The 144,179-nt window shown below is 36.7% G+C and overlaps 2 protein-coding genes and 1 long non-coding RNA gene across 3 annotated transcripts in view; 1 reads left to right on the forward strand and 2 right to left on the reverse strand.

The window, feature by feature from the left end:
• The window catches only part of ADAMTS1 (ADAM metallopeptidase with thrombospondin type 1 motif 1), a 14,733-nt gene extending 9,958 nt beyond the window's left edge, over window positions 1-4,775 (reverse strand). The window contains exons 1-3 of the mRNA XM_014052338.2: window positions 3,918-4,775; window positions 919-1,265; window positions 176-308 (exon numbers count right to left, since the gene is read on the reverse strand). Of these exons, the coding sequence (XP_013907813.2) occupies window positions 176-308; window positions 919-1,265; window positions 3,918-4,521 (1,084 nt within the window). The 5' untranslated portion in view covers window positions 4,522-4,775. The remainder of the gene's footprint in view (window positions 1-175; window positions 309-918; window positions 1,266-3,917) is intronic.
• A 568-nt stretch (window positions 4,776-5,343) lies between these two features.
• LOC148044391 (uncharacterized) lies at window positions 5,344-14,502 on the forward strand. Its single transcript, XR_015697499.1, has 2 exons — window positions 5,344-7,634; window positions 13,704-14,502. It is a non-coding gene; the product is annotated as an uncharacterized LOC148044391 (long non-coding RNA).
• Window positions 14,503-23,917: 9,415 nt separating this feature from the next.
• Window positions 23,918-76,278, reverse strand: ADAMTS5 (ADAM metallopeptidase with thrombospondin type 1 motif 5). Its single transcript, XM_014066754.2, has 8 exons — window positions 74,173-76,278; window positions 61,314-61,446; window positions 40,843-41,010; window positions 33,365-33,648; window positions 31,730-31,913; window positions 30,585-30,760; window positions 30,093-30,268; window positions 23,918-28,883 (listed from the first exon to the last, which is right to left on the reverse strand). Exons 1-8 carry the CDS (start codon window positions 75,238-75,240, stop codon window positions 28,316-28,318), a joined length of 2,757 nt encoding a protein of 918 aa, XP_013922229.2. The 5' UTR covers window positions 75,241-76,278; the 3' UTR covers window positions 23,918-28,315.
• Window positions 76,279-144,179: the final 67,901 nt, after the last annotated feature.

Consider the following 144,179-nt stretch of genomic DNA (forward strand, 5'->3'; position numbering starts at 1 on the left):
ATGACTGAAGCCAATACTTTTGTCTGACATGGCAGAGTCTAGGCACCATGGTGAGAACTAGACCACAGTAACTGCAAGAAACAACTGATTTAAAGCCTTAACTGCAGACCAATATGATAAGGCATGTTTTTAAAACAAATAAGCTTGCCACAAATTTCCCCTGAATTTCAATTACCTAATTCATGAGTGGTTGTAAAAGCAGCTTGCAAGCCATCATCTTCTATGACAGAGCAACTGCGGTTTGGATCACAAGCAGTTCCCACATCAGCCATCCCAAGAGTGTCACATGTTTTGGCACCACAGAGATCCTATAAAAAGAAAATATGTACTTTCATTATTAATTGGGTCAGGAGCTTGTCTGACAGAATGAAATTATTTTGGCAATATTCCTTTCATAATGGAAAGAACAGTCTTCAAAAATAAAAAATGTCATTCAATATGGAAGGAGTATTAGGAACAGATGATAATGACTGCAGTATCATTACAACCTTGCTGCAACAGATGTTTAGTGTACTATTTCGATGAATTAGTTAAGTGAACTATTTCATTATCTCACATTTTACATGATAATAGTCTCTCCTCAATTTTTACAGCTATTTGTCAAGGGAGAGACTTGAAACGTCTTCTTAATGCTTGAAAGAAACTGGATGTTCATGGTCATGTAACAATAAAGTTTCCTAATCAAACACTCAACAAATATTTTGTTCACTATTTAATAACACTATTAAAGGTGTAACAAATTAAATTTATGGTACCAGCTCATTCCAAGAAACCACACTTTTGACATACTCTTTGAAATATTTCAAATTAAAACATGTAAAAGTAAAAGAAGTATTTTTGAATCTACTGATTGAAGAAAGTTCAAATTACATTAACTGGATCCTATAAATATCCAATCTTTCCCATATTTCACCTTACCTGTCTGGTAAAAAGAATTGCAGTATCATAGTGTTCTGCGTGCCGGTCACTGGGAGGATTATGTTGCTTCTGCCAGTTACAAAAATTCCTTAAAGTGAGAGCAGCATTTGAAGATACATCAGGCCCCTTCTGCTCATCATAGATGACTATTATTTTCACTACTACCAAATTAATAGGGTTTCGGATACTGGGATGCTTGTACATTCTACTAGCCACAGACAGGAGTGTGAGAAGGTAGTGCTTCAGTCCACTGCCATGGAACTCTGCCATCGATTGGTCTGCTACAAGCAAAGTTTCCACATAACGGGGGCTTGACACAAATCTTTTCTTCCTTATACGTCTATTTTCTATATTAAAAAAAGCAAAATGTAAGAAATATATATTACCAATATTTCCCAACAGTATTTATGCAACTGGCAAATTATAATCATCAACCACTGCCAAGCCAGAATGGGAATCACAAAGATTATCTAAACAGCCCATTTTTTTAATTCATTTTAAATAAAACTTTTTAAAAAGTTTTTAAAGAATATTAATGAATGTTAATCCTACTAGAAAGGGTTAAATCCTCAGACTGCGTATTAAGAAATATTTCCATTAAGGATTTTCAACATGAATCATTGCTGCTGTCAATACATTTTAATAGTGATCCTCCTTAAATATTAACATTACTGAAATGAAAGACTTTGCCTGGATCTGATCCAAAATTTCCCAAGGGCATGGAAAGGGAAATACTCCCACTTTGTTTCTCCAGTTTCCAGTTCCTGTTTAGTAATCAAATAGAAAGGAGTTTCAACTTGCTACAACTAAATGTACTTCAGTTATGAGGGCCTGGCAAGGTTTATGCCCAGCCTGAAGTTGGATGGGAGTTACTCCGGGACATCAATTGATTGGGAACTAAAAAAATAACCATGCTGGAAGAATGGGAGTAGTAAACCACTTCTATTTGGCTGTTGAGGTAACTACACAAATGTGTTGATGAATTAATCAAGAATTCAGTTCAACTTGAAAGAGACTTCTCTGTTAAAAAGCAATTACAGTACTTGAAAGATATGCCTTCCCATAAAAAACATGTTTGTTGTCACATAAAAATCCTACGTATTAATATCTTATGTTTGTGGCTTTCTGCATGGGAAGCCAGTACAATAATAAACAGTTGAGTTCAAGAGGATCTGAGAGTGGACTGTCCTTGAATCAGCACCAAACAGCATCCCAAAACAGCGTAATGTAGATGGGGTTTAGCATAAAGCTCTTCAGAATCGTCTGTTCCAAAATTGGTAAATATTGCACATTTTTAATTCCAAGTATTCTGCAAGCTAGTATCCTACAAATATTTATTGCAATTCCAACAAGGCGGAAGGGCCAATGGCTATCAATTCTGGAAATTGGAATCCAATATGTATAGAAGGAATCAGATTAAAGAAACTTTATGATACCTTTATATGAATAGAACTGAAAGCTTTAAAGTCCTCTTTGAACTGAACTTGTCTTCAAATGACTAAATGAACACATTTGTCTAGTTTTCTTGCCAAAAATATGGGAGTACTTTGTCATTGCCTTCTAGGATTTTTTATGGCAAAGTACTCCCATATTACTACCTCTAGTGATTATTATGCTAGGTAGGTCTAAAACAGAACATTGTAGAAATTACAATGTAAAATAATAGAGAAATAATCCCCTTAGGATATTCAACTAGGGCCTAGATTCTAGGTATTGATACTTACCAATGGACCTGAAAGTAATTAGAGCAGAAAAACTCCAAATTTCCCAATTAAGAGTGAGTAGAGCATTGTAAACCGAGACATGCAAACCAGTTTTAACTGAATTGCGCTTTGACTGACAATGTTATAACAGTAGAATCTTATGTATTCTTTCTTTTGCTGCATTTAACTCAGTGGAATTCTAAGTAAGGCATTACATTATGTTCAGCAAGAAAATATATCCCTTTGATTGCAAGGGTATTTCATATTATCTTTAAACAGCTATACACTACAGTATTCACACTATCAAAGTATGATTTGCAAACTAAACCATAAACCAGCTAATATTTCAGTTTACCATGAATGTACAGACCATATATATGAAACATATATGCACTGCACCAGATAACTAGCTGAATTCAGTAAGCCATATGATGGAAATTCAGGCACACATTTTCCATGTAGGGCATTCTTGTTTTGTGACTGCATTTTCCTTATTGCATTGTATTATAATCTCATTTATTAGGTGCATCTCACAAAATACAGGTTCAGAAGGACCACTTTGGAGTAGATATGCGCAAGCTGTCATCAATCAGTAACGTCTGAAATGTTTGTTACAAAATGTCTTTCACTAATCGTTATGTCAAACATTATTTAGCCTAAGGCACACGAGACTTCTCCATTTTTAAGTATCTTCCCCTGTGTTTATAGAGAAACGTTAATCCCACGTGTCTCAAATGTGCTTTTTCTTCAGCTCTGAAGCTTCTTGGATGAGAAGCGAAACGTCTTCAAAGGAAAACAAGAAAGTCCAGCTGCCTCTTGAAAAAGCACCTTTTGGGACAACTATGACCTGGATGGCTGAGAAGCTCGTTAATCCCACGTATTTAACCAGATTTGCTCCCATTCGTAAATCTTTACCCTGAGACTATTGGGAAATTCTGTCTATTGCAATCAAAATATTCGACTTCCCTCCAAATATCTGGATTCAAGAAGTCGCTAATTTAACGTCGATACCCCGAATCAACAACAACTTCCCTAATCCCACCACTTTCCAACATGAAAAGCCATGAAATTCAGATCAATATAGTACTTTTTAACGCCTCCATTTATGACCTCATCTTTTAGAGTGACCAATAGCAGCACGTCGAAACGTGATTTTTGGACCATTCCGATCACATCGAAAACTCTGCGTCTGGGGCGCATGCGTGCCCCGCAGCATCGTCACTGCTTCTCCCAAGAGCTACGCTCCTTGCTCGGACAAGGGCGACGAAGAGAGGAGCGGTGCAGGGAGAGTAATACCTGCGCGGGTCGCGTAGTCCGCCTGCTGCTTTTCCCCTCGGTGCCGCCGCCCTTTGGAGGCCGAAGTTTCGTCGGAGTCGGGCACCTCGCACTTAGCACCACTGCCACGGGGGACGGGGCTCTGCCGAGAACGGCTCAGGAGGTGGAGCTGAGACTGCTCCCCTCCTGCAGCCTGGGAGACGTTGGCCGGCTGAATGAGATATTCTGAGCCGCGCAGGTAGAAGGCGCCGCGGATCCCGCCGCAGAGGCTGAGCGCTGCGGCCGAGGCCGGATCCCCATTGACCGTGCCGGAATAGAAGCAGCTGGCTAAGTTCGCGCCGAGCGTTTGGTGGGCTTCCTCCTCTTCTTCCCTCCGGCCTCGGGGGCGGCTGCCAACATACTGGAACGTCAGAGCCGGAGCTAAGAAGCTGTCGTCGGGCTTCAGCTCCAAACTGAAGCGTTCGCCAAAGGCGTCCAAGCGGTAGAGCTGCTCGCCAGCCGCTCGCTGGGAATCCACTTTTACGGGCACCACCAGCTCCTCCTCCCGGGGCGAAGAAGGGCCGCCTCGAGCACCCAGCGAGAGCAACAGCGTGCTCAGCGCCAGGCATGCCTTAGCTCCCTTCATGCTGCACCACAGCGCGCGAGGCGACAGGAGGGGAAAATAAAGAACGAATTAACGACGAGGAGTTTTGAAAACGTTGAAAATGGCAAGCAAATGGCGCCTTAGCAGCACCGGGCAGAACGTCTGTCGAACCCTTTAGAGCCCGAACTAAATGCGCTGCTTGTAACGGCCTAGGCGGAGAAGAGCGCTGTAGGGGCTCCTTCCGCGCCCTGAGTTCACTGGCAAAGTCCTAAAGGAGAAATAGAGATAAGCGAGCCTCGGCTCTTCGCCTCGAGTATGGGAGCGAAGGCAACGCGCGCTTGCACTTATAAGGAAAAGGTCCGCCCCCCGCTTACCCCCCTCTGTCGTGGAGGCGGGAATCGGCTTGAGCTCATTTGTGCGTAAAGTCAGCGCGGCAACGGTACCCCTGGCTATCAGCCGTAGATTTCCCGAAGAGAGAGAACACATAAGCTGAGGAGGGGGGAAAATAGCTGCTTCTCTTTACCCGCTCACGCTACTATTCTCCCAAAGCTACCCTGCCTGGCAATCCTTTTACTCTTCCCCCAGCACAGCTTACGCTCCTCTGCAACTCAAGTTTTCCGCGTAGGAGCTGCTGCGGTTTCTTTTTCCAGGAGGGGGAGATTTGCTTGAATCCCTTCCATTCTAGTTCTGTGCCAGATCCTTTTTCCTTCCACCGCCCTGGCTATTCCAAGCCCTTTTGAGAGCCAAGGTTTTTAGGACAGCAGAGCACGAATGAAAGGGTACGAGATATTTTACACGTTTAGATGGATGTACGTTTCGGAAAAGTTTTCTAAAACTTTTCTAAAAGTTTTACTAAAACATAGTAGCACAATTGCTCAATATACATCAATGATAGAACAGGTGAATATGAGGGCACTGCCTGTCCTGCATTCATAGGTATCCACCACATGAAGTGACTTTCTATTGTGTTCATCTCACCTAGTGAAACATGGGGTAATATTTCAAAGAAGAAAGCACGGGGAACCAAGGCACAATATTTACACCTTTATGTTTTGGACCTAAAACAAAGCTCTTATTATTTGGTTCCAAGAAACTTACTTAAACAAATAGCATGTATTCAAGGGACCTTGATTAGTTGTAAGCAGAATGTTACTTCTAGGTTTTCCCCCCCTTTATAATTCTAATTGTACCTACTGTACTATTATAGCCTGCATGTATAGACTGTAACATACCCATAGATTGGAAGCACATATTCTTTTTAGGTAACAAGCAGAAACACTTATGCAGGTACAGTTTTCCAAACTCTAGCAGTACAGCTAATCCACTTAATTCTTTGTATGCATCAGGCTTGGGATTTCTGTTTTGATTGCATGGTTTCTGCATTCCCCCATCCCAGTTAAGATAGGCTTCTAGAGACTTAGGATAAAGACTCTTCCCCGAGACACGTCTGGAATAAGTAATGCTTTGGTTCCAAAGTTTTCTATTGCATCATCTGTACGTGAGAGTAATATTCATAGTGGTTTGTTTTTTTTCATTTGGCCTTTGTACAAAGACCACGTTTCACTGTTGCCATCTGCCTGTAGGGATTTGCTCCCTAGATCCAAAGGCCATGGCTATTCTTGCATCACAGTTGAATACATACATACATACATACATACATACATACATACATACATACATACATACATACATGGGTTATTGTTGTATAATTAGTATTTCCTGTATGGGTATTTTTGTTGTAAACCATGCAATAATTTATTTTCCTTTTTCATGCAATAATTTATCTTCCATTCTTTCATTATAATTCTTTTTCCATCACTTTAACAGTGTTTTCCTTCCTCCCAAAAGTCTGCACTATATTAAAAACCCTTTGAACATCTCAATTGTCAAGTTTTTCTTTCAGCGTTTTATTTCATTAGATACGTTTTGTTCATCTGTTATTTTTGCTTTTTGTTGGACAAGGATAATATATTTAAACAAGATCTAGAGGATTATTAGCTTTTTTGTCCACTGAGCCACACAGCATTAGTGAGATAAACTATAATTATTTCATAAGATATATTTGTAACAGCACAAACATTTAGAATACGCTGGATTTATCCCTTCTAAAAATGTTACTATAGAGTGTTAAAAAACAGACTAAAAATTCTGTGTAATATCTAAGAAAAGAGAAATAGTATTTAATTTCAAATTTGATTGTCTCATTTTGATTTTCCTGGAGCCACCTATAAAATTGTGAGTTTTGATTAGAACAATTTTTTGTGTTAATTTATTAATTTGGAAAAATGATGAAATCCACTCCTGTTATTTTTGCTTCAAGGCAAGTACCTTGAATTCTGTAGGATATAATCCAAAATGAATAAAGATTGTTTTCACTGTTTTCATAAGCATACTTAATATGAAGCAAATCTTTTCAAGCTTAGTGCCCAGTTCCTAGCAAATATCTTACAAATTGAACCAATGTGTATAGATTTCCTTAAAAAGGTATTTTACAACTTAAAATTACTAGCATTAGTATATCTTTGGTTTCAATCTAATTATCTCCCTATTGAAAATTCAGCAAACTAGCTACTTATCAAATACTTTATGATCACATGTACTCAGTACTATATTGATAAGTTTAAAAACTGCAGACCACCTTAAAACTATTTTGAAATTAAAATATTTTTTTCCACCAGATGGCACTCTAAGCATTAAAAATCAGTTTCGTAATGTTTTACAACTTTATGAATTTAGTTTCTTTGGGAAGCATTAATATTTTTCTTATCTGTAAACTGCTTAGAGAGGGCTGTAAAGCACTGAAGTGGTATGTAAGTCTAAGTGCTATTGCTATCAGTATTTTGCAAAACAAACCTGTAAATATATGTATGTTATATAAGAAACTATCAAATGAATGAAAATACTGATACATTTTTGTATTAAAATACTAAATGTTATGTAAACATGAATTTAAGATTAAATCAGAATGTATTTATAATACATATATAGGTAACGTAACAGCATTCAGTGCGCCTTTGGCATTTAGTCATGCTGGCCACATGACCATGGAGACGTCTTTGGACAGCACTGGCTTTTGGCTTTGAAACAGAGATGAGCACCGCCCCCTAAAGTCGGGAATGATTAGTCCACATGTGCAAGGCGAATCTTTACCTTAGGTAAGAATTACACTATAAATTACCTTGTACATGAGGCATATTTTACATGTGGTATAGATTTGATAATCAGCCTATGGTTGAAGTGCCTAATAAACTGAGATTGTGCTGTTAAAGGAACTTCTTTTATAATTAAACTAATTACAAATGAAGACATGCTTAAGCTTCATTGAAAGCTATGGAATTTAATTTAAGATTTAAAAACATTTGGTTATGGTAGGAATAATAGACAACTAACAGAGTACATAATATTGTTATGTCACTGCCCCAAAGCAAGTCCTGTTGAATTCCAGTACATTTACTTCCAGGAGGTAATTCAGCGTATCTTACTTTTTTAAATAGAAAATAGTGACAAATCTTATACCATAACTTATGTTTAACATATTGCATTCAAACATTATGCTAAGTGAGAGTTAAGGAGTCATATTAATTAGTACAATCTGTGAACCCACTATTGTTTGGACTGAGAATGTTGCTGATTGAGTCAGTCACATCCAAGATGAAAGAATTTGTACACATTTCTTGTAGTTGTTCATTTAGTTGTAATGTAATGGTGTAAATAAACTTTTGAAACTATTGTTCAGTCAAACCATCTCATGGAGAGTTTTGAAGGAAATAAGAATATTTTCCCCACATTAAGTGGCTTTATAAATTAACCCCATAACTCTGAGTTCCTGAGGGATGTCTAACACATTGGAAAGTTTATGAAATAATTTGCATGCAGCTGGACTGCCCTATGTTCTTCCTATGCTATTAATTAGTGCTTGCTAGTTCTAGAATTGTATACACAATTCTAATTCTGTTGATAAAATTCAGACTATCATGAAGAAATGTGTAGACAATGAAAAAAATTATTGTAGCACTCTCACTTTTTAAGTTGTTACCTATTTCAAAACGTGCTGAACATGCCAGTAATTGGGAAAAAACCTTAAAAATAGAAAAGTAAGAAGTGAAGTTTATGATCTAAACCACCAGATGGCTCACTAACTTCAGGAAAATAATCACTAATGAATTAATGTTTTTAAATATTCATACGAATTGTACTACCACAGTAATGTGGAATTTTGCCAAATTCATATTGATATGTTGCGTGGGTTTACAAATCTGGATTGTCGTGAGAAGATGCTGTTTATTGAATGGTAATAGTTGTTTATTGCTGCATAAATGAAGTATTAATATGTTCCATGAAATCAGAAAGTAAAAGTAAATTATCAATATCTGTAAATAATGCTTGAAATTGATAGATAATATTATAGTCCAGTTCAAAGATTCATACAATACAGAATAATGTTATGATTTTTACATTTTGTCTAGGTTACATTAGATCAGTGTTTTTCAACCTTTTTTGTGCAAAGGCACACTTTTTTTCATGAAAAAAATCACGAGGCACACCACCATTAGAAAATGTTAAAAAAATTTAACTCTGTGCCTATATTGACTATATATAAAGTAATTTTCCCACGGCACACCTTACACTATGTCACGGCACACTAGTGTGCCGTGGCACAGTGGTTGAAAAACACTGCATTAGATAATGAAACATTTATAGACCACTAAGGCTCTGAGTGTCATCTGGAGTTGCACTGCTGCTTTATCAGATTCATGATCCTCAAGTGCCTTTTCTGGTCAAATGCATGGGCTACAGCTCATACATGATTGCAATCCCCTAAAGATTCAGCTTCACCTCAAGCATTTTGTTTCTTGTGATAAATAAGTGGAACATCTCTCCATTTCATATAAAAAATTCATATACAATCCTATCAGTGATAATATCCTACTTTGGCATTCATGACTGCACATTGATGATGCGAAATGCCTTGTAGCTTACCTTATCTTTATTTATTGATTAAAGTTACAGGCTACCCACAGTTGCCATTGAACTGCAAGATGGATGGCATATAAATTTAATAAATAAATAAATAAATGTAAGCTACAAGCACTTCACAGCTCAACCTTCCAAACTTTAGGACAGCTTGGCAGTCCTACAACGTACTGGCCAAATGTCCACCTAGCTCTACCTAATGATAAGGCAGACTAATAATTAGCCCAGTCACATGAAAAGCATGTTGTCATACAGGACTGTAAATTGTTTTCCTGACTCAAGTTTGCCAACATAATTTCAACATGAATAAGATAAAGAGTATGGTAATACTAGATAATGATCAAATTTGGAGTCTGTTTGTTACACATGTACAATAAGAACACACGTATTTGTAATTTACAATTACTTAACTGCATAGATTTAGGTTGTTTAATTTATTACACTGTTTCTTATTAAAGTAGCGGGCTGTTGGTCAGCTATCTGTTTCAGGGAAGTCATTAGTAGGCGACTTGTCTGAAAGCTATGACAATTATGTACAGCTCAGGGTTGTGTTTAACCTAAACTAAAAACTTCTGGAAGTCAGTTGGAAAAAGAAATGTTCAATTCTTTTGGATTTTTCATGGCATTTTCTCTACTAGAAAGAAATAAGTTGTCATCTTTGGAATGCAGTCTAACTGGTTTCTCTTGTCTTCCTTTCCTAGTACAATCTAATTGCAAATAATCTGACCATTGCAAATGAAACATTCCCTTTCTTTTTTCCTGGTCATACAAGCTGATTCTTGACTGAGAACTTCATCTTCAGAGTTTTCAGATTTATTTATTTGCTTGTGTAATTTCTATGGCTTCCCATTTCATTTCTATGATTCCAGGCAGCTTAGAAACAAAAGCAATACAAAAAAAAAAAAAAAAACAAGATAAATCGTTAAAACATTAAAAGCAATACAAACTATTAAAATATAATAAGCACCATAAATTCCCCTAGCAATACAAGCACTTTTTAAAAATCTTGCAAGCAATGTATCACAAAATATCTTCTTTTACTTTAATTTTTTGAGCATGCCACATAGATAACAAATTTAAAAAATGCTACTATGTCTTGTTCACTTATGTCATGATCACTTACAACATTTGATTCGATTTCTATGTAGATTTAGATTATCTCTTTCCTTCTAACACTTGTCACATAGTTTTTTGAAACATGCGCTTTGGAAACTAGATCTTTGATACATCTGAAAGGGTTTTTGGCTTAGACAAAATTTTTGAATTTACAATGGCGTTATCCACTACCAGAAAGATCCCAATTGGTCTATCATTTGCTGTATTCTGGGCTCTTTGCTCTTAGCCGTTGAGTCTCTCCTTGTCTAGTATAAAGAGAATTCCTTGAGACTTCAGGAGCATTTTCATTTTGAATTATGAGTGGGAGAATTCCCATCCTTCCAGCTTCTCCACAGTCGGAAACTTTCCTTGAGCTATATCTGAAAATCTTTTGCCCCCCCCCCCCTTAATCCAATGGTGCTCAACCTTTTCTTCACCATGGACCCCCTTTAAATAGATTTGGTGGCCACAGACCATGGCCATGGACCCCCAAGATTTAAGTCATAACCTTTCTTCGAGCCTTTGCAGACACCCTATGATGACATCGTGGCCCTCCAGGGTCCGCAGACTGCAGGTTGAAAACCACTGCTCTAATCTTTATTTAGCTGATCAGTTTGCCTCAGCCTTTGCATTATGGAACTTCTTCATATCATACTTAATTCTGTTGGAATGTTTGAAGCAGTATCCCTCTGTAAGAACATTTATAAGAATGGCAATCTAACCTGACCAAGGATTAGTCAGGCACATTTTATAATGGAAACAGGAAGATGTTTATTTACAGGACATTTTAGGGATTAGGTCAACCTAGCACCTAGTTAATTACATCCTAGCAAAACGGGCAAAAAAGGAAGTGTTCTTGGAATAAAGGCAGAAGGAACAATCCTTCCTAAATGAATATAGGAACAATAATAGACAGATATATATTATTAATATCTTCACCATAGTGTCCTTAGAGCAATAGGTCATGAAGAACTGAAGAGTGAATGCAATTGAATTTAGACTGCCAAAATTTCAAAGGTCACCTATCCTTTTGAAATTGCATTCTGATTACTTGACGATTCTGCTTCTGCCATTGTGGGCCATTTATTAACAGTAATAACGCCATTAACTGCCTATTTTCTAAGATTACTTGCCACCGTTCCTAAAATCTAATGATTCTCTAATGTAGAATATTACCTAGATTTGTAATGGCAAAATGAGAAATTGCAATTCATGTTTCAAGCCAGTAGGAAAATTTAGGAAAACAAGTACTGAAAGCAAGTACTTCCTTCACAACTTGCTTTAAAAGAGAATAACAGTAGTCCTTGGTTAGGGATTGCCTCATTTAGTGACCATTCTAAATTATGATGGTGATGAAAAGATAATTTTGTGACTAATCCCTGCATTTATGACTTTCCATGTCTGAAAAGCAAGATTGTAAGCACCGTGAAAGCTTCACTTAGCGACTGCTTCTCTAAAAAACCAAGTTGCTGGTCCAAATTATAGTAAGGTAAATGAGGAATACTAGTACCAGATCTTGATGATGCTTCCGAAGTGTCTTTCTTAGTATACGTTTCTAATTAATTATTCAAGTTGTTTTTTATTTAGTAGCATAATTGTTATAGCATTGTGAAAGCATAGCAAGTTTGGAAAATCATTCAAGAAATCATTCTCTATGGCCATTTCAGCAGTTCCTTTTGCTGAATAGTATATTGAACACTGAATATTATATTGAATAAATAGCAAATTAAAATACCAAAATAAGTTTTAGAATTTTTTTTTATTCTTTCAGGCTTTTATTCTATGTAGTAAATTATGGAATCAGTATCCCACTTGAAGTATTAAGTCTAAATAAAATTTCAACTGAAAAAGAGGACTTTAGTATTACTTAAATGTTAATCCTCAAACAAATGGTATAGCTAAGAATATGATACAAAGCAGTGGGTGGGGGAACACCAAGTTGGAATTATTTTTGTTTTACAGAATCTGAATCCCTGTTGATGAGTTTGAGTCAATATAAAATAGAAGAACAGCTGCATTGGACCACCAAAATTGTTCAAAGCAGTTGTTGAAAGTGTACATTGACACTCTTAAAATAATGTTGCATGGTTCTGTCTTTAAGTTATAGTATTTTATTTCTATGATTTTTTTAAATATCTGGGCGACTATTTAGTCTAAGGTGTAACTGATTTAAAGGAATAAATTTGAGTGTATTGGACTTCAAAAAGCTGACTTTAGTAAGTTCAGTGGGATGAGTTTTTTTAAAGGAGATACTAAATGTATATTTGCGTATAATTCCAATAAAGAAAAAATCTGGGAAAATATGGCTAATTTGATATTCTACAAGCAAAGAAGATATAGAAAGAAGTCCAGAACACTAAGAAAGCAATATGCATATAGGATAGGACTAAGAGCATCAATGTTCAAAATGAGCTGAAGTTAATAAGTATAATTATAATCTTTATTGTCATTGTACTTAAATACAATGAAATTGGTTGTTAATGAAGGATACTAAAAATAAACTTTTTCAAAATTAAAGAAAAGATATGTAATATGGCTAGCAACTGCAGGTAATAAAGATTTGAATTTGTCAAGAAAAAGTCTTGCCAAAGTAAACCTATTTTTTTTTAATTTAGTCAAATATTTGATAAAACACCCAATGATATTCCAATTAAATTTTGTGTGTTGAATTCATGGAAATTGAATGGATAGACATCTAGCTTGAAAATAATACTTAAAGAGTGCTTATCAATATTTTCACATTACACTGCTGTGAAATAGTGAGAGCCACAAGTTCCTGCCTGGGTCCTGTACTTGTTAGAATTTTTATTAATAACTTGAATGGAGAGGTGGAGAATATGAAATTTGCAGCTGGCACGCAATTAGGACTCCTAGCAGAATCTAAATGAATTTCAAAGCAATTTTATAAGGTAAATACACTTGAAAAAATATGAAATTTAAAAGTACAAACTTCTGTTAAAAAATGACACAAAAAAACAATTCTGTTGAGGGATACTTATCAATATATGTGAAAAAAAACTTGGTTGATTGCAACTGAATATGTCAATAACATCACAGGGGCTGTAAAAGAAGCAAAAGTAATTTTAGACTGTATCAACAGTAATAGTTTCCAAACCATAAGAAGTAAATATTTCCCTTTATTTTGTTTTGGTCAGACTCAAACCCAGTTTGAATACTGTGTCTAATTCTCACCACCACATTTGAAGAAGAATTCAGAGAAACTGGAATTGGTTCATGCAAAAGGTGATCAGGGGACTATAATGTGAATCTCTTGAAGAGAAATTGAAGGATATGGACATATTTATTTTGAGAAGTGAAGATGTGGAATATCATAGCTGAAACAATTCACACAGGAAAAAAATATGTTCTTTTTGTTACAGAGCCCAGAACACAAAATAATGGATGTCATTTAAAAGAAACAGATACCAGCTCAATGTTAGAAAACAAAAAATATCCTAACAATAAGAACATTTTGATAATAGAATCAGATACCAGAAATTGTGAGCTCCCCTTCATTTGGTGTGTTCAGGTGGAAACAGAATACTTATTGTTAGAGATGCTTTGATTCAAATAAAGAACATAGTGTTTTCTGTGTGTTACGTGAAACTGAGCTAAGAAGAATGTGACATTGGCTGACAAAATAGCAATGGCCTAAATTAGAAGTGAAGTCCATAATGATCGATAATGTTTGTGATAAAATATTTTTCAAGAATTAAGTTCAGTTTGTTGTCCTTTGTTTAGAAAGAATTTTAGAATGCAAACTTGTAACACATTCTTCCTAATGCTCACAGTAAAAAAAACAATTTAAGGTGAATTTTATATTTGAAGATAGATGTCCAGAAACAAAATATATTTGAATTGTTAAAAAGGTTGGGTGTGGGGTATTGATATTTTTCTGTATTAAGAATATGTACCAATAATAAAATACTAGAGACTTCTGGAACACATCAATATTACTATACTACATTTTTTCTCCTGCTTCCTTTCCTTTTCTCCATTTCTACCATATTTACCCAGAAAGAATATGACTATGAATTTAAGATTATCTGTATCTAACACCTCCCCCCCCCAAAAAAAACCAACAATAGACAGAACAAAGAATGTGTCTTCCTCTTTTATCTTATTCATGATGACTGAAGGTCAGCTGAGGTGGGCTTGGCTGGGAAAAATAGCCCCAAAACAGCCCCAGAGATCTGGCACATGACAAAACACCCCTTTGCCAAAAGTTCCTGGGCAAATAAACAATAAAAGCTGAAAGCAGACCCAGAAACATAGTGTGTCAGAAACACTTTCTCTTTGTTGCTCTTGGCTTTTTATTTTTATTTTTTTGAATATGAAGTCTCATCCTACCTAGGAACTCTTTGCAAAAGGGCTGCTTTTGGCTGCTGTTTCTCCTCCTTGTGGAACACAAAGCCCTGCCCAGGGGTGGATTTCAATTTTTTTTACCACCTTTTCTTTCTTTCTTTCTTTCTTTCTTTCTTTCTTTCTTTCTTTCTTTCTTTCTTTCTTTCTTTCTCTTTTTTCTCCCTTCCTTCCTTTCTATTTCTTTTTCTCTTACTCTTTCTTCCCCCCTCACTCTCTCACACACATCCCTTCCAGTTATATTTGTAGATATATTCTATGAACTAAAACCAATGCCCAACAAATCCTATGATCACAGCCATCTGTGTCCTACAAACCAACTCATAGAGCCCCCAGTTCAGCCTCTTCCCACTCTGTGGGTTAACTGAATATGGCTAGTTGTCCTGTTATCTCCTGACCATTCCCGCCTTTTTATTAGAGTGACAGAGAGGGATAATTTCAAAAAGCTACTTTTTTCCTTTTGCCAAAGCGCGATTTTTCTGCCGCTCAGCGGGTGACCTGGTTGGTGTGTTGGGCACACCACAGAAGGCACGCGTGATGTTGCAGCCAGTGAGTGAAGTTCTTCAGTCCGATTTCACCAGACTTGCCCCTGACAGTGTGCGCAATTTGTCACGTCTCTTTCCAGGCTCACAGACTTTGCCAGCTTGCAAGAGGCACGCACAAGCAGGCGTGGGCATTTAATTGATTGTGACAGCTTGGCTTCATGGAGAGGCTCTAGCAACTGGCGGGCAGTGCACACGAGTTGCCTGCTTCCAGGCTCACAAACTTTGCCAGCTTGTGGGAGACACGCGTGAGCAAGTGTGGCCATTCCTGGCCTCAGTGGCAACAGTGGTGGCCGGTGGTTGAGAGCTTGCCTTGGTTCTCTGCCATCCTGGAACTGTGCTGCATTGGGGAGTTATCCTAACAGCAGCAGCGACAGCAGAGCACACCCTGCCTTCGAGGGCTGTTCCCCCAGTCAAATCAACCATGGTGGCACCAATGGACAGTGGGAGTTTCTTTTGCTGGCAGGAGAAGGAAGAAAGTGTCCCAGGAGGGCAGGCACCAGGTGGATGTCCTGGGCTTCTGCACATGTGCACCATCTGCCTTCTGGAGCACTTTCTTCCTTCTCCTGTTGCCTGTTGGTGCTGCAGCGGTTGATTCGGCTGAGGGAACTGGGCCCCAAAGGCAGGGTGTGCTCTGCCACTGCTGTTGCCGCTGCTTCTGTCAGGCACGTCCATGCAGGAGAACTCCCCAGTGCAGTGCAGTTCTGGGACAGTGGGATATTCTTTCTTTTGCCGGTACGGGGACATGGCCAGGCCACCATTGCATCCGGGGCGGTCCAGTATGCCAGATTTTCACTAACTCTTCTGGCGAACCTTACCATACCAGGAGGAACCCATCTCTGGCCCTGACCCACTCTACTCAGGAGCTTTTGATAAAGGAGCTTTTTGGTACTGGGGCTACTTTTTTCAAAATAGTTGCTAATTATGCAAGATGTCTACTGGAGTGAAATGTATCTAAATATTCATTATTATATTTGGTGTAGCAAGAAGGAGAAATAGGATTTATCTATCATGATGAACCACACCTGCTGGCAAAGCCTTTCCCTAAAAACTGTACTTTTCACTTCCTCTACTTGAAATCAGGTATATCAGGTTATACTGTAGCTATGCCCCAAAGTGAAAGAGTTTTATTCAGGCATATTACAGCTTGTTATTGAATACAAAAATTCCTCCCTTATTTGATGGAGCTTAATCCCCGCCTCTTTATTTCTTACACTAGGATATATTAGTCAAATGGTTTTGAAACATGATCCTATACTGTAACCTACCAGAGTAATCCAGTAAATATTTTTTTTCTTTTATAAGCAACAAAGAAAATACCTTAACTGCAACAAGCTACATGATGTCAATGTCTGCATTCTAAAGATTTCCCTCAGTAATCTGACCATCTGGGCATATAAAAAATGGAGAATTGGACCAGATTAAAATTTTGCATCACTAAGCATCACTTAAATATATGGCCATCATGCAAAAGAATAACATTCCCAGCCAAATTTACCTTATTTGTTCCAGTTCTTCCTGGACTTTTCATGGACTTGGACTTGAATTTTGTCCAAGATCTTGCTTCCTGAACTTGTTTAAGTCAAGAATGCTTAAGTCAAGAATGACCCAAACAAAACACCCTCCCAACTTTTTTTTCATAACACTCTGCTTGCTGCTCATTGCTCATTTAATATACCTCTCATTGCTCATTTAATATACCTGCTATTACACATTATGCACTGACATACTGGTATCTATATTATGCTACAAAAAATGAAAAATTGGAATAAATCTTTATTGTATAATCTTAAAATGCATTAGTTAGCTAGCATGTTTGAATTCTCTTAATCTATTACATACATATCCTTGCTGCTTTGTTATTAATGGAAGGAGAGCATAAAACAGCATGTAAGTATAATGATTTTCTGTTTTTATTCCAATCTTTCATTTTTTGTAGTATAATATAGATGTTAGTGCATAATGACAGGTATATTAAAATCCTATATTTTGAAGTTATTTTCTGTAAAGCACTTTCATATTTCCAACAAAGAGGGCTTCAGCCTTGCTTTGCTTATGGTTTCTTCTTGACTGAAAGTAAAACTTTGCAGAAGAGGCCTCCATATGTGGACGCCTCTTTTATACTTAGTGATCATTCCTATTTAACTGAACAGGAAAAGCACACCTAGCATATTTTGTACAATTATTTCAAAACCCTTTACAAGAAGTGATTATAACAAGTATCTATATTGTTGTGAGAATAAGAAAGATGACCTTGATGGAAATATGCAAGAACTGTAATCTAGGACAGGGTCCTCAATTCCTGGTCCATGAACCACTACTGGTTCGCTACCTGTTGATATCTGGTCCATGCAAGTGGCAGGAGAATGTGCAAAGCTCCATTTTTCACATGTGCAGGATCAAGTTGCATGCATATCCCCTTGCCACCCGTTGCTTCTGCCATTGCTGGTGTACAGGGCTGGAAAGGTTGGGGATCACTTATCTAGGTGGAAACATTTTTTTGAAAAAATTCAGAGCAATGAAATAACATTTGGAAGTAGATCAGGCAGATGCCTCCCTAATTCACTGGAGTATAAGAAGCGGAAGGAGTATAGCACAATCAGATTTGTAAGATTTTATTATTATAGCCAATCTCAATAAAAGGAGTTTTAGCCTTCCTAAGGAATTGATTTCTGGTTTGATTTAAATAATGCTGCTGACAATTGTCTTCTTGGCAATAAACAAACTTCTTTCTATGCATATACAGTATGAGATGAAGCGCCAAAAGAGACACCTAGAGCGCCGCTGGAGGACCAGTAAATCCGAGTCAGACCGAGCACTTTTGAAAACCTGCATCGGAGCATATCTATCGGCAATACGGACAGCTAAGAACAATCACATTGCCGCTCTGATAGCGTCCGCTGAGTCACGCCCTGCCGCCTTGTTTAGGGTGACCCGCTCCCTCCTAAATACGAGGGTTGCGGATAACCCCTTACAAGGTAGAGCAGAGGAATATGTCCAGTTCCTTGCGGACAAAGTTGCTCGGCTTCGGATGGACCTGGACTCCAATTGTGCAGAGCCAGCTGGGGTACCGGGGGAAGGTCTTGAACAACATCTCTGGACTGACTTTCAACCTGTTGCTCCTGATGAAGTGGACAAGGCCATCGGAGCGGTGAATACTGCCACTTGTGTACTGGACCCGTGTCCCTCCTGGCTGGTCGCGAACAGCAAGGAGGTGACGCGGAGCTGGATCCAGGCGATGGTGAATGCTTCTCTTCGGGAGGGCTTCTTCCCACCGGCACTGAAGATAGCGGTGGTGAGACCCCTCCTGAAGAAGCCATCGTTGGACCCAGCCAGTTTGAACAACTACTGGCCAGTCTCCAACCTCCCTTTCACTGGGAAGGTTGTTGAGAAAGTGGTAGCCTCTCAACTCCGACGGTCCTTGGAGGAAACCGATTATCTGGACGCCTTTCAGTCGGGATTCAGGCCTGGCTACAGCACGGAAACCGCTTTGGTCACACTGACCGAGATCTCTGGAGAGCCAGAGATGGAGGTTATTCCTCCATCCTAGTGCTCCTTGACCTCTCAGCGGCCTTCGATACCATCGACCATGGTATCCTTCTGTGACGGTTACGAGAGGTGGGAGTGGGCGGCACCGTTTTTCGGTGGTTCTCCTCCTACCTCTCGGACAGGTCGCAGTCGGTGTTAGTTGGGGGAGAGAGGTCGACCCCTAGGCCCCTGATATATGGGGTCCCTCAGGGTTCGGTCCTATCCCCCCTTCTGTTCAATATCTACATGAAGCCACTGGGTGAGATCATTCGACGGCACGGGATAAAATACCATCAATATGCGGACGATACTCAGTTGTATCTGTCCGCCCCGTGCCAACTCAGTGAAGCGGTTGACATGATGTGCCAGTGCCTGGAGGCTGTCAGGGTCTGGATGGGAGTTAACAAGCTTGTACTCAATCCAGACAAGACCGAGTGGCTGTTGTGTTTCCCTCCCAAGAATTTGGCCAGTATTCCATCACTCAGGCTGGGGGGTGAAAATTTACGCCCCTCAGACAGGGCGCGCAACTTGGGAGTCCTCCTGGACCCACAGCTGACCTTAGAACATCACCTGTCAGCTGTGACCAGGGGGGCATTTGCCCAGGTTCGCCTGGTGCACCAGTTGCGCCCCTACCTGAACCGGGAGGCACTCGCGACAGTCACTCATGCCCTCGTGACCTCAAGACTGGACTACTGCAATGCGCTCTACATGGGGCAGCCTTTGAAGAGTATTCTGAGACTACAACTCATCCAGAATGCAGCCGCGCGAGCGATTGTGGGCGCACCTCGGTACACCCACGTTACACCTATCCTCCATGAGCTGCACTGGTTACCGATCGGTCTCCGGATACGCTTCAAAGTGCTAGTCGTAACTTATAAAGCCCTTCATGGTATTGGACCTGGGTACTTGAGAGACCGCCTTCTGCCAATTACCTCCCACAGACCCGTTAGATCGCACAGGGTCGGCCTCCTCCGGGTTCCGTCTATCAGCCAATGCCATCTGGCTACTACCCGGGGGAGGGCCTTCTCTGTTGCAGCTCCAGCCCTTTGGAATGAACTCCCCGCAGAGATTCGGACCCTCACCCCTCTCCAGGCCTTCCGGAAAGCCGTCAAAACCTGGCTGTGCCGGCAGGCCTGGGGTTGATGAGTTCCCCTCCCCTCTCGACTTGTATGGCCGTATGACTCTTGTGTATTTTAATTATATGTATTGTGTTTGTATCCCCTTTCCCCTTTTGAGTTGTTCACCGCCCTGAGTCCCTCCCGGAGAAGGGCGGCATACAAATAAATTTTAAAAAAAATTTCTGTTCTTCTTATATGCTGTAACTGTGAATATAAGTAGTACTCAATTTACAACCACAACTGAGCCAAAAATTAATATTGCTAAGTTTGTTAAGTGAGTTTTGCCCCATTTTATGACTTTTCTTGTCATCTTTGTTAAGTGAATCATTGCAGTCGTTAACTCAGTAACACGATTAAATGAATCTGGCTTCCCCATTGACTTTGTTTGTCAGAAAGTCACAGAAGATAAGCACATGACCCAGGATACTGCAACTATCATAAATATGAACCAACTGTCAAGCATCCAAATGTAAATCACGTGATCATGAGGATGCTGCAACGATCATGTCACTTTTTCCAGTGCCATTGTAATTTCAAATAGTTACTAAACAAATTGTTGTAAGTCAAGAACTAGTTTGCAAGTTTAATAACATTTATATGCCACCCAATCCCGTAGGACTCTGGGCAGCTTACAGTACAGAAATAAATAAAAAAAATACAGAGGAAAAAAAAAGATAGATTTTAAAACAGCACACCATGCACTCCGTTCTAAATGGGGCTGGACCGTATTTTGGGATCAACAGCCCCAGGCCTGCCGGAACAACCAGGTTTTAATGGCTTTCCGGAAGACCGAGAGAGTGGGAAGGGTCCGGATCTCTGCGGGTAGATCATTCCACAGGGCTGGGGCAGCTACAGAGAAAGACTTCCCCCGAGTAGTCACCAACCCTCCTGGCCCGCACCCCGATCATCGACCTTGGAGGAGGTGGAGGACCCTGGACAGGGTGTTAAGGCTCGTACGAAGCTGGTAGAGCGGCCGTCAACCTCCGACAGTATGGGGGCTGGTGGGTCAGCCTTGCAGAGGGTGAAGGACCCTGGACAGGGTGTTAAGGCTCGGCCGAAGCTGGTAGAGCGGCCGTCAACCTCCAACGGTAGGGGGGCTGGTGGGTCGGCATTGCAGAGGGTGAAGGACCCTGGACAGGGTGTTCAGGCTCAGGTTACATAAGGTTTGCTTTGATCTAATATCTAAAGTGGTAGTTTAGAATGAAACAGTCATCAACATTCTGAGCACCCTGCCCAATTGCAGAAATAGAAATCCAATGGGAGGATTCTTTTTAGAGATTCTTCCTTCCCCCTCCAGCTCCCATTGAACTTTGATATAATGTGGTCCATCTTGGAATTCTTTCTTGAGCAGTTTATCCCTCCATATTTGATCCCAATGTTTTTATGATCTGTGACTTTCATCAAATATTGGGATCTGAAAGTGACAGAAAATAGATAACCTATGGGAATTACATAAATGTATGATCCAGATTATGATTGGAATTGCCAGGACAAAGTTAATACTGAAATAGGCCTTGTACAGTGATACCTGGGTAATCATTGTTAATTAGTTACGGGAGTGCGATGAGTATCAAAAATGATGAGTACCAAAGAAATTTGTCACATAAGGCATAGTGTAGTGAGTCACAAGGCAGCCAACACTGAGTAATTTTAGTGTGTGCATTAAGTATCACACAAACAATGAGAACCGGGACAAAATTTTCACATCAAAATGTGTTGAGTACCAAATTTGAATTTCAAAATAGTACCACTGTATATATTAGACATCATTATTTTATAGAACTATTAGCCATTAGTGTTTAATATTGCAAAACAAATACTATTTAATAGACACCGCACAATTTTCTATTAATATTAATAAAAGTTGGTATGCGCTGCTCAAGAAAAAAAAACACAACCCTAATTTCTGGCTTCTTAGTCAATACAGTTCATATTAAAATGAAATTTGCTTCAATTTCCATATTACATTAATTTGGGGATATTCTGCTAATCAAATTAGCTATTTAATTTGTAATTACCACAGGTTATTCTGCTGTTAACATCTTTAGCTTTTTTCTATTTGTCACTTAAACTAGTCACTCTGACTGCTGGAATGTAAATTTAGGTAAAGGGTCAGAGCTTCACTTTGATATACCCTTCTCCCCAAAAATATGATTTACAACTGGTGGCCATTAGTACCTCTGAAGTTTCTGTATATAGAAAAAAGTTGGCATTGCTTGTATGACATGAATTGAAAATTTTGTTTTGAAATATAGTTTGCTTCTACTGATTCAGTTGTTTTGGTTGTTTCACAGAATATACATCATTACAGCAACAATGATATTTCTATGTTTAATGGAGATATCATATCCATATCCATCACTAGTATATGGTACTAGCAATGTATATAGGACCATGATCTCTTCATAGATTAACAAAGATGGATGGGGAAAGAATGGCGGTATCAAGTCTGAGATAAAATGTTTCAAATCACAAATTCAAGTTACTTGTCACTCTTTTAAAATTTTTGGATTTATATTAGTCATGTCTTACTGACTTCAGTCAACATCTTATAAGGTATGTGATATTGTAATGCAGTTGGCATATGGACTAGTGTTTACACATTTTCTTTGACATCTATATTAGTGATGCCAAACAAGCAAGGTTTCATGATATTTTGGCAATTTATTACTTTTTAAATATTTTTTAAGAGTGACATTTACTAGGAAGCAACTATTGTGCCCTTATAAATCAGTCCAGATCATAAAGAGTTTATTTGTTGGTGGCATATCTGTTGATTTTAAAATTAACTGTAGAGCACTTTTTCTATGGAGAACTGTGACCTGAGATTATAGTCACACTTAAACTCTACTGAATTCACTGAATAATAAACCATTTTATTTGGTCCTACTGACTATTGTATTATCTTGGAACTAAAATAAAGAGATTAATTTTACAAATATAAAAATGAACAGGGAATAGCACACTGGTATAACACTTGTATTCATGTACCTTTTGGATTACCTTTTTGATCTTGAATTTAAAGAGTGACACTGTTCTAATGATATACACATATATCTAGTGCAGATATTTTTTTAGAAACCTTTTTTTTTTTTTTTAGCAAACTACTTTGCCTTCTTGGTCTTGAAACTTCCTGCTGTGTCCAACTGTGACTCAGCTCTCATAATACCTAACCAAACTTTTTGATATGCAGGAAATCAATTCTACGCAGTTATATACAGTATTGTATCCCAGACATTTATCTGGAAAATCATTTGTATAAAGAATTCTCTGATTACAAAACAATTTTGAGTAAAGCTAAAACCTTTCATTTTTAACATTCCTTGCAAGAAAAGAGAAGTTTAGGCCCTTTATCTAAATCCGGGCTGGCCACACCCAGTTTAGCAAAGGGGAAAAAAGTCCCCATACATCATGTGATGCCGACATGACAATGTGTTTGACACCCCGATCTAAACGAAGCTCTTCACCTATACAATTGTTTAGAATGCATAGGTGACATAAGTAGGCTTTTTCAAGATTTTTTTCCCTATTAATACCTAACTTGTGTTGAAAACTGTATTTCCACACTGAAGCTTAAGGAAGTAACAACCACTGAAAAATGTGATAATTTGGTACCTATGTGTATGCATTTAGTAAGTTTATATATGTGATACAGCCACACTTCCATGCACCCAAATATATTTATTCATATTGCTTAACATACACACACTTTCATGCACCACATTCACTTACACATGTTCTGTTTAAAATAAATATTTTAAAAAAAACAATATAAAAGCAACTAGTGCCGTGTGGGATAAATTCATATAGCACTTTTGATTCAAATATAAGACATAAATATAAAAGAGAAGAGGAAAAATAGACAAAATAATGATTGAAAAACAATATAAATATAGAATAATTTTTACAATTGGCATTTCATGTTAAATAATATAAATAAATTTATTACATCCATTCACATACCAATTTGTAAAAAAGCACAATAAATTATTATTTTTTCAGTGCTGTGTTGCTTTTTTTCTTTTTGTATGTTTTCATTTGTACGTCTGTTTCATCAGTTGCCAGCGTACTTTCATTGCATACTTTCATTGATTTCCTTTCTATCACAACTACTACTTAAAGGGAAAATTGCTACATATTCAATTAATTTGAGTAGGTTTTTTTGACAGTCTACATGCCACTATTTCCCATGTGTTCCAAAGAAACCATGATTTGGGTTTTAGCACTTACATTTAGGTACTGTAAATACATACTTTATGGCTTAGGTGACTGTTCAGGAACACAGAGAAGGGTCTTACCAATGATCAAAATCTGGTAATAAATTGAGACTTTAGTATTCAATTTAATCTAATTTAGCTGATAAGATTTTCAGAAAAACAGAATAATTGAGTAGTAACTAGATCGGAGTCCTTGAAAATAGCCTAATTCCAAATTAGTCTCTAGACTATAAGATAATACAATTTGCACCAGCGTCACATTTACAAACAGACAAAGTAGTGTAGAGGATGTGAAGATGAAACACAAACAGAAGTAGAGGAAAGTGCAGGCCCATGGGAAAAAGCTGAAATATACACATCAGTTTAATTTTTCAACTTACTGCTTGCCAAAATTTACAACCACTCTCACATGTTAATACAATTCTAGTCATGATATAGTAAAGAACTGAAACCCAATTTTTCTCATGCTTTTATTTAAAACTATCTATCTTACTTACACATGCTATGTAACGTAGACTGCTATCTGAGTGCATCCTATCAACTTCAAAGATTCTTCCATTGATTACTCTTTCCTGGCTGACAATGTGATGATTGTTGTTAGGTGAAAACCTCAAGCACAGGAGAAAATCACTTTACTGTTACAACTCCATGTAGGTATTTATCTATGTATACATGTATGTATATACAGTGTATTTGTTTGTGTGCATGTGTGTATATAATGACAAAATCTAGTGACAAGGAATTTCAGGAAATGTTGAAATAAGAATAGAATATGAACATAGTATGAAATGAAATTTATTCTTAATTATTAAAAGAATAAATTTTGAAACTTGGAGCTGAATTGGGACCATTGTTTTTGTTTTTACGTTGTACTGCCTTTTCTCTATTACATACTAATAATAATAGAAATTGGCTGAATTCTGAGAAAGTTAAAGAAAACACTGCATATTTTCTCAACACAAAAGTGTATTTTCACTTACAAACCTGCATATGGTATAGTTGAATATTTTTCTTAAGCCCAAACAGATAAAACTATTGTTTTATAGCACAATCCAGAGAAGAACTCTATAAAATTTTGTGCCTTTGTGGATCTGTGATTCAGAAACGTATACAATTATATATGCAGTTACTCATCTAAATGTACATAAAACGTAATGTTCATGTACATTGCATTGCTTTTGATGGGAATATTCTGAAATATCTGCCTTAATATGTGCATTCCTAGTGACATTCTCTTAACTAATAGTATAGAATTGTATTTCATTACAATTAGAGATATTTTCTAGAAACCAGACGTGTAGGTTCCTATGGTGCACTGAGAAATTGGAATCTTATATCACTTGATGGCCTGAAGATATGAAACTGCAACTGTTTTGTATCATGGATAATTGCATCTAATTCAGTCAGTTTATTTATTTGTAAATTGTGATAACTCTATTACTAATCTAAAATGTCTGTGTGGAATCATGAAATCTCAAAGCTGTAGGCTTCACTCATGTAAACAGGGCTTTTATAACAAGGTAGGTTAAACAAATAGTCAGATTTCTTCCCCCTAAAAATCATTGCCTCAGAAAACAAATTCTTAAAATGATGCATTCCATCCACAGCAATATTAAAAGCTGGTGATAGAAGCAATTATTTAAGTGCAATGGTTTTAGATTGTAATGTTCATAAAAATTCAATATTTAATATATATATTTATGGCTCCAATGAAATTTGTAATGAAATTCCACTGGAAATTAAAGCAGCTTGATTTGTCTGTACTCAAAATATAATGGAAGGCACTGGTAACAAAGATACCATCTCTGTTTTCTATATTTTAATATTTCAGCCAAATACTATATATTAAATGTCAATTAATTTATCTTGATTCAGATGAGGTATTTATATTACTTTTCTAACTGGAAATTCATTTCCCTATAGTTGGTAAAAAATAGACTTTTCTTTCTGAAAATAATCTTATGAGAGTAAGCTACAGCTCCCAAAACTAAATATGGCTTTATTTTCTTTTGATCTTTCCAGTGCAATCCTATAGATGTTCAATCTGAAAATTCTCATTTTGTTTATTACTCCCTAATAAGTACTTTTAGGACTTCAGTTTTACAATTAAAACTTTTGTCTATAAGTAATTCAATTACTTCTAAATTCAATAAAGTTTACTCCCCAAAGTAGGTAGAAACTAAAGCCTTATCTAAAAAAATATGTAATGACTTAAAAAATAAATACATCTATGATTTGAAAACAACAAAAATATTTCATGGATTCTCCCCATTTATTCAGGTGTAGGTAATTTTTGAAGTGCTGCTGAATGAACACCCAATTCATTTCACTAAAGGAGCTGATATACATGTGCCAAAGGTTATGTATCGTCCTTGAAATTATGGGGCAGTTTGTGCACATAAGATATGTACCCAATCTGAGCAGGTGCAAATCTTTGGACTGTGGTGCTTGGTAACATTCAGCCAAATATCAAAAGAACTAGACAAAAAATTGCTTCATGAAAAAACCCCAATGTTTTTCTTTTAACCACAGTAAAATTCTTCCCTACAGGCCAAATTCATGGCACGCTGTTAGATTTCCAGTAGGAACCACTTCAAAACTAATAGGGAAAACAGAGGTGAACAGATTTCATAAATCTGAGCTGGAAGACACTTATGGCATGACCCAGTGTCTCACCAAAATTTCCCCTTTCCATATATTGGGGATGAGTAACCCACATGCAATTTCAGACTGCTTTCAAAATAAATGTGTCAACAGTTAGTACAGATCTCTAACAAGAGTCATCTGCCTCTCCCATAGCAACTGCGAGATGAAAAAGGAGAGGGAAAGAAGTGGCAGATATGGAAAGAGGTAGTAAAAATAGAGATGAAAAGGAAGTAGCAGAAAGGGAGACAACAGAAAGCTAATGCCCCAAGAACTTTAGACTCTAGCTTCATCCAGTCTGGATTTAGTCATATCCTAAATGTGGCAATTGGGGGAGGCTTCCCCATTATATTATGTGTGCTGTTCCCACGTAATGAATTCCTTCTATCTCTATTTGTGGCACATCTTTCATTAGTTTGATAATTTCTGAGGTACAGTGTTCTAAATGGGCGGTTTCCAACCTCTCCGGCTTTGCGGACAGGTAGTGGGGGAAAGGATGGTTCCACATGAACAGCAGGCACACTTCCGTGGCCTGGTTCTGAATGGGACACAGCCCGGGGGTTGAGGACTCTTGTTCTACATGGATAAAATAAAATACATTTCTTTTTCAAATTTTAAAGCATCATACTAGCAGCCTTTTTTCCTTTTCTACTGCTGCAGACTGTGCCTATAAAAATTCCTCATCAGAAAGGCATTAATATAGAATAAATTCTATTGTCAGGAAATTTTTAGAATAGAAATGTATTTCCTGTTGTCAGAAAGATATTACGTTTTTTCTTTAAAGCAGCAACCTCTTAGTTTTCCAGTAAAATACTAACAGCCACTTTTTTTTTTTAAGAAAGGCATATGAGTCAACAGTGGCTGCAGGCGTACTAGTACTTTGGTCAATCACTTGTGTTAAACATAAAGGCTGCTGTTCGTTGTAAGAAAATCAAGTGATATAAAGTGACATACCAAAGCAAAGATATTTACAAATAGTATAAAAGAAGCTATTGTAGAATCATGGGTAATTTTGACAAGTGTCTAAAGACATCCTATGTTAGAGGTAGGTGAGAAAAGGGAGATGATTCTATAACTGGATATCCCATTATAAATTCTCCACTGGCTTATCCTCTTATTTGCAGATACAAAGGGCTCGTAACAGCTAACACTTAGTGCTTTTGACATATTGAGATCACCTCATAGGACCAGCTCATATCTCCTTTTGGTCCAAATAGGCATGTCCTGCCAAGAACAATTGCCAAGAATATGAGAGAATATTGATGCATTGTCTTCCTTTTGTTTCTGGGTAGATCTTATGTCAATATGCCAAATAAGATTCAAGAAGACTCCTTTTGAAGAAGTCGGTAACCACAGGTTAACATTTTTTAAATAAACATTGTTTGAATGCTGAAGGTCTTTGAGACAGAAGACAGCCTTTAGCTAATTTTCCATTCCCATCTTTACACTGGACAGTTCTTGTATGCCACCCTGTATCACATGTTCGAGAACAAGAAAGCCATGGTCCAGTTATCCACTGGGGTTCAGCAAGTGATGGACTAATTTTGTTACTACTGTTGTTAGTGACAGAATTTGTCATTTCGGTTTGCTTCTTTGGCACATAGAAACTGTAGCGGACATCCACTGGTGTAGTTGGATCTGTTGCAAGAATCTGTACTATCAAGTTCTCCTTGGTGCCTGTATGTCCCATGGCATGCAAAAAATCGTCTTTGTGACTCCAGCCACTATAGTTCATAACTGTTCCATTGAGGTCAATGATGGTCTCTGAAGTTGAGATCATGTATTTTCCATTGACAAGATATTCACCATTTTTCTTTTTCAAAGCCAAGTAAGCAGTGAATCTACTGTGGTCTTTCGTTTTGAACTGTCGTATTTTGATGTGTGTCGCTCCTTCTGGTATTTTAACAATATCTGTATAGCCCTTACTGAAACAAAGAAAAAATAAGTCAGCCAAGCAAAGCAAACACCTGACATTTGTTCCCCAAAATGCAAAAGGCCTTCACACTCTGATTCCTTCAAAAAGTTTAAATATGGCCTTCACTTTCAAAAAGCTACTTTAATAGGTATAGTATTCTTGGATTTTAAAAAAAGAATCTTTCACAAAACTCCCCACTTAAAACAACTACAAAAATCCCTTGGACTAGTAATTTGCTACAGAACAGAAAGAAGAAATAAACAGATGGTGTTCACATTGGAGAAACATACAAAATGGAACAACATCAAGTTTGGGGTCTGAGATCACTGTTTTTCAATTTTGTTTATAGATGACTGAGTGACATGTAATAGAAAGATAGCCAAATTAGTTGGCCTGAATAAAAAATTCAAAAAAGATACTGTATTGCAAAGTCTTAAAAGGATATTTTTTATTTAAAAAATTGATAAAAGTATGCCTTGCATAGAAATTGTCACTCAAATCAGAGGTTTTTTTTTACTACCAGTTGGGCATAGTCACGTGTGCACTTGCTGTCATGCGCAATGCTTCTGCACATGCACAGAAGCATCCAGGTGGATGGGCGGAGCCCCCGACCCTGCTACTACTGATTTGGCCGAACCATGAGCAACCCACCTCTGACTCAAATTCACTAAAACCAAATATGGAATGTTTCTGGATTTTAAGGTAATGTGTTTCTTAATTAACATAGTCCATGCAGTTTATCAAATGGGACAAGTACCAATTTACCTTTTTTAGCATAGGGACAAATGTAACTAAAATCTCGATTTCTGCTTCTTGAATGAGACAGAATATATTAAATAGTAGCTGCCAACATGGGTAAGAGTTTTAACTCTCTGTTCCTGTAGTGAGCTTCTCCGGTTTATCTAGTTGACCACTACAGAATAGTTCTTTGTCCTCATAGAGCTAGAATCTTATTAAATTCCTAAGTTCTCAGTAAGTAAATACGGAGGCAACAGATCTGTCTCTTGATGAGTTCCACTGCATATCTGAGTATACCCTGCATATATATTTTTAAAACTTTGATAGCCAAGCATGGGACCATTGTAATATAGGATACAATATTCTTTATCATATGTTTGTTCTATAAAATACATTTTGTTCTGAATTCTGAATAAATGCTATTTCCTATGACAATAGGGAATTTGGGTGAAAATGACTTATTGTATTGTTTATTTCTTACCTCTTTTTATTAAAGTGTCCTATAATTTTTGTGCAACTGGAATTGTCTCCACCACAAATCCCACACTTATCATACTGGAGTTTTGAACCAATAATGCCATCACATCCAGTTCGTACACATTTTCCACGGACACATACTGAATTGCTATATGGCCTACATTCTGTTCCATCAGTCACCTGTTCAACAAATAACTATGTTTGAATTTCTTTTCATTTTTAGTTGCACACACACACACACACAATAAACGTTATGGATAAATATAGAACATTGTTAATACACCTAATAATAGTTTACATCTAATAATAATATATTAATAAAATATGCAATTTTATATTAGACTAGCTTTCTCCAACTGTTTAAAGAAATCCAGTCAGGGCTACTACATGCTGAACTCTGAAACAACAATCATATACGTATACTGATTTTATTAGTGAACATTCTATACATAAAACTTCAGAAATGTAAATATTTGATAAGCAAGCAGAGTTTTACCTTTTGAGAAAAAACTACATAGTAGCCAGTTCCTTTAGCTCGGCAGGTAAGCTTGCAAACATCTCCTGGCAGCACTCCTGCATATTTTGGGACCCATTCTACAAAAGTTTTGACACCTTTTGCATCTGATTGGTAACCATTTCTTGCTTCACATTGTTCTTGGCGGAAAGCTTTAGCTGAAGAAGAACAACTCATTCATTATTATTCATACTGTGTGGATAGTGTCTCAAAAGTTAATGTAAACACCAGGGGTGTATTTCTAACACCTCAGTACTGTAAGAGTCAGGTTCTATTTCAGGACAAAGCAGTTAAAAGCCAAAGACTCTTACTTAATCAAAAAAAAAACATTTGTCTACAATACCCATCACTAATGAAGTTCCATTATGATGATTTGTGTACCATTCACTGTAGTAATGCAAGCCACCTGCAGCTTGTAAGCCACATGTTGAGTTTGACATATGATGGGCGACCATATACATGCAATTAACAAACAAACAAATAAATAGACCAACCACAGAAGCCTTCTATACAGGCCATACAGATGGCCAAGCTGTTGTGTCTAATTAGTTCCCCTCTACTACTAATTTCAACTTCCTTTCACAGGCAACAGAAAACATAACTGTGATACAGGACAGTGTAGGATAGTCACCTTTTTAGCTTGTAGCTACCAGATCTGGAATTGTGACGAGATTACCAATGTATTGGCAAAGACAATCCTTCTGTTTCTTTTTAACTATTCTTCCTACAACCTGACCAATACTGTATGATATCTGGAGAGACTGGATTTATGTACACAGAACTAAAATGGAACTTTGTCTCTTCCCAGGCTGTTCACCAAGTAGAGTTTGCTGCAAATAATTTAGATTTACATAAATCTGAGCCCAGAATTTTCTCAAAATTCCCATCTGAACTTAATTCACAGCACTTCCTCTCCGAGAAATCAATATGACATCTTAATTTCATTTCTTTTTCTTTTTAGCCATAGAGGAACTATTAATTTTATTATTATTGTTAAACATTTGGAATTCAGATATGCAAAAACAGACCAATAGATTCTGGTCATGCTTTTACCCATGTTTTTGGCTATAGTCTAACCTAGCCTTTGTATTGCTTTTGTTGCTATTTTTGGTTTATAGAAATCTTACCGTTGGCAGGACAGGGCATGATGTTACAGGACCTATAGACAGCGCGTTTTCCTGTACAATATCGACCGTTGTTTCTAGGTGCTGGGTTATTGCAGTGCCGATAGGTGAATTGGACACCTCCACCACATGAACGAGAGCAATGTCCCCATGGTCCCCAGGATCCCCAGTTGCCATGGTTTGAAGCCTAAAACATAAATTTCACCATATTATAGAATACCAATTGATGGTAGCTGGGAAACGTCGCATGACAAAACCACGCTCGACTAAGCCGCACCTGATTAAACCGCGTCGCTGATGTCATCAACAGGGCAACAACAGCGAGCACGGAGAAAGAAGGGCGCTTTAAATAGTGCTTTGAAAGCAAGCCGATTCAACTTAGGGTAAGGGTTAGGTTTAGGGTTAGCTTTAGGGTTAGATTTAGGGTTAGGTTAAGGGTTAGGGTTAGGGTTAGGTTAAGGGTTAGGGTTAGGTTAAGGGTTAGGGTTAGGGTTAGGGTTAGGTTAAGGGTTAGGTTTAGGATTAGGTTTAGGGGGGTTAGGTTTAGGTTTAGATGTTAATTTTAGGTTTAGCGTTTACAATGTGCTTCTGTCTCCACGCTGTTGTTGCCCTGTTGATGATGTCAGCTACGCGGTTTCGTCAAGCGCGCTTTAGTCGAACGTGGTTTTGTGGTGGAACCGCTGGGAAAAAGTCAAGTATCGGTCATCTATACTTAAGGTAAAGATTCCCCTCGCAAATATGTGCTAGTCATTCCTGACCCTAGGGGGCAGTGCTCATCTACATTTCTAAGCCAAGGAGCCAGCACTGTCCGAAGACATCTCCGTGGTCATGTGGCCAGTGTGTTACATTGTTATTTTCCCACCAAAGGTGGTTCCTATTTTTCTACTTGCATTTTTACAGGCTTCCCAACTGCTAGGTTGGCTAGAAGCTGGGACAAATAATAGGAGCTCACTCCATTACATGGCACTAGGGATTCGAACTGCCAAACTGCCAACCATACTTATCAAGAAAACTCAGCATCTTAGCCACTGAGCCACCATGTCCTTATTTACATCTCTACTTAGATTCCTATTTTATAATTCTGTTTTATTATTTTTTTTTTAGTATTTTAACTTTCCTTGAATAAACTAAATATTCTTATTTAAAAACAACAACATTGTCTTTAAAATAAAGGTACATGACATTGGTCAGTCACTGATCTTAATAATGTTCCAGGCTGTTGCATTATGTAATACTTTCCAGATGTGCAGAAATTTGGAGAAACTATAATAAATTAATGCATGAACAATGTTCAGTCAGTCATTTAATGAATGATCACATTAGTCTATAAGGAAATTCTTCAACTTTTCAGTAAATTTGTTACACTAAAGATGAAAGCCCTAATTAGGTATTTAGAATGGTACACCATATGGCATCAAAAGGCATGTACGGTTGATAAGATAAAATTTTCAATAAAATGAGCAAAAGAGAGCTCCAATGTCAATTGCACCTCAATAAAGGAATGTGGGAATCCTTGATCACTCTTCCAAGCGATTATTCTATTTGAAACATTAATTAAATAAGATTAATGTGATCAAACTAAATGTGTCTAATGTGATTAAAACTTCACCTAGTTTTATAAGTAAAACAGCAACATACCGAATAATATTTTTTCTTTGTCTTATCAACACATTTCCCTTGTAGGCAGATCCTTCCTTTTCCACATGGTGTCCCCTCCACAGCAGGAAGCTTCTTGGTCAAGCACACCATTTGACCTTGGCGAACGACGGCACACCACAGACGAGAGCACACATCCATTCCAGGACACACTGTGTATTCAGGTCCAAATGCCAGCTTGCATTGGCGAATGGCATCATATGTTTGTCCTGGAAGCTCCTCGGGACCTAAGATATGTTTTCGTGGTTGATCCAGTAAACAGTTACCTGAAACAACAACCTCATTTATAATTTGTTCCCTTTCTAAGATACTTGCCATACTTCTGAATTTTCCAACATGATAAACTTTTCAAAGTTTTCTTTCAACTTCATTTACTACTCATATTTGTGCAAATCTGGCAACTTATCATTACATCCTATTTGTGTCTGTATATTGTAAAACCCCTTTCTTTCTAATGTAGCTGATCTCATAATTTGCCAGTCACGATTAATTTATTTTAGCATAGTTCCACAAAAAAACTGTGCTATACATTACATGTAACTGCACATATTTGCTTTGAATTAAATTAAATTTCAATTTACAATTGATAGAATGAATTGCAAAATAGGTCATAGAACTTTTCACGTATTTGTTTTCATTTACCCAAAGTGACTTTGTGAGTGGGAACTTCCATATTAATCAATTGAATTTATAAACATTTTTTAAAAATAACCCAAACTGCTATTTGAGAATTCCTGAGGCAATACAACTTCTGTAAAGGTAAAGCTTTTAAAGGAAAGCCAGAATAAGTATAACTTAAAACTGTAGCCAACAAAATCATTTAAGAATAGAAGAAGCAGGTGAGAATCTTCTATTTAAAAACAAAACAAAATTGGTACAGGAAATAGAATATTGATGGCAGGAATTCATTAAACATGCTTAAATGCAAGATAAATCACAAAACTGAACAGCAAATATCGACATCTTTAATAAACGGGAAAAGTTATTATCTATGATAACAGACTTTGACAACAGATACTTTCTTGAAAACAGCTTGTAAATTTGTCTTGGGATTTCTGCTCTAGGTAATAAGGAGTATGGAATATAGCATCATGTGTTACCGCTATTTGGAGTTTAAATGGATATTCTCTTCAACTTCTCCCATTCTTTTTGTGAAACTTGGGGCATGGCTACACAATAGTGAGCTGGTTTTGTTTTATTATTGGAGAGGGATAGATCTTAGGTATTGTAACTAGTTTAGTGTTCTTTTGTTCTTTATGGTTCCCCAAACAGAGGTTTTCTGTTTTTCTTATGCACAATACTACTAGGACCAAACATGCACAGGATTTAAAATCTGAAAAGCATGAATAGAGAATAGGGAATTATTCCTGCCACTCACATATAATTTGCACTTAATATCAGTGCAGAGGTATTTGACTAATCTTAAAAATTGTCTGCTTTATTTATAGCTCTTGTAAGAGAAAATAGGTTGCAAAATTCTTACTGTATGTGGCTACTTGAGATTTAATGAATCTTTATTTCTCTTAAATAAACAATTAAAACAATTTATTACAATCTGTCTTCCTTCCAGTTGATCAAAGATGAAAGCATTTAAATAATAAGTCTCAAGTCTGATGCTTTAGAAGCATAATGAGGATAGATATAAGGACTCATCTTTAAAGTTTCTTTTTCAAAAAATCAATAACTGTACATTTCCTTGAAGAACTAACCCATCATATTTCAATGAGAGCTACAGGTGAAACTCAAAAAATTAGAATATCGTGCAAAAGTTCATTTATTTCAGTAATGCAACTTAAAAGGTGAAACTAATATATGAGATAAGACTCATTACATGCAAAGCAAGATAGTTCAAGCCATGATTTGTCATAATTGTGATGATAATGGTGTACAGCTCATGAAAACTCGAAACCCATCATCTCAGAAAATTAGAATATTACATGCAATCAATAAAACAAGAATTGTACATAAAACAATATCGGACCTCTGAAAAGTATAAGCATGCATATGTACTCAGTACTTGGTTTGGGCCTATTTTGCAGCAATTACTACCTCAATGTGGCATGGCATGGAAGCTATCAGCCTGTGGCACTGCTGAGGTGTTATGGAAGACCAGGATGCTTCAATAGCGGCCTTCAGCTCTTCTGCATTGTTCAGTCTCATGTCTCTCATCTTTCTCTTGGCAATGCCCCACAGATTCTCTATGGGGATCAGGTCAGGCAAGTTTGCTGGCCAATCAAGCACAGTAATCTCACAGTCATTGAACCAGGTTTTGGTGCTTTTGGCAGTGTGGGCAGTTGGAAAATGAAGTCAGCATCCCCATAAAGTTCGTCTGCGGAAGGAAGCATGAAGTGCTCCAAAATCTCCTGGCAGACTGCTGCGTTGACCCTGGTCTTAATGAAGCACAGTGGTCCAAAGTCCTTTTGCCAAAAGCACCAAAAACTGGTTCAATGACCGTGGGATTACTGTGCTTGATTGGCCTCTCCATTCTTCCTCCATACTTTGGGTCCTTGGTTTCCAAATGAGATACAAAAGTTGCTCTCATCAGAAAAGAGGACTTTGGACCACTGAGCAACAGGACTTTGGACCAACAGGACTTAGGACCTTAGTGAATACCAAGGTGCATAAATAAGATTTTAAACCTTCGGGTTTGCTTTCTAGAGCTTTGTTTTCACCTGGAAAGGAACTTGTTTTAACTTAGAAGCCCTATAAGTCTACAACAGGTTATATCCTCTGAATATTCAAAACTACTTTGAAGAAGATGGTAAAGAGAGCAACAGCTGTTGCTAAAGTTTTTATCCCAAATCCCTGTTAGAATTTGAGTGTTTTAAAAAAGACCTGAGATAAATATTCAAAATTTGATTCAATTCTTGAAAAAGAATTCCTAGCAATTTTTTCCTAGCAACTTCTACTTTCCTAGCCAGTGATTATAGGATCTCTGGATAGACAAGATAAAGGAGGCATCATGATCTAAAACTTAACAATGACCACCTCTCAAGGCAAGGCAGCATTAATACTGAGAATAGGGGTATGCATTCCCCCCAAAAGTCTTGTTCCTTTTTTTGGAGAAACACATTTAGAAACTACAAATAAGCATCTTTATTGTTTTTAAGACCCAATTAATGGTTTAGAAATAGTATTTTTGGTAGCTTAGCGTGTGACACTCAATATTGACTTACCACATTGTTTATTCTAACAATAAACAGAAAAATAAGTATGCTGCTTGGAAGTTGGCATTTGTTCTGCATGTAGACAGAGAAATGCTACAGTAGCCAACAACAAGACAAGTGTCACTGCCTAGAAAACAGCTGGTGGCCACAAGGAATTCTGCAGGCTGCGGTTAAGAAATACTCCAGCAACTGTAAATAGAATGTTGAGCTTATAGTACATGGAGCTACTGCAAGGACAGGTACTGAAAGATTCCTTTAACTATGTAAGGAAGCATTTATGTTTAATTACATTGTACACCAAAGCATGTGCCTTTATTATAGACACCTCATAGAAAGGCATCCATTTTTTGTACAATCTACTAACTGTGGAGAGAGAAGAAAGTCTTTTTTTGGGTGGGCAAAAGCAGTCACTTCTGCTTTCTTTTTAGCTAGAATACTTGGCTAGCCACATTACCTCAAAAAGAAGAAAAGCATCATTCTGTCTTCCACTCCTTTCCTTTGTAACCACACTTGGGGGGGGGGGGACTTCATAAACTTTAACTATTCATGAAAATATGCTGCATGTTCTCAGGTTAATTTCATTTACTTCATTATTTATAACATTTGTGATCTATATTTTTATGAGATCTCATAAAGAACATGAACCAGAATTTTGTGGTTTAATCTCTTCCTAAGAACCAATTAGAGAGAGAGTTTGGCAGTTATTGCTATTTTTGTTACCAATTTTGTTACATTGCCATTGTCCCCCACCCACCAAAGATCCTAAGTGAAGCTGATAGAATTGAAATCAAAACAACCACTGACAAATAAGGATTAAGTACACACAGGGGACTTTCAACATTATTATGGTAATTTTTTAAAAGCAGCTAATGGTGTAAAGAGGCCTGAACATAAAATGATATTTGCAAATGACAATAAGATAAGGAATAGCTTATTGGAAAATATTATAGTTGTAGGTTTTTATTGCTAGGATACCTGTGATATTGTTCCTCAAAATATAATTGAATATTATAATAAATTTATTAGTAACAATAACAACAGCAGCCTTGGTCTGTAAGATTCTTAATGTAACTTAAAAATTAAGACAGCATTCATTGTTGGACCATGTGCCTGGACTATTTTAAAGAGCACTAAAAAAAGGAAACTTTTGAAGCTTTCCGAGTCTGCAAAGGTAAGTAGAACAGCAAAGTGGGGGTGGGGTAGGGGTGGGAATCTGCTGTGCCACATGATTTAGATAAGCTAGAAAGCAGGAAATTAGATGATTCTAGCTAATATACATCATGCCTCACAGCTGTACGTTGGAAATACCAGTTCGCCCAAACCAGTAGCATTTTTACTACTGGTTCAGGCGAACTGGTAGCATTTTTTACTACCAGTTCGGGTGAACCAGTCTGAACCGGTAGCATTTCACCTCTGCTTTCAGACCATTTCAGGACCAAAAATGAAAAATCTGCTTTTGCTACTGCAAAGTCAGGATTTTTTTACATTAAGATAATTACCTATTATTTTTCAATGGCTGGGTTTTGATTACAATCCTATTAATTTTTGTTATCAGGAGAAACAATAAAAGCAGAATCCTGTCATGTTAATATGTAGAACTCAATCTAATTTTCCAGGGGATATAGATAGATAGATAGATAGATAGATAGATAGATAGATAGATAGATAGATAGATAGATAGATAGATAGATAGATAGATAGATAGTGTCACAACCCCTGGTATGCCCCAATTATGGGAGGAAGCTAACTGCTTCCATTCTCTGTCCATCGGCTCATCACAAGAGACAATCACGACAGAAACCCAATATTTTTACTGTTGCCTTTTGGTACATTTGTGTTGTATTTGTGCTGATAAATAAAGGGAGACTAGTATAGATCTATTTCAAGCTATTTAGCTCTCATCAGCTAGCCATACCCTTACACAGGACCTGTGGCTTAATGGTTAAGACGTCTGCCTAAGATGTAATACAGCACAGGTTCGAATCCCAGTAAGGGTATGGCTAGCTGATGAGAGCTAAATAGCTTGAAATAGATCTATACTAGTCTCCCTTTATTTATTTATCAGCACAAATACAACATATATATATATATATATATATATATATATATATATATATATATATATATATGTGTGTGTGTGTGTGTGTGTGTGTGTGTGTGTGTGTGTGTGTGTGTGTGTGTGTGTGTGTGTGTGTGTGTGTGTGTGTGTGTGTGAGAGAGAGAGAGAGAGAGAGAGAGAGAGAGAGAGAGGCAAAAAGATTCTTTATATTTAGAACTACGAACATTTTGATAGGAAGATTGCAGGAGATAAACTCTAAATATTTCTGAGGAAAAGCACTTTGTAAATGAAAATCAATTTAGGCTTTCCGCCCTGCTTGGAAAGATAGGCTGATATGAAGCTGGAGTCTGTGTTATCAAGGTTTAATCAGTTCCCGAAAGGGCACACAATATTTTTTTAAATTCCTCCTTTATTAGTTTTTAAGTAATTCAAGGCAACAAATGTACATAATACTCCTTCTTTCTTTTATTTTACCTACAACAACCCTATAAGGTTTGTTTGGCTAAAAGACAGTGATTGACATAAAAATCACCTAGATGAGTTTCATATCTAAGATAGAACTAGAACTCACAAAATTTTCTCTTCTATTTCTCACAATCTTGTGATATAATCCAATGCATCTTGATTGGCTGAAAGAAAAGCTGAGCAGGTTCTGTCTGTCCATCCATCATGCATGCATCCATCCGTCCGTCCATCTAGCGTATCTGCAGCCCATCTTGTGGTTCAGACAACTCTGAGCAATTTTTAACCACTAAAAGGTTAATTAAATACCTCAGCATCCTCTAAGTTGAGGATGAAACAATTTAGTTTCATCTAAAGTGGGATGGGGGTGGCGAATGTGTGATGGGGGAAGTTATAGGATTCTATAGCAAACCTATTCTTGCCCATATGGATAATTACTAAAAAATAGCACATCCATTGTTCATTCATAGATAGAATGTGGGCTGGCATGAGAGCTTATTAATTGCTCAATGAGAAACAAAAAATAGCAAAAAATGGGATAAAACATGTGATTGTATCGTACTGCAAATATTCCCACATAGTGCTTTTCTAGAGGTTGCATATAAACTCTGTTTTTCATCTATAAGTATTTTAGTTGCCATAACAACTGGATCCATTCCTCAGTTAGGTCATTTTTGTCTAAGTCTTCTGGAATTTAAAATAGTTAAGAGCTGCAATTGCTTTATGAGTGCACTGAAGCATTTTGTTAAAAAGTTGATGAATAATACTATATGATAATAAGAAGCTGTGAGTTCCTTGAAGCTGTATGAAGCATTTATTTAACAGTCTAGAAAACCAAGGTACTAATGCCTGCTTAACTATCAATTTTGCTTCAGTTATTCTCTTATTCCATATTTTTTAATCTATTGTTATCCGTACTTAGAATTAGTTGCTGTTATCATTACTTCATATTTGTTTAATACTTCTTTGTATATACCTAAGTGTCCTAGATTAGATAAATCCAATTAATTTCTAGGACAGCAAAGATAATGTTTATCTCTTTTGGGTCCTTCATTGTTATCAGGATTTTGCATCTGAAATGCAACCCTATATTATTTATATTTGAGTGTGTGTGCCTTTGAGTCAGTGGATATCTGGCATTTTTATTCATATATCGTGCACGAGGATCTGAGATGGGCAGATGGTGTTAAAGTATCCTCGCAGAGTGTGAGCTGTTTCAAGTAAAGCTGCATTTTGCAATTGATTGACAGGGATTTTGTGGTGCTCTAGTTCCTTTGGGATTGGATCCAAAGTGCCTAATACTATTGGTATTTTGCTTTCTTTAGCCACGGTCTTTCTACTTCTCTTTGCAGGTTTTCCTATTTTGAGATTTTCTCCAGTTTTCTCTCTTCGGTTGTCTCCAGGCTACTATCCAACCTTTTTAGTCTTATGAACAATTGCTAAGTCTGGAGTGTTATGTGGCAAGTGCTTATCTGTTTGAATTCTTACATCCCAGAGCATTTTACTTTCTTCATTTTCTGTTACTTTATTATTATATGCTGCTATTACTGTTAATTGAGAGAGCAACAACAGAGTATTAAATGTACTGCAGTACTCTGCCTAGCCACTGGAGTCAGATACCAATCATTTCTGGAGTTGCGTAGATGCTACACTGAAGGAGTGTGGAAGTATTTATTTATTATTAGATTGTCTCTTAAAACTAACTATAAACTTAATTTTTAAAACTTGAGAGGTTCTCAAAATTTAGCATGATATCCAATGTCAATACATACCGTGCCCATCATCCAGAAATTCTGTTATCGTTACTGAAGTACATTTGGACCATGGTTTGGAAGCATCAATGCTTGTTAAGATGGAAGACATAAGTCTCTTATCTTCCATGGAACCAAAGTTCTCTTCACAGAATTTGGAGTCGTCATGGGAAAGTCCAAGGAGGTGCCCTTAGGAAACAAAACAACAACAACTGTAATGCTTTACTACTGAAATATAAATTCAAAGAAAGTATTTTTCTCCTGAAACAGGCAAATGAAAATATTTAGTCATTTACTTAAAGAAATTTGTATTGTGGGTTTGTACTGTATGAGGAAAAATTGTAACCGTTTTGTGACCCTGTATATTTTTATTGTAACAGTTGGAAACTACATTTTATAGCTTTCCAAATGGAATTGTATCATATTATTTTAAGGCAGGCACTTATTTTGTATTATGAAAGTATACAAAGGAACTCCAAATCATGATTAGCACAAACCAATTCACAATAAGGAATAACTTTGAAGTTCATGGGAAATGATCAGTTCTACTATAATTAAATTGATCAAATTTATATATATATTTTCCTGATTCTACCCAACTTATCTTAGGTAGAACTCAGAGAAGAAATACAGTATGGCTCTCAGCCTAAAAACACTAATTAGGCACAGCTGCTTTAGAAAGTTGTAGAAACATAACTTGAATAATGGATTCTTTGTTTTTCTACCATAATTCATTCTAAGAAATTATATTGTCCCAAAAAAGTTTATTATTGAATTTTCAAACTTTTGGCCTACATCACATAAGCTTCAAAAGCAACTCTATCAGATTTATGAGACACTGGGAGAAAAGCAAGGTAAGCATAAAATAGTAAATCCCCAAATATGTGTCATCATCACCCTGCTACTTTATTCCCAGTTCCTAATCTTACTGCCTTTTATATTATCCCCGGTTCCAAGGAAGCATTGTGGTTTTGAGACAAACCTTGGAAAAAAAGCTCCATTTCATTCCTAAAATTTATTGAAATATATGTACTTGTGGCCAGGATTGTAGCTTTCCTTACTATGTCACTGAATTATAGACTCTGATGATTACATATTATTCTCTGACTCTGTGAATGAGTTTACTCTGCCAAATCTGATGATACCTTAAAGAAATGATTTCAGCATAGGATCCCTACATACAAATATCTTTTTTCTCTTGATTTAATACTGCAATGCAAACAAAAATGTGGGCATTATTTCTTAAAAGAATGTATGATTACATGGAAAAGAGCAAGTTACGGTGGTTGTAGCTACTGTATATGCTGTCCCTTTAATGATAATTGCCAGGTTAGGTAATATCACAGAGAAGCATCTGAAATGCATACCGAGCAGGTAAAAATAGTATAAAATATACTGTTCTCTCAGATGAATACTAAAGAAATACACCCATGATTTGGAAGCTGGGTAATTGGCATATTATGTTCTGCAATCCCAACACTTTTCACTGTCCTGAGAACTGTTTTTCAATGCAAGCTTGAGAGACTCCAGTGCCATAAGGATGTGGTCACTATAGCTGACCACACCATAATTAACCATCTCCAGCATTAGTTCTTGAGCCACTTGGAACTAAACAACCTAGAAAAGCAGAATGATATAATCATAGAATTATGCTCAGATGATGGATTGCATCTTTGTCATCACTTTTACAGCATGAGTCACATGACACACTGGTACAACAAATTTAAACAGCAAATAATTACATGGATGGAATTATATTTTTGCCAGGAAAGGGAGCAGAACAATGTAAATAGCGGAATAATAGAGTTTAACTTTCTATTCATGTTGTTGTCACTCTCCCTACCAAAAAAGTGACAATTCCACAACAACAACAACAAAAATACAGTAAAAGTACTCCTGGGATATTAGTCCTGGAGTATGAATGAATTTAAACTAATCTGATCATTGACTGATTATGTGCCATCAAGCTGGTGTCTCACCATAGGGACCAGTTAGATAGATTCAACCATAACTAACATTGTATAAACATTTAAAATGTTGCATGCATTCATGCATAGCATGCAGGTGTACCCATGCAATAGAGAATCATTTTCTTCTGTAGACCACATGTTCAGGAACTAAAACCCATGCCACATTGCTGAGTTTTGACACCAGAGGTATTTAGTGCTGTTGTTGGAAGCACTTATTTTCAGTCAAAGTAGAAATATGTGGACTTGTTTCCCATTTGCAAGAGAGGTCTCTGTAACAAAGACATGACATCCATCTAGTTCTGTTCAGGTTCTGTGTATTCTGTCTGAAACAGTTCAGACTACCAGTAGTGCGCATATATAAAACGTCCAATCAATATAGCTTTTAATAAGCACATTTCTGATTATTTTAAAAGTCATTATGAGTAAAACCATGCTGCACTCTATAAAAAAATGATGGATCTTTTCCTCCAGGGCTAGAAAACATTTTAAAAATTTATTGTCCTCCCCCCCATAATCAGGTATTTGTTTTAGTTTGGTGGTGCATTTTGTTTTCCTTTTTGGAAAAGAAAGCCACCCACACATTTCAGTTCAACATAAATTAAAATGTGGTAATGAATGTGACCATACTGCATATTAAACAAAATACAACTTTGCATTGGGAAATGGAATGCAGACTCCCATGAGGAATGTAATGGGTTGTCAGACTAACGAGGAAGAACTCCAGCAAGGGCAATGGTTAGATAAGAGGTATCTCAAGCCACACAAGAAATGGGGCTGGAGAAAGCATCTCTCAGAAGGGATCCACCTTAATTTTCTGGAAAATAAAGACAAGGTAGGGGAAAAGTGCTTTCAGACCTGCAATGCTTTATTACTATCACCTTCCAATAAAGAAGCTGTTAGTGCTCTTGATTTTGGGTTTCTATCTGAGCCACCATGAAGGGCTAACATCAGCTCTTTAAGGAAATGCCACACATACATCTGAGAAATGAATTACAATAAAATAATCTTTTGCGGTAATCAAATATCCTATGAAGTTACAGAATTTTTCCCATAGGCTTCAATTGCACTTTAATAGCAGAGGAGCATATATACAGTGTTTTGCCAAATAAAACGTTGGACCTGAGATGAAGAGAATGCTTTGCTGAACTGAATCCGAAAGTCACAACAGAGAAGTTATAATAATATTCTGCAAGTTACCAATTACCTAGATTCCAAAAATCAAGCAGAATTATTTTGAAAACCCTATCTGTCCTATAAAAATAAAACATATATTTGTTCAGTTCTTGACAAAAGTCACCATTTCCTCCTCCTAGGATGCCTCTCACATTCCCACTTCGATTCATGCTCAAGCCAGGTCCAAGAAAGTCAGCCAGGTTTTCTATGGCTGAACTCCCAATACAATAAACCTTACCTGGATGACCCAGATTATCATCTGAGATCGCCCAGATGTTCTGATTCAAGTAGCAAATAATGTGATTCTTAAAATCTAATGCAAATTGATTGTGGAAGAATACAATACCTAGTTGGGCAACAAAATGTTGACACATAAGCAACCAAGCTCAGAGAACACCAAGGACTCCACGCAACATTTTACCCTACAAAATGTTCTGGAAATCGTACTTGAATCTAGGTTGTTATTAGGGTCCTTTGAATCAATTTGACACTTGGTCCATGAAGTTTTTTGGTAACACTTTTAAAGGTGGTTTTCTAGTACTTTCTTCTGGGATAGTTTTCAGTTTCCCAGTATGTCTAAGAGGAATTACTGGCCCAAGTTGACCAGCTAACTTCCATAACCAGAGGAATCAAGGACTAGTACTTGGGACTCTCCATTGATAGTTCAGCATCTTTAACTATTGAATTTCTATGGATCTAGGTGGAATAATCTAATATCTTTATGAGACAAGTACAATTCATAGCAATATCCAAGAAATATTATCATAGGTGTGTATATGCTTTTGATTCAAAAACAGACAGTTGCTTTGGAGCAGGAAAGGTTGCAGTCTGCAGCTCCTTAAAACATTAACACAGTTTCTTAGGATCCTATGAGAATCTTTGAAAAGGAATATTAACTAGGTATATTAGATTTATCCCACGGTATCTATCATCCTATTACAGTAATATGTAAATTAGAGCATAGCTTGATAAGTGATATCATAAGCTAGGAATGCTAGATGTCAAGTGGTATCTTTACCCAGAAATTCACAGCTTACATAAAGCATTCTTTTTTCTTTTTGTAGTGTAGCTAGTTTTTTTGTCTAATTCTTCCAGTATCATAGAAGCTGTAAGAAGAGTCAGCAATTGATTCTAGATCAATAAAATAAAAAACATTTTGATTGGTTCTTACAATTGGCACGCTAAAAATCATCTTTACAAAATATATCATTCTAAGAAATTCTAAGAATTTCAACTAGTATGTTGGGTGGGAATTCTGGAAGTTGTGCTTTTGGTGCATCTGGAGATGCCGAGCTGAGTAAACTCAATTACCAGTCTAAACATATATCATCTTGGTAGTATAATAATCTTGAGGATAATCAGAACTGACATTGGCATCTTGATTTTTGGGGATAACTTTCAGTTTCCAGAAGTCTGGCATGATTTGTCATTGCTATTATTGGATCCCTTATTTAGTTACTTGTTTTAATTATCTGGGACGCAAGGAGCACTTCCAGTTGGATCTAACTACTGTTGTATTTTACCCAACACTTCCTCTTTCTTAGGGTGGATGGGAAATCAGAAGAATCTATCCAGCCCCCATTTATGTTAAGAGCACTTCTAGCTATCAGTTACAGGGAGCCTTCTGGGATCTACCAAATAAGGATGGGGGCTCAAAAAAGTCACTTTTCTGTGAAGCCTTCAGATTTATAAATTGGAAATCTTGGTAAGGTATGTCTTTATGTAAAGCCTCAGCACACAAAAAGTCATAGCTGGAATCGTAAATAGTACTTTTCCTAAATTATTTATAATAATCCCTGTCAAATTAGGATGCTTTTTTCCCACAGATAATATATTTTGTCACGAGGGAGCATGCCATATTTCAGAAACAAATGTCAAAATGTAATGCTGGTATTACACTGCTATCCAGCATTACCTTGTTTTGTTACTTGTTACTAGTATAAAAGACTATCTAGAAAAGCCCTAAACAGATGTTTAAATCTCCCACATTCCTATGCAGTGGTTGATGGAACTGATGCTAAACTTGTGGAAAACGTTTCAGAGATATCTATTCACTGTATGATGTGATTTTTAAAACAATGTTGCCCAAAGTGAAGTCAATAGCGCTCTGCATATTAGCTCATAAACTTTCAACTTTGCTATGTAGCTCTTGAAAACACAGTCTCTCTTAATATAAATCTTCATGAAACTACATTCACAGAGATCAGCACAATTGCATAAAACCTCTGACCGCAGCCAAACTGAAGTGGAATTACTGTTGGATTTGAGGCATTCCTTTGGTCTTTGACAAAATTGTTTCCTTGACTTTCACACGGCCTATTTCACAGCCTTTGTTTAAGAATCTGCTTTTCAAAAGCACTTAAAGTCCCCAACAGCTGAACAGCATGGAAGAGAAACTTCCCTGTGAAAAGAAAGGCTATCTTTCATGTTAAAAGGTGGGTATTTAAGAGTAGCCTTAACCAATGTGATACTTCCTTGTTGCTTGGGATTACAAGTTCCCAAATTCCCAGGAGTTATTTAGAATTTAGAATTTAGAATTTTATTAGAATTTGTAGGCCGCCCTTTTCCCTGAGGGGACTCAGGGCGGCTCACACAAAAACTGGGAAAGGGGAATACAGACAGTAGGACAAAACATGTAATAAAATAGCAAGCAACAAACACTCATCATTCGGGCGGGTAACTATCCTATCCCCAGGCCTGACGGGCGAGCCAGTTCTTCAAGGCTATGCGGAAGGCCTGGACGGTGGAGAGGGTACGAATCTCCACGGGGAGCTCGTTCCAAAGGGTCGGGGCTACTGCTGAGAAGGCCCTCCTCCTTGTAGTTGCCAGCCGACACTGGCTGGCCGATGGAATACGGAGGAGGCCTAATCTATGAGATCTTATCGGTCGTAGGGATGTAATTGGCAGAAGGCGGTCTCTCAAGTATCCAGATCCACTGCCATGTAGGGCTTTATGGGTGATTAATAGCACCTTGAAGCGCATCCGGAGATCAACAGGTAGCCAGCGCAGCTCGCGGAGGATAGGTGTTATGCGGGTGAATCGGGGTGCACCCGCAATCACTCGCGCGGCTGCATTCTGCACTAGCTGAAGTCGCCGGATGCTCCTCAAGGGCAGCCCCATGTAGAGCACATTGCAGTATTCCAGCCTAGAGGTCACAAGGGCCCGAGTGACTGTTGTGAGAGCCTCCCGATTCAGGTAGGGTCGCAACTGGCGCACCAGGCGAACCTGGGCGAATGCCCCCCTGGTCACAGCCGTTAAGTGGTGGTCAAATGACAGCTGTGGATCCAGGAGGACTCCCAAGTTGCGAACCCTCTCTGAGGGGTATAAAATTTGACCCCCCAGCCTGAGTGGTGGAATAATAACCAAATCTTTGGGAGGGAAACACAACAGCCACTCGGTCTTTTCTGGGTTGAGCACAAGCTTGTTCACCCTCATCCAGTCCATAACGGCCTCAAGACCCCGGCTCATCACGTCAACCGCTTCATTGATTTGGCACGGGGCGGACAGATACAATTGAGTATCGTCCGCATATTGATGGTATCTAATCCCGTGCCTGCGGATGATCTCTCCCAGCGGTTTCATGTAGATGTTGAATAGTAGGGGGGATAAGACCGAACCCTGAGGCACCCCATAATTTAGGGGCCTAGGGGACGATCTCTGCCCCCCCACTAACACCGACTGCGACCTGTCCGAGAGGTAGGAGGAGAACCACCGTAACACGGTGCCTCCCACTCCCACCTCCCGCAGTCGTCGCAGAAGGATACCATGGTCGATGGTATCGAAAGCCGCTGAGAGGTCAAGGAGGACCAGGATGGAGGAACGTCCTTCATCTCTGGCTCTCCAGAGATCATCCATCAATGCGACCAAAGCGGTTTCTGTGCTGTAACCGGGCCTGAAGCCTGACTGGAAGGGGTCTAGGTAGTTTGCTTCCTCCAAGGACCGTTGGAGCTGGAAGGCCACCACCTTCTCAACAACCTTCCCCAGGAAGGGAAGGTTGGAGACTGGACGATAGCTATTAAGAACAGCTGGATCCAAGGATGGTTTCTTCAGGAGGGGTCTCACCACCGCCGCTTTCAGTGCGGCGGGGAAGTTCCCCTCCCGAAGGGAGGCGGTCACAACCGCCTGGATCCAGCCTCGTGTCACCTCACTGCAGTTAGTAACCAGCCATGAGGGACACGGATCCAGAACGCAGGTGGAAGTACTTACAGCTCTCATGGCCTTGTCCACATCCCCGGGGGTAACGTCTTGAAACTCAACCCAGAGCTGTTCTACTTGGTCCCCCTGCGCCTCGGCTGGAACTGCGGGGGTGGAGTCCAAGTCCGACCGAAACCGAGCAATTTTGTCCGCTAAGAATTGGGCATATTCTTCAGCTCTGCCCTGCAAGGGTTCCCCCGCCTCCCTTTTGTTCAATAGGGAGCGGGTTATCCTAAACAGGGCGGCTGGGCGGGACTCAGCGGATGCTACCAGGGTGGCTATGTGCGATCTTTTTGCTGCCCTAAGTGCCCTGGTGTATTCCCTGGTGCAGGTGGTTACCATTGCCCGGTTCGATTCGGACTTATCGGACCTCCAACGGTGCTCTAGGCATCTCCTCCGGCGCTTCATCTCCCGGAGTTCCTCGGTGAACCAAGGGGGTCTTCGGGATCCGCCGCCTCGGAGGAGCCGCAGTGGCGCAATCCGGTCGAGGGCCTCCGACGCTGCCGAGTGCCACGCAGCAGCCAGAGTCTCCACCGGATTGTGGGCGAAAGAGTCAGGAATAACCCCAAGCTCTGTCTGGAACCTTACTGGCTCCATAAGACGCCTGGGGCGGAACCACCTGGTCGGTTCCTCCTCCCTACAGTGGGGGTTTGGCCTCCGGAAGTCGAGCCTCAGTAGGCAATGGTCTGACCACGACAGGGGTATGATGTCACTCCCCCTCAGACCAAGATCACAAATCCACTGCTCCGAGAGAAATACGAGGTCAAGCATGTGTCCCGCTGAATGGGTTGGGCCCCGAATTACTTGGGTCAAGCCCATGGCTGTCATGGAAGCCATGAACTCCTGCGCCCCATCAGAGTTTTCACCGAGCGACGGCAAATTAAAGTCCCCCAGGACCATCAACCTAGGGAACTCAATTGCCAGCTCGGCTACCGACTCGAGGAGCGAGGGGAGGGCTGCTGCAACGCTGTTGGGAGGCAGGTACGTTAGCAGCAGACCCACTTGACCCTTGAGGTCCAACTTTAACAGCAAAGACTCACACCCGACAATCTCCGGAGCAGGGACCCTACGAGGAACTAACGACTCTCGGATAACAGCGGCCACACCCCCACCCCTTCCCTGGGCTCTCGGCTGATGCAGCACCTGAAATCCTTCTGGGCACAGCTCTACAAGGGGGACTCCTCCCTCTGGGCCCAGCCAGGTTTCAGTAATACATGCCAGGTCTGCCCTCTCGTCTAAAATTAAGTCCCGGACGAGAGGAGCTTTATGTACAACAGACCTGGCATTTAGCGACAACAGCCTGAGACCAGGGTCCTGACTACTTGCGCCATCTGGTCTTGGAGTGGGACTCCTAGGGCCGGAAGGAGGGATCTCTGTAATGTAGCGAACCCTCCTTCCCCGGTAATGGCCTGCCCTAAAGTCCCCGCCGTATCTGCCCCTCCCTGTTACGACCGCAATACCCCGACCCTCTCCCGTGTCTCTGGTCCCCTCAACCACCCCCGTGGCCCCCGCAACTCCCGGCAGGTCCTCCGAATCACGCATACTCATACACTCCCCCAAACAGTCCCCACGTAAGAAGTTAAAAACACAAAATTACAACAATATGATCATAAAAAAAGTGGGACATTCATCCATCTCAAGCGTACCTCAAGCATAACCCATACAAAGACAGAAGAAAAAGGTGAAAGAAAAGAAAGAAATTATAAATTGCGCATAAAAATTGATTGGTTTAAAGTGCGAATAGTTCTGGGAAGGTCCAAAAAAAGTCCAAGATGGTTAAGGCAAGAAGAGGGCCTTCTATGTACTGTAAGTACCCCCGCTCGGCCAGTAGTGGCGCTATCTGTGGCCGCAGGTCCAAGGCGGCATCAGGCAACAATGGCCGTGGCAGATGAAAGTGTAGATAAAAGAGCAGATGAAGATATACTCCAAAAGGTCCAAAATCCGCATTCCAAGAGGAGTCTAGTCCCACCCAGCAAAAGGCCCTGCAATGGCAATGGCAACGGCCCAGTGGGGGGGAGAATGCACCAACAGGGGAGGCCAAGCCGAGGGGAGAGGAAGGGGGATGCAGTAGCAGCAGATGAAGACAGCCTCCCATTCTCTCCCAGTGCTGTTCCAGGCTAACCGCCTTCTCCCTGGGGCAATGAATAATCCAATGCAAGTCCACAGCAACCAAACACACAGACGAGAAAGAAAGTAGCATAAAGGGGGGGGGAGAGATTTTTCTCAGCCAGCAAGTGGAGGAGAGTCAAGGCTCTCTCAGGTCAGCCGGGTCACAACGAACCTCCAACGATAGTTATCCAACGCCTCTAACCGAGTTGGGTCGCGATGCCTTCCAAGCGGCACCCGGGCGGTGTCTTTAAAGGCCGCTCTGAATCAGCTGGGCCGCGGCGTCTTCCGGGCGCCCCCGAACGGCGTCAGCGTCTTTCGCAAAAGGCAGCCTCGGGGAGCAAAATCTCTCCACTCCGCTGCCAGCACCAAACTCTCCGTAAGATCGCTCTTGCCCTGATCTCTCTTCAGCCTCCGAACGGCAACCGGGTGGTGTCTCTGAGCGCCTCACTAATCAGCTGAGCCGCGGCGTCTTCCGGGCACCTCCGAGCGGCGTCGGCGTTTTTTGTAAAAGGCAGCCTTGGAGAGCAAAATCTCTCCAGTCCACTGCCAACACCAGACCCTCCGAGAAATCGCTCGCGCCCTGGTCTCTCTCACGCTCGCTTTCTAGGAGCAATTTCTCCTTCTTTTGGCTATTTTTCCAGTGTGGACGCCGGAGCGAAAAGCCCGGCAGCCATGTTCCTTCGCACATGCGCACAGTTATAGCACCATTTTAGACCTATGAAAACTTAGATGGCTTAAAAGGCTATTTTAAACCATCAAAAATTTAGCACATGGGGCAAAAATTGTTCTTGCAAGCCAAAGATTTGTGGTCAGAATGTGAACTGGCATTACCTATCAGGTTTTTTTATATATGTATAGTAAAAATATAGCCCATAGTTTAAATTCAAGGTTGCAGTCCCTGTCCTGTTTTTCACCTCTCACTCCAGTGAAATGCTGAGCTTTCATCTTTTTTTTTTCAGAGCAAGCATGTTTATGAGGGCTTAATACAAACGCCTTACTCGCATTGGAGGTTAAGTTGGGGACTTCACGAAGAAGTAACAATACAAATGCATTAAATATTTTCTTCCCACAAATGTCAGCAGAACAGCTGTGGTTTAATTATAGTCTGCAAGTTTTGTGTGCTTACATATCTGTATGTTTTTTTTTAAAAGCCACAGAGCCCTATTCAGACACCTGGATATTTGCCCAAACTTTATCTCTCGCAGAGAAAGCTAAGATGAAAGCTAGACATCCTTCACAATAGTTTCTTCTTCCCATGAGACTTCAAAAGATTTGCTCCTGTCTAGCCTAGGGCTTGTTCTTATCTATGATAGCTTGACAAGCTTTCAACTCACAAGACACCCTGTACAGCCACAACCAGAAGAAGCAAAAAGAAAAAGAAAATCACATACATAATGTTGATCTCCACATCTTAAATATCAAGTTGCATATAGAAAGTTGGTTAGACTTAATATAGTGCATGCTGGTATTAAGCTTATTATTGTATATATATATAACTGAATCATAACACATGCGAGGCAAGTTTAAATAAACCTGTTACAAAGAAGTCTATTTTCTACGAATGCAAATAATAATCTGTAGCAATGGAATAATAAGGAAGTAGGACCTCAAGGAGCTGTTGTAATATTGCAAAACTCTTTTGTTGGGACAGTCCTCTGTTGTCTTTACTGCTTCATCTTCTCTTTTCTATCTAGCCACCAGTTTGCAGTTTATAGCCCTTACATGGCTATAATATCTATTAATTCCCTCCATCTTTTTAAAAATTCTTTAACCCTTTTAGATTCCCTAAGCCCAATATCACACTTCAGATGTCTTTTTTCCCCTAAATAAAAAGCCAAACACATAGAGAATTGAGATTCCTATTCTACACACTACATTATATATTTGTATTCATATATAATACATTTTAGAATATACATTAAGTTGCTTCTACTTTAACTCTTTATCTGAGATGCTTCATTGATATATTTTACATTTGTATTTGCTTCATTCCCCCCTCCATCCTCCATGCTGTATTACCTGCTCTAAAATTCCTATGCAGTACATTAAAACTTAGTTGAGCGAATTTATTTGTCCATGGATTAATATTCACAATCAGTAATTATATAAAGCAACTTTTTGACATTAGGAACTGGTTTCATAGAATACAATTTTTCCACGGACCGGGAGTGGGTGAGTGATAGTTTTACTTGCTCACCTGATGCTCACCTCCAGCTGTGCATCCCATTTTCTAAAGGCCACAGACTGGTACCAGTCCGTGGTTGGTTGGGGACCCCTGATATAAAGCATTCCGTTCCTAACTTTCTACTTTGAATCAACAATGACATTCAATGTTTACACTTTCCATCCCATCTTCTTTCTTCACAAGTGTGACAGATAGGAAGAATTTGCCTAGATGGTATACCTAACAAATTTGCAGACTCTGAAAATTTACAGTTGTAGGACACTATATTTATTTATACCCTTTGGAACGAACTCCCCGTGGAGATTCGTACCCTCACCACCGTCCTGGCCTTCCGCACAGCCCTCAAGAAGTGGCTAGCCCGTCAGGCCTGGGGACAAGGATAGTTACCCCTCCCGAATGATGAATGTATGTTGCTTATTACTTTTATTATATGTGTCTATGTCATTGTTTGTACTTCCCCTCCCTGATTTTATGTGAGCCGCCCTGAGTCCCCTCAGGGAAAAGGGCGGCCTACAAATGTTAATAAAATAAAATCAAATCAAATCAATTCTTGGCAACTAAAAAATGTAGCGCATGTGTGGCTTGATGAGATTTTAGATTCTGTTTTAATAGGTTTTTCCTTGAATCAGAATGTCTATATAAATTTGGAATTTGGTATATATTTTAGCAAAGCTCTCTCATTATGCCATTTCCATATATGGGGGGTGTTAATGCAGAGAAGAGAAAGAAGAGAGCCATTTGATACACTAAATAACATACTAGCTGATGTAAATTATATATTTCTATGGAAGCTGCAGTCACTTTCCTAGGTCAAGAAAAAGGGCAGTATCCTAACAACATATAGATGAAACCATATTCTTTTATGTGCTTTCCATGCCTACGCCCGTTGGAGGAAAAGTTGCAATACATCATGTGATGATGCTGTGATGCCTTGAGTTTGACACCCTTGTTGTAAAGGGCTTAGGGTTTTCATTTCACTCATCTTCCATTTCTGTAAAAGGTTTTTTAAAAATGCTGCTGTGAAATTCTGAGGAAGCTAAAAGCTTTGATACATTTTCTAACCACCAGAGGAAGTAAATAGCTGGCTAATATGTGTTCTTTACAGCCCACAGTCTGAGCAGCAAGTGCTCTGTACAGTGTCAAGGATGATCCAGGTCGCATGGGTCATTTGTAGGTACCAGCTATTCTTTCTCCTCTCTCTTGCAATGAAAAGAGGCCTGGCTGGAATGGCATGCAGGAGCTGAAAAGATAAACACTACTGTACAGCACTTTTTTTTTTTAACAGAGCCATTCATTTCAAGCTACATTCTAAAAATAAAATACTACAAATAATTGGATAAGCAGAGCCATTTTTTTATCTTGCTGTGTGCACGTTACTGTATCAAGAAAAATAGAAAAGGCTAAAAAAACACAGAAAAAAGTGTCATTAGTTTTCTTCTTCTTGTCTGTAGTGGACTGGCCCTCTCTGAAGGTAAACAAAAAAGTATTTAGTTTGAAAATTAGCTTGACCCTCGGTGGTGCAGTGTGGTGCAGTGGTTAGAGTGCAGTACTTCTGCTGATTATTGGCTACCTGCAATTTGGCAGTTCAAATCCCACCAGGCTCAAGGTTGACTCAGCCTTCCATCCTTCTGAGGTGAATAAATTGAGGACCCAGAATGTTTGGGGCATATGCTGACTTTGTAAGACCACTTAGAGAAGGCTATAAAGGCACTGTGAAGCGGTATATAAGTCTAAGTGCTATTGCTGTTGAGGCTCATGATGTTTTCCTTAAAGTAAATCATTGTTCATGAATAAAGATTCCACAAAGATTACTCTAAAGTCCAAAATGTGGGAATCTTTGGTTTTTGCTACCGATATTAAGTTTACTCTAAACATATCATGACAGTAGCCAAAAAAGCCAATACAATCCTAGATTGTACAATCCTACAGTGTTAGAATCAAGATCATGTGAAATTCTAGTACTGCTTTACAAAACCTTAGTAAGATCTCATTCGGAATACTGCATTCAGTTCTGGTCACCACAATATAAAAAAGTTGTTGAGACTCTGGAAAGAATCTAGAGAGGAACAACAGAAATGATTAAGGAGCGAGATACTAAAACACATGAAGAATGGTTACTAGAATTGGGTATGTTTAGTTTAATGAAAAGAAGGACTAGGAGAGACATAATAGCAATGTTACAATATTTGAGGTGCTCCCACAAAGATGAGGGATTCAAACTATTTTCCAAAGCTCTAAAAGGTAGACGAAAAACAATGGATGGAAACTAACCAAGAAAAACAACCTAGAACTAAGGAGAAATTTCCCAACAGTGAGAGCAATCAACCAATTGAACAACTTGCCTTCAGAGGTTGTGAGTACTCCATCACTGGATGCTTTCAAAAAGAGACTGACAATCATTTATCTGAAATGGTATAGGGTTCCCTGGTTCAACAGTGGGTTGGATTAGAAGACTTCCAAAATCCCTTCCAACTCTATTATTCTATGTTCTAATGTTCTTCCACAGTACAGCATTTCACACAAACACACACACACACACACACAAACAAGCACACAATCAAACTTGGTTTTTAAAGGGGAAAATTTTTACTACAATCGAGATGCATGGGCAATCCTTGTAACCATTTGTCATCAATGAATTTCAAGATAAACTAATTGTTACAAGTAAGTGTAAAGCAGAGCATAAGTACCATTTTAATCTTATTCTGACAACATTCAAGGACAGTTTCAGGGTGTGTGCTGTTGTAAGTATGCTACCAACAACTTCTGTGTTTTGACGAGATTATAGGAGTCGTAATACTGAATGAAAACAAGCATAGTCAAAACATATTCGTCTTGCCACAGACAGTGCCCTTTAACTTTTAGATTTGTGAATCACAAAATCTATAGTAAGATAACATTCATAACCTCTACTACTTGCTTTCAGATATTTTGTTCCAGCCTTAGCATATTTCATTCATCTTTAGTCTCTCCTGATCTTACATTTTCTTCTGATGTAAGGTTTTGAGTATTTTTTCTTAAACTACCTATAGTCAATTCTCAAAAAGTTCAGGGATTGCAAATTTTTATTAGTAATTCTCATCTCACTAATGTTCCTCTAGCATAAGTTGTGGTTGTACTTATTAGCTTCAAGAGTTGGGTAATCTTAAATCTCAAGAACATGGGCAAAATAATTTGTTACTATCTGGTCATATGTAACGAATGAACAAACTATTTATTTATTGATCTATTATCCCTCCATTATTTAAAGCAGATGCAGAATATTCAATTGCCTGCCTTGTAGGGGCTAATTTTGAGGGCAAGATGGTCTAAATGGGTATCAGCCCCACACTCACATACACAACACTAGTAGTGGAATAAAACAGAAATGAAATGGAATAGTGCCTGCATCATGTAATTTTACAATGTACAGTGGGTCTTCTCAACCCTTATAGACTAGAACAAAGTAAATGTGGGTGTAAGATCGACTCCTTTCGCCTTCTCCCTAGGAACAAATCCACTAGTTACAGATCCACAAGGAATTGGAGTTCCTGCTAAAGCAGTAGGTAATAACTATGCTAGAGAGATCAACCAAGTCTGGTGCTTTTTCAACTGCATGCTTCTTTGGATTATGAAAGCCCAACTATAATGACTCACACTCTTGCCACCTCAAAGTTAGGTTACTGCAACATATTACAAGGGGCTACCTTTGAAAAGACAATTCTGAAACTTCAATTGGTCCAAAGTGCAGTCCATTATCAGCTAACTACTGATAGAGATTATTACGAGATAGAGGTACAGTATATAAAAGAGTGTAGTAAATAAATTCATCATTTGCTTCTTTCAGGAAGAAAAGTTTGAGGTTGTTTGAGCTATATACTGTAGTAAGTTATGTTTCCTTTACATTGAGAATGATATTCCACATATATTCAAATATATTGTATTTTCATTTCAAACATAATTAAAATTCTATTCTTTTGTAATAAAAGCTGCTCATCTTTCATGAGTGAAAATTGCTAAAATGATGTTTCTAGCAAAATATTTTCTGAAATACATAACTGAATTTGCATGGTTTTGCATTACAGTAGGTATATCATTAATTATAATAATTGTCTGACTGAACAATTGATAGTACATCAGCGAAGGCATGCATTCTTGACATCATCAAATTCTGCATCCTGCATCAAATTATGTTTAAAAGAGCTTACACACTAATAATTCTTTGAACTCTTGGTTACATGTTTTCAGCTTCATGTATCAAAACTACAAATTCTATGAGCAACATATAAAATGGTCCTAAAAAAACAAAAACATGGTATACCTAATATGATTTTTCAAAGAGACCAAATCTGTTGGGTTCAATCTTCTATGTTTAAATGCAATAGCAACCTTCACAATATAATAGAACCTACATGATCAAGGTTTATATTCAAGGGGAGATGTATAATCATGTACATTTTCCCTATAAATCTTCTCTACAACTTCAGAAAAATTAGAGATAGTGAGAAGGGAGTCACAGCAGATGTTTCTTATAAACCTCTGTACATTTTTAAATTTATGAAGACTAACTAGAGAAAAGAGACAAAAGGGCCTTTTTCATGTCCCTAATAATGTGCTTTCCTCACATCTATAAATTGGGAGAAAAATATATCAACCTAAAATGTGGTGCCCTCACAAATTATCTTTACCACACCTCAGCAGTGCTCTTACAGAGTTTCAATACAGGAATTTTAGATAGCAAATGAAGAACTCCTGCTATCCTTTCCTGTCCCACACAGTGGGAAAACCAACAAGAAATTGCTGTCCTGAATCTGTCATAGGGAAAGATTGAGGCATCAAGCCTTGTTTTTTTAAATTAAAATAATAATAATATTTAAATATCATCATTATCACGAAGTACAAATGATTAGGCTCAAATTATCCTACTTCGTGCACCTTATTTGAAGACATAGTTCTATTGCTGGGAAAGGTGGAAGGAAAGAGAAGAGGAAGCAGCAAGGTAAATGGACTCTGCAATAGAGATGATGGGTACCTCACTGAAAGACCAAATTACAGACAGATTATCTCTCTATACAGTTGCTATGAGACAACATTGACTTTTTTTTTATTATGTACTGTGTGCTTGGTCTGATGGGACTGCTGAACTATAAAATAATTACTGTAATTAAATCAGTACATTTCTTTTAGAGAAATAGATAGAAGAGGAATATACTCATGCCAACCAACCCCCCCCCCCTCAGAACTGTATGGGCAATGAGAAGAGTAATTTGAAATACAAAGCACTCAAGCTTGAGACAGAATCTCTCAATATTTCTGCTTTCTCTCTGTCCAGTTTTCCATGGGAATAAATTTTGGTCAGAGATACGGCTTCTCCCCCTCCATGAACCATATTCTCTCTCTCTCTCTCTCTCTCTCTCTCTCTCTCTCTCTCTCTCTCTCTCTCTCTCTCTCTCTCTCTCTCTCTCTCTCTCTCCTTCCCTCCCTCCCTCCCTCCCTCCCTCCCTCCCTTTTACCATCTCTCCATCACATTCAACATTATATGTTGTATATGCACAACACAAACACCAAATAGCAGATCTATTGTCCTGTGAGTTTGATATTCCAGTATAAGAATGGAATATAGTCTCTCACAAGTGAAACACCCAGTGTCTGATAATCAACTGGAGTGGGACCCCACAGCAGATCTGTAGGCCAACTAAAGCCAAGCAGATCATTGTCCTTGACTGTGTCATCTCAAGTTTACCACTGAGGTGTCTTCGCTTGTCAGCTTGGGAAATTTTGTCTTGGGAGAAGATAGAAAATACTACTTCCAAACTAGAACTGAAGATAGTTGAAGGTTGCCTCAATAATAAGCTGATTAGGAGATGAAAGTGGCATCACAAAGACATATCCTTAAAATGATGAATAAAATACCTTTCAGTCACAAGAGACAGCACATGAGAATAAGCCCTAAATCCAATTGATGTTCCATTTAATTGTGTTCCACTCATAAATGGAATATATTCATTATGACATTTTTGCTGAAAGGATAGTTTATTGGGCAAGTTCTATGACACAATCATAAAAATCCATACGTGGATCACAATCCTGATTCACTAGTTAGAATACTTAATAATTTATAAAAAACAATGATAGTTCTAGATGCTTCTCCTACAAGTCTGTCTTTAGCCATGCTACAAAACTGTCCTCAGATTATAAAGAGCATTATTAGCTGTGCTACTGTTACAGCATTTTCAATCATTTTCATTAGTGGGGCAAGATAAGATAATATTTTTCATTAGACCTACTAAGCCCACTCTAAGATTTCCACATTGGTCTTGTTGGATTTTTCATTTTTCTGATAGTACTGATGACACTGATTTTGGGAAATTATGTTATTCAAATTAATAACACAATATTTCTATAGACAAGTTAAAGTTTCCTGTCTGCTTTTCTTGGGGTGGTCTGAATCTAGAGAAAAGTCTTACAGGACACAAAGTGTTAAGCAACCTGGTGCCATGCAGATGTTTTTATGCACAATTCCCACTTCCCCTTATCATGTATCATGAGATTGATCTAAAAGACCTTGAGAATATCAGGTTACTTGTCTCTGGGATTTAGGTGCTGTTAATACTGAATAGTTGTTGCGTTATTCTATTCTATGGAATGGCTATTTGAAAAACAGTATCTTCTTGAATTGTTTCCATAAAAAGAGGTCTCCAAATATGTCACATAACACAATTTATGCCACAAGTCATATTTTAGGTTGAGCGTGAACATCTTTCTTGATAAAAATCTATTAAAATTTCACTGAACAAATTAGTTCAAGAACATGACATATCAGTGGGACCATAAATAATTCTGTGTGTAAAATAACATTATAAAATAACTATATTTGTTGAAGTTCTGAACAGTTTCTTTGCAATCTTTGCTTCACCTTGACTGTATTGTCTGGAAGATTTCATTCTATACAGCAAGCATTGTGTTTATTTCTTCCATCTGTTGATCTTTTCATGAACTTATATCGATTGTTTATAGGCCTTCCTGAATAACATCAGTATTTGGCCACTGAAGGAAGCCAGGAACCATCCATTAAATGCAGTACCATTGACATCTTTCTGTCACATGTTTAGATATGTGGTAGTGGTGAAAAACAATGAAAGCTAAATTATAATTGCCTAAAATGCCTTGAAATGACCACAGGATGTTAGATGGGAATCTTACAGTCTTTACAACACTATATTTTATCTTGTTAGGCCATTTTGCGGAATTGTAAGAAGGCTGATCCCTTTATTTTCTCTACATCAAACCTCTGCTTCTAACTGGGAGAGGCATACTGTGAGAAAATGCATTTTCATACGCAGTACTGCATGACAAACAACCCTGACATGAATTTGAACAAGGCTTGTGCTGTCTTTGTAGTGATAAGAAACAAATTTCATGTAGAACTGCAAATGAACAAAAACATTTGTTCTCTGTACATATACTACTATATGATGAAGAATGATTTTGAATTCTTAGGACTTTTTAAAAAACGAACCTATCATGTCAAATACACTACTTATAAGCCACTTCCAAACTAAGCCAAGGATGTGTGCAAAACAATCCATCACTGCATTGTATCCTGTTTTGTTAAAAATGATATGAATGACAATGCAGATATCATAAGTAGATTCTTGGAAGTATAATTATCTCTAGGGTATGGTAATTTTTTAAGACAAATGGTTGTCAGATCTCTTCTATTCCATTTACTGAAATGGTACAGGTGTTCCTGCCTGAGCAGGGGGTTGGACTAGAAGCTCTCCAAAGTCTATTTTATAATTATTTACAATTCCAGGTGAAATAGTGCTGATTATTTCAATTATATTATATCCTTTACCTAGCTTGCCCTAAACATTATATTACGGTAATAATGAATCCCTATGGAAAAAGAGTTTCCTTTCATCAAAATTTCTGATTAACTTTTTGTGATTACAGAAGAATAAGTTAGTACAGTATAAACAGACCAATTAGATACAATAGCAGAGTTGGAAGGGACCCTGGAGGTCTTCTAGTCCAGCCCCCTGCCTACGCAGGAAACCCTATACCATTTCAGACAAATGGCTATCCAACATCTTCTTAAAGACTCCCAGTGTTGGGGCATTCATAACTTCTGGAGATTAATTGTTCTAACTGTCAGGAAATTTCACCTCAGTTCTAAGTTGCTTCTCTCCTTGATTAGTTTCCACCCATTGCTTCTTGTTCTACCCTCAAGTCCTTTGGAGAATAACTTGACTCCCTCCTTACCTAGACATTATAAAAGTGGTATTAACACTTCACATGATCTTGATTTTATTCCTCTATTTATGCAGCCTAGAACTGTGTTGGCTTTTTTGACAGCTGCTGCACACTGCTGGCTCATATTTAAATGGTTGTGCATTAGGATTCCAAGATCCCTCTCACAGTTACTACTATTGAGCAAGGTACCACCTATACTGTATGTGTGCATTTTGTTTTTCTTGCCTAAATATAGAACCTTACTTTTGTTTACCTTAGATCTATAAATATCTTGTTAGGAATACAAGTATCTATTAAATTACCCAGTTTACTAATAAGAATGCTTAAGTTCTTTATAGATAGAACATTTAAAAAAACTTTCTGTACAGATAGAAACTTCCCAGTTGCCACTGTAGCTAGTTCCTAGAAGAGATATTGTCAGAAAGGTATGCTACTGTATACCTTTATTTGCCTTCAGTTCCCTAACAATTGACCCCAAAGTGCATGCATGTGCACACAGCTTTAATCCCCAAATGAATATCTGAATCAGGGGAAAATCTGGAATTACTTGTAGGGTATTTTGGTTTCTAATGCAGCTGTTACAAGTGTTGTATTTGGCAAGGGAACAAAAAAAAGGCGCTGCATACCAATTTCGTGAGCCACTGTAAAAGCCGCATGGAGGCCGTCATCTTCAATCACTGCACAGCTGCGTTCAGGAGAGCATATGGTTCCAACGTCAGCCATTCCCAGAGTATCACATGAATGATGCCCACATAAATCCTACAAGGGAAGGGAAGGGAAAGAAAGCATTTGAAGCATAGTTTGCACCCACAGGGTCTGACAGCTTTGAGCTGCAGTCTGATTACCAACTGTAAAGCCAAATATGGATTATAGCCAAGATAAGGACAAGACATCAATGCTATGGTTTGGACCATCCTATCCAAAGATGAGGTCCTGCAAATGTGTTGCAACTGCAATTGCTAGCTAGTAATCCTAGCAAGAAATCAAGAGAAATGCTACTTCGATGGTCTAGACAGGATCACAAAGTCCTAACTGTTGGTTGCTAAAATCAAATTAAAACTGTCCATTTATTGCAAATATTTATGCCACCCCTTGAATTAGTTGCCCTCGTATATAAAGTTATTATTTTAAGACCATGAATAATATTACGATGTATTTTTGATGCAATGAGGATTGCTGATGAAGATATTGGTGACTTTATACACTGTAAACCTTTCCTATGGATAACCTCCAACTTTGAGCCCTACATTTACAGACAGCATCCAAAGTATGGAAGATAAAACTTTGTTGGGATATTCCCCTTCTTTCCTTCTAACTTCTTCTAACTGCCTAACTTCAGGTCTAGTAAGGCGAATGACATCATTCTGTTTAAAGATTATTATAGCTGGCAGGCCAAAGTTCAGTATGATTTAGAACATGATTGCAATACAGTCACTGAACTCTGTGTCAACTTACATGATAAGGAATTGATGAGGTAACTAGATCATTAAGAATATTGGAAGGTGGGGTTGTGCCTCTGAGTCATTCTTCAATCCTGTGTGAATGAATACCTGTCATAGCTTTTTTCCTAGGGCTGAAAGAGTTATCGTTGGCCCAATCACTTAACTGGCTTTGTCCCTAAAGCAAGCTTCACAGTCTCCTGGTTCCTAGCTTGGTACCTTAACTACCCCACCAATTTCCATATAATCAATTTCCATATAATAATAAAATAAGAAGAAAAGGATAATATAATTTTCTTTAGTGGACAACCCATAAATGATGCATATAGTCATAACTTAAGCATTTATTTACAATGATGCTATCATATGCTAGTACTTTTAACTGTATGTTCCATCATATCTTTTCCCCCTTCCGTAAGAAAATTTAGCAATTATATAACAATACAATAAATGGACACTAAATGGCAATTCCGAATATGTAATGTTATTATAAAGACATTAGGAGCCATTATGCAATGCTTAATTGTATTATTTGTGTGTTCTACAAAAATAGGAGCTAATTATCTGTGAATGGTTAAATTGCAGTGTAAGAGTGTTTAACTGTACTAGAAATTATATAAATTATACATACATACATACAATTTAGTTGAAATTTCCTAATCTACAGTCATGTACTGTAACATTTGCTGTCAAGCACCCTTGGAGGTATGACAAGTCTGTTTATGGCTGGGTGGAAATTTATTGAGCCGAGGTGGTTAAATGCAGCACTGCAGGCTACTTCAGCTGACTGCAGTTCTGCAGTTCGGCTGTTCAAATCTCACCGGCTCAGGGTTGACTCAGCCTTCCATCCTTCCGAGGTGGGTAAAATGAGGACCCGGATTGTTGTTGGGGGCAATACGCTGACTCTGTAAACTGCTTAGAGAGGGCTGAAAGCCCTATGAAGCGGTATATAAGTCTAACTGCTATCGCTATTGCTATTTCTCAAATATATTATAAAGCAATTACATTTTTTGGACATCTGTGTTAGCAGAATTGTTCATTTTATTTTTGCTGCTTCAAAGTGAGCATCTTTTAATGAAACATATTTGTTGGCTTGGGGTATCTTTTGTTGACTGGCAGGGGGAAAATGGTCCCTGTTGATCTGATATTCTCAGCCAAGGAAAACATTCTGGAAAGATGGCAGATGGATAAAGCTTAGGTACTAAGAACAGAGATGAACCCTTTCTGGCACAATTGGTATTATGCAATTATTTAGCCAACATGAGAATTTCTCCCGCTGCACTTTCTCAAATGTGGATGCAAAAATGTACATATGTACTGTAAAATAACAAAGAGCAAAGGAAAACATTAAAAGAAAAGCATTTTGAATTGTTGTAAAATTAATTTCATTTAAAGGTAAACAATAATAAAATTATGCATTCCTTATAATTAACTTTTCCACTCTATATTTGTTTAACAGACTTGTGAAGCAATAAGTGCTATATTGCTCTGACTTGTTATTTAAAATAAGGATCTGGTAAAAATACAATTTAGGGGCAACCTGTATCCCTGACTTTCGTACTAATATAGTATTGCATCTCATTAGATATCCTTATTAACTTAGTGAATCTTTGAAAAGGGAAGTACAGCCTATGTAGGATCAATGATGCTTGCCTTTAGATGATGCACAAGAAAATGTAACCCAAGAATAATGTACATGCAGATGAAAAAGTCAAGAAGATATCTTGAATATATCTAGAACAGTGATTCCCAATGTGGGGCCCACGTCCCACAGGAAGGCAATTTGATTTTTAATGGAGGCAATTGTACCTTGTTTAAACCAAGTTAATGGCCTTTTAGGCTTCCTCCACATGAATAGAGTTCACTTTTTGAGTAAAGTAAGAATGATATGTCACCGGGGGGGGGGGGATTAGGATTTTAAAGATGCTTAGGTGAGGCATGGCCAAAAATGGTTGGGAACCACTGATCTAGAAGAATATCTATTTAAAAAAATATTATCATACTTTAGACTTTCTGAACTGAGGCACACTGTATTTAAAAAATGCTGTAATTCTCCCCATTACATATGAACTGGCAACCAGTTCTTATTCTGATATGGAAGTAAATAATTTTGATTTTTGTGTGTATGTGATTACATGTCAGGATATCAGGTAGGAGGAAGAGTGCACAGGCTTATCGTGAGCTTGGTTAATTACTAACATGCTAAAACATGCTACAGAGCCGAGGTGGTGCAGTGGTTAGAGTGCTGTACTGCAGGCCACTTCAGCTGACTGTTATTTGCAGTTCAGTGGTTCAAATCTCACCGGCTCAAGGTTGACTCAGCCTTCCATCCTTCCGAGGTGGGTGAAATGAGGACCCAGACTGTGGGGGCGATATGCTGACTCTGTAAACCGCTTAGAGAGGGCTGAAAGCCCTATGAAACGGTATATAAGTCTAACTGCTATTGCTATTGCTATTCCAAAAGATCAAGATGTTGCCCCTTGGATATATATGGATTAACGTAATTGTTCTTCCTTGTTCTTTATCATTACTGTAAGTACTGAACATGAAATAATCTGGATAAGATTCATCCTACAATCCTGTAAAAGGAGAAACAAATGCATAAAGGCTAATCACCATTCCTCATATGTTGAATTCTGTTGGGGTGCTATAATTCTGTGGTACTATTAATTATAGTAAGTATATATATTCCATACATAGTCTATGTAGGTAGGCCTGCGTGTATCATCATCATCATCATCATCATCATCATCATCATCATCATCATCATCATCATCATTTTAGCTATTGTCTATCCTCTGCAGGATGAAAGCATTTTCTGTGTGTCTGGCCCACAATATATGCTGATGTCGTTGATCCATCTTGTTTTAGGTCTCTTTCATGGATGCTTTTTTTCAAGTGGGATCCATTTTATGTCTGCCTTGATCCACCTGCTATCAGTTCTTCTTGCTATATGACCAGCCCATTTCCATTTCAATTCTTTTACTTTCTTGATGATATCATATACAGTACTTTCATTTGTTCTCTAATGTGCAGGTCTTTCTTTCTTGTCTTGAAATGCCGAGCATGTATTTTCCATGGCTCTTTGAGCCACTTGTAGCTTTTGTGTCAATCGTGAGGTTAGTGTCCATGTTTCACTGGCATATGCTAAAGCAGGTAGCACACACTGATTGAAAACTTTTGTCTTCAGGCATAGGGGGAGGTCGTTCTTGAAAATTATGCTTAGCTTGCTGAATGGCTGTTAACCACATATAATATGGCATTCCTTTACGTTATCATCTTCCATTGAGATCCATTGGACAAGGTAGTGGTCTACTATGTCTCATTCTCCAGATTTAATTTTCCCCCTTTCTTTGTTGAATTTATTAAACATAACCTGGGTTTCTTCAGGTATATTTTTTAGCCAAATGGTTCTCCTGCTTACATATTTAAGCACTATATATATTTACAGTATGTGTGTGTTTGTATATATACTGTACAATCTACTTTGTACAGTACAATCTACTTTGTAGAACTTTAAGATCGCAGATCTTTGTAAGCAGAGCTTATTGTATTTCTAAAGAAGTATGTTATATGACTGTGCAAGGTATTTCTTGCCACCAAAGTAAATGGGTGAATGCATCATTATTCATGGGGGAGGCTTGAGAGTCAATCTGCAATATGTTCAAGAATGGCTTATGATAGTAAATGTGGCAAAACTCTGATTAAAAGCAGCACCTGTGAAAACAGTTCAGATGCTCTCTAGGAGTCATTCCAATCATGCCAATTCCATTCTTTATAGAATATGTGGTTAAGTGAGTGCCTTTTCAATAATGTTATTTTTACAAGAAACCAGCCAGGAAATCCATCAGCAGGTTGTCTTATTTCTTCAAATACTATATTATCCTGTTTCATTCAAAGATTCCTTTTACTAATTTACCACTTCCGTGAAAATTACATACACCAACAGATGATATTATTAATATCCTGTACAGTAGTGATACTTAGTTACCTATGTGTAACCTCTTATGGAATTTTTATTTTGCAAAATGTATACAAATATTTTGAGGCTCTGTTTTTGTTAGGTAAGCTCCCCGTTGGGAGAGCGAGTACATTCAGAGAAGCGTTGTTAGAGTTGTGTTGGATAACACACAAACCAGCGTACAGAGCACTGCAGTTTAAATAGGCTTTTACTTTCATGGAATAGAGGTATCAGAGTCCATCAAACAGTCTAAGTCATACACGGATAAGACAGTCAGTCATCAATGTCTTTCAGTTAAGGGATAATCCAAATAACATAGTCCAGTATCATATAATCAGTCCAGTACTCAAAGTTTGCTAGCAGTTGCAAAACTTACAATAGCTCATGGCACTTTCTAACAGCCAGCTTCCAAAACAGATCAGATCAGCCCAGCATCTAACAAACAGAGAGCTAACAGTCATTCTGGCTCCCTCTTATGGCTGATTGAGGAACACAGCAACCAATCACATTTTACAGTATGATTTAAAGAAACAGGTATAGCATTGTTATATGATTTATATATTGCCAACCCAACCTAGATTATATTCCTAACAGGTTTTTTTTAATTACTGTTATACTATAGTTGTCCATATCTTTCCACAACTGCACTTGTTCAACTTCATTAAGAAAGTTGCTAGATTTGGAACACTATATTGCTGAGTTTAGGAAGAAGTCAATGTCTGGATTTCATTAGGAAAACTGAATAATCCATTTTAATTAAAATTAAATTTAATTACATTTAATTGTTTATTTTGCTGCCCTGTTTGTTATGTCAAGTCTTTAAAAATCTACGTTGCTTGTTCAATGGAACTCTCTTTGACCTTTACATGGTTGCCTATGAGCGTATCCAATGTGAATGCTTAATTGAGAGAACTGTTATAATAGGCTTTTATTAAGAGGGAAACTATAATTATTTGTTTTACTTTGTCTTTCCCCCATTTTACAAGTCTGCTGATCAATTAGAAAAAACAGATGATCTGAGCAGACCAGATATACACATAAAATACATTTGGTACCCATTATATACACCATAATCTGCTAGGAAAATCTGGCATCCAACATTTCCACAAAAAAGATAAACTATCTATTATTGTGATCCTGCATATTATTAAGTATTATAATATGGAATTATTGGGATGTAATGATTACACTTATGTATGCTATCTAAATCAGACATACAAACTGCTCACATGCTTATTGCCATTTTTTTCTTATGAATAGTAGTCTTGAACAGAATCAAATAAAGAATTAGATGCTTACTATGGTGATTGGTACCTGCTAATAATACAAATTAAGGACATAAGCAGAGAATTTATTGTAATTCATTGTAGGCATTTTTACATTGCTGCTGGCTCTTTTCCCAAATGCCTCAAAAGCAATTTGAAGAAATATCTCAATCAGCTTCACTTCGGTCAAAAGTAATGAGCAAACACTGATGACCTTCCACCACAAGCAAGCAAACAAGCAAGCAAGCTCCCATATTCACTCCATCAGAAGATAAAGGGTTTGCTTTTATTGATCCCAGGGTGTCCTTACTTCACTTCATTTGCATTTGTCTGGTCATATGTGTACACACACACACAGACACATTTTCTGTGAGAAAGAGTTAAAAAAATACCAGAATCTGAATACCTTGGACATGGAAATCAGGAAACATGGTGCAGCAGTTGTTTCATATTGCCCTGAAATAAATTGGCTCAGCTCTCAAATAGCCAATCTTGAAATACCACAGAGATTTACAGCTCTTCAGATTGCAGCAAATATCATATGTACAAGTCTTTTACACTTAGCTCTCAAAGAAGTATAATTGGGAGTATTTCTTTCATTTACTTATTTGCAACTGGTCTATTCCAAAGTGTTAGTTGTAAATGTGCTGTCTAATAGTTGGAAAGCAAGCAACCAGTATAGAGATGACCCAGTAAGGACCTGGATTCTTGTAGGATTTAAGCCTTTGCTTCCTATAATAGATTTTTCATACAAATAACATAGAGGAATAAAATGTGGAAAGATGCAGCCCTGGACTTCAGTGGGGGAAGATTGGATGAATAATAGATGTATCATTTAGTTTCAGACTGAAAATCAAAATGTCATCTTGCATTCATTCTCTTCTTGATAGCTACTGAAAGCAGAAAAAGATGACATTTTAATTGTCACATTGTAATAATTTAATCAACAAAGGTTGACATTTTTTTCATTTTTAATGCATCATCCTGATAGTACTACTGAAAGAATTCTGTAAATAAATCAAATAACTAATCAACCTGTAGCTTTAGATAAGGTTATAAAGATTTTAAACCATTCTGATAGGAATGGTTTTTAAAAAAATAATAGAAACAACTTAAATCATTAGTGAACTGGTTGATTATGAGAAGTTCATAAGAATGAGAGAAGCTCTTCAGCTCTACCTAGGCAATGGTATTAAGAATTGTACTACTTATGATATTGAAAATATTAAAACTTATTTATAGTTGGAATCCTCCAATATTTGTATAATCTTCTTTTAACATTGTATGATTTGGCAGTCTTCCTGTTACAATAACAAAGTCCATTTTTCAGCTACGTACCATATGATAAATGTGAATTATAAGAAACTAAGAATATGATACATCATAAAAGCACCCAACTTCCTCTTTGGTCAACAACTTCGTTACCTAATTAAGTTTGTGCACACAGATTGTGATGAAACAGTTAAAAAAGATGGGGGGGGGAGGAGGATAAGAGAAAAGCCACTCATTAATAAAGAACATGAAAGCTTTTTATCTATAAAAGGGAGAAAGTTATGATACACAGCATTAAACTTTACAGAAGTGATGGAAAAACAAAAGGTTAAACCAAGTGGAAAGTATTATCTCTTATCAACCATCCAACAAATAGAAGTTATAGATGATTTCCACAATCTTTTTTTAAAGGTGCATAATAGTAAATGTTTGTGGGAATGTAATTTGTATTGAGATCCTGTAATCCAGTTATCCAAGACAAATGTATGCTAGGTGAGAAAAATCTGATAATCCTTCCAAAAGATCTCTGACCTGCTTTTCTGCAACTTTCTGCTTTAGAGAGTGGAGGAGATAATAACAAATTCACTCATATTAATCAATGCTATTAAATAAGTTGATGTCTCTGCTTTAAGTTTAATACGTAAAACAAATGCAGATACTTTCTTTTTACCAGGCCCATGCTTTATTTGTTGATGATATATCACCGGGGAGACAGGTAATATGTCTATTAATATCAAGTTAATACAAGAATGAATACATCTAGTATTTTCATTCCTTTGGGGGCAATTATGGAAGATTGAAGCCTTAGGATTTTTCATTAAGCAGGAAAATCACACTGAGAGCTGAGGTTTTTCTTCTAAAGGATTAGGGGTGCAAGGGTCTTGTAATTTGACAGCTTTAAGACTTGCAAATTTCAATGCTAGAGTTCTTGAGTCAACATGACCGGAGGAGGAATTCTGGGAGTTGAAGTCCACAAGTCTTTAAGACTTGCGTGCTTCAAATGCCAGAGTTTCTGAACCAACATTTTGTTTGCTAAGCAAGAGCGTTGTTAAGTGAGTTTCACCACATTTTACAAGTTGGCCATGCCCACCCAGTCACATGGCTGGCAAGCCACTCCTACCCAGTCACATGGCCAGCAAGCCACTCCCACAGAGCAGGCCACACCTACAGAAGAGGTTCTAAAAATTTTGAAACCTACCACTATCCCAGCCCCTTGGTGACTAAAGGATGACATACACTAAAACAGAAAGTAGATACTGAAAATCTGTTTTAATTGTTATCTAAGGTAGGAATATCTAACATAATTTGAAAAAAGAAGACTGAAGGCTACTTTACTTTGAATTTGAAAAAACAGTCAGGAAAAAAAACTACTGACTTGGAAAGAGTTCAAATCTAAACTAAGTCTTAATAGGAGAGACTTTTGTTTAGCCAAGAGTGAATGAGGAAGAATATTATTACGTCTTTTAAAAGAGTTGCCTCTTTTCACTGCAAGACTGCAGAACATGGAATAATGTTCTTAAATTCCAGGAAAGCATATATAATTGAATATTAGGAAAAAACCCTAAGAGTGAGAGCAGATGGACAGTGCAACCAATTACTTCCTGTGATTTAAATTGCTCCCTCTGTGGGAGATGATAAATTTCTCTTTATGGGATGTCTTAAAACAGAGATTTCCTTTAATCTGAACTCCTGAATAGGATTTGATAGCCAAATTGGTTTTTTTCCCCAAAATATATGATTTTATAAAATATTTTAAGTTATGAAAACAAATAATCTGGTTAATATTTTTGATCCTCATTCTTACATAATGAAATATGGTGTGTATTTAAGGATTTGTTTTATATAACCTTTACACCAGTCACATCAATTTGTTCTTTTAACATTACATTATGTCCTATAATATTAGTATATAATATTAGCATATAAAGCCCTTTTGAAAGGCAGATACTCATTCAGATTTAAACTGTTCAGCATACTTGATAGTAACATTTAAAAGAAACACTTTCTATAGACAGCTTTGTGGTGGCATGTGTATACCTGGGTTAAGATTACTATAAAAAGAAAACATGTTTATCCTATATAATCAATGGTATATAAGGACAAGGTACTTTAACTATAAGAACAGTACCATACTAGCATCCTTTAATAAATAAGACATTTGATACATTGTCATATAAACAATAAAATATTTACAATGATAAAGCAAAACCTGAAATTTGTTAAACATCCTAGGAATCAGATAAAGCAAAAGTTCCAACATTGCCTGCCATACATGTCTTGATAGAATTGTCTTTGCAGAATTCCTTTTAGAACAGAAGTCAACAATTTTCTTCTAAGTTCCAGAAATATAGGCACCTGTCTCAGGTTAGCATTGGTCTCTGATGAAGAATGGGCCTTAGTCCTACCAAAGTAAATCCACAAATGTTTGCATCGTCACCATTGTTTAAAATCAGAATGTTCCCAATTGAAACAAATAATTCACTGGAAAATCTGCAGTGAATTTAAAATACACAATTTGCAGCTTAAACAAATTGAGGTATCTTGGTTGAAGTGAAGAGATGCTACAGTAGTTTTCTTTCATCATGCTATGCCATCATGCAGTGTTGGTATACCATGATGAGTAATTCATCCAGTATGATTTGTAAATCATAATTGAGTCCTCAGTTTTATATGTAGATCAGGCTACTGGGGTTTAAGTAATCAAGGTTAAAACAAACATGACCTATGAATCTAACCTATGTTGTATCACCTGGATGTAGCCAGACCTGAAACAAGACATAAAAACGAAGACAGAATGTGCATGATGTGAATATTATTATAGCTACATGGTATAGAAATCAAACTATATATATGAAGCAGGCACACCTTGACAAACATCTACCTTAAAAGTCAATGAAATAAGTTAAGTATTGTGATGAGTACACATAAAATGACTCATGTTACTTGATGAACTATGCAAAATATAATGGTACCCAATTTATTTTCATATCATTTTAATAAACTGATTAGTCTTCATTCTTACACCCCCAGTTTGTACAATATAATGAATGGGAAGAAAGATGTAGCTTTTACTAGTCCAGTTTGCCATATTCATATTCATTCAACACATCAACTTTTGCTTTTTTTGTTTTAAGAGATGATTAAGAAGATTAGAACAAGAAAGCTGCTTTTTGTTATAGCTGGATAGGTAGTTATCACCTTGAAAAATGGCTGAATCCACATATCTTATTAAACAATGGTTTGCTTAACCAGGATTTATAGAAAAATTGGCTGAGGCTGCATAATGCAACAAAACAAGAAAAAAAAACACCAAACCACCATATTATGGATTGGCACAAGATGTAAAATAAGTCATTGAGAGAAGTAAAGTAAATAACAATTTGTTACCTAATTTTAGAGATTAATTTTGTCAATGGAATTTAACTGTGCATGAAATTATGTTTTTAAGATCTGCAAAACATGGGGGGCATTTTCCTGTCCTGAAACTTTCTGTTCAAAAGGTATTTTTATATTTACTTCAAGAACATATAGCACAAGTACAGCACGACTAGAACATCATAATATTTCAAGTATTTAGAGTAACAGAAAAAAATACACAGCTTGGGTATTTTTCTTTCTTTCGCTACTCCCTCAACCAGAGTAACTCATTCCACAAACTATCCCAAGCCCTTCTTTTTCTGGCACTCTCCAGTGCTGTAGCAGAAGAAGGGAACTAATGGAAAGTTATGTGTTTTTCTGAAAGAAGGAGAAGTGGAATAACACTCCGAACAAGACATTTGAAACAAAAACTCCGTTTTTCTTATAAGATGTTCTGTTACACAAACAGTGCCACATGCTCCACACCAAAGCCATGCCCCCAAACTGGTTTAGCCAATCTTTCCAAAACAACATTCAGAATGCATTCCAAAAGTAGCAGGGATAAGACTTGGCAGACTGGGAGACCGGTTTCTATCTTGTGGATAGTGAGGTACTGCAACCCCACCCTTCACCTAACGTGGTGCACTACTCTGCGGCTGTGTTTACATGTGGTTTGAATTTATGTTCTTCTCTCCTGAGCCACACATGTTGTGCCTCACCAATTTTATTACTGCTTTCCCTCCATGCTGAAAATGCCATGTTAAGTTGCCAGCAGCTATACATGAAGGCTGTAAGCTTCCTAACACTGTATCACACTATTTGTTCCTACTTAATATCAAGAGATACAACTCTGGATCTGAGTCAAAGAAACTCAGAATCCTTTTACTTGCTTATGTCACATTTATATAATAACTTTAAAGCACTTAAAAGAGAAAAAAAAGAATACTAATGCAATCTGATGGATTACTGATTTTTCTATTCATATCTTATTTCACTGAGCACATTTTTTAAAATATTCCAGCAACCTTCAGCAATAGCTCATGCCAATGTACCTAGTTAAGTTAGAGCCCTAAGAGAAATTTAATGTATCACACTTAAGTGCCAACTTTAAAATGGAAAATATTCTATGGCTTACGGAATTGTTCCAGAAGCTGAATTAGCAAAATCGGTTAGGGTTAGTAGAAGTTGCATAGAATATCTTATCAGATTCCAGGTGGAATAAAAACATAAATGTTGTGAGATCCCTGAAAGATATGCATAGCACATATATCAGGATTTTATGACATTATCATGATGTATTAGGCATGCCTGTTCCATGTTACAGTTAAAGATCAATTTCCAAGTTAAGTGGATTCTGAGCAGATCTAGTAGGTGATGAATTTATCTAATGTTTATAAAAAGCCCAAGTAAGAATAGCTGCATAGACACTTGCAGTTGAAGACTGAATCCATAACCATACATATGAAAGGGATGCAACTTTCAGCACCACACTTATGATGCTGTTGTCATTTACCATTGATGCTTCTGCAATGTGATATCCAGAAAATGCATAAACAAGGTACTTGTGTGATAACACTTGCCTTCTCCTTGAAATTCCTAATATATAGATACAATAATTGTTGGATTTTCCAGCAATTATATGATATATAAATTTAAATTAGGTTTTCATTAGTGTCACAGTCAACCAGGTCATGGTTGTCCCAAAGGTGCTTTTTTTTTTTCAAGAAGCAACTGGACTTTCTGAAGCTTCTTCAGCTTTGACTGGATTGTGGGGAATGGAAGGATTTATACCCCTTGCAGACTGCTGGACAACTGGACTTGGCTAAATAATGCAAATGTCCAGCTGTCTGCAAGGGACATAAATCCTTTCATTTTCCACCATCCAGTCAGGGCTAAAGAAGCTAATTGGATGAGAAGCAAAATGTCTTCCAAGAAAAACCAGAAAGTCCAGTTGCCTCTTGAGAAAAAAAAATGCACCTTTGGGTTTTCATTAGTATTCCAGTAGAGCAGCATATGTAAAGTGCTGATGTGAATAGAAGTTAAACCAGAACCTCAACTATAACTCAGTACTAACTTCATAAAGTTCTGGAGGAAGCTGCATCATCATCTGACACACCTGCTATGAAATGGTATTGAAAATGGAAGTCAGTGTTCTTGGACTCCCTCAGCCATGGCCCCTTCCCCAACTTACCTCACGGGTGAAAAGAACAGCAGCATCATAGTGCTCATCATGATCATCATCCAATTGATTGTGCTGGTGCTGCCACTTGCAGAAGTTTTTGAGTGTGGTGGCTGCATTCTTGGTGATCTCTAGACCTTTCTCCTTGTCCCCCAGCACCACGACCTTCACAACCACCAGGCGGATGTGATTCTCAATGCTGGCATGTCCATAGAGCCGAGAAGCAATGGTGGCCAAGGTGAGCAAGTAGTGTTGGAGGCCTTTGCCATACTTTTTGGTCATGGAGTCATCAGCCACCAAGAGAAGTTCTACCTGTCTGGCTCTAGAGATAGAACGTTTCCTTCTTTTTCTAGAGTCCACAGGAGGTGCAAAAGTGATAGGGGAAAGTGCCATTCTGGTGGTCAGATCTATTCCCAGTTTCTCCTCCTGCCCTTGGGCCAGTTCCTTTTCATCCAAAAGTGGGGTCCTGGAAGAACCATGAGTCTCACAGCTGGGGCGGGAAGGCAGTGTTTCAAAGCTGAAATGATCCCTGAAGAAGAGATGGAGTATCTGACCAGACACATCTCCATAGATCCAGTCGTGAGAAGCCTTTTCCTCTTCTGTTATACCTTTGCCTCGGAGCAAAGGTTTCACCGTGTAGCGGGCATGCTTGACTGCAAAATAGCCATCTAAGCCACCACAGAGATTGAAGACTGCCAAAGACTGGGCACTCCCATCCACCGTGCCCCGATAGTAGCAGTGACCCTTGCCCTGGAGCAGCTGCTTGGTGGTTCCAAGCAACGCGTCCTTCTCCAGATCTAAAAGGAAGCGCTTCTCATCCAGGTAGAGGATGTAACCCACCTTGCCTCCTCCGGCATAGGTCTGGTCTATGCTTTCTACTATCCCGCTAGGTCGCTGCTCCCGGAGAAAAGGTCGGAGGAACCGAGTCGTTCCCAGCGCCGCAACCGCTTTGGATTGCTGCAAAGCTTTATCATAGGCAGGTGCTGAAGTTGCTGGGGAAACTCTGGCGGCGGCAGCAGCGGCAGCTTGTAAGCTTGCAGCCAGCGGCAGCAGCAGCGAGCAAACAATCTTCAGTTGCATGGTGCTGAGCTCCGGGACCGGCGATGCGATGGCCGGGCAGGGGACGGCTGAGCGGGGCGAAGACCGAGCGTTTGCAAAAGTGGCGGCGGCGGAGGCAATCGTTTTGGTTCTCCTCACTAGCTTTGGGGAGAGAGACGCCGCGCTTCCCGCGGCCAGCAGGCATGGGAGAAGTTGAAAGACTTCAACACTTCACTTGGCGGCCGACGAGTCATCCGGCTGAGGAAGCCAGCGGCAGTTGCAGCCACGCTCCGACCGGAGGAACCCCTCGATTCCTTCCTCCCCTTGTTTTATTCTTGCTCTTCTCCCTTCTTCGGTCGTTTGGCGGAAGGAAGGGGAGCGAGCGAAGGAGCGGGAGGGCAGAAAACAAGCCCTCGCTTGCCGGTTAAGGGAGCGGGGCGCGGGGGAAGGGAGAGACAGATGTCCCAGGTTAAAGTGACGAGCCTCCTCTTTTGAGTTGACGGGCGGCGGCGGCGGTTAGCCCCAGTCTGCCGAAGCGAACCAGAAGAACCCGGCGAGCGTTGTGAAGATGAGAGGAGGTGGAACAATGCATTTATAGCGGAATGCCATCCTGCAATGGCAATTTCAATAATTCGTCATTGCAGGCTGCCTCTTAAAGGGAGAGCTTCGAAACATCCACTCCCACACTTCCTTCGGAAGGGGGTGGGGGAGAAGAGCAGGGCAGGGGGTCACGGAGGTAAGAAAGAAAGAAGGCGAGGAGTGGGGGGACCTGGGAGGCGACGTTTGACTAAGAAAGGGGAGAATTCCCAAGTTTCCTTCAAGCTGCAGCCTTTTCGGGAAAAGGCTGCTATTTCTTCAGCAGTCAGGTTGACGAGATACTTTCCCTTCAGCCCCCTCTTTCCGTCCGGCCAGTTTCGACATTGCTCTCGTTATGAGCCATGTCAGTGAGGTGGTGCGACAACTTTGTGGGTAGAGGAGAAAGAGTGACTCTTGCTCAGAATTTCTCAGCAGAAGTTCAGTGAGCAAAAACAAAAAGAAAATACTACATAAACGGGGCTTTTTTTTTTTTTTTTTTTTTTTTTTGCAAACAGTGACTGACTCTTAATGTTGTAAGCTGCCCAGAGTCTCCTCATGGGCCAATGGGTGGCAAACGAATACCCATTATGACACTATCATTTTGTCTAAAGGAGCCTTCCACTTCTATGGAAAAACAGCACCATGCCACCAGAATTTGGTATAAGAGAAAGAAAATTAATTCATCTGCCCTTTCTTTGTCTCTTTAGCTTAAGGAGAACTGGAGAAGTCAACTGTCAGTTTGGAAGGTCTGAAAATGATTAGGAAGAATTAACTCTTACTGCAATATATGTGGATTATATTTTATTATGTTGTAAGCCACAAGGAGTCACCTCGAACCACAAGATAAGTAGCATATAAATGTAATAAATAATTAGGGGTCCTCGGTGCTTTCTGATCTTGTTTGTTTCCTTGCAGATGTTTCATTACCCAAACTAGGTAACATCATTAGTGCTAGCTATTTTTAAATAAATACAGTTTAATATTAATTTGAATTTGTCTAAACCTTTTCCTCTCTCCCCCCACACTAAGGCAAATGCCTTAAGATATTCTTTATTTATTGAGCTGTTTCATCACCATCTTTTGAAATGTCACACAATGCTTGTAAGGCCATATTAAAAATCAGAGGTAATAAAAAAGATAGATAATTACAAATGTGTGATGCAACCCCACCATTTTAATGGTATGATCCATGTAGTAAAGGGGAAAATTTTGATCCATGGCTGTCACATCTTATGGACTTCATCTAGAGTTGGATTAAGGAAAATGAAGCAACATTAGGGACTCATGAAGAATAAGTCATAAGCAAGCATAATTTGTCATTACTTAATATTGGCATTGATCATGAGGCAATTCAGCTGAGACATCACTTAGCTACTAATTTCCTATTTCTTAGAACTATTACTAATACAAACCAGTATCAGTTTTTATAGGAGTTAATTACTTTTCTAATAAGATGGTTAGTTACATTACCCATAAGACTGAATTGTAATAGTCTTATACACACACAGCTATTCATCTGTAAAGCCCAGTGTTGTTGTTGAGTCGCTAAGTCATGTCTGACTCTTCACAACCCAATGGACCACAGCACACAAACCTTCCCTGTCTTCCATTGTCTCCCAGAGTCTGGCCAAACCCATGCCCACTTCATCAATAACAATTATCTAACCATCTCATCTTCTGCCATCCCCTTCTCATTTTGCCTTCACTCTTTCTCAAGATCACAGTCTTTTCCAATGAGTCCTTTCTTCTCATTTGGTAGTCAAAGTATTTGAGCTTCAGCTTCAATCTCCATCCTTCCAAAGATTTGAGTTGGGTTGATTTCTTTGCGCTCTCAAGAGTCTTCTCCTACACTGCAAAGCCCAGTATACTCACTATAACATCTCCCACATGAAGTTGTGCATTGGACTACACCTACCTCTACCTACCAGTACAAACCACAATGTAATGCAAATGGAAAGTAGAAATGCAAGTGGTAAATAGTCACTGGGCAAGGTGCCAAACTCTATGTGATAATTCCTCCATACAGATTATTAAAGTACTCATACATAAGTCTGGAAATCTTCCTATATTGATTCCATAACTGATGAGAATACAGAACATTTGTTCATGTGCAAATGCAGATTGATTTGGTACTGAGTAGGTACTAATGATACTACTAGAATGGGAGAGAACAATCAAAATTCAAGTTTGCTTCAGGCAGGGAAGCTAACTGAATAGCTTTGAGACAGCATCTCAGCTCAAACTAACTGGTGTTGTTATGGTGGGGGGATGGAAAAGGTGGATACAAGATAATGTACACAAACATTTTAATTTTACCTTTCATCACTTCTCTGACTTTGTAATTCTTTTAAATTCTTGGTAGTGCTCATTAGTCAAGATCTCACCTGGAAAAACAACATGTCCCTGGTGGTTAGTAAGGCTCAACAGAGACTTCATTTCCTTAGAGTACTGCAGAAAAATCAGGTGGAAAAACGGCTGATGATTTCTTTCTATCGGTCCACAATAGAAAGTGTTCTCACATACTGTATAACAGTATGGTACGCTGGTTTGACAGCCGTGGACAGGAAGGCACTACAGAGCGTGATCAATTCAGCACAGGAAACCATTGATTGCCTTCTAACACCACTGACTGACACTGCCAGGTCTTGCTGTTTCAGCAGAGTAAGGAAGACACTTAGGGATGATTCACACCCTGGCCAGTGTCTCTTTTCACTTTTACCATTGGGCAGAAGGCACAGAAGTATAGCCAACTGGAGCTGTTTAAAAACAGCTTCTACCCATGGGCTGTCAGATTCCTAAACACAATCACAATCACTCCATGTACATATGGAAACATATGACTAGTTCCCCTCTACCTTACTTGTATAAGGATTATTCTCTATACTATTCATGTTGTCGTATTTTCTGTTATGAATTGTACCAGTAGAGGCTAAATAAATTTCATTGTATACATGACGTACAATGAGAATGAAGTCTGTTGTTGCTGTTGTTGTTGTTGTGCAATGATTTCCTAGATTTTTCAATGAATTTTGTCTGAAAGATTCCTAGATGTCTCTGGTATGCTAATAAGGTAATTGGAGGCAATAACTTACCTTTATTATGTTAGGTGTTAAAATTGCCTAAGTTGTATAATAGACTGCATGCAGGATACCACATTAAAATTAAAGCAGACAAATTGGGGCATTGATATACAGAAAGCTGAACTTCGGAATTGAAATTCATCCTAATTTGGACAGATCCTGCACTTTTGCTGAAAGAATTGTTTGCTCACTGGAAATATACATCACTCCATTTTCAGGTAGCATTTGTGACATAGCATACTTTTACATAATTCTAAATGTGCTAATGTTACTTTTTTTTGTTTGTTTTGTTTTGCATACCCAATTGGATTAATCCAAACTCATGAAACACACAAAAACACTGGACACTTTGTACTGTCTCAAGTCCTCTCTCAGTGAGAAGTCTCCTTTTTCTCTTAATGGCCAGAATTTGTGCCCTTTTTTAAACATTGTATTTTGTTCTGCTCTGTTGCTATACATTTTTCCTCTCTTTTACACCTACTCTTCCTCCTGAAAGATAAACCACCTTTTTTGTTCAGCTGCTGTATTGTTTGCTGGTGACTTCAGAGCTCCAAATACACATCTCCCATTACACACAAACACACACACACAAACACACACACACACACAAACAAACATAAACCAATCTGTTTTTAGGTCCTATCTTAATTGGCAGCTCTGCTGAGCTGGTGGTGGGCAGAAGACTATTATTGATGTTGATAACACAAACGTAAGTTTTGAAATACACATGTTTGCCAGACTTATATTGACTATCAAAACTCCAAACAGCTTGGAGCCTGATTGAGAGAAGGCCTCTTTCATTATGAATCCTGTCTAGTTTTTAAGATATTCAAGACAGCCTGTTTAGAATAGAATAACAGAGTTGGAAGCGACCTTGGAGGTCTTCTAGTCCAACCCCTGCTTAAGCAGGAAATCCTATGCCATTTCAGCAAATGGTTGTCCAATCCCTTCTTAAAAACTTCCAGTGTTAGAGCATTCACAACTTCTGGAGGCAAGTTATTCACACAGAATGATGTGTGTACGTGAGCGTCCATCATACCAAAGGAGAGGTCCAGCTTCTCAAGCCCAGGTGCAATTGGCAGTATCCCAGCACTGATCCACTTAAAAGTCCCCAAACTTGGAATGGGGTGTGTGTGTACGTGCATGCCAACACTGAATAGAATAGAATAGAATAAACAGAGTTGGAAAAGACTTTGGATGTCTTCTAGGCCAACCCCCTCTGACATCTTTAGTATCAGAGGCCACAATAGCCTCAACAAAAAACAATGATATCAGAATGACATCACATGCCAAATACATCATCATATAAACATGGCACTTACATGCTTGCTATTTCATGTAAGTGCATAAGACATATCATTTGCACGATGATGTGTTTGCACGTAGGCCACCATTGCTGGCTCTCCCACCCCAGAGACCCTTCTCTTTTTTGGCCAGTGGGAAAATATCTTCTGTATTGTTTCTGGGCTAAGGAATCCCATTTGGGCACTGCTGACTCAGCACAGAGATAATGTTATGTAGAGATTGTTATGTAACAGCTATAATTGTTATATCACTTTAATACTAATTTTGTATTCATTAAAGTCCATAATTCCTTCCAAGGTGTGTTGGTGTGCTTGGTCCAGGTGGGCTAGTCACTTGGGGAAAGGGGTAGAAGGGCAATTGCTGCAATAGTAACTTGTGTTTTCAGTTTTGAAACCATTTAGCTTTTCTACTTTGATTTCTTTTTTAAAAAATCATTGGGGTTGAAATGCAAAAGTAAATAAAACAAATGTTGAAGTCAATATTCTAGCTTTCAACCTTTTTAGTTAGATTAGATGTAATAAATCTAATCTATAGTATTTTTAACTACAATTCAAAAGATAAAAACTAATACAAAGGGTTACTAGAGATAACAGTATAACTATTTTAAGATTAACTTTGATCAAATATTCCAACTTTATCCTTTCTCAATTCTAAATTCTTCAAAGATTTAACTTTGTAAATGTAATATAGAAAAGTTAACCACATCACTCTTTTGGTTTTATATTTTTATATTCCTTTTGAATTATTAAGACCTCAGCAGTTTCATTTGTATATCTGGTGTAGAACCTTTTTCTATATCAATCTTGTATCAATTCTAAAATTTTATTTCAAATCCATCTGGGTTGTTCATTTATTTGTAATTTTCTCAAACCAGAGCTCTACTCACTATTCTGCTTCTTCATTCTGAAATTATTTTATTTTGTTTACAGCATCCGGAGTCCTTCGGGATTGGGCAGCATATAAATGTGGTAAATAAATAAATAAATAACTAAATAAATAAATAAATAAATAAATAAATAAATAAATAAATAAATAAATAATAAATAAATAAATAAATAAATAAATCTTTTACTAAGGAATGAAAGAAATTCATTCAATGCCATAAAACTTGTGAATCTAAAGATTTTCAATAGCTGAAAAGCAATTAAGAAGCAATTTACAAAGTGACACAAAATGAAAGTGTGTGAACTCAATGTCCTTTTAAAAGTTCTGACCACATTTTGTACAAGAAAGGTGGCTTTCCTGCATCTCCCAGAACATTAAACCCACCGAAGAACTGCTTTCTTACAGTCTCCTCATAGGAACATCTGAATGGAACCCATATGGGTGATCTCAAGTCCTCTTTTTGTCTGGAAAGGAATTATGAAGCCACTCTAGTCACTAGCTTTTCATTTTGTAGCAGTTGTTGGTTCTACTTTTAGTGGAGATGGCATTCCCCCCCCCCAAGTCAATATTTTGATAATTGCCCCATGAACTGATTAAATTAATACATTTGAAATAAATTGAAACTAGATTTGAAACAGAAATTAATTGAATTTATCTTTACTTACACTCCTATTTCACGCTAAAAAAATATTAAGGAACTGATCAAGGAGCTCTGTTGTTTACAATAACATTCAGAACAGCTCCATGTGTGCTTTGCTATACTTCTTACAAACACTTTCTTTTCCAGTAAGATATACAACTTCAAGAGCAATTACTTCAAGAACAATTCACTCCCACTGCTTAGTTCACACATCATGCTAAACCATAGACTGTTTATTTTTGGTTGACTGAAAAACATGAACAATGTATTAAAAATCTGACTTAACTATTTATATGAACACACCCTCAAATTAACTTTTTAGAAAAGCAGAATATGGATGCTATGGTAGCTATGCTTTGTTATCCCAGTTAAAATTGGTAAACTTTTCCTTTACTGTAGAACAAGTTTTACTTCTTTTGTGTGAGAACGCTGTAAGTTTTAAAGTATAATTTTGCTTTTCTTTATGATCAAGATATCTTCCTGAAAGAGTGGAGCGTGGGAAGTAAAGGAAACGCCTTTGGCTTCAGTCTTGTGTTTTTGAGATCTCCCTCCCTCCCTCCCTCTCTCTCTCTCTCTCTCTCTCAGAGGAAGAGGGGGGAAAAAGAGAGAACTGTATTAGTTGTCAAGAGGAATGTGTTTGATACAAATTTGTATTAATTTCATGGATTCCCTACAACTAAGGAAACTAGCCAGATAAAGACTAATGTTAATGTTGGGTTAAGAATAATTTAATGGGTATATTGTTATATTCTTTTAGGAGAAGCAACATTCTGTGATGTACTGTGTGTGAAAAAATGCTATTTAAAAATTCAATTGCGTTTCTGGTTCATATTCATAATTTCATGTTGTGAATAATTCCAATACTTGAAGATCAGTTGATAATTCCTACACTAGAGATAGTAAAAGCTGAAGTTTCAGTGTAGCTTTTATTAGCAATAAGTCTATGTAACATACAGAGATTTGATGCCTTATATAAACTTTAGTACAAATGCTGAATTCACAGAAATCACTGTGCAAAATAAATGGTAATTTTTGACCACTGAACCTAATATGCAATGTGTTTAAAACACATGTTGGGTGGGGATCTCTGTCTAGAGGAAGTATCAGATGCTTATGGTCTCTTACCCCTTCTCTTCTATAAACCACAGCAAGAATATCAAGGGAAGAATAAAATGTTAAATGCTCTGTTTTAAAAAGAAAAAAAAAAGAAAAGTCAGATTCATGTTAAAAATCTACACTGTTTTAAAACACGATATACATTCTGTAGGACATCTATTCCAATTGTTGCTTTACAAAACATCAATTTCAAGTATCATGCCTTATGATAAGAACAAATGTTTATCTTTTTCCCCCTGTCACTTAATAGCTGCCCCTGGAATGGTAACAGCACAGCTGTAGCAGGAAAGGGCAAATAGAATTGGAGCCAAGTGTATTTCAAATATGTCCCTTTGAGCTACTATTCCTTTGAAGCAGTTTCAAGAATTTGAATAGCTAATATTTTTTAGTGCCATGCTTAAGATTGCCATAAAGAAAATTAGTGTTAAGTCTTAAAAGGTGGATTAAATTCACATATCATACTAAACCAAGGGTTATTGTGGTTTTTTTTTTTTTTTTTTTTTGGTGTATGTTTAGTGTGAGCAGTGTATGAGTCTACCCATTATGGAATTATCTAAGACCAATTTAGACAGCATATTTTTGTTGACTAAAGTACAACATACAGATTTGGGCTTGATATGTGCAAAGGCATGTGCATGTAGATACAATGTATACAAACACATATATGGAGGCTGGGTAGAATGGGTGTTGATTCCATATTTCCTTACAAACTTACTTTCCTTTTTAAAAAATCATCTATCTTTTAAAATTTCCTTCACATGGTTGGCATTGTTCCTGTTTTATGTCTCATATACATCCAATAATAATATAAGCTATGTTACTCCTTAGAATTTTGCCTTAGTTTTTGTTGCATTAACTTGAGAGGCTAATTGAAGCCAAGCATGTTACCAAACCTCAGAGGTATTCTTGCCCTTGCACCCTAGATTGTCTACGTAGGAGATATTGGGCAGAGATAAGAGGGAAAAACACCAGTTCTACACCGGAGTACTTAAAACTGATTTGGACTGCCCCAGCTATGAACTAAGAAGGATAGGAAGCCAATGCCATAAGTGTACATTCTCTACAAAGAGAGGGCATTTTACTTCCATGGAGAGCAGGATGTGTGGATGATGCCTTGGTGTTTCTGTGAGTTTTACCTCTTTGATCCTGAGGTTCATTTGTTTCCACATTTTCTAATTTTTTAACTACTGCTACTTCTAGAGTTTAACCTAAATTCTATTGCATTAAGATGTCTTGCTCCAACACTTCAGTAGGAAAGAATTTAACTTCCAAGAAAGGAAATTGTCTGATCAAGACACTCTGGGGGAAGACTTCATTATTTGGAACTGAAATCTTACAACAGACAAAAGATACATTTTTCTCTTTTCTTTAAAAAGCTAGTGAGAACTTTCTCACTCCAAAAAAGCAAAACAGAAGGGAAGGCATAGACTTTGCAGCTTCAGTAAGTAGTGAATCAGCTGAAGTTGCCCTTTGTTGATGCTGTGGTGGCTCAATTTCTCTCAGTTGTCCTCACAGCTGATGGCGGCTCACTCAGAATTCACCACCAGATGTCCTCTGCCATGTCTTCAAAAGTCTATAAATAGATTTGCAATACTTCTCTCCCTCTCTTTCTGTCTTCATCAGAGACCGGGGTAAATATTAACTGAGTTTTGGCAAAGCCAAAGTATAAGATAAGGCTTGTGAAAAATAAAATAAAAATCTAGACTTCTGCATCCATTTATTATCACAGCCATAATTTTATCTTTTTTTGGAGGGGGAACCTATGGTAAGCACCTAATTATTATTTATTATTGTAGTAGCTGTTTGATGTCTACTGAATACATTTTACATTATTCTTAATATTTACCTACTATTGCCATAACAATATCGAAAGCATGAGCATTCAATTTTTCTCCCTGACAGTCATTTTAGTATGTAAGAAGTCTATGACAGCCACAAAATAGGTATACGTCATACTTTTTTGATTGCACATCTTATAAGAGTTGCCAGACTGATAAACTGATATAACTTGAATGTCTTCTGAAGAAACAGGTATTCTTCTTGGCAGAGTATTCCATGTCTCCATTTTAATGTACAAATCAGAGAAAAAAATGTGTATTTGTGCATCTTTTCCAGCTTATTTCTTCTATTGTTCTGCACACTAATTCAAAAACTCAGTCAACAAAGGGAAAGAGAAATTATAGACAACTTACAGAAGAAATTACGTTCTTTTGCCATTGTCATTGAACAGCATCCAATGCAGCAGTCACTCTCAAAGACATTACGGTATAAGACATTTTCAGATTGATTAACGAATTGTAAATTGTTTTGTAAAATTTGTGAAGAACTTAGTAAATCTGTTTGGTTAGAGTAAATAAATAATTCTTCAAATATATCTTAGCACTAGTGATACATTTCACTGGCCGGGTGTGAGAGATACAGATGAAAACAGTATGAAACAAACTCACAAATGGCACCATAGTCTTACCATTTAATTAATTAATTCATTCATTATAGAGTTTGTAACTACTCCAGACAATAACTCATTCATGTATATATAAGTAATGAACAAATTGCTCTGGGGGTATTGCACAAAGGCCACCTTATTATAAATGACTAAGGATGCCATTTCGAAAGAAATGAGTAACATTGTAGATTTGCAGAACCAAGAACTAATGGGATTATATCTTTTAATATAGCCTTAGAACAAATGTCATAACTGGCATGGATTTCAATAAAAAAGCAGAGCCCACAATCAATATAAATACTGTAGAACTAAGTAAATGAAAGTTATTGTGAGACGCTCTACAATGTTTGATTTGTGATGCAAAATCAGTGGGGGCTTTTTCCTGGATATGACAATGGCAGTCGGAAAAGCATGCCTTGCTAATTATATCATATTTTTCCATGCTCAGGAGATAGCAACTCATCTGTAGTTTATTACAAGTACATTGGAAAAAGAATAAGTGAGCCATGTCACCACCATGTTTTGTGGTACTAGTCAATCATTATATGTCGCATTGTATCTTGCTTCCTTAGAAATTTAAAGGACATTACCATTCTGTCCATTATTTGTGAAGTTTTGGTAGGAGACATTTAAAGTCCCTTCAATGAGCATTGAAGAGTACATACTCTCTTTGGAATAGCACCTGAAAAAAATGAACAGCACCAAGCTGAGACAAATTTAAAAATTATTCATGCATTTCTTTAAAGCTGTATATCACAATTGGCTGAACAGAAGATGGTAAATAAACATTCCTTTTGCATATAGAGATGAAATTGATGAAATGAAGAATCAAAATACACAATGGTCACTGTGTATTCTGATTCTTCCTTCTCCTCTTGATGTCTGCTTCAAAATATATATTGTTAATTAAACGTGGTGTGGCATGTACATTGAGCATTAAGTCCTTTATCGTTTAGAAACATCTTTATTTTTAACCAAATCTGGTTTATAATGTAGGGCATCCAAGACTCTGGAACAAAATGAAGAAAAGTCAGGAGACATTGCAAAAACCAGATATAATTGGTAGATTAAGAGAAAATGCTATGACCATCTCCCATATATTTACTCTGATGAATCCCAGTGAAGTCTCTTCTTATTTCTGAAATTTGTTACACCTTTCATAGGAAAAAATGGTATTGTATGAAAGAATTTGGGGGGAACTATGATGTTTTTGTTTAGTTCAAATGGCTGAAATGTCTTTTATTTGCCAACTTGGGTGTTCGCACTTTGCTGGATTGCAGAGCAATCAAGAGAAAACTATAGACCACAGGATTTATACAGTAGTTAGTGTTATAAACATTTACTAGAACTGTGTTTTCCATAAGAAAATCAGTCTTTGGCACACTCTCATGTGGAGTTCTCTAGGATCCACCCCACCAATGGAGGATTCCAAAATGGTGGTTTTGAAAATAAATTTCCAGATTTAGCCACATCTGAAGAATCCACAAAATACTTCTTTGAAGCCTAGGATTAACACCTTTCCCACACTGAACAATAAAAGCAGTATTTATATGTCATTTCTTTCCCATTTCTTTTGCTAATACAGAGTGTGTGTGTGTGTGTGTGTGTGTGTGTGTGTGTGCTTGTGTGTGTGCTTGTGTATGTATGTATGTCTTGGTGCATTTGGGTCTTTTCCCATGTAAGATTGACAGTATCTTGGTGATGTTTCGACAAGGTCACACTTGTCATCTTCAGGCTGGTGCCTTTGGCTTCGTGCTTGTGCCAGCAAAGCGTGATGGGAGCAGCCGTTTTTCTATAAATATAGGTGTGTGTGGAATGTTGGCTTTGTTGCTTTAAATGGTTTGGTTGGCTGTGTTATCACATCTTGATTGGTTGATAGAATTGATGTTTGGTGAGGGTGATTAGTGATGGTGTCCTGAGTTGTTCTGGATCTTGTGTCGGTTTTTGTGGCTGGGACTCATTTATTGACTAGTGTTAGTTTCCAGATGTCTGCTAGGTGGGAGGTATCATCACATTTATTCATATTGTGGGGTTGTTTCTCTATTTCAATAACTTCCATAATTATTCTCTTGTTGAAGTGTTCAGTTTTGGAGATTAATTTGGCTCTTTCAAAATCAATTTCATTTCCTGTTCCTTTAAGGATCTGGAAGAGGGAGAAAGTTTTTTCTTCTTGTCTGACTACATTATTGTATTCTGTGATGTGTGCATTTATTCTCCTATTAGTTTGGCCAAAGGCCAAAGGCACCAGCCTGAAGATGACGAGTGTGACCTACATACATACATACATACATACATACATACATACATACATACATACATACATACATACATACATACATACATTATACACAACACACATACATGTGTGTGGATATGTGTGGTTTTGGTAGAGAGCAGTTGGTGGAAGATTCCAATCAAGAATGCATTGATAAATAAAATGATAAAATCTCAGACTTTCTCATATATTAAATAAACAAACTTTGGTGGAAAGAATATGTTGGCTAATATCAATTTTAGTTTCCTGTGGAGAATATGTTCTGTTTCACAATGCATCTCTAATACATACATTTGGGATCCATTAATATCACATTATTTAATATGCCAAAAAAGAGACTATTTATTAAGGCATTGATGCTTTAAAAAATATCTCAGGAAATGGTCCATTGGTGTTGTTCAACTGCAAATCATAGACACAAAGATAGCATTAATATTTGACTAAATAAGTTCCAAAGAATGCTATACATTCAAAGCAACAATACTATTTGTATGGAAGGTCATACAAGTGATATGCAATTTTGGACATTCTTATGGATTTGGTGCTCACTGTACAAGTCTATACACTGAAGTGATTTTTATACATTTAGCTGGCTCATTAATGCAGCTGCCTGTAAGAAAACTTGGCTTGACCTCAATTACTCATGCCATGGTTATAGTTAGGTTTCATGCACTCTGTATTTGTGGGACTAACTTTAAAATAATATCAGGAAACTACAATTAATATAAAATATGGCAATGAAAACATTTTTATAATCTAAGTATTTTCTATTTCATCATAAAATTGTGTTATTAAATATTTGTATTTTTAAAAAGTTTTTTAGTTAAAAAATTATATTTTTTCTGTAAAGAAAGCAGCATTACAAAATATTTTAGAACTGTTGCACTTTTTTGTATAATGTCAAGCTTGATGAAGTTTACAACATCAAACAGTTTTCATAAAATGTCAACAATATGTTGAGTTTATGGAACCTTGTTACTGCTTTTTTGGCTCTCACGCTCCATCACATATATTTTAGTACTTCAGACTCAGATACTGTGGTTAGCCACCACCCTGTTTACATGCATTTTCCTTTCCCTCTACTCCTGATTTCCAGTTAGCTGTTTGCATATCACAATAATCTTTTTTTTTCTCCCTCTGGAAATTTTTTGGGAGGGTTCATTTCTCTGAACATTCTTTTTGTTCAATCATGAAGGCACAAACAGACTTTAGGACAAATAAGCATATTTAGGATTAGCTAAATATTTATATATTTAATTAAGACATTTGCAATTCTATGGATCCCTGCAGTCCACAATTTATGAGTACTCCAGCTAGTGTGAACAGAAGTTTCACTTTAGAAAGAGGCATCTCAGGGGCTGGAGACATGCCCCCAAACCAGGAAAATGTTCTGGATTCTAGGAGCCCATCTCAGCCACTGCAGTGCAAGCAGTAATATGGGAAACAATTTCCATGTTTGCCAATTCTATGCCTGAATAATGACTTCAATAGGCCTACTTTATCTGGCTGATAAAAATCCAGATGACCTTAACATGTCAACAAAAAAAAAAAAAAAAATTAGAAATGCTATTATTCATCAAATGTTCATCCAGACTTTTGAAGTCCAGTTATGATAGCTTTAACTTGAATACTGTGCTTATGGTGGATTATTATCATCATAAATATTGCTTTGGGAAGCAATATTTAAAGAATTATATTAGGTTATCACACTGTTTTGATGTTGCCTGGGTCTTCTTTCATTCATAAAGATAGGTATTAACTACTCATTGAATAGGAGAGGAGGATAGAAAAAAAATTCATTCTCCACATTCAGATTGATGGATAGTGGAATCTATTGATTGTTAGTTATTTCTTAACTTGGTTTGACCTGAGTGAAAATCTTATTTTATACAATGAAAGAGCACAATGGAGAGGGATCAGAGAGTGTTTGGACTATTGAAAGTTACAGAAAAAGTATTTCCAAACAGTCTTTCCTCTTCCTTCTTTCCCAATCCATACAGCAGCATTTCTTGTCTGGAAATCTTGGGAAATACAACTATATTTATAAATGTTTAAATATGGAAAAGATAGTATTCCTCATTTTTTATTCTCAGAAATCTTGTTGGCTTATCTGCACCCATTTTTCTTTTTTGTTCAGTTAATGTTGGGCTTTACTTTTAATTTAGGACTGAATCAACTGGATATGTGCAGCCTACCTAGTTGATCTGTTTGTGTTTAAAGGACTCTCTCCCTAATTCAATATATAGTTTCCTATTTTTGTTTCATTCAAGCTTAGTGAAATCAAGAAATTACAATTGGCAAATCTTGCTACAGTCTAGTATATAATAAAATATATTCCCCATATATGTCCCCCAAAATGTTTTCACTGCTATCCTGCTCTAATAAAGCAGTCAAAGAGGAAAACAGAAGATTGAGGTGTACATAACAGGCCTAGTTCCTAAGACTTAAGCTGAGTTATCTTAACTTTTTAAAATGTATTTTCTCAGACAGTTACATCAGATTTATGATTGAGGTAATCATAACAAATCTAGGTTCACTGGGAAACAATATATTTTATCCATATTAAATCTTCTAGTTGGTTTTTTTTCACAGAGAGCAACTGCAATCAAAAGATCTCCCTTCAAAGTCATTATGTACAATGCAGAAACATATAGATTTTTGATAATTACCACATTGTTTAAATGTTTCTCTATAATACATACTATAATACATATAGTATGGATGAGCCTATGTAAATTGGGGTATATAACTTTTAAAATTCTGCTATGCTTATTTTAGGATTTTTTAATTCCCATTTTCAACTGTTTCCCAACAAAAATGTCATAAAACTGAATTTTCAGTTTTGGTTGGGAATGAGTCTGAGGTGCTTCAAAAAATAATTTGGGGCATCTTTCAGGTAAGGTTCAATGGCAAGTTAGGTACTGTAGATATAGATATTGGTATAGATCATACAAATATAGATATAAAATGAAATATATAGGGAAATTGTCTGGAGATCTAATGCAAATTATTGACAAAGTAGAAGTTTTGGAAATTTCCAAAGTCATACTGTAAATGGAAGTCATAAATAAAGAAATGAAGAAAGACTTGGACAATATGGCATTACTGGAATTGAGAGAAAAATAATTTTGTTTAAGACTTAAGAGTGGTTCCATAAGATCATGACAAATATTAGACAAGTCTCTAATGTCTTGGGTTGGGATGAACATGAAATTGAGACAGAGTTAGATAAATTTTATACAGTTAATAGACTTTTTGAAAAATTAAGAAATATTTCAAGGGATGTCCTCATAAACTTTGTCAGGAAGAAAATCGAGGTTAAGTTTTCTAGAAGCATTTAAATACTTGCTTCAGGAGTGATAATACAGGTGTGAGTTAATTTCATTTAAAATGCTATGCTAAGAGAAAAGTTTATTTTTTCTGTCAAACATAAAATCAAGAAAATTCTATTTAGATGGGATAAATTAGAAGGGGGTGATTTTCACTTTTAAACAGCAGAGATTCAGACTGAATTCTGAGCAGAATGTAATGATGTTTGGGGGGAAAATAAAGAAGAATTGGAGCAAAATGGATGGGAGAAATAAAATTTTCACTATTGGAGCAAAAGATAGAAACAATGTGAGAAAGATTTGAATTTGCACCAGTAATGAACATATAATTGTTAAATTGTATACATTTTTCTTAAAATTTGAAATATGAAGCCAGAATTGTTTCTTTTTAAAATTGATGGGTATCCAATTAGAAAAGAATCATGGAAGATGATTTCAATATATGATTATTGCGGTGAGATTACTATAGGCACAAATATGGAAAGATTCGGCACTAAGCACTATGAATGGATGGTTAGTAAAATTGACAGCTCTTGCTTAGATGGGTAAGCTAACTAGAAGAAAGATAATATCTCCATTTATTACTGAATGGAAACCCCTTATGTACTTTTGGCATAAAATAGAAAAAATAACATTATTTGTGGTTTTGATGATTACACAGGATAGAATACGGAAAGAAGAGAGTCATGATGCAACTTTAGAGAGGCTAAAATATAATTGTAGTTACAATTGCTGTGAAGAATATCAGAAGCCAGGTCTTTATGTCTTTATATCTTGCTCTTTTTTCTACTTTATTTTTGGTTGCACTTCTAGATTTTTCTGTTACCTCTTTGTTTTTCACTTTCTTTGTTCTAATTTAGTTTGTTGTTCTTATTATTGTTTTTAAAACTTTTAATAAAAATTGTATTCCCAAGTTACTGAATTTTAGCTAAAAAGATAATAATAATAATAATAATAATAATAATAATAATAATAATAATAATAATAATAGTAACCAATGCCAAATCCGGCGAAACAACTGGCCGCTGTGATACAATTGTATAATAATAATAATAATAATAATAATAATAATAATAATAATAATAATAGAGAACTGAGTTGGCGGTAGGGAATGAGATCTACGGAATGGTTAATATCAAGCGAGGAATTTTCCAGGGTGATTCACTTTCACCTCTTCTCTTCATCATCGCAATGATCCCACTATCAGTAATCTTAAAAAAAAAGAAATTAGGCTACCAAACAGCCAAAGAAGCTGAAAAAATTTCGCATTTACTATATATGGATGATTTTAAACTCTATGGAAAGTCAGAAATAGAAATCCAATCATTGACAAACACAGTCCAAGTATTCAGCACCGATATTTCAATGCAGTTTGGCATGGAAAAATGCGCCACTGTATCCATAAAAAGGGGCAAAATCACTGCATGTGAGGGAATTGAAATGCCCAATGGCCAATTAATTAAATGCAAAGAAAATGAAGCCTACAAATATTTAGGCATTCTGCAGTTGGATAACATCAAGCATGGAGAAGTAAAAACTATTGTCAGGCGAGAGTACACCAACAGAGTTAGGAAAATTTTGAAATCTAAATTGAATGGTGGAAATACAATCAAGGCCATAAATACCTGGGCAATACCAGTTATAAGATACACAGCTGGTATAGTTAACTGGACACAAGCTGATTTGGACATTTTGGACCGAAAAACCAGGAAACTAATGACAATGCACTACAGTTTACATCCAGGTGGTGATACTGATAGACTATATCTGCCCCGAAAATCAGGTGGCAGAGGATTATTGCAAGTGAAGCAAACAGCTGAAGAAGAAAAACATGCACTGGCTGATTATTTAAAAGAAAGTCAAGAACATCTATTAATCGAAGTAAAGAACAAAAATCTACTGAAGGCCCAACAGACGAAACAAGAATACAGAAAAGATGTGATAAAATCAAGAATGGAGAGTTGGCAGAACAAAGCACTGCATGGCCAATTTCTGGAAAAAATAAAAGATAAAGTGGACAGTGAACAAACTTGGTTATGGTTAACAACAGGTACATTAAAGAAAGAAACAGAGTCACTAATCCTGGCTGCACAAGAACAAGCTATCTGCACAAATGCCATTAAGGCCAAAATCGAAAAATCCTCTGATGATGCCAAATGCAGACTTTGCAAAGAAGCTGATGAAACTGTTGATCACATACTCAGCTGCTGTAAAAAAATCGCGCAGACTGATTATAAATTGCGGCACAATTCAGTAGCACAAATGATCCATTGGAATTTGTGCAAAAATTATAATATTAAAACAGCAACAAACTGGTGGGAACATCAGCCTGAAAAAGTCACCGAAAATCAGATGATCAAGATCTTGTGGGATTTCCGTATACAAACCGACAAAATACTGGCGCATAATACACCAGACATCACACTGGTTGAGAAAAATAAGGTCACAATCATAGACATCGCAATACCAGGTGATAGCAGGGTCGCCGAGAAGGAACATGAAAAAATCGCAAGATACCAGGACTTAAAAATCGAAATTCAACGACTATGGCACAAACCAGCAGTGATAATTCCAGTGGTAATTGGCACACTGGGTGCTATTCCAAAAGCACTGGAATTACATTTAAAACAGTTAAAAATTGACAAAATCACCATCAGTCAAATGCAAAAAGCCGCACTGCTTGGATCTGCATGCATATTACGAAAATACGTTACGACGTCCTAGGCCCCTGGGTGGGGCCCGACTAGTAACCAATGCCAAATCCGGCGAAACAACTGGCCGCTGTGATACAATTGTACAATAATAATGATAGATAGATAGATAGATAGATAGATAGATAGATAGATAGATAGATAGATAGATAGATAGATAGATAGATAGATACATACATACATACATACATACATACATACATACATACATAAACACGCAAAGTTGGAGCCAAAAGTTGTTTATTTCTGAAAGAATATCAGGAGATTCAGCCTGATGGCAGCCAACTGTTATTACCTTTTATTTGAAAATCATTGGAAGAAAAGTCTGCCAGTAAAATTTACATTACTTTCCACCTAGCTTGCATCATTTTCTTGTACTCCTACATGAAACCATGAAATAGTAACTCTTGGCAGCTATTTTTTCAATGCTGTTTCACATTTAACAGTTTTTTTTTTTAATGGAACTCTTGGAATGTAACTCAGTAGACTTTTAATCCATAGTTTTTCATTCTGACCATTTATTTCTCTTGCAGTGATACTTTTCTCTCAGTGGTCTAAAGATGAACTCAATCGGATCTCCTCTAAAATGTGTAGCTGGGATATAATATATCATGTACTAGTCCAATTTAAACAGTGCTTGTAATACTTGAAGTTAAAGTATTACTACTACCACCACCCCACCATATCATGGGTCTCCATTTGTCCAACCATGCCAGGCCTAGTACAATCTTCTCCATAATGCTGGGAACCTCCTTAGCCAACAAAAACCACCTGAAAACTGAATTACACACTCTCATAAATGTATTAATTTCCAACAGATTCCAAAGAAACACAATTACCAACCTAATCCAAAAGGAGACACCCCCCAAGAACCGAGACACAGAACAGGACAACGGCATAGCCCTCCTCTCTTACATCAAAGGCACCACAGATAAACTCAGCAAAATTCTCCACAATATCAAGACAGCCTTCGGCACTGACCAAACAATAGCAAACATCTTAAGAAACCCCAAAGACAAGATCCAGCTAGAAAATCTGCCCAGCCACATACATTGGACAAACTAATAGGAGAATAAATACACACATCGCAGAACACAAGAACGCAGTCAGAAAAGAAGAAAAAACCTCCTCCTTCTTCCAGCACCTTAAAGGACATGATATTAATTTTGAAAGAACCAAATTAATCTCCAAAACTGAACACTTCAACAAGAGAATAATTATGGAAGCCATTGAAAAAGAGAAACACCCCCACAACATGAAAAAAATGTGATGATACCTCCTGCCTACCAGACATCTGGAAACTAGCCCTAGTCAACAAACGAGTCCCAGCCACGAAAATCGGACCCAGAACAACACAGGACGCAATCACCAATCACCCTCATCAGACTCAAACCCAAACCCATCCCATAGACCAAATGCAACCACCATCCAGAAGCCAAACCATGGCGGCATCACCAACTGCTGCACCCCCCTCTGACCCCCCACACAAAGCAAACTGACACATGCCATGAACTCATGGCCAGACCGCAAACTCGGAGCCAAACCAAAGCCCAGCATGTTACACCTTAGCCATCTGCTCAGGACATTACATCACAGAACTTGGGAGGTTACAATGCAAAGGCTCAGAATGTTACAATGCAGCCAACCCCCCAGGAGGTTGCAGCACAGGACTCAGGATATCACTGCAATAGAGCTCAGGATGACATCACACAGCCCATTACCCAGGTCATTACAACACAAAAAAACAATAGGCACACAGCCAGTACCTCAGCCACACAGAATGTTGTGAAACAGCTGACTAATCTGCAAACATCAACTCCATCAACTAATCAAGATGTTACAACACAGCCAACCAATCCACCTACATCAACAAAGCCATAACGTCACACCCTCCCACCAATATTTGTAGAAAGACGGCAGCTCTGATCACGTTTTGCTCACATAAGCATGAAGCTGAAGGCACCAGCCTGAAGATGGTGAGTGGGACCTCATCGAAACGTCGCCAAGATACTCTCAATCTTACATGGGAAAAGACCCAAATACGCCAAGACCTGCATACCTGTACCCATAAAAATCTATGAACACACACACACACACATATACACACATATTTACCAACATATCTCAGTCAGTTTTTAACATCTAACCTTAAAAGGAGAGAATCAGGGTAGATAATCTAAATTCCAGTTCATGTGGAAGCCTTTATTGGTATATTTGCTACAGACAGTCCTGTTATATCCATGACGACTGCCTCTTCTATGATACAAGAAACATAAGATAGAGTGGGAAGATTTTGCTGATATAGTATTACATGTCTGATCTATTCAATAGGGCTATAGAAGTTAACAATAGCTGATAAGTGTAATAAGTGTAAGAAAGAGAGAGAAAGAGAAAGAAAGAAAGAAAGAAAGAAAGAAAGAAAGAAAGAAAGAGGTAGGGAAGAAGGAATGGAGAAAGAAAAAGGAAAGAAGTATAGAAGGAAGGAGGAAGGGAGAAATAGAAAGAAAGAAAAAAGAAAGAAAGGAAGGAAGGAAGAGAGGACGGAGAGAAAGAAAGAAAGAGGGAGGAAGGAAGGAATGAAGGGAGAGAGAGAGAGAGAGAGCGGGAGGGAGGGGAAGAAACATCAAATGGCTGGCAAATCCAAGAACTGTAGAGATGCCAAATATGTGCTTTTTTTTCTGGCAGCAGGGAAAGAGAGAATGCATACCTTCTCAGATGTAAGTCCAGCTTAGTTCAGTAGTGCACTGGTACAACAAGCTAAGTGGTATAGAATTGCAGCCCTCATTGTTGATACAATAATCAGATACTTTAATCACTGTAAGCCTTACTGAATTCTCTAAAACGTACTCCTGATTTTATGTCTGTGCAGAATGTAAGTTCAATGCAAAAAATAACCAATTCAGATAACTGATAGATATGAAGTTCACAGATGGCTTTTGCTTACCAGGAGGTCCAAGTTTATATTTTATATTAAAAAATCTACACTAAAATGTAATTGGAAGAAGGACATGGGTTAAATGAAACAAACCACCAAAATGAACAACATTGCTAGCTCTGGAATGCAATAATTCAAATAAAGTTGACAGATTTGAGAGTATTATGGCGGGGCGGAAAATTGTTAGTTATCTCTTGCTCCCATATTTACATAGCCTGGAGAGAAGTGGTTCAATTTTTTGCTCAGATTTTACTATGATTGGCTTGACATGTTAAAGATGACCATTTACATATGCTTCTAAACTAGGTCTTCCTATCTCGTGTTCTGTTCTAACTGCACTAATGATTTCAAATGTGATTCTTATGTGGTAGAAAGATTACAAAGCAACCATACCTTTTTATATAAAAAAGACAAATTGGAAAAGCAAATCAAGATGTATTTGCTTTATAAAAGGTTTTATTTTTTATAAGATCACAGATTTTTTTTTTGTAAAGTTCTAAAATACTAATTTTTTTTAGAAATTACCCAAGGTCAATCATTGGACCTAGTTTAAGGGCCACTGCCATGTTTCACACAAAAAGCCCTTAGAGAAAACATCACATGCATGTGTATGCGTACACACACACACACACACACACACACACACACACACACACACACAGGTCTAATACAATTTTTTGCTTTGCTTGAAAATATGTTCTGTTTTCAAAATCAGTATTGTAAGATAATTAGAGATGAAAACTGAAGTGTGATTGGTACTTCTGTTTTTCCACTTGGATATCAGTATGAGAGGACTTGGCCATGCCAAAACTAAAGAGCTCACCTAAAATCCTTTTGAATAATATTTCCCCAAAGAAATGAGCTTCAGAGTAATAGCTGAAAGGTTGTGTCAGCTTCTCTTCATTAGCTTTTCCATATGTTCAGAACTAAACAGGCCATTTCAATATGTGCAGCTTCATATTTCAAAGACGACGGAAGCAAGTTGGTTTTGCATCTACCGCTTTGTCACTCTCATCCATACATTCCTACCCAGTAGCAGAGCAAATGAAGCTATTTGTCTGTTTTATGGTTGCTAAATGTATGTATCTGCAGATGGCAAAGATTTACTAGATATATACTTGGCTTGAGACCAACAAATACATTCTGAGAAATGTAGAATGGTACAGTTTTGGTAGAATTGCACCACTGCAGAACATAAATATAGGGTAGCCAGATGAAAAGCCTTTTTCGGGAAAGCAATCACATGGAGAAAATTGTGTAATGGAAGACATATCTTATTATACAATTGTATAATATGATCTGGTCTCAGCCTTGGAGTTGAATGGGATCAAAAACACAATAAAATAATATAAACCTATCATAAATTATGAGGAAATCGAGATAAGCAGCTGTTTGGTCTTTTCTTAGTCTTTTGTTGGCCTAAATAACCAGTGATGTAAAAATGTAATGAAAAAATATGAATTTGAATAATTGGGTCTTCCAAATTTGAAAGCCACCTCAGAGTAGTGGTTAAGGCATCAAGCTAGAAACTGAGTTCTGTTCTTGCTTTGGGTATGAAGCCAGCTAGGTGACTTTGGACCACTCTCTTAGCCCTAGAAGGGAGGCAATTGAAAACCACTTTTGAAAAACTTTGCCAAGAAAACAGTAGGCTTGTCTAGAAAGTTGCCAGAAACTAGGATAGTTGGCATAAATATAAAATAGCACATTACCACTTGAAAAAAAATTATTAGCACAATTCTAATTTTGTGGTTGCCCCCAAATTAGTCCCATTCTGCCCACTACGACTTATTCCAGAGACATGTTCAAATATATCAGCAATACATTTCTTCTTAGTAGCAGCCTCTTCCAATTCCAATTCCTTTCTCCTGAAACCTAGCAGATCTAACTCCAAGTCTTCTGAAAAGTTTTCAGTCTCTGTATGAAGAAACCCCTTCACAGGAATTCCACCCACTCACTGATGTACGTATGTGGATGATACTTGGGTCAAGATTAAAAAACAGGAAGTGGAAACCTTCACCAAACAAATCAACACTATGGACAGGTACATTACGTTCACATGAGAAAATGTTAAGGGAAAAAACCCTCACACACATACACTGATCAGTATTGACATTTTGATTCTCATCACTCACTGGAGCACAAAATGGGAGTGATCAGCATCCTCCATCATTGGGCTGAAGGTTTTCCTACCACCAAGGAAGACCTCAGAACTGGTGGCTATCCCAACTGGGACTCATCAGATTCAGGAAAAGATCCAACAGGAGTTCCTCCATAATAGGCAAAGAAGAAAACAACAAACAAAGTAATGTTGTAATTCCATACATTGCAGGAATATTTGAAAAGCTCAGGATAATTTCCAACCAACACAACTTACACACACACTTTAAACCGAACAATACATTAAGGCAGAAGCTTGTCCACCCTAATGATAAAACACCAAGACACAAATTGAATAATGTGGTATAGCTGTGCAATGTAGTAAGACATGTGCAGATCTGTACATTGGTGAAACAAAACAACTGCTTCACAAACACATGGCACAACAAAGGAGCAGTCCATCTGCATCTGAAAGACAAAGGTCACTCTTTTGAAGATAGAAAAGTCCACATTTTGGACAGAGAGGATCATGGTTTGAAAGAGAGGTCAAATAAGTCATCTATATTAAAATTGAACAGCCCTCTCTTAATGGAGGAGGAGAAGGGATATGACACCAACTATCCTCTGTCTACAACATAGTCTATTCATCCATCCCAGCAAGGTTCCACACCCATTTGCCTTCTGATTCAGGTGACTGTGTGGGAACAGATAAACAGATAAAGTGGATTGAACAATTCTCAGAGAGCTAAGGGCCAAACTTCAGAGTGCTAACAACCAGATGACTGCTTAAGGAATATAAATCCTTCTATTCCTCACCATTCAGACAGGACTGGAGAAGCTTCTTAGATGAAAAGTGAAATGTCTTCAAGAAAACAAAACAAGAAAATCCAGTTGACTTTTGAAAAGCACCTTTGGGACAACTATAATCTGGATAATTGAGAATCTCCATAGACATTCAACCATTTCATAGTTGAGGATATCCTCAACATTTTTGGAGATGAAAGGGCAGTGGGATAGGTTGGTGTATGAAGATGCATAACAAGTTATCACACCAATGGACAGGGCTGAAATTGCCATTTTCTCCTCTGTCTTGAATAAAGTGTTTAAGTATTTATTTATTTTAAAAAGTTTTTAAAATATCAACTAGAGAATATTACTCTTGGGATATTGCTGACTCAAAATGGCAGGGATCTGTACCATGTGTTTTGAAATCCTGTTCAAAGGGTTTTGAATGATTTCAGAAATTTTTCAAGTGGTGCACATTATTTTTGGGGGTATGGGGTGGAGCTTTTAACTACTGCATAAACTGGAAGTGGGATGCAGGAAAGGTATCATTCTTTCACAATTTAACTACTAGACATTTATTTCAGTATTGAAATGTACACAAAAAATAACATGGAAAAAATAAATCAATATTATGAATTACAAAAGTTCAAAATCCAGTTTTAGTATTTGCCTACAGGATAATGTGCATGGTTATGCAAGAAATACGTAGTTTTTTCTATGAAATCAATAATAAAATAGTATTTCCTTTAAAAATGTTTACTTTTTTTAGAGATGCCTGACTTCACGCTTCTAATAGTAAATAGTTGTGACAAATTTGTAGAAGTCAGACAAGAAGATTTTAGTTACTAATTTCCTTGGTATTTTCCCACAGGACAGATATATCATGCACACATGAAGAGCAATATGCAAGATTCATTGGACTGCTAAGTTCTTGAGTTGATTGGATCTCAGTGAATATCTATTCTTCAAGTTCCTTTAAAAAATCAGCCCCTGATTGTTTTCCTTTACCAATATGCTTTGGAGATCATGTTCCTCACTCTCATATATGTTATTTGCTGCAGAGACTTAAGTAAAATAAATACATAATATTGTTATGTATAATATTGTTCCATATGAAGACAATCCTGGAACTGAAATGGCATAAATAATTAGCTACTCTCCCCTCTCACATAGTCTCAGTGAAATCAAGTGTGTGCTGCTGTTTGTTTGTTTTTAATAATAGCAATGTTAAGAATTGCAATCACATAACATAATACACATTATGTCTAAATCTGTCTAAAATGCTGCTCTGAAATTATTATTTTTTTCCCAAAATTTCTGTTCCCCGGTAAAGGCAACCTCAGGATCCAACTCTTTCATCAAAATGATGATGCTAGCATAGTGCCAGTGGGATGCAAGCACTACTCTTTTTATGTATTTGTGTCACATGCATGATCTTGACCTCCAGTGCAGACAATTTTGTAATTTAATTATTAATTTCAATTTGATTTTTAAATAGTTTTTTTAAAATGTGGAGTAGACTTAAGAACAGACAGACAGTCCCCAGTTTGCATATCTTCTATTCAATTGTTCAAAAACAAAACATTTCAGAATTATCAGATATATCTTCTATGTAAAATAATTTATTAGCTATTTTTTCATTTCAGAGAAGCATATAATTAACTATATATAGATCAAGTTATTTCCATACACACACACATTTGTGCAATCCTTTTGCTTACTCCTATTTTAAATATTGTGTTCAGTTTAATTATTTGATGGGTATTCTTTTAAATATATTGTTTAATATTTTCTGTTGTAAAAAAAATAAATAGCAATAAGTTACAGTATCAACATGCATATATTTTGTCTGTAACTCATGCCTGTTAGTTAGCTGGGTAGCTTTTGTATAATTGTGAACTTTTAACAACTTTTCAACTATGTTCTGAATGAAGTGCAGTCTTCTGGCAGAACAAAAACAACCTGCTTTGTTCTCACCTGCTCTTCTTAATAAGCACTGCTAGAAATGTAAGACATTTGATACTGTGTCAAAGGAATGCTTTCCTTTCCTGAGAAACAAAGCCTATACTTTCAGATGCTTGAAATCTATTCCTAAAAGAGACAGTAATATGGTGATCTGTGATGTCTGCATTTGAAATAGCTTGTTTAACACATCTGTTAATCCTCTTACATTCAGAATCTGTATCACTTTGCATTTGTATTTCCAAGTGTAAGATTCCATTTTGAAAACTACTGTGTATTCTCACTTTGAAGTGAAGGTGATAGAAATTATGAAACTTCCCTACTCCATAATTAGAATCATGCCTCATAATCAAGTTTTAAGATTCTTCCAAATTCTACTTAGGCTCTGTGTACCAGTTTTGGAATGGAACAAACTCATTTAACCCACACCAAAAATCTACCTTGTCTGTATTGGCTCATAATTCACACAAAATAGACTTGTAATCTCAATATAACTCATTCAACTCAATCTCTGTTTGTTTATTGTTTATTGTACAATTCAACTTTAGTATCTTTGTTATGTTATAATCATAGATTGAATAAAAGCAAGATGCATAATGAAACTTTACTATATATATTATATACACCCCTTGAATTCAGGTTGAAAATTAGTAACTTTGGTATAAATTTGATTTAATTTGGATGTAAGGCAACCATTTATATTTCAAACATTTGAAAGTTTTGATGGTAACCAAGTGATGTCAAGGACATTTTATTTACTACCATCCTTTGCTCCACAAGAAAGAAGAGAAAGTACATACGATTTGCCATAGAAACAAGCAAAAATCTTCACTCCATCATCTTACATCTCATCAATTGATGTCTTGAAATTTTGCAAAGTGTTCACTTTGGCCAGACTGGATCCTATCTTGATGGGCCACTACAAAGGTACTCTTACATTTTGTAAGATTCCCTTTATCTGTGCTTGCTGTGAAGTGTAAATCTTACCCATTTTATAAAGGTTGCTAGAAATTTCCTATCTTCTAAAACTTTGAACAAAAAAGCCAAGTTCAAATTGTCAAAGGCCTGCTCTGCATCTAAGAAAATCAATGCAGCTTGTTTTTCATTATGTTGCTCCAAATATTCCAAAATATCCAACATATTTCTAACATTATCTTTTAGCTGTCTTTTAGGTAAAAATCCACACTGATCAATATGAATAAATTCTTGATTTTTTTTCCAATCTAGAATTGTTACAGTACACAGATGGAACAACGGGAAGCATGTGACTAAAAGACTGAAATTTTATATTATGCTATAAGTATAAAACATTTATTTTTTTCTTACTTTATATTAGTTTGTATTAGTATTTAACATCATTTTAAAAATTGTTAACTTATATATATATACACACACACAAATTCGTATAGCTGTATAAATATCCTTGTAAGGATGGTTCAGTAAAGTCCTTGAGTCATAAGTTACTTAATTTTATTTCAATGGGATATGCTAGATCAATTTTATCTATGTTACCTAGAAGAAATTCACTGGCAGAGAGCTGATTTTTATTTATTTATTCTTCTGTCTGACCATTGGTTAGATATATCCTTCCAATTTGCTGAATTCTGTAGTTTTGTGGGTAAGAATATGGAAGTGCTTTGCCATTTGTCATCTAAGATTTTGTTTTACTTCTGACTTCTATATAAGTTTCAAGACTCTTAATATTCTCTTGTGATATTCTATCAAATACTGATTAGGTCAAACCTGCTTAGTTCTTGAACTAAAGCAAGAGTGACAGATATTACTACAGCTGAGGTGTTTCTGCCTATATTTACTATATTTCATGATGCAATGGATAAATTTTAAATTTTATTTAATCTATCATATTAATTAGCTATACGCCCTTTTGGTAATGTTCATGGTAGAAAACTACAGATTTCTGATAATTAAGCATTTCTTATTCACACTAGAAAAAATCAATGCAAGTATTGTGGTTTATTTCATGCTTAAAATACAGTATTATCTTTTTTTACTTGAATCTCTGCCTATTAATTTTACAATTCTAACATAAGCTATGAGTATTGTTTTAATTTCTCACAATTCCTTCTCAATTACATCGCTTGAAATGTTATATTGACCTTTTTCTTCTTTCCAGTCAAAGTATCTTTCTACAATCCACTACTATCATCTGACATGCTGGACAAGGAAAGGGTTCAAAATTTTTACAATCTTCTTTACCTAATGGGAAATAACCATTGTTCGTATTATACTCGCTAACTACATAAAGATATGTAGGCCTGATTTATCCAAGATTTATCACTCTCACAAAGGCTCTCTCAGCATGGGAGATTAAAAGTCCATAACCTCTGGGCCTGAAGCCATTATAATCCACAGGCAAATAGATGATTACATACAATATGTAATTCTGAAGAAATGTTGAAGAATCCTCTGGCAATCTCTATCGGGTCATTATTATGTTCTATATTCCTGTCTTTTTAAAGAAAAAAATGTTTTTAAACACCTCAGTACAGAGAGTCTATTTTACAGTGTGTTCCTAAACCAGGTCTGCATCTATTGGCTATAATTTACTGAAAGTGTGAAGATACAATATTGTAGATTTTCCAGTTTTGCCAGCAATCTCTGTCTGTGCCTAGAGAAATCTTTGCTCAAGAAGTAATATGCCCGATTATTTTATAATGCTGACACATTGGATTCAATGGGCCAGAAGTCAAACTGAACCATTCACTAACTTATCAGATTTCAATATTGCAAACTATGATGTTCAAATGGACAGTGCTGGTCTTCTTGGAGCATCACTTTTCCAATTTGATATTAAAGGTCAGGAATTAGTAAGCATGGGTTTTTGTTGATGTAGGAACTGTGCCCATTTTTAAAAACTAGATTTGGCTCTGGTCAGCCTTTTAGTCCATTCATTTGAAAAGCATTTGAAAACGTCATTTCATTCAGTATCCAATCGCTGTATTCTCACCTGGCACTAGTTTAATGGAGCATATTATGACACTATATAAAGTCCATTACTTTCTTTGTTGCCTAGGAGGAAAGATTATTATGAGAAAAAGTACTTAATAATTAATTAACAATGCAAAAATCTCATACATTTAATGATATTTATTCCATGGCACTTTTAAGCTACAATCCTTTTCCTACAATATTTACCTGGAAGTTACATTTGACTAAATACATACAGGAATGTATTATTCATTTTCTTCAGCTAAGTATCTTCACATGTTTTTCATTAATCTATTAGCAGTTTTTTGTGGTTAGTAAAATGTTCAGTTAGAATATTTTAAATTTTGGAAACTTGTACTTTGATTGTCGTCTAGCTTAATGCCTTTTAGATGGGAAAAAGGAAAGGAGAAATTACCCTTTGCAACCCTGAGTGATTTAAAGGTTTCTCAGCATAATGCAAATTATAAAAGGCTAGTCAGAGGGTCTAGAGATCTCAGGGTTTATAGGTTTACCCTGGCTACCAGAATCTTTCCCTTCGTGAAACAGATGGTGCTAACAAAGGAGTGTCACTGGATGGTAACTTGATCTTTGAAAAGAGAGAGGTTTTATTTTGCAGTTAAAAAGGAAACAGTCACCACAAGATCTGAATGGCAAAACAGACAGGGACCAAAAATACTAAATAAAAATAATGATAGTCTCAGTCACTATAACACAGACAGAAGGCACCATCTGTGCAAATATTCAAGTTAAATGCAGTGGCCCGAGGGGGAAAAAGGTCTCCTATCACTAGGATAGTACAGATTTTCTTTAATTGTAGCTTTTAATCTTATAATCTATGTGTTGTTTAAATAAAGTAACAGTTATATCTTTCCTTAATTTTGTTTGAAAATATAGTTGAGTCAAAACTTTGTTTTAATATGGACCCTTACAAAAAGTTTACACAATATGAATAGAAACTAGGATGTAGGTAGAATGTAGGTTTTCATGGGGATCACTTAGATGAATATCTCATACAACATAGTTCACTTCCCGCTTTCCATCTGATAATTTTTTTAATGTTTTAATTTTTAAAGCTTTCTATTGCCAATGCTATATGTACATTCTAATAATAGCACCTGAGGGTAGAACAAGAAGCAATGGGCAGAAACTAATCAAGGAGAGAAGCAACTTAGAACTGAGGAGAAATTTCCTGACAATTAAAACAATCAATCAGTGGAACAGCTTGCTTCCAGAAGTTGTGAAAGCCCAAACACTGGAAGTCTTTAAGAAGATGTTGGATAGCCATCTGTCTGAGATGGTGTAGGGTTTCCTGCCTAGGAAGGGGGCTGGACAAGAATACCTCCAAGGTCCCTTCCAACTCCGCTATTGTATTGTATTATTGTAATATTTTAGTAAGCAAATATGGTGAATAGCTACAAGCATTAAGTTTATGTCTATAGATAGATGCATGATGGATAGGCTTTGGATCATGTCAGCAAAAGAATGCTGGTTGGAGGTATCCAGAACAGCCTTGCCTGTTCTGCCATAGCACCATCTGATGGAACATCCTCCCTCCAGAGTAGCCATAAAATTGGATAAAAATAAATAAAGAAATCCATAAATCCATTCCTTCCCTCTGTTAAAAAATACAATATTTTAAGGTACTTCAAAAGATGTCATTGTAGTCCTAATATGTTTAACGATTAGAGTAAATGTCAACAGAACCCTGATATAAATATATATTTTGTACAACCATAATATGAAGAAAAACCTATTTCCATTCTTGGTTAGAATGCAGTACTGCAGGCTACTTCTACTGACTGCTGGCTGCCAGCAGTTTGGCAGTTCAATTCTCACCAGCTCAAGATTGATTCAGCCTTCCATTCTTCCAAGGTTGGTAAAAGATGGTTGGGGGCAATAGGCTGAGGTAAAGCGCTTAGAGAAGGCTTAAAGCACTGTGAAGCGGTATATAAGTCTAAGTGCTATTGCTATTGATTTCTTTACCAATGTAGTGAAAACTGAAAAAACTATAATTAGCAGAAAGCATGTTTTAAATATAAACCAATTTTAAAAACTCAAATAAAATTATTTTCCATTACATACATAATAGAGTGAATAAGATATCTGATTATGTAATCTTGAGTTATCAGAATTATACCACTCAGTCAAACTTCACTCTGCTGACCAGTACAAAGAAAATGAGGAAATTAGATGAAAATATGTAGCCAGAAAAAAAAGAGGGAAAGAAAGGAAAAGGAAGAGCACAATTTTGGCATTTTAATCATATTTTTTTTGCATTAAGTAAAAAGAAAACTATTAACTTTAGGAAAACCCTTTGCAAATTTCAAACATTACCTTCTCTAACCTATTAAACTCAAAAAGAAGAGAGTCTGTCCATATTTGAAAACTGAACCAAAAACAATTTCCAAATCAACTGTCAAACTTTAATTAAATGTTCTTCCTTCTTTTAGCTGAATGCTTCAAAAGAGACTGATACATCTGTCTGTTGCACTCATTTCCATTAACACAATAGAATGGAGCAACATGATCTGATCTGCTAAACATCAACCAATTAGCTTGCTTTCCCCCTAAAGCCAAATATTATCAACTTGACTCTTGAGTCTAGTGATAGAAAAGTGTGGGGAGATACTTAGCAAAATGAGAGCTTTGAAAAAGATAAAAGGACAGAAAATGTGTTGATCAAATTAAAATTATTTTAAAAAGATGTTTTTCAGGAAAAGAGCAAAGGGGATATGCATGTTTGCATTCATTTGAGACACACTGCCTTTCCTACTAGGACTTTTTACAATAAAATGCTAAAAAGAGAAGAGCAAGAAAAACAAAAACTAAAACCAGGGGGAAATAAACCTGTAAATATAGTTGCTTTCTGTTTTAAAAGGCTGAATTCAAGGAAATGTATCAGTTCACTTACAACAGATAATAAATAATTCTAATTCTAGTAGCTTTAAAAATATGTCAGTGACTAATTTCAGGAGAATAAACTTGTGTGATCTATTTGTAGGTCTTGTGAATAAAAATACTTCTGAAGTATCCTCACTCTTGCATATCTTAATGCCCAGACAGGGCAGTTTTATAATAGCAAATCCTTAAACTATTTAACATCTTAATGTAATAACAATTCAATGAATTGAACTCTAAGTAATTGACTTAATAATGAGGTTTCAACCCATACATGTCATGCCTACACACTAACCTCATCTGGTATTGGCTTATAATAGCTCATCCAATGTCTGAAAAAGTAGTAGGGAGCAATGTATTTACTATTTTTATGGATGGTTTACATTAATATTATTATTGTATTATATTATTGTATTATTTTGCTGCCACAAAATATTTTTCTGCCAATATTTATTCCAGATTAAGTAGATGTCATTTACTTAGCACTGCACTCATAGTACTAATGTATACAAATTGAAGTTGAAGTTGTACCGAGCAAAAGAAAAAAAATTCCTTGATGGGTTTTTATTTAAAATAAAGAACTGACTTAAGATCAGGTTGTCAGCAAATTCTCTACTATATTCATCTTTTTCTTTATTTCAGTTTGTACACCATGTTTCAGCACTGTTGCTGAACAAAACATCCTTGTTATTTTCAGCAAATTGTCCCCACAGCCATCTCACAACTTTTGTTAAGGCATGTCAAAACCCATTAAGAATTAGACTGTAGATATATTGTTTTCTGAAACTACTCAATTAAACGTGGGTGCCTGACCTGTCATTAATACTAGGTGGTCTTGGTTGTTTTCCTTTTCTTGCTGGTGACTTAATTTCTTTCAGAAATCTGTAAAACAACCTTTCACCATCTGTATATTAGTACTTTCATAGATAAAAGTTTCCAAGTTATAACTAATGTTTTTAGGTTTCAAAGAGCTGTTTCTTCATTGCTTGAGTTGATGATGTTGCGTAGAATTTAATACTGTAGTTGATAATAATTTAATTGAGTTGATGATGTTCCGTAGAATTTAATACTGTAGTTGATAATAATTTTCATTGAAAGGGGTGTCAACATCTTAATAACAATTTGATAAATAAGCATACTTTGGGACCAATAAAAGATAATATATGTATCTCAGGTTTGAAATGAGTGGTCTTGGGTGCTCTTTGAGCATGGTTGTTTTCTTGAAAATGTTTCATTACCCAAACTAGGTAACATAACTAATGCTAGCTATAGCACTGATGATGTTACCAGGTTGGGTAATGAAATGTCTGCAAGAAAACAACCAAGCTCAGAGAGCACCAAAGACCCCTTAATCATAGTTTGTGGTTCTACTGCTCTGATCAATTTGTTTAGTTTAATCTGTAGATTATGATGAGGAATACCTTCTAAAAACCTAGAAAGCTATAATGCCAGTCAGATACGATCCTATTTAAAATTACTAGCAATGTAACTTGTTTTAATGCAGCTGTTTAACTTCATTGCTGTTAATAGCATTCAAATTATTTTATTGGCACATGATGTAATGTATCATTAAAGAGTATTGTAGGAATTTCTGCTAGACTGAAACAAGAATAATGAATGACATATTTAACAAGTCATACATTTCTATATCCCCAACTATTATAAATCTTCAAGATATAATACTTCCTATTTAAGCTGATTCTTAATTCCATATAACTTTTTCCCATGAACCTTGTAGTGATGGAATCTTTTATATCTTGGTAATGCCATAACTTTAAAAAGATTATATTCTCAGTGATAACCAGATGAGCAGATAACAGATGAGGGATCAGGAGAAGGAAATGTGAACTCACTCAAATCTTCTGCCAAGAAAATCAGACTGACATTCATATTCAGTGTCAACAAGTACTAGAACATGAATCCTCCAAATTGGAAGGTATGAATAGCACTGGTGCTTATGTGGGTGGAATAAAGCCACAAGAATGACCAACTGCTGACATGCCCGGAAACAAAAACAAAAAATGATGCTGAAAAGACTTGTGTACTATTTCCATATGGAGTAAAGTAACTATAAAGCAAGGCAAACTTGATATTGCCAGAGCAGAAATATCAGGGCTAAATATTGACATTCTGGGAATTGGCAAGCTGAAATAGACTAGAAAAAGTCAATTCTGAATAGAAGAATAGAATAGAAGGACATGGTTGTGGACAAGAAAATAAGAGAAGACAAAGAATAGTTATAATTATTTTAAAAAGGTATCAAAATGTACAACAATCAGGTACAGCCTCCAAAATGATAAAATAAATTGGATCCAAGGCAAGATAAGTAATGCTTAGAGATGAACAATTGTGCTTCCTTTATAATAAACATTTATTCTCAATGCAGAGGAATAGCAGAACGTGTCTATTTGCAATATAATCCCATAAAGACATCTCCGAAAAGGCATTGTACTAATTACAGTATATGAGACTGAAATTCTAAAATTGAATTACAATGGCACATGGAATAAAAAAATGGTGTCAATGATTAAAAATAAAGCAGGATACAAAAACCAGTAATAAAAAAAATCTTACAATGACCCAAAAGGCTATGGGAGACAACACCAAAATCATATTCACTATGTACTCTGCAAATAAAGTTTAATGAGTTCTATTCAGTCATCAGTAGCAAAACTTAGTGCTAATGGTGACTCAGTGCATACATTCCTTGTAAAATTATCACTTAAACTCTAAACAACAATAGCAAAAAATAAGATCAAGATTTGACCTCCATATGATTATGTGGTGATAGTAAAGAACAGATTTAATGGATTAGATCTATAAAAGAATTCCAGACTGAAAAGATATAGGTAAAAATCAAAGAAACAGAAAAGCAAAATTAGCCACTTAAATGGCTAAGTGGCTCACGTTACCTTTTGGTTTTCTGCCAATAGTTAATGCCAAGACAATGCAGATGAGACAGAAGTTATATCAGTAGCAGGCTTTATCTTTCTAGGCTCAAAAATTCACAGGGATGATGACTATAGCTATGAAATGAAGAGAAGCCTCCTGCTTAACCTGAATAAATTACCAACAATAGATTAAAAATGTCCCTCCCCATGGGTAATGAATCACAAGCTCTTTACCCAATCATAAGAGCATTTAAATTGAGTTAAAATGTTTTACATTGAATGAAAGAACTTTCTGATAAGTGGTTTTGGGTAATGAATGAAAAAGTTTATAAAGCACTAACCTATATGTTTGGAAAAAAATCCAATCCAATTCTAAAAGGCAGATAAATGGCAAGGTGGCTGGATCCTATCACAGTTAAGCATGAACCTGTAAGAACTCAATGACGTTACTAACAAGCAATCCTGGTAAACTGAAGTTTATCAGTTACTGAAGAGTCAGAACCAACTGAATGGATGTTCAACATTTAACATTAGTATTAATTTTCCATTCCCAAAGTATGCAGTTTAATAATCCAGGCCATTGAAGTGGGCAACTACATTATCCATTTCTGGGTCTATGTCTGAAAGCAATTGCTTTTAATAGTTTGGACCAGTTATGTAATGGTCTAAAGCTTTTTTTTGTCACACATTTATCTGATTGATTCTACACAGACCCTGTTAATGTTCAAATGCCATTGCTTCAGTGGTTTTAAAATGAAAGGAAGTTTGCTTTTCTATCCTCATTTGAAGAATAAGGGCTGTTAAATAGCACTGAGGACTGGGGTGTGTGTGTGTGTGTGTGTGTGTGTTTGTGCTTCTCATTGATCAGCTGGAGAGGGTGCTGACAGCTCAAGGGAAGCATTGAGCATTGCAAGGTAGTAGTAAAGAGAAAACTTGCAGAAGCTGTATGAAAATACTACTGAAATTCTATGGAGATGAAACTGGTAGCTGTGTGAAGGAAACCATGCTTGAAGTAAACTTTTTGAAGTAATTTTTGAAATTAATGCAACAAAGAATTTTTGTCCACCATTTTAATCTGAAAATATCTATTTTAGCATAAGAAAATATAGATCCAGACCAGTGCCAAAGCACTATCATAGGCTTCTAGCCCAAAACAGGCTGAAAAAATATTTGATGAAACATGATTTTTTGGCCACTTTAACTTATATCTCAGTTTGATGGTTTTGTTTCCTTTTAGTTAGATTACATCGGTATGAACTGATAGCCTTCCATTAGGTAATGTCAGACAGTGGGTATTCAAATATTGCAATTCCTCTTATCCTGAAGGAAAAAATCAGCAATCACAGGGCCTGCCAATGACAGGTATTATAAGTCATGAAAGTGGATTAGTTTTATAAACCTTTATTTACAAATAAAAACACAAGTATAATCGAAAATATTACAGAAAGCCAGTAAGTCAGTAACAAATATTGCTGGATAGATTTGCCTTATGCATTGAAAATTATATTTCAGGCTGTGCACTTCATAGATATCAGAAGAAAATAAAAACAAATGTAGCACTGATAGACTAATGTTCTTTTTTTTTTAGCACCAGGAAGGCAGAGGTCAGAACATTTTTTATATTAAAAATATATTAACAAGTCAAATTTGAATCTAGCACATGCATTGCTACTAAGAGCATGATAACTTTTTTGGTATACTAAATATACCTGATTTATATCCTCAGCTCTGTGGGATAAATTATACTGAGGAAGTCACCAAGGCCACCAAGTCTGTTTCAGTATAAATGTGCACATATGTTGATGGAGAGAGTTAGGGTGAAGCCAGGGTAAAGCTCATTGTTAACATTTCCCCTCATCCTTTTCAATGCATCAGATGAGGGGAAATGAGTGAAATAGCTTTTGTGCTATTTTCCTTTCTGGCTAGCCCTACAGTCTTAAAATCAAAACTCTAGCATCTCTTCCAACCAACTAAGTTTATTAAAAAGCTTAAGCTATTGATAATCAAGATCAATTTATCTCGTCACTGATTTCATGAGGACAAAATAATCTTTATAAATAAAAATGTAAATGTTCGTTTGTTCAAAATCTTAAATCTCCGAAAGTTCTTCACCAATTGCTTTGAAATTTTGACACAACGTTGCATTTGAATATGCACGTGTTTTTATATACCTATATTATATAGATGTCACACCTGTGACAGGTAAAACTTGTTTTTTTGAAAACCAGCGCCATCTGTTGGACGTAAAAGCAACACACGCTATACTAAATATTTCACGATTGCATTTCAATGTTTCCGATTGCATTGTTATATTGAATTTTCATAGGTTTTGATTTATTTTCATTTTGATTTAATTATTTGATGTGGCATTGCGTTGGAATTGAGCTGTGTCGTTTACCATAGAGTTCATTTCGTGAGTATAGTATATTCGGAACAGTTCGGCCTCTTTCCAGCTTCGTCCCGATGGTCCCTTTATATGTGTGGCTGGGCTGCCACACATATAAAGGAGGACTTCCAGCCCAGCCTGCTGGCCCAGCAGACGATGCCTGCCCTAACCTCTGCCACCACCTCCATCTCGGTCTCCTCCTGCCCTCCCAGGGTGCCTCCATCGCAAAGCCTGGTGCTGCTCTCACAGGGAGGAGGAGGCATCGGGGGTCTGGTGGGCTCCCAGTTGAAGAAGAAGAGCAGCTTCCAGATCACCAGAGTGACCCTGGCGCAGATCTCGGCCAGCCTCAGCTCCAACAACAGCATTGCCGAAGACATGGAGAGCTACAATGACCTGGACAAGCTCCAGCGCCATCTCCCCAACCAGCCTCGCCCAGCCCAGCAGCCCCGAGTCCTGACCAATGGTAGCACCCACCTGCTGCCCCACTACCCCCATGCTGGGGTCTCCCAAACCATGTCCAAAGGGGCCCCATCCAGCCTGTCATTCTGGAGGCTGGTGTTGTGGGGAGCTTGGAGGGCACCAGGCCGGGGCCTATGGGAGCGTCATCCATGGTGGCTCTTGCAGGGTCCACCGTGGCTCACTTCCATGTGGGGGCCACCTCTGCCAGTGGAGCCGTGGCCAGTGTAGCGAGTGGCAGGGCCCGCCAGGTGGGCAAGACCCTCACGAACTTTGCCGCTGCTGGCAATGGCATGACCCTGCCTGGAGGGAACCACCCTGGGAATGTTTCTTTCTTCACATGCTGTTGGTAAATGTGTCCGGTCCAACGTCATTCCAGCAATTGAAAATTGTTTCTCATGTGGACAATTATATGTTGCATGTTCTAGAGTCAGCAAACCAGACAATCTCTATATCTGCACAAACAATGGAACAGCAAAAAATATTTTTTTGTGAAATATTGTGAAATTAAACATATTAGAAACTTGCACTTTCTCTTTTCTTTATTTTCCATTTAATCAGACTGGGCCACAGCAACGCGTGGCCAGGTACAGATAGTAATAAATGAAATCAATCAAAATCAAAACTATCAATTGCCTCTCTTACCAACACCATATATGGTAGAGACTGTGAGAGGCTTAAACAGATCTCAATTAAAGAAGCCCAGTTGAAAGAACATGTCACTATAACATGCCATTTACTAGAGCTGGACAAAGTGACTTTAAATTGTTAAAATCTTGTTCTAATATAATCATTGGAGGGTCAGGTACAATACTAGATATAATTTGAAAGATAAAAAATGTTTTCTTTTATGATGAGTTCTCCACCTCTCCAGTCAATGATCCAATTACAAGACAAGAAGCATGAGGATTTACTTTCCAATTTCTTAGTTTAAGCTTCCTATCACATTTCCTTGAAAAAGAAAACCGTGAGCCATTTTTAAAAAAATCAGGGGTAATGAAAGATTCTGGGGTTTTAGGTTATTTCCAAGAGCTGGGTTTAAGGGGAAGTTGGAAATACTCTTAAAAAATAGCTTCTGCTTCTGTGCCAATGGAAAACACTTTCTCTAAACTATGTAAGCAGATTGCCTTCATGGTAAATTACTGTTGTGAAGCCTTCAAGCATATTCATGTTCTCATACCTATCATATCTTTTGTGATGATGTTTTGAAATTATAATCTGTGACATGGATCTATAGCTCTGGTATGGCATCTTTAGGAATAATCATCCAGAAACTGTACAGCAGAAGAACTTGTTAGATTTAGCTTATGTTTTTTGATGTAATAAGTATGTACCATAATTTTGAGTGTATCTGGGTAATATCCACCCTCAGCAAACAGGTGCTTATTGATGTTGCGAAAAACCAACTGGGTGGCCTTGTTGAAACCATGTAATTTCCACTGTGGTCTAGGGAAAAACCTTCCAAACTATTTCCCAGGTAATATGCATATTGCTGATTCTGAGAAATAGCAGAAAAGATTTCCTTCCCTTGCCACAATTCTAAAAAGGAAGTTTTTTTGGAAAAATGGTGAAAATATGATGCAATCTCCATGAACTGCAAAAAGGAGGGGGGAAAAGTCTGACTCTTCCTGTTGAGTTTGGAGGAACAGTGTGAGTCTATGAAAAAAAAAACAGCACTTGTTTATTAAGAAGATCGATGCAGCTGGTTTGGCAACCAAAAGAGAAAATTTTGATTCATTCTCAGAATTTTTAGAAAAATTCCCTGCAGGATACTTAAGCACTGGCAAAGCACTATTCAGGACAAGAAAGGATTAAAAATTGGCTTGTCGTAGCTGGTTAGAAATTTGCACAAATGGACATTGGTACTATCATGCTCCTGAGAACCATGTTAGAATCATGTACTATCATGTTCCAAGAACCATGTATGGTTCTTGAAGTTATGGCACTGGTATTCTTTTGCAATTACTGCTTCTGTCTACTTTTTGAGGAAAATAAACCATCAGTTTTCATCCTGTCCTGTCCTGTGCAATCCTACCCTACCCTACCCTATTCTATGTCATACAGGTTTTCTAGTCTGACTTTTATTTATTTATTACAAATTTTCTATACTGTCATGTTCCAATTTTTTTGTAGTTAATATGCAAACAACACAAAAAGCAATCAAATAATGACATGTGGTCAATAAAATGATCAAAACCAAATAGGAAAAAAACAGTAGCAAACAACTAGACCCCTTAATAATAGACCCCAAAGGCTGAGCAGAACAGAACTATTTTTACAGTTTTTTTAAATGCTAAGAAATTTGAGGAGACTATTCCAAGAGTTCAGGCAATATTTAGAAAGGCTACCTTTGGATACATCTTTAGCCACTTCTCACAAAAGGAAAACTCAAAGCACTCCTGCTTTGTTGATTAAACACAGAGAGAAGAGATTCCACTTGAAGGAATAGAAAAATGTGGATGCCACCCATGTAGGGCTTTATAAGCAATAAGGAACAATTCTAATTGTTCTTAATTCTACATACAAGTTTCATAACCAAAGCAATACTCATAAAACCAGTGTTGCATGATTATAGCTGATCTCACTATTAATAGACTCAAAGGGAATGAGCACAGACTTCATTAAAACAAGTGTATTTCTGAAATAGCAATAATAGCAGTAGACCTATATACCGCTTCATAGGCCTTTCAGGCCTCTCTAAGCGGTTTACAGAGAGTCAGCATATTGCCCCCAACAATCTGGGTCCTCATTTTACCCACCTCGGAAGGATGGAAGGCTGAGTCAACCCTGAGCCGGTGAGATTTGAACCGCTGACCTGCTGATCTAGCAGTAGCCTGCAGTGCTGCATTTAACCACTGCGCCACCTTGGCTCAGTGATGGGATATGTTTAGGGTTATGGGGAAATGAAGTTTGTAAGTTGATATGTTAGTTGTTAGTGGTCAGAAATAGAATTCCACACTGTCGCTTTCCTTTGATTGACTGATGAGTGTGGTAATACAGATCCATAATTCAGAACTTTGTAGTAGTGGGGATATGGAACCTTAGGAGGCTATATACATTTATGGAAGGCATATTTCCACAGCATATTTGCACAGAAGTAGAATGCATGATTGGACGCATTGTGCTGATCATTATAAGAGAAGTGGCCTTGCAGTTCCCACATCCGGTCCTTGCCTCCAAGTGTTGTTATTTAATGCCATGATCATTCACAAATATATATAGCCAAGACACTCATCTCCAGAACAAAACACTTAGCTGATGAACAACACCTAAAAACCGAACTACACACTCTCACTAACGTACTGACATCCAATGGATTCCAAAGAAATAAGATCACCAACCTAATCCAAAAAGAAACCCCCACTAAAATCCAGGACAGAGAACAAGAAAACGGAAAAGCCCTCCTCCCATACATAAAAGGCACCACAGACAGAATCAGCAAAATCCTCCGCAAACACAACATCAAGACAGCATTCCGCACAAACCGAAAAATATCCACCATCCTAAGAAATCCTAAAGACAAAATTGAGTTAGAAAATCAAGGAGTATATGAAATCCCATGCACCACCCGCCCCTCCACATACATCGGACAAACCAACAGAAGAACAAGTGCACGCATTGAAGAACACAAAAACGCAATCAGAAAAGAGGAACCAACTTCTTCCCTGGTCCAACACCTTAAAGCCAGAGGACATAAAATTGATTTTAATAAGACTAGAACTATCGCCAAGGCTGAACATTTTAACAACAGAATAATCAGAGAAGCCATTGAGATAGAAAAACTCCCACACAGCATGAACAGGCGGGACGATACCTCCTGCCTGCCAGCCATTTGGAAGCCTGCCCTTATTGATAAACGAGTCCCTAACATGATGAATGACACCAGGCTCACACTCACAAGAGCCACACAGGATATCACTACCAAACATCCACAAAGAAAGAAGACAAAAACCCACACTGATGAGGAGGCACAACCAAGGACCAGAAGCCAGACTGCAAATGCACAATTAGCCTCTTTAAACCCCTCCTATCCTTACATGAAACACAAACCCCCAACCAATCAGAACACACCTCCACCCAATCAGGACACACCTCCACCCAATCAGGACACACCTCCACCCAATCAGGACACAGACAAGCTCCTACCCAATCAGTTCAAACCCCCACTGGCAGTTAAAAGGAAGAAACAGCCGAGATCTCACATTGCTCCTGGAAGCACCGAGCCTGAAGATGAGGAATGAGACTTCGCCGAAACGTCACCAAGACATCTCCAATTTTACGCGGGAGAAAACCCGAATAACTAGAGACCTACATACTAACACCCGCGAAAACCTCAGAAAACACACACACACACACACACACACACATATAGTATTTGTGCTAAATATATATACATATACATACATACATACATACATACATACATACATACATACATACATACATCTTCACAGTAGCCAATCTAGCCTGCATCATGGTGAATGAAGGTTATGATATAGAGCTGTGTAAGATCTCCCCACCTCATTTCCAAATATTACTGTAGTTACTCTTAAAATGGGAATAGGGATAGACCTTATGATGGGTAATATGAGAGTCACCTAGGCTTTTATTGTTCCATGCCTTTGATGTGAGCTCCAGTAGAACTTAGCAGTTTAAGGCCTCCATGGTGATCTGGGGTTTATGTCATGTCATTTCTGGCTTGATGCATAGACACAGCCACATGCTAGAATTACAGTTTAGCTTGCAGTGATAATATCATCTGGCATTGGAGGATTTTAATAGTTCTCTGCCACAATCTGAACACATACATAGCTATTGTAATCAATATATTCAAGAAATAGAATTGTACTGGATGTTCATCAGCCATCAATTACCCCACAAAGCTAAATATAAATATATGCAAATAAGGAAAATGTCTTAGAGTTTGGGTAAACTGTACTCTAAGAAGTTGGTTAACTCTTATATATTATTTGTCTGCATGTGTTGATTTGAGCAGGAAGGAATTGCTATAGAAAATGGAAATAATTGAAATAATTGATATCTGTATATAGGTTTGATATTTTTATATGATAAAATGTGTGTAGTAATCAAAATCAGTTTTTATCAGGCAAAATACATATCAACATGTATACAAATAAGGCAGAACATAAGGACTAGTATAGTCATTTGGCAAGGTTCCAATAAAAGATCCTGTTTGGGAATTTTTCAAGTATACACAGCAGCATATTATTCATTGCTCATATAAGTTGACTGTGAATTCCTTTGTACAGTCATTAACCTTGCAATAAGAGCAAAATCTTCTAATATTCTTCTACTATTACTACTAATTGTTTAATAGGAAGATTTTCTTTCAGTGGCCATATCCCATGAAATCTATTGTATTTAAATGTCAGCCATCCTTTGGTACAAAATGTTTGCCTTTTTAGTGATATACCTGATATAAATGAAGCAGCTTTTTTGTATAGTGAACTCATATTTTTGTGACATCTTTAAGATTAACAAATTATGCTCCTCATATTTTTATTAGAATATAAAAAGGAAAGTGCTAAATCCAACAATAGCATTGATCCACAGTAAATAAATAATGATAATTGAACTGAATAAGAACCTCTATAACTTAGAAATCTTACTTGTGTTTGACATGAATAGCATTTTAAGCAGTAATTTCACCTTCTTTCTAAAGAAGGAAAGTTATGGGCAGTTTAGTGTACTCTAAAAATGGCAGCGATGTAAATTTCCATATGTTCCTAACCAACAAATATAAATGTGTTTTAAAAATGATTTTTTTTGCAGGCCTATTTGACAGTATTGGTTGTCCTTCTTGCTACAAGCATTTGCCTTTTCTTCTGCAATCAAAATAGTGTACAGATTATTTTGGGCAGGCTGACATCTGAATTACATAAGCAGAGAGAAATGCAACTGTTCAGAGTGCATAAAAACAACTTTGACCTCACACTGGAGGCAAACTTAAAGAACCAATTATTCATACCCCAGGAAAATTGCTCAATGGAGTGATTTGAAAATGTTCTCAGAAGGGAAATAGATTTCTCATTTTAAGGCAATAACGCAATTAGGATATGACAAATGCAATTGGTATATTTTGACATTTTCTCATTTTTATGATAGCTGTTGTTGACTTTAATTTATCTGGTGCAAAATATAGCTTTATGTCTTAAAACAATTCAATTCATTTCACAGTTTGGAGCATACATATTTCTTAAAAGTATTGCAGCATAAGTTATGAGGTACAAAATGATTGTTAGCAGTTCAGGATATATATGACTGGATTGTTCTCTTTTTCTAGTAAAAGCTAATATTGTAGAAGATCCACACAACATTCTTCTGTTGTTATTTAAGGACAGTTTCTTTTTTTGGAATGCTGTAATAGCCTGATTGTTTTCTCTTTCCATAGAAAAAAGAGATAGTGATCAAAGTTATGAAAACATTTCAGTTGATTCTGGCTTCGTGTGGAAATAGGTTCAGATATACACTATGTAGAGATGTCTCTTCAAAGCAAACATGGTGAAAATATTGCAATTTAGTATTAGAACACCATTGGAAGAGCTGAAGGGTCAGGTTAGGGACATATCATCATGTAGAAAATCATTTTATTGGTCATTAAGAGTTGACAATAATTTGATGATATAATGCCAGTAGCAGAATATGGCTGTTGTATCTTTGAAAACATTAGGTATTCACCACTTGTAAATTGGTTTCTAAGGCTAATTGGAGATATCTGAGCTTGCCACTGAAATATGTAATTTACCATACTTTAGTGCTGGTGATGATGGTGGTGGAAGTCAAGACCTATGTTTGAATTACAGGTGTCTTCTTCACAGTGGTAACTAACAAAAAAAGAATGATACATCTAATAAAATGTAATGTAAAGCAGTAGAATAAAATAATGGAATTGTTGAAAAAAATAAAATATGGGGTGAAGATTGATTTGAAGGTGTTATAAATGGTTTGCATATATTACAGTTAATTGCTTTTTCCAGTATACTTTAATAGAACACAAAATTTGGATATTACCTTATAAATAGTTTTAATACTGCTACACAATTTGATAAATTGTGGCCTTGTTATTTTTTTTAATGCATGAAATATTTTTTTTTCATACAAACAATTGTCTTAGTCAGAAAATAACTGGAGATTAGGGAGTATGAATAGTTTAAGATATAACATTAGAATCAAAATATTGAACAATTCTGAAAAATTGTCCCTGAATAATCCCTTAGTTCTATTTGCAATTAATGTTGTTATTGCTTGCCTATTTATATTTTATTATAAGTACATTTGCCTACTATTTAGATGATGATTATGAAAATAATGATAATGATGATCAGTAACCTGCAATTAGATTCGTAATCTAAGACTAATGAAAATTTAATAATTCAAGTCTTATCCAAGGAACTAAGTATTATAAACATAGTGTCTACAATGTAGGCAGTTCCAAGTGAGCAAGGTGGTTTTTTGAAGGTATAAAGTTAGACTCTTCAAGTTCAATAAATTCAAAATTTTCAAATATTGATGTAGTTTTATAGATATTGCTCAATGAATTCCAGTCACAATTAGTATGTTGGAGGATTTATTTTTTCCACAAGCATTCAACTTCAATATACAAGTCCTGGTATTTATTAATGTTTTCCATTTCTCAATTCTAGCATCACCCAGTTCAGCAATATCAATGATCCAGACTTTCTTCTTTTCAATAACTGTTATACCATGCATATTATGAATAAGGTACTTGTCTGTTTGAATGTTCAATCTTCCTATAAGATCTGAATCCACTCATTTTCCAAAATCTTTTCAACTTGTTGGTCCAATAACTTTATTGTTGATTAGCCAATAGGTCATATCAAAATACAGAATACAAAACACTTAACATGAATAAAACTGTTTGTAAAAATGAAGTAAAAGAAAGATTAAATATAATGAATAAATAAAGAATGAACATCATATCCCTACAATTTCCCCAATCAGACTCACATCTGCCGATCTCGACTGGACTGTTTTATTCAACTAAAGGGTTGTGTTATATTGTGTATGGATTTTGAATTCTGACTACACATGAAATATGTTATTTGAATATAAGGGTCCCAATAGGTTGTCTATTGTGAGGTCCAAGATACTCTTTAATATATAATTGACATTCAATTAATATATGTTATGTCTTCTATTTCTGAAATTCCACAAACACAAGTAAGTTCATTGCAAAGTATTATTTAGCATCTTGTGTCCAGATGCTTGAATCTTGCATGAATAAATACTGCTGTAAGAAGTTTAGGCATTTCTGGGCTTAGATATTTGAAAAGTATACCTTGTTTCCCTGAAATTAAGACCTCCCTGGATAATAAACCCAATTGGATTTTTGAGCGCATGCGCTAAAATAAGCCCTCCCCAAAAATAAGCCCTCCCTGAAAATATTACAACACAGCAGCAACCATGACACGGTATTTATAATGGTTCATTCAGTTCAATGTGCCAACCTTACTGATGACGACTATGTTTTTCTGTGCTTCTATATCCAAGATTCTTTGTGAAGCAATCTTTTTAAGTTGTTCTCAGTTGTGCAAGAAACAGGGAGACAACAGTTCTCAATATAATTTGTCAGTTGTCCAATACAAGAGGTCTTTAATTGAGATTTTGTCTGTTCTAACAGACACCAACAGACATTTTGATGAACTCTAACTATTTTGCATATATAATTAACACTTTTGCTCCCACATATTGTGGGATGGTTTATATTCACATATTATCCAATGCTTCAGATAAAGTTAGAAAAATACTATTCCTTTTTCGATGGCTATAATTTTATTTGCTGATTATTCCCCTCCTCCAAATGACAATAATACTTTATGTCAGTGATACTGTGTTAAGCCATTAAGAGGGCCACAAAGGATGACATCATTGTTACTAACATTTCTTCCAATAAAGCTACATTTGCAAATTAAAAAAATAAAAAATAAGGCAGCATGGTTATGTAAAAATAAATCAAGAAAGAGAAGAAGATGTCATTCTGTGACCAAGAAGAAGAAGATGTAATTCTGTGGTGGATGGGATGATAAATGGAATTTTATTCAAGGATGCATAGTATCTAGTGTGTATAGAGGGTCGTTTGATAATTCTATTGACCTGAACTTCTCTCTCAGAAGCCTCTCCTATATCCAAAGTCTAGTTCTTAATTATCACCTTCTTCACTTACTTTCACTTTCCTTTTTCAAGGTCACTTCATTCTCTTCAAGGACAGATTAGTATCTCACTTTACCAGTACTATTCTCTGATATAGAATGCTGAGGAACTCAATTTTGTTCAGGTGTTAGGTATTTCTGATTTTGATGACAGCCTTATATTCATCAGAGAAGAAGTAGTTGCATTTCTAGAAAAAAAGAAGAGGAACAGCAGATTTTAAATATCATAATATAGCAATTTCTTCATAAATGTTCCCAGTTTATTGCTGAAGCTTTTGCACATGCAAGTTTTGTTTTTGTTTTTTTCTTTACTCAGGACTGCATGTGCTTGCTGAAAATGGTCAGCTGCATTCCAAACATTATTTGCAACTTTGTTTTGACTAAAAAAAAAAACCCTAAGCAAATACCTATTTATAAAAATGTGCCTTCCTTCTATTCCGAAGCACAGATTTTTGGTTAAGTGTGAATGGTGTATAAATGCTTCCATGACATAGATGCTGTTCAGGTACAGGAAAGACAGAAAGTATGACATTATTTATTTGCTCAAATTAAAACCATGTGGACTTTCAAGAAACATTATGAAATTCAAGGGTCAATTTTTTTTATCTCCCAATTTAAAATGGCACTATAATAAAGAACTGAATTGAAACCTTGATGGAATAATAGAACAAAAAAGTTGGAAGGGACCTTGGGGATCTTCTAGTTCAACCCCCTGCGCAGACAGGAAACCTTATACCATTTCAGACAAATGGTTGTCCAATCTTGTCTTAAAAACTTCCAGTGTTGCTTCTTCTTGATTAGTTACCATCCATTGCCTCGTATCCTGCCTTCAGGTGCTTTGGAGAATAGCTTGACTCCCTCTATTTTGTGGCAACTCCTGAGATATTGGAACACTGCTATCATGTCACCCCTAATTCTTTTCATTAAACTAGACATACCCAATTGCCATATATATACAGTATGTATGTATGTATGTATGTATGTATGTATGTATGTGTGTATGTATATGTATGTGTGTGTATGTGTGTGTATATATGTATGTGTGTGTATATATAAAGTCTAAAGTCTAGTGCCTAAATCTTTTTTACATCATGGCAACCAAAACTGGATGCAGTAGTCCAAGTGTGGCCTTACCAAGGCATTATAAAGTGGTATCAACACTTCGCATGATCTTGATTCTATCCCTCTATTAAAGCAGCCTAGAACTTCATTGGCTTTTTTGGTAGTGTGATTTGCACCTTTGCAAATCAGACAAAATCAAATGCACTGATTACTCTAAACCACAAACAAGGGGAGGAGGGGCGAATAAAAAATGTATGTGAAACTTCTGTGGTCATATTTTTGGCGTATAAGACCCACTTCCCCTCACCCCCTAAAAGAGGCTAAAAATTTGGGTGCATCTTATACTCCGAATGTAGCTTTTTGGAAGCTTTTTTTCAGCCCTAATGAGGTGCTAATGAATGTATGGAAGATCGGAAGATCGCTTCACTCGTTAGCACCTCATTAGGGCTGAAAAATAGCTTTGAATATTTTTACTGCAGCATACTGTTGGAAAAATTTCCAGTTTGTTCCAGCTGGGAGAAGCCAAGGACAAAAGATTTGAAGACTGCTTTAAGAGGTACTTCTTTTGTCCAGTTTCTATTTTTGGGAGATAATCCTCTCAAGGACAAGGCAGAGAGTTCCTGAGACTACGTGATTTCTATTCTTTTGGGGATAATCCCTTTAAGGTAAGGCAGGGTTTTTTCCTATCAGCTATCTGAGTTTTCTCAACGTTTTCCTTCAGGCAAGTGCTGGGCTGGTTTGTTGATTCAGGTTTGTTACATTTTTACACGTGTGAAGTGATTTTGGCTGAATGCCCAGACATCTTGTTAAGCTTATTATGAGCTTCCCTGGCTGCCTGGGGAAAGAAAAAAAAGTGGCAAAAAGTGTTGTTTTATTATACTATTGTGTTTGCTTGCTTTTCTGGTGTTATGGGAATAAAAACGTATACCTGGTAGTCAGAATCCCCCTCCTATTTTCCTCCCCCAAAACTGTGGTGCATCTTATACTCCAGTGCGTCTTATACTCCAAAAAATATAGTAGTTGTTTAGTCTAACATGAATATAAAGCCAACTCTGGATACACTTCCATAGAAGTAAACCTTTTTGAATCTAGAATGTTTATTTTAGAGCATATATACATTGTACATGAATACAGTAACACATTTAATCATTTGTGGGTATACAAAAAACAAATAATTATAAGGTGACAACTCCAGAGAGATGACAAATAAATGTCTGCAATAATACCTGCTCAAATGGCCTTCGTTATCATCAGTTGTATGAGATATTTTGATGTCACCTGATATGAATATACAACTTACCGTATTTTTCGGAGTATAAGATGCACCAAGGTTTTGAAGAGGCAAATTTTAAAAAGTAGGTAGGTAGATAGAGAGGGAGAGAGAGAGAGAGAAATATAGTAGGAAGGTAAGGAAAGAGAGAGAGAGTAGGTAGGTAGGTAGATAGATAGATAGAGGGATAGAGAGAGAGAAAAATATAGTAGGAAGGTAAGGAAAGAGAGAGAGAGTAGGTAGGTAGGTAGGTAAGTAGGTAGATAGATAGAGGGATAGAGAGAGAGAAATACAGTAGGAAGGGAGGGAGAGAGAGAGTAGGTAGGTAGGTAGGTAGGTAGATAGAGGGATAGAGAGAGAGAGAGAGAAATACAGTAGGTAGGTAAGGGAGAGAGAGTGAGTAGGTAGGTAGGTAGATGTTTCCAGGTGTATTTATCCATGTGCTGGAGAAGGAAATCGTTGACAACCTGCAGCACCTAAGACTTGTTTCTGCTGGTACAGTACTTGATCAATGTAATTCTCATCAATCACTCTAACTATAGAGCTTTCCTAAAGGAAAAAAAAAGGTTTTGCACTTTGCAACCTCCCCAAAACAGTCCGTTTTTCACAAAAGCGGGCCTTTTTTTCCAATAAAAGGCATGAATAGCCTTGGGGGGGGGGCTTACAGAGTGCTCCTGGAGGGGGGGCAAAACAAGCAAAAAACGCCCCATTTTTCATGAAAACGGGCCCATTTTTGTCAAAAAAAATTGCATGCATAGCCTTATGGAGGCTTATAGAGTGCTGCGGGGGGGACGACAAAAATGCTCCATTTTTTCTCATTTCTGCCCTCCCCAGTCCCCAGGAGCTCTCTGAAAGCCTCCATAAGGGTATGCATGACTATTTTTGTGAAGGGGACAGGGCTTCAGGAGGCAAAAATACGCTGTATTCGATGTATAAAACGCACCCAGATTTTCAGCCTCTTTTTTGAGGAAAAAAGGTGCATCTTATACTCCGAAAAATATGGTAATTTAACTCATACAGGGAAGTTGTGGAAATAATTCAGGATGATCTCAGGATTCTCTTGGTGACTGATGGCACTTGAGAGTCAGCTTCAAAATTATGAGAGTCAACACAAAATTAAATTGTGTCATGACTTTTGAGACCAATATATAAATTGTGTCATTTCTGTGATGATATCATAATGCATATAGTGTGATCAACCCATATTGCTTAAGAAAAGGTGGTGCAGGGAGAATTTTGACTAGGGTTCAAACAATGTCCTCTGATACAATTACAGACATGAAAATAACTGAATTGAGTGAAGATGGTAAATAAAAAGGATAAAGTACTTCCTTTTTGAATTGATGGTAAATGTGTGTTCATTATTTTTGTTTTGAAAAATTATATCTGAATTTTAACTTTTTTCATTATTTCTGAAACAAATACATACAAAAACAAAAGTTTTTGCTATGATTTATGAGAATGACAGTTTTGTTCAACACATGCTAGCACATGCTGTTCCATTTACTATTCATACTATTTAATGAAAAGATATAAATGCTTTATATGGACGTTTAATATTCCTTACATTGTTACATGTGCAATCAGTTGACTTAATCAGTTATTATTAAGGAATTTAACATTTCCTATATTTATTTTTTTTCTGATTAAACACAATAGAGGCATCATTTGTGAAATATGATCTTTCCCCATTCATCCACTGTCCCCCCCCCCCGACTGAATTAGTCAAAAGCTTGTGTTTTCAGCCAAATGTAATGGCATAACATTCTTGTAGGAGGAATGCCCAGTAAGTAACCCACTAATTTTAGGGTAGAACTATTTCTGGAAATGCTATGTGCTAAAATGCCAAAGAACCACTTATTCTGCAAGTATATATGCAGGATCTTGAACTTTGATTCAGACTGAGTAGGATAAAAAGAATAAAAACCTAGATGCTAAAAACATAGATTACTATATAATATATGCTTTTCAAAGATCTACTTACTCTAAAAGGGGGAAATGATTTTAAAAATATCTAATAATTTATTAAACAAGAAGGAAAAATAATTTTGTCCTTTCAGTAAAAACTATTTAATCATTTATAAAATGAAAAGATTCAGAACTAAGCATTAAAGTAGGTCACTCAGAATATAGATTATAGACAGAGAAGAAGTTGAAGTAGTAACATGTTTTTATTTTTATAGGTTCAAAATCTCATGGGATGATGACATTTGGGAGAAATCAGATGGATCAGTCTGGGGAAACAACTCTTATCATTGAGAAGCAATACCCACCTCCCTGTATATGCATAACACTATCATATGAGAAGCCAGATTGTTGGGAGCAATATGCTGACTCTGTAAATCGCTTACAGAGGTCTGTAAAAGCACTGTGAAGCAGCATATAAGCTTATTGCTATATGCACATCCCAAAGCAGAGAGCTAAAGTTTCAAGAAATTCCACTTTTTAATGTAGACAATGCAATAGGAGCCCAAACAAATCTCTGGTGTTTTCTGCTACATGGAATAAAGACTATAAAAGATTAAAGTACAGAAACATCATACAACATTTCAAGGTCCTACTTCACAAGTGATGTTTCTAATCGTAAACAAACAAACAAATGTAAGTAAGGGTCATAGTAGTTTACCTGAAGCTTACTAATATTGAAAAAAGACTGGGCAATTGAAAAAAGACTGGATAATATAGACAACGAGGAGGGATGTTTAATACTAGATATGGTTTTAATATGCAATAAACTGAATGTACATATACCATTATCTGCCATTAATTATAGATATACTATATATAGGCTTTCCTCAGTCAAAACTCAATTAGGACTTTTTGCAGAAAAATATTTCCCATTATTTATAAAAAAAAATAGCCATGGTTTACAGTAACTTATTAGCAGCACCTTTTCCACATACTGCTAAATACCAATCATTGTCTGCTCAGTTTTAGGTTAGCAGCTTCTCCAAATTTTTGCAGTGGTCATGTACCAGTTAAAATCCACTTTCCTAATGGATTCATATGACTTTCTGAATGTATTTGGAGTTTCTTGCTTCACTGAGTGATTGTAGTGTTGTAACAAACCTGGACAGGGTCTAGGTGGCATGACAACTCCTCCACTTGTATTATACTTAATTGAGTTTTGCATGGCACAAGAGAACAGCTTGTTCCTTCATGTTAAAAGGAGTGCCTGGAGATTTTACTCTGCTAGTCGTTGTGAACTATAGAGGTGGTACTCATCTCCATTTCAAGGCCATTAAGCAAGCACTGTCTGAAGATATTCCTGTGGTGATGTGGTCAGCATGACATCATGGAGTGCTGTACCTTCCAATCAAAGTGATGCAGAAGTGGTATTCAGCAGGTTCTGACCAATTCTGGAGAACTGGTAGCGGAAATTTTGAGTAGTCCGGAGAACCGGCAAATACCAGCTCTGACTGCCCCCCCAATCTATTCTCTGCCTTCCGAGTCCCAGCTGATTGGAATGAAATGGGGATTTTGCAGTAACCCTCCCCTGGAGTGGGGTGGGAATGGAGATTTTACAGTATCCTTCTCCTGCCACGCCCACCAAGCCATGCCCACAGAACTGGTAGTAAAAAAAATTTGAATCCCACCACTGAAGTGACACCTTTTTATCTACTTTCAAATTGGTAGTTTGGCAGGAGCTGGGATGAAGACGAGAACTCACTCTCACATGTGGCACTCAGATCTCAAACCTGGACTGTGGTCTTTCTAACACTACTTCGTGTTAACTGGAAACATTTTACAGAGCAAAAGGTTTGTTTCCATGGTTATCAAATTATCAAATTTCATGTAATTTAGGCTGTTTTTAAGCTAATTTTGAAGTGAACATGAAAAGGCTGCATTTTCTTCTATAAACAAAAAATCAAAACCCCTAAGTTAGCCACAGACGTTCAGTATTTTTTTTTTGAGTATTTTTTTTCTGGTACCTTACCTTTGGAAAGAGAAATTTCTTTCTGCAAAAAGCATTTGGCTGACATTTCTTGTCTCTTAAGTATTTTCTCTGAATTTTCCATAGTGAAAAAAAAATGCTAGAACTAGATGAATATTTATAGACGGGGAATTCTCAGTGAGTTTCATTGGATGCACAAACAAACTATTGTAATCATTATTCTAGAGGATAATTTTCTCTTTTTGTTTGTTACAGATAATAAATGAACTAGATGAGAGAGAACAGATTATCTCTGTCAAGGTTTGTAACTAAATTTTTGTCTTTTTGAAGCAGATACTTCCTATACAGAGAGCTTTCATTGTCATCAATGTAGGGTCCCCCCCCCCAATTTGGGTGGTGTTTGTTTTGTTTTTACATATCCTACAAGAACTATGCATGCTCACAAATTCCTTTTTTCCCCTAATACATTCTTTGGTAAAACTACATCCAGTCTCAATTGGTGGTAAAATACCACCAATATGCGGACGATACGCAACTGTATCTGTCCGCCCCGTGCCAACTCAATGAAGCGGTGGACGTGATGAACCAGGGTCTAGAGGCCGTTAGGAACTGGATGAGCGCTAACAAACTGGTACTCAACCCGGACAAGACCGAGTGGCTGTTGTGCTTCCCTCCCAATAATTTGGCGAATGTACCAACACTTAGGCTGGGGGGTCAAATTTTACACCCCTCAGATAGGGTCCGCAACTTAGGAGTCCTCCTGGACCCACAGCTGACTTTTGACCACCAGCTGTCAGCTGTGACCAGGGGGGCATTTGCCCAGGTTCGCCTGGTCCGCCAGTTGCGGCCCTACCTAGACCGGGAGGCTCTCACAACAGTCACTCGAGCCCTTGTGATCTCTAGGCTGGAATACTGCAATGGGCTCTACATGGGGTTGCCCTTGAAGTGCATCCGGCGACTACAGTTAGTCCAGAATGCAGCCGCGCGAGTGATAGTGGGCGCACCGCGGTTCGCCCACGTTACACCTGTCCTCCGCGAGCTGCACTGGCTACCTGTTGGTCTCCGGGTGCGCTTCAGGGTACTGATGACCACCTTTAAAGCACTCCATGGTAGTGGATCTGGGTACTTGAGAGACCGCCTCCTGCCGATTACCTCCCTTCGACCAATTCGATCGCACAGACTGGGCCTCCTCCGAATCCCATCTGCCAGTCAATGCCGACTGGCGACTACACGGAGGAGAGCCTTTTCTGTTGCAGCTCCGACCCTGTGGAACGATCTCCCCGCTGAGATCCGTACCCTCACCACCGTCCAGACCTTCCGCGCAGCCCTCAAGATCTGGCTCTCCCAGCAGGCCTGGGGATAGGTTCCTAATTCACCCGCCCGAGTGTTTGATTGTTGAACGAAAGTTGCGTTTTACTATTTTTTTCTTTGTTCACATTTTGTTTTGTTTTTGATGTTGCACTTCCCTCCCTTGTGATTGTGAGCCGCCCTGAGTCCCCTCAGGGAAAAGGGCGGCCTATAAATTTTAATAAATTCAAAATTCAAATTCAAATTCAATTATTTTCTGGCTCTAGTTCTATGTCTGTGGAGATAAACAAATACAATTCATACACACATTTAAGAGAGAGAGAGGGAGAGAGAAAGAGAGAGAGAGAGAGAGAGAGAGAGAGAGAGAGAGAGAGAGAGAGAGAGAGAGAGAGAGAGAGAGAGAGAGAGACTCTTAAGGCATTGTAAAGTATTTGTAATGCCAACAAGATCAAATATAAATTGGACAATCTTGTCTTGCAAGATTCTGAATGTCATAATTGTCTTAAGGACACCCATTGAAAAGATAATTATATCTCATCAAACATCTAATCTAGTATCATTATTCATTTCCAGTCCAACTGTAGCATCTTTGAAGCATGGAAAAGGATAAGGATAGACTCTCATATTGTCAATTAGCACTAAGGTTCACTCTAGCAGCAACTCAGCCCTTACATGTTGAGCAACATTAATGCCCTGCAGGACTCTATTTCTTAATATCTTCAGGGGGGGAATATGGTTCAGTAATGTAAAAGCGAAATCCTGTCTGTCTGAAAGAAATTATGATTGATATTTTCAAGTTTCAAAAAAAACATGTCTACCAATTTTGACTCAATGGATTACCCGGAAATAGATTATAAAATATTGCAATTTTTTTCAATAAACCATTTGATTTTTTCTATAGATTTTTAATCCTCTTAACATTCCATCAATAAATGAAAAATCACATCATTATTTTGAGATTATCTTTTAAAAAAATAAGTTCAGAGAATAATGAATATTTAAGAATTCATAAAAGTGTTGACTGTCATCTTTTTATGTTCACTTTATAAAAAATGATTAGTGATTAATATACCAGCAGTTCACTAATGGCATCAGCAGGATTCAATTGATCTACCAGATAAACAAAAGATGTTATTAGAATACTTTTTGCTAGGCGTGAGTAAAGAGGAACAATTTAATTAATCTTTTCTGTCATAGAAGGTATGAAAACCCAAGATTACATTCTAGATACTTTCTATGTAAGAATCATAGTCAAATTTATAATTCTGATTCTAATTCTATTCATTTGATATGCTCCTTCCCATATAAACTGGAACCTGAGGCATGCTAGTGAAGTTGCTATTCAAAGAAAATTAACTTCAAAATAATAGCAGAAGCTATTTTCTATGCTCCCTTTTACATGAAATAATTTGGACATGGCTTAAAGCGGGATTTAAACATTATTTCAGTGAGTTATTACACAACCGTGCCATCATTAAGAACATGCAGAATCAGGAGAAATGGCAATGTTTGTTCCATGTAATATTTATTTATAATAATTGGGCATTTGGTTGTAAATTTCTCAACATTTCAGTTTCATACACAACTGTTAATGTTGCTACTGTCATCAAACTGTCAAGTTCACATTTCATCCAAAGTTTTAATGTGCAAAATCAAGACTTTGCTGAAAGAAATAGCTGTAATTAGATACGGAGGGTGGGATCGGGAAAATTCAAGATAAATAGTTATATCATAGTTTACTTTTAAAGCTATCTTAAATATTTGGATGAGTGCATTGTCTTATTTCTCTTTTGCAATACTTACAATCAATTGATATAGTGCTATTCTCTTTTTCTCTGAAAAATAATCTTAAATGCATTAAAAAAACAAACCTGCCAACTTTTGGTAAAATTGCCTTTTTCTCAATTACTTCCAAAGTGGTTTTGGAGAAATTAGACAACTTATTTTATGAATGTTGCTCAGTCTAATATTCTTTGGATTTCTTGTTTTGCATAGTAGCATTTTTATTAGAATATCAAAGGATATATCAATCAGAGTAAATTATTAATCACCTGAATTACTATTTATAGTAATATATATAGGCAGGAGGTATCATCATGTTTATTCATGTTGTGGAGGTGTTTCTCTATTTCAATAGCTTCAATAATTATTCTCTTGTTAAAGTGTTACCAATCTAATCCAAAGGGAGACTCCCCCCAAGAACCGAGACACAGAACCGGACAATGGCATCTCCCTCCTCCCTTACATCAAAGGCACCACAGATAAAATCAGCAAAATTCTCCACAAACACAATATCAAGACAGCCTTCAACACTGACCAAAAAATAGCCAACATCATAAGAAAACCCAAAGACAAAATCCAGCTAGAAAACCAAGGAGTCTATGAAATACCCTGCATTGCCCTGCAACATACATAGGACAAACAAACAGGAGAATAAATGCATGTATCACAGAACACAAGAACCCAGTCAGAAAAAACAAAAAAGCTTCCTCCCTTTTCCAGCACCTTAAAGCTACAGGATATGAAATTAATTTTGAAGGAACCAAATTAGTCTCCAAAACTGAACACTTCAACAAGAGAATAATTATGGAAACTATCAAAATAGAGAAACACCCCTACAACATGAATAAACGTGATGATACCTCCTGCCTACCAGACATCTGGAAACCAGCCCTAGTCAACAAACGAGCCCCACCCACCACCTAGGCCATTACAACACAAAACAACAACAAAACAACAACGGACACACAACCAGCACCTATCAGCACCAATCTACCAATCACGATACAACCACACAACCAATCCTTCCACTTACTGAAACAAAGCCAACACACACACACACACACACACACACACACACAAACACAAACATATACAGACATACATGTATGTATGTATGTATGTATGTGTATGTATGATTATGATTATGATTATGATTATGATTGTTGTTAAAATAGCTAGTGGCACATGCTGGGGGAATGACGGTACACATAAGACAGATTCATCACACAAATTTGCAATATAAGAATACAAGTATATAATGATAGTATTTCTACAATGATACTATCAAGTACCAGTATGTGTTGTGATTATTGTTGTCATTGTAGTTTGTTGAAGCAGTTTCTGGTCTATTCACCACATACTCTGGTGTTCAGTTTTCATCTGTAAATTGGTGCTCTGCTGAAAGATTGATCAACAGTATTCCATGTCTTTTTTCTTTTAATATTATTATTTATCCTCTTTTTACTATTTTTATTATTATATTGATGTTATGTTGTGTTGTGTTGTGATGTGATGTCAATAGCACTAGTACTTAGACTTAAGTACTGCTTCACAGTGCTTTATAACCCTCTCTAAGCAGTTTACATAGCCATCATATTGTCCCCAATAATCTGGGTCTTCATTTTACCAATCTCAAAAGGATGAAAGGCTGAGTCGACCTTGAGCCAGTCAGAATCAAACAGCTGAACTGCTAGCAATCAAGAGTCAGCAGAATTAGCCTGCAATACTACACTGCATTCTAACCACTATGCCACCATAGCTCTTTATGATATGTTATGTTATGTTATGTTATGTTATGTTATGTTATGTTATGTTATGTTATGTTATGTTATGTTATGTTATGTTATGTTATGTTATGTTATGCTCTGCTCTGATATGCTATTGTATTATATTATATTGTATTGTATTGTATTATGTTATTGATTTTTAGTTTACCTTGCCCATAAAACCTACAATCATAGCACTTAAAAGAGGAAGGGGAAAAGGTTTTAATATACTAACTGCAGTATATATATGCAGTTATATGTAATAAATACATTTTTGAAGCAACATTAAATTAGGGTTGCATATAAAAATCATCAAAGTGTTTGATCTATAGCCAACCCTATGGAATAGCATCCTTCCAGGGATTTGCAGAATCCCTATTCCAATCTTATTTAAACAGGCATTAAAAACCTGGCTTTTCTGTTGGCTCTTCCTTTGGCCTTGGGCCAGCTAATATGATGGACCTTTATGAGAATATTTTGTCTTTAGGCTTGATTGCTCTTACTGAATGTGTATTTTTTCATTTGTTATATTGTCTCCAACTGTTTTTATTCTTGTTTACTATTCAGAGTCATTACTGAACCAGACATGCTTAGCAATTTGGTAAAATAAATGATAAATTCTTAAAATCAAGTCAATGCTTAATAATTAACAAAGGCAATCTTTGTAATAAGAAGTCAAAATAAGCATTTATCAAGAATTTTTAACTCATCAAATATCTTCTATCCATATTTAACATGTTAGTAAGGGTTAATAGATTACAATTTTATGTTAAGAGAAAATCCAAATAGCAGTTCTTTCAAACATGATGAAATTGGTATTTATAGAAATCATTTTACACTTCAAAACATTGTATGCAACATTTATTGCAGAATTATTAATATATATTTTTTTAAAAATGTTGTCTAGGAGCTTCCAGATACAAAGTTTTTTCTCCTTTTTTCTTTTAGACTATTTATGTTTCCTAATTCATCTTGATTCTGGCTCTATTTCAAATAAACCTGCTACATGCAAGTTATCAAATATACTTATGTCACACAGAATAGAATTAGCAAAGTACTTTTTGACAACTTTATGTCTTAATTCCACAGCAAGTAGAAAGTATCAATTGTCCTTATACATACAGGATATTCCTGTACAAAAGAGTAAGATCATTTGTACTGGGAAAAGTTGAGGTTTGGTGGACAGATGAACAATAAATGAAAGGTAAAACTGATAAGACACGAAATGAAATTATTAAATTTTAATAAGATGATTACATCTTCACTCTTAACATCTCAGGTAGATAATAAGACAAGAATATGCACAAGAATAATAACATTATACATGCAATTGAATAAAATGAATTTATATAAAAAGTCAGTATCAGTTTACCCTATACAGTTTTTTGTCTATTCAGACAAAACACAGTGAATATAGGATAAAACTGGCAGTGATTTTTTCCCCCAACATTATCAGTTGCAACATTAGCTTTCACAGTTGACAATGACAATTGGGGTTCCCTTGTAGACATGTTTATTTACAGGTAAATATTATATACAGTCAAAGTACATCAGTATTTGAAGAACTATGTTTTGTTGTATTAGATATTTAGGCTAAAAGCAGTTTGGAGGCTAGGAATCAAGAAGCATAAAGTCCATCCTCAAAAAGAAAATAATTTTTTTCCTTAACAATTTAGAAACAAGTTTTATAGGAGTCCAGACAAAAATATTCACAAGTTTAGAAAAGAATTGAATCATGAATTTCTTCGAAGAGCCCAGATTTGTTGTACATACATTGTGTCAGTTCTGTGAGCGTCGGGAAAACAATCCTATGTTGCATAAAACACTTCAGTGAAAGAGAATTCTTAAATTCATTTGATGTTAATCTCTTTTACTGCTAGATTTATATAGACAGGGAGTTTCTCCTGGCATTGAGCCTGAGTTTTCCATCCAGTTGTGGGCTGCTGGGGGTTTGCTGGGGGTTTGCAGGGGTTCGGGAGAACATCTAGCTAAGATTCTGTGCAGTTTGGACAACCCGCAAATCCCACTCCTGGCTGGCCCCACCCACCCCACCCCTCCTAGTAGTCCCCATGCAGCCCATTTTGGATGCAGTTTGGTACAGGGCACGTATGGAGGCTCAGGGAGGGTGAAAAACAGGCCTACAAGAAATTCGGGAAGGCTGGAAAAGAGCCTATTTCTGGCCTCAAGGGGGCCTCCAGAGCCTGGAGAGTGCAAAAACGCCCCCCGCCGTGGTACAGGAGGCCATGGCCATGACCACCCAGCAACCGGGCAGAGAACCCCTTGCTAAAAATTTTGAAGCCCACCCCTGATTCCATCTCATAATCTTAACACATTGATTCTGGTCTGGTCTTGGGCAATATGCAATATGCAATAATCTCAAATCATTACAATCAACATTGCCACTAATTTTTATGCACTGGTAATCTATTCCTACTACCGCAGTAAAATGTTAATATAAGCAGAAGGCCTATTATAGTAAAGTATCTCAGATACAGGTTTATGAAGATTCGTACAACACACTAAGACGTAGTTTGTTAAATAGGATTCAGATAAGTTTGTACTAAGCTATAAATAATGGTTTACCAACTTAACAGTTTAGTTCATTCTACATGCTAGCTTGGAACCAACCAAACTACATTATAGTTTAATGTGATATGTAAATTCTGTGATGGCTTTTTGAGATAGGCAAATACATTTTGATTTTCTCATTATTTTAATTTCTGCTATATATTATTGTTCTGCTGTGATTCTGCTGTGCCATTTTTGTTGTGAACCTATGTTTATTCTTTAGACTTTCACAAATTGTTATAAACTCATGATTAAGGATATACTATATGTATATAGCCCTTAGAAAAATACAAATGGGAAAAAGATGAAAGGAATACCTGCCTATGATGCAAATAGATGGAAAGACAGAAGGAGTTTATGTGTAGGAAGAAGAAAAGAGGAATATATAGAACCTTTTTGATGGCTACAGAACAAAATAGACAATGACCACCTATTGGGAAGCTAAAGAAACTTCTGTGTAACATGATAATAATAAATCTTTTGAGTTTCCTACCTCTTGTGACTGAGAAAACCAAAGAAATAAAAGATAATTTCTGTCTGAATTTTTGGAGGAAATCCAAAGATTCATGCCACAAAGTTTAAATTATAACATACTTCTAAAATATCTATTACATTAAAATCTAGAGTTTACATTTGTTTTAGTATAACAATGTCTATTAAAACTTAGCCTATAAAGTATAAGTTTATTCAATTCACATTAAGCAATAGTGAAATGAAAGGCAGTTTCCTGTAAAAGAACCTACTTTTTCTAAGTAATTATGCCTATTGAGATTTTCTTACTTTTATTTTAAATGAAATTCTGAATACCTTAATTTTAGAACTTAAGTTTTAATCAGTGTTATTTTTCTTCTTATACTTCATATAATATATTGTTATTATGATTTGTACTAACGATAAGCATGCTATTCTCAAGATAGATAGACTTAATGAAAATGAACAGGGCAAAAATAATGCTGGATCAGTGAGAAGATATATTAAAATGTATTTTGAGCTATAATTTGGAAGAGTATTTTTAGAAGATGGTGTATTATTGGTATTTAACATGTGGTAAGTTGGTAAAGATGTACAAAGGTGTTTATGTCAAACATATGTTGGAAATGTAATTCCCATTCCCATTGCTAGGAATATGACCAATTCAAGAAATTGCTCAAGTATAATTCTCTTTCATATTTCTGATACCTGTTTCTCCTGTCATCATTTTATGGAAAAGGTAGGCTAGTCAAAATGATGGGAATTGTATTCCAATATATCTTGTAGAAAACACTAATTTAGATTACATTACTAAAATGACAAAGAAGCAAAATATTTGCTAAAAATAAATTTCAGTTTTTTTCTGTTCTACTTATCTTACTGAAAATTAATAGAATTAATATGCTCCCAAAATTATAATTATGCCTTTAATAAAACAGAACCTATTGTATGTTTTGAAACACCAAGACTAAAAAACTTAAAAATACTGGTTGTTACATACAGAAGGGAGGGAGAGAAAGAAAGAAACAAAACAAAAACAAAAACCATGTATATTTAATCTTACTATCCCCAGCTTTATTAAGTAATTTTCTCAACAGCACGCCACCGTTCTTTTGCATTTTTGTTGGTGGGTGGGCCTGTCTATCCCTTTTCCCCTCTCAAAGATAATATATTTAGAAAAACAAGCTTTCAGAAAACAGGATTCAATTAAATTCAAAACAGCCAATTATATTGTGTAGATAAATAATAATGGCTGCATTATATAAATGCATTAGGACTGCAACACCCTGAAATTTGGAAATTGCAATCCCAATATGTCTTGAGGGTACCTTGCTAAAAAGCCTATGCTGGATAATAGTGACTAAATGGACTTTTTTGTTTTTTAGGAAAAACCTCTGACTTATCAGCACTATGTATTTAAATAAAATCATGTTTTTCCCAGTCATCTCTTTAAAACAACTATCTGGAGGAGATTCTGGGATTTGCTTCAAGCCCTTGAAAAAACTTTGTTGTGAAATGGAAACATCTGACAGTTCTTTGGTAACTTCTGTGGTTAAAAATGTTATCAAGTAATCTGTTATAATGCGTTCCCTGGGGGCAGCATGCCATGGGATTTATTTTCTCCTTCTGTGATTGCCTCTCAAATAATAGGAAACATTCAGATTTTTAAAGGATATTTGTTTTCTGCATATTAAATGAAAGGAAAACTGCTTAGTTCATTCACTTAGAAAAAATCTGACTGATACAACAAACAGTAGTTGCCCAACTTTTCTAGAGAAATGCCAACCAAATGAGTCACCAATCTGAATTTATCAGAATTGATTATAAGAACAATATTCAGCAAGCAGCCACTGTTATCTACAAGAGAATGTCACCTCAGAGTGGCTTCATTGGAACTGTTATTGAAGTAACAAGTGAACCTGAATTTTTATTTCAACTGTTTAGATGAGACTGCTGAGAACGCAGCAGTGGTGGATGGAGAATTTATGTTTTTTCCTGGAATATCTTTCCTTTCAAGAATATCTTTCCCAGAAACAAGAATTCTTGTTTTTTTAATGGAATCCTCCCTAATGTCCATTGTTTCTTCTTTCTGGTAAACTATTTTGTTAGTCTGCAGTAGAGAAGATAAGAATAACTTTACTTTTTACTATTCAAGGGCTTCTCAGTAATTGTCAGCGTCTGAAGCTATGCATTTTTGAGGGATAACACAGAAGCAGGCTAAAGAGCATAACTCAGTCTTGGGAAAATTATTGCCCATCCCTAATTTACCCATGTGCTTTAGAATTAAGCATGGATTTCTTCTTCTTCTATTGTTTTCCATATTGCAGTTCTAACTAAAGATAATGCAGCAATTTGAACTGTTGTTTAATTTTAAATTTTACATGGGTCTAATGCTATAAGACACACATACTTTATGAAGATTATATAGGGAAACATCCATCAGATTTGTAGATGAATATCAAGATAAAAATGAAAGAAATAATAATCAGTTGTCAGAGTGTCTTGTTGGTCACTCAAATGCTAACATCCAGGAAATGGGGAAGCTTCTAAAGTCTACTGTACTTCTTTAGAATTTCATTAACTGTAAATACTTATAATAAAGATAAAGGTTTCCATTGTCCAGTCATGCGGCACTCATTTCCATTTCTTAGCCAAGAGAGCCAGCATTGTCCAAAGGCATTTCTGTGACCATGTGGCCACCATAACTATACACCGCACAGAATGTTGTAATCTTCCCACCAAAGTGGTACCTATCTACACACATTTGTATGCTTCCAAACTGCTACATGAGCAGGAGCTGGGGCAAATTACAGGTGCTCACCCCATCAAATGGCACTTGGATCTTGAACCCAGACTATCAGCTGTCAAACTGACAAACTCAACATCTTTAATTGCTGAGCCATCACATCCCACCTGATAATACAGAAATTAAAAAGAGAATTTACATGTTCACAGTTTGTGCTTTTTTATATATTTCCATCTGATTCATGGATAATAGATTGTGGAGAGTGTAGAATCATGACAACCATCTAGTGAGTATGAGTTTACTTTTTAAACATCCAACAATACCTCAACCTGAGCATAACTTGGAAGTCTTTCAATTTTTACTGTCTATAGCACTTACTTCAATATACAGTAGGTATAACCAATGTGGCATAATTGTTTAAAAATGCATAATATAAAAATGATATAAAAATACAATATTGATATTGAGAGCATTGCAGCAAATAATTAAAATAAAATAAAACTAGATAAAGGGAAAGCTATTATGATGAAATGTTAAAATTAGAGTTAGATTCATCTGTCAATTTAGGTATAATACTGGATTTCCTTAAAAATCCAGCTGTAATACTGGATTTCCTTAAAAATCCCTTTGTGTTTGTTTAGCTGTTTTTACAATATTATGTTCGAATATGTTAGATAACATGTTAACAAACAACAATTGTATTTTAATGTATGTTATGTCATAGTGATGAGGATGAAGAGAAACCATAAATGCTCTTCTGAGGAAGTGTAAAATTAAAATACAAAATCAAATGAAGAACTGTTTTAATAGAATCCAAAATATAATATGTCACATTCAAACAAACCCAAGTGCCAAAAAGGGACATGAACTCATTATACAGGAATTTTTAACTTTCTTGCTATAGTTTTTCTTTTTGTTGACAAGTATATTTCCGTTTGTATTAAGCAACATCTTTCCTTTGCATTCTATCAAAGAATGATTGAAAGTGCTTAGGACCATGTTCACAAATTAGGGTTAATAATAGGACATTATGTTAAAATGTCAATGTTTGGTATTCATGGGTCAGTTCATCATGTTCTTGGCTCATTGTCATGAATTGCTCCATACACGTGCAGAATTCAAGCTTGTGACAAGAAGCACTTAATATATTGCATCTGTTAGATTTAGCTAATCTCAAACCATTGCTTCACTTCAGTTTTGCCTTTTGGCTCAAGGAAGTGCAAATGGGATGTACCACCCAGAACATATTTTTTTAGCATTGCTCTGCAATGAGAACTTGAGTGAAACAAAATTTGGCGGTACCTAAACAGCAGTATGCCTTTTTCTCAATTCTATTAACACATACAACATCTGGTTAATACAGATATAAAATAACTGATAGATGAACTAAAAGACTTGTAATGGACCTTTGTTGCATAGATTCTTGGCTGTTCCACCAAGCACTAATTACATAATACATCCACACCCTTGAATGAAACAGACTCATCCTCACACCCTCTTACTCAATGCAGCTGTAATCGCAGAAAACTCTTCCTTGTGGCTGCACAAGGAATAGTACATTACTGTCATTCTTGAAGTAGCAGTGCACCTTACTCCTGGTTGCAAAAAAAGAAGAGTGGAGAGATGGCTCTTGCATTTTGGGGAACAGCCTGATTTGAAGGTGGGGGGAAGCAGTGCCCTGAAATCAGAGAGAAGGAAGCATTTCTGCAACAGACTCAAGTAGCCATTGGGAACTATGAAGAAGCCAGACCTGGGCAGGAACATATTTATTCTTGGGGCATCACAGATAATTTGTACATCATGTTTTGTTCTGGGGAAGAGGAAAAACAATAATTTCAGATGGATCAGCCACATCAAAATATATGCTGCTTAAAATGGGTGTTGGGGATGATTCAAAAGCAAGGTGATAAGACATGACCTACAATTGAATTAATCCTGACTAGGACAGAGATGTTTTAACTTCTATTCCTTTGCAAACAATCCATTGAAAAGAAGATATCTGTTTCCCAACAGCTATCAATGGGATTAGTACAGCAAGATTAAGTCTAGAATAAAAAGAGACTATTAAATGGATTGACTGAAAATTCAGAATGGGCAAGATAAAGAGTTTTTGATCATGGAAAATAATTGTCTTGGTCAGATCTCACTTGAAGTATTATGTTGAATTTTAAAATGTCTAAAAATGAAGGAATATAAAAATATAAAAATAAGGAAGTTCAGATAATAGAGGGAGTGGAAACTAAGTCCTATGCAAGGTAAAATTAAGAATATGTTTAGCCCATGGAAGAGAAGCCTGAGATGAAATGTGCTAGCAAACTTTATATAATTAAAATATTGTAACTTATAGAAGGAAGTTGATTTGTCACCTATTTTATGTAGTGCTGGACAAGAACCAATGGATTAAACTACAAGAAAGTATATTCAGGTTAGGAACAGTTTCCTGAAGAAGTTGAGCATTGTATTCCAGTTGAACAGATTGCTTCATAAGGTAGCACTGTATGTTGTAATCCTGGAAATACAGTATTTTCTGATTCTAAACTGATGTGAGACGTTAGTAATAATTATAAGAATAATGTGACTTTCAAACCAGTTTGATTCTGGAGGCTACATAAAATGAATATTTTGATAAGGTTAAAGCTAAACTTAACTTACATCCTATTATAGGCTATTTACACAAAACAAAACAGAACTTAAATAAACAGAACATCAATCAGTTTGAAAAATAAAAATACAAAGATACATTGCAGCACAAATAGAGATTAAAATCAAGAGACTGTCACATTATGTATTTCAAAAAATGTATAATTTTAAAACACAACTCTGGGTTCCTCACAGTATGTTTTAAACACACAGCAAAATATCAGGCAATTCCAGTAATACCATATAATGCAAGCAGTAGATTCATAGGAAATCTAGCATGATAGCAAGGAGGTTTCTGTCATTTAAATCAACTCCCCATTTCCTCGCCCCTGGTCTCTTGTGTTTATTACACTGGAAATATCATAAGGAGGTCATGTTATCTGGTTATATGACTGTGTTCATTACCTCCACTTCTGTTTTTTGGTTTAGATGGGGTGTTGTCTGGGTGATCTTACCCAATGGGGTAAGATAATAGATTTTCTATATGGGAGAACAAACTGCTGGCAAAATATTAAGAGAAAGCTTGTGGATTTTCTTCAGAAATAAACTCAGCAGCTATATAGTGACCTTGGGGACAGTCTCTTCCTTGCACATGATCAAAGTTCTAATTCAATGCATGGTGAATATTTGATTTTTATTATTATGAGTGGTGCTTAGGACCACTTTATGCTATTTTTTTATTTTCACAATATTCTCAATAGACTGCCCTGCTCAGTTATTGAAATGAAGGAAAAACTCCTGATATAAATATTATCCTGACTCTGTGACAATGGAATATTTTCTGGATCATGGTAGAGATTATGGTCTAAAGCAGTGGTTCCCAAACTTGGCAACTTTAAGACTTGTGGACTTCAACTTCTAGAATTCTCCAGCCAGTGGTTCCAAGTTTGGGAACCACTGGTCTAAAGCCATTCATTTGGTTTTAAAATGTATAATATTGTGTTCTCTGAGCACATCCTATACCTATTAGGTATTTAATATATAAAAGACATACATAAAAAGACATACACTGTGATCTGGTATGCACGCTATAAAATAAAAGAGTCATAAGAATCAGCTCAAAACCACAAGACCCATTATATTGGTGTTATTTGTTATCTAACAATTCTCATTTACCTGAAATTATCTTGGGGTTTAATGTTTATTGGTTGATGCCCACCAACAACAAAAGCAAATACTTATGTGTATTATCACTGGAAACAGAAACTCGGGGCTTGTTGAATCTCTAAAAAACAAAGTTGAATCTCTGGACACTTTAAAATTAGAGTTCTCTGTGGAGTCCATTTTTCAACTCTAATATTTCTGTTAAATTCAACCTGGTGGAACAGTCTAGACTCTAGATCATTAGATATAAACAGCAGTGATGTAAGGTATCTGGAAAATAAATCCAATTACATCCTTATGTTACAGTAATTTAGAATCTTCAAGACTCAGAAGATCACTAATGCTTTCTTGTGGATGTCAAATTTAATTGTCCCTGAGTAGTTTTATTAAACTGACTTTTCACACACATTACATTGTATGTGTTTGAAGGCAAGTATGTATAATAAGCTGTGAAGTAGACAAAGTGAGATATATTTAAAATACATCATGAAATTGATATAATATGTCCTTTAATTCAAAGTGTGGTGTCAGTAATTCTATCCTAACTGGCTGCATTTTAAACATATTTTATGGTGACAAGACTGATTGGTATCCTACTAAGCCAGACTTAGCTTAACTCTCACTGGAGTCAAAAAATCTACTACTGAACGGTCTTTGTCAGTGTTTAACAAGACTAAACTTAGATTCTCTGTATTTTAAAAAATTTAAAAATATGAACAATTACATTTTATAATATTTGAATATGAAACAATAAGGTGGAATTCAGAAACTATTCAAACTGGAAGTCACATTGGACAACATTATGAACAGAAGTCTAGATTAAGCTATGGGGGAGGGGGAGAGTCATCATTATCACTTGTTGTTACCAACTTCCTTATGGAGGACTTTGAATTTGAGAATCAAGCCACCCCACAGCACAATGTTGACTTAGATATGTTGACAATACTTTCAAAGATTGCAGCATGAAAAAAAGAAACTGAGTTAATTTATAGAGCATGTAAAGGAACAACAGAAGAGCATAAAATTCACCAAGGCAGTTGAAAACAATAGGGTGCTATTCTTAGATATTTTAATGAAGTGACGTAATGAAGGCTATTTAAAACAATGAAGTATATAAAAGGGGGGAATACAGATTCTTTATTAGAGGCAAAATAAAAGTTTCAAGTAATGTGCCAAAAAAAAAATAAGTGCTTGTATAATATCATAAGCAATGATATACTATGAAACATACAATAGAACAACAACAAAAGGATTATAAATAGCCAGAAAGCATTCCATTCTTCTAATGTGTGTCTGAAAGAAAAAGACAGGGTGTTTAAAAAAAAAAAAAAAAAGTATAGGTAATTTTTTAAATTTGGAATGGTGGACAAGACAAAAATCTGCCTTCTAATAAGGATAAATTCATCATACTAAAAACCAACAGAATATATAAAAGAAACTGTAGTGTAGATAGTA

Source organism: Thamnophis sirtalis, unplaced genomic scaffold (assembly GCF_051295495.1).
Source record: "Thamnophis sirtalis isolate CommonGarterSnake01/CBP01778 unplaced genomic scaffold, rThaSir2_p1.2 scaffold_8, whole genome shotgun sequence".
Lineage (NCBI taxonomy): Eukaryota > Metazoa > Chordata > Lepidosauria > Squamata > Natricidae > Thamnophis > Thamnophis sirtalis.

Excerpts from the sequence above, each read along its gene's own strand:
- ADAMTS5 (XM_014066754.2), bottom strand. The coding sequence starts at position 75,240 with ATGCAACTGAAGATTGTTTGCTCGCTGCTGCTGCCGCTGGCTGCAAGC. Across the intron at positions 41,011-61,313 it reads TACAGTGGCTCACGAAATTG|GGCACCTCCTTGGACTTTCC; the intron begins GTATGCAGCGCC and ends TTGTTTCCTAAG. Across the intron at positions 28,884-30,092 it reads GGACACTTTAATAAAAAGAG|TAAGGGCTATACAGATATTG; the intron begins GTAAGAAATAAA and ends TCTTTGTTTCAG.